The sequence below is a fragment of the Pygocentrus nattereri genome, chromosome 25 (genome assembly GCF_015220715.1).
Source record: "Pygocentrus nattereri isolate fPygNat1 chromosome 25, fPygNat1.pri, whole genome shotgun sequence".
In the NCBI taxonomy this organism is placed as follows: Eukaryota; Metazoa; Chordata; class Actinopteri; order Characiformes; family Serrasalmidae; genus Pygocentrus; species Pygocentrus nattereri.
The window spans coordinates 7,979,540-8,123,718 of record NC_051235.1 but is presented as its reverse complement, the minus strand read 5'-3'; the positions used below and the strand labels follow the sequence as shown (position 1 = coordinate 8,123,718).

Below are 144,179 nucleotides of genomic sequence, written 5' to 3'. Positions count from 1 at the left end.
TACACTCACTGGCCACTTTATTAGGCACAACTTACTGTCCAATTGCTTGTTAACACAAATAGCTAATCAGCCAATCACATTGGGAGCAGTCGTGGGTTGGAGGTTAGGGAACTGGCCCTGTGACCGGAAGGTTGCCGGTTTGATCCCCAGTCCATGACTGAGGTGTCCTTGAGCAAGACATCTAACCCCCAATTGTTCCCCGGGTGCTGTGGATAGGGCTGCAAGTGTGCTCACTGACCCCTAGTGTGTGTATTCAAGTTTACCCTTCAGACCTTGTTTTGGAACTGCTGCAAGTAGACCAGGTCCCCATAGACAGTGAAAGCTCTGCCTCTGTGGTAAATCATTAGACACTACAGCACCAAGAAGAGGAAGAAGTGAGGCATGGAAGAGCTTGAATTGTTTGGCACGAGCTCTCACCGGTCACATAACCCTAACAGAGTTTTAATGGCTTTGTTTTATAGAATATAATCAAGGCTAATATGAGTGTAATTCAGTGGGTTTCTATGGCGAGGGTCTCTGTAAGTTTTCAATCTGCTGCTGGAGCTTTTCTCTGCTTCTTACTCTGTGAGGCCTTAACAACTTTAAAAACACACACACACACACACACACACACACACACACACCTACACACACACACACACACACACACACACACACACATAAAGACTACAAACTTACTTGTAGAGTTTCATAATCTGAGGTCATGGTGGTGGGATTCAGAGCTGTGTATGTTTGGTCTGCAGGATCTGGAGTCTTTTAGAGAGAGATGAGGAGAACAACTTCAGTCTTTATTCAGTAGCAGCGTTATAGGAGTATGTAGACAGAGAAAGAGTGAAATCCTCTCTCAGTACCTGAATATCTGTGTCTCTCTCTGCTCCTCTCTTCCTCCTGTTCACACAGCACATCCACAGAGCTCCTGTGATGAGTATTAGAGCCAGAAAGACCACCACTCCCACCGTGACCAGCGTCAACACTGAGCTCTGCTCTGGATCTTCAGCACCTTCAGAGATAAACCATGAGTTTCAGATTAAATTACTGCAGGAAAGATCTGAAATGTGAAATGATTCTGTTTCATTGATTATTGTGGAAATAACTGTAATTTATGTCATCGGTGTTTCAAGAAGGATGTGTTTTTGGGAAAAATGCACACGGTTTATAAATAAAACACAGAAGCTTCAATGGTAATAACTGTAAAAACGTAAATAAAGTAATTCTGCAATAACACTTTTGTTGGTATTTCAGCAGAATCACAAATATGTTAATGACAATGTTATATGACAAAGTTAATCCAGTGTCTTTAATGTTGTATTTTAGCCATGGCTTGATGCAATAGGGGATGCGAGGCGGGAGGCGGGTGGTGTGGGGTGGGTTAGGGGTCATGCTTTTTGGGGGTTGTGGTGGGGGGTGGTCTAGACAGAAGTCCACAACTGAATGTAGTTCCCAGTCCAGGCCTGGCTACATTAGATAGCTTAGATAGTTAATGGCTTGACTGAAAAGTAGTTTCATTCAAAATCTGAGGTTGAAGCGTTTTGTACGTATCGTCAACTACACATAAAACAATTGTAATAAAATAAATAAATAAATCTCATAAAAGTGAAAGAGGTTATAGTTTGTGATATAAACTATACTTTGCTCTTTGGAAAGAAACACAATCTTGCCAGTTGAACCCACCAATTGATTTTACATGACATGGTAGAAGAACAATGGTTAATAACAATAAAAGTAATAACAATAATAATAACGACAAGCAACAGCAACCACAACAACAAGAATAATAACAATTCAGCACCCCAATATGTAATGTAATTATAACATTGCAACCTGTATATTGGTTAAACCTCAAAATACATTTCCACATGATTTTATTCTAGTATATCTAACATGGGTTCGCAGGTTTGAAACAATTTGAGTGGAGTTTCAGCTTTGGAAAGGTAATCGCACTAATATTTAATCAATCAATTCATGCATTCATACTGGGACCATCATTACGTTGGGAGTTTTGGGAGATTTGGGAGATTTAGCTTGACCATAGCAGACCAGCATATTCCATTCAGCCACTATATTTCACCCATTGGCATATTCCACTCCTATTAGTTAATGACTTTTTAATTAGATCTAGATTAGTACAGTCTGGGGGCCGTGTCTCAGTGTATCTCTCACTTGCATATTCCACTCAGGCAGTGGCACATAGCTCCAGTCCTATTATATTAGAATAGCATTCATATCCATCCATCCATCCATCCATCCATCCATCCATCCATCCATCCATCCATCCATCCATTTTCTAAGCCGCTTCTCCGTCAGGGTCGCGGGGGGGTGCTGGAGCCTATCCCAGCAGTCTTCGGGCGGAAGGCAGGATACACCCTGGACAGGTCGCCAGTCCATCGCAGGGCAGACAGACAGACACTCACACACTCACACCTAGGGGCAATTTAGCATGTCCAATTGGCCTGACTGCATGTCTTTGGACTGTGGGAGGAAACCGGAGAACCCGGAGGAAACCCACGCAGACACGGGGAGAACATGCAAACTCCACACAGAGAGGACCCCGGTCGCCCGGCCGGGGAATCGAACCCAGGCCCTCCTCGCTGTGAGGCGACAGCGCTACCCACCACGCCACCGTGCCGCCCTTAGCATTCATATATTCCTCTCAAAACAGACGTATTCTTCTCAGTAGCATATTCACTCAGTACAGGCATGTGTCAGTGGTTGAAAAGTGCAGCATGAGTTACACTGCAAGCTCAGGTAGCTTTAGGCCTTAAACCTAACTATCATTTGTTAAAGTTTAAATCTGTTTTAAGTGTTTAAAACTTCATTTCTGACCAACAATTCAACTATTTAACAACTATACAACATTCCAAATGAATTGCGAAGAATACCTTACCTGCAACATTTCGGCAGGCAGTCGTTTTTACCTGAAGTTTCTGATGAGTGTATTTTAGAACGGCACTCAATTTCCAACACAAGGCACCTCCTGTCTTTCATTCAATACTGCAACCAGATACAACATAGGGCCACTGTTGTTTCATTAGAAGCTGAGAAGGTGTTTGATCTTGTATATTGGATATATCTTTTTGAAGTGCAGTCTTTTGGTGTTGAGTGATAGTTTGGTCAAGTGGATGCAGATTGTCCACCATTTACCAAAAGCTCTGCCTTGACTATGTATGAGATCTCTGCCTTTTATTTGTGGCTGGGGGTCTACACAGGGCTGCTCCTGTCCACTTTATTTTTTGGTCATGGTTGACATAAAATTTCCATCACTCAAAAATTGTTCTGGCCCAAACGTTATTATTTATTGGCCAAAATTGTATCTTTCTTTAAGAAAGTGATAAAGAAAACTTCACATGCATATGGTCTCACTTCTCAAAATTAATTTTAATAATGAAAAATAGTATTAAATTGTACATCATTCACCTCCCCCCCCTTATTTTTATAAAAAACATTAGCAGTGCTCTGTATAATACTGCAATGGACCTCCAGGGGGTCAGCAATCCCAAAGCTGAAGAGCTCTAGTTTGGGATCTTTAGTGAGATGAGTGTTTTACAGGACTCACAGTCACTGAGTGTTTGATCAGGAGAGCGGACCTCCTCGTGTCCTCTCACAGCACAGGAGTAGTTGCCTGTATCTTCACTGCACTTCAGGTACAGCTTGTTGTCTCTGGTGAGTTTGTTAGTTACAGGTTGTCCGTTCTTGTACCAGAAGTAAGTGGGGTTGTTAGGCAGAGTGCAGGTGCTGCTACACATCAGTGTTACTGTGGCTCCATCTGATTCTGTGCTGGAACTCACTCTTACCCTCAGAGCTGAACATGCAAAAAAAAATAGGAGATAAACACGAAATAAACACATCAAATACAGATAAAAACAGTAAACAACTAACATGCCGTGTTTACCTGTAACTCTCAGAACGACTCCAGGAAAGCCAGAGACCCTCTCTCCATTGTTTTTAGTGACAATTCGAAAGTAATATCGACCAGAGTCTGTCTCTCTCACATCTCTCATTCTCAGAGTGCAGTTTCTGTCTTTATCTCCAACAAACTCCACTCGACCAGCAAACTGCTCTTGCTCACTCAGCTCATCTGGCTCCCCCTCAGGCCAATAAAAATGCCAGAATACATTAATAACTGTATAATCACTGGGATAAGAGTAAGTACAGGGAAAATCCACTGATGAACCATTCAGAACACACATCCTTTCATCTGCGTAGGTCACACTCCAACAGCCTTTATCAGAAATGCCTAAAAAAGGGAACGTTAATTAAAACATACATGATTTGTAGGTATCTTTCATTTTTGCAGCTTTTCGATGCTTGAGAACTTATGATCCATCATGAGTTCCTTTCTTTTCTGCCAAGATTATGTAAAGAAAACATGTCGTAAAACTATGTTTCTTTGGTGCTGAAATGGCTTCCATTTATGTTGAGTTTGAGAAAAGCTGATTTAGTTTGAACCTCTCATACAGATTTATAGCAAGAGATCAGCTCACCAGCTTATTTTAAACTCATAGTGGTCCTAAATGAAGCATTGATGTGAAATTCACACTCACACAGTGGAGATGAGCGTATGTTGTTATATCCAAAAACAGAGCAGGTGTAACCGCCTTTGTTATTACTGGACAAAACAAAGGGTTCATTGTAGTCTGTGTCCTTTCCTGTATACCCTCCATTCTTGTACCACAAGAAGTGCTGTTGGACAGAGGTCAGAGTGCAGGAAGTGCTGCAGGTGAGAACCTTTGGTCTGTTTTGTTTCACCTGCAAGCCTAAGTGCAATTAAAATGAAAACTCTTTAATTAAAATTACAACTCTTTTATTATATAACAAATGAGTATAACTGAAGTGGTTTCTTATGGATGCTTTATGACCTGTAACTGTTAGACTGACTGCAGTTGGGCTGAGATGTTTCTCTCCTTGTTCTGTGATGATCATGAGGTGATATTCTCCTGAGTCTCTCTTCCTCAGGTCTCTGATTGTAAGAGTTGAACCAGAGCTTGTGCTCTCAGCGCTCACTCGTCCTGCATAGTCTGAGTCTAAAGCTAAATCCTCTGGATGGTCTTCATTCCGCCATTTGTCTTTCTGTTTAAAGCTGAACCACACGACAGTTTTGATATTGATGTTTGAGAAAGAGCATTTTAGCTTCACCTCTGACTCCTGCAGTGCACAGACAGCCTGAGGACTGCAGGACACGCTGACACTCTCACCCAGACGATCTAAAACAGAGAGTACAGTGGTGGAAAAAAGCCGGCGGCAAAACATTTTTTTCATGATATTAAAAAAATAATCATTTAAATGAAGTGGAATCCTTATTATGCGAACCTATTAGGCAAGTCAAGGAATGACAGTTTTATGTGTACCTTTTATACATAGCGGTAATTCACAGTGCTTCACACAAACACAGAAAAATAACATTTTATAAAGTTTATGACACGCTGACACCTATAGCTTCAGAAGGACATTTTCAAAAATTCTTCCAAAAATTAAAAATTAAAGTGCACTGCAGAGATAAAAGGCAATAGACTAGAAAATGAAATATGGCATTAAAAGAAATAAAATAATGCTAAAATACAGAGTAAGATATTAGACTAAACAAAATATACTATATAAAATAAACTTAAAGTCATCCAGAATGTGGCAGCACGGCTCTTCTTCAATCTGCCCAAGTTCAGCCACGTCACCCCATTGCTGCGCTCCCTTCACTGGCTTCCTGTAGCTGCGCGCATCAGATTTAAAACCCTAACGCTGGCCTACAAAGCCAAAAATGGACCAGCCCCTACCTACTTGATGGCAATGGTAAAATCTCGAACTGTACCACGAGCCCTTCGAGCTTCGAGTACAGCTCGGCTTGACCCGCCATCCTTCAAGGTGCACGGAAGACGAGCGTAGAGAATGAACTCCCACTGGCTGTCCGAACAGCAGAGTCTCTTGCTGTCTGACTGAAGACACATCTTTTTACACAGCACTTGAATGAGCATTGAACTATAAGCTGCACTTATTTTATTTATTGTATTGTATCTTATTGTTATTGTATTGCATTGAATGGCACATAGTTCTGCGTTCAACTCTGGTTCTTTTTCTCTTGGTGTCTGCAGTGACAATTGTTTCTAGCAGTATCTGAGCTCAGGACCGTCTTTCTCTCTAAGCTATTGGTAACTAGCAAAGATACTTTCTCTAGATTGACAAAGCACTTCTTGTAAGTCACTCTGGATAAGAGCGTCTGCTAAATGCTGTAAATGTAAATGTAAACTTATATATTATTTTTGCCACAATAACTTTAAGGGCCTCTTACATTATTGGAAGACCAGCTATTTCAAATTTCCTTTCATAACTTTGTTCCATATCATTATATGGTGCGAGCATGTTATCCTCAGTGATTTCAATCCCCAGTTTTGTCTGATACACTCTCAGAAATAAAGGTGTGAAACTGTCACTGGGAAACTGCACCTCTTGTCATTGGGGTGATGTCTTCAAGGCTACATCTCAGTGCCTTTAGTCAGGCAACATATTTGTACAGCAATCGACTGAAATGATATTTTCTGAGCTGCATTGAATCCATACACCCCATCATAATGTTTTAAAACATTAGATTATGAGAAGATACAAATATGTACTTTTCACCTGGAAAAACTTGTTTAAGGTTCACAATCAGACCTTTGAGGTTCACAATCACTGTTGTACCTTTGAGGGAACACTTACATACTTGGTACCTTGATGAGCGAAAACTGTGCCTGCACAGAACGTTTATTTCTAACAGGCTATGTGATTTGCATTAGAGCTTTTATAAAATGTATCTCTATTCACTCTAATCCTCTATTCAGAAGCATTTAAGAATCCTCAATGCCTTATGGGCCTTCAGAGAAAGCCTGATTATTTCCAGAAATTAAAAATAAATAATAAATGATTTAAAAGAATGATCATGCTTGTTATGTTTCAACTTTGCAGGTATTGTTTTACTATTCTTGCTATTGTTGTTTCTTCACTACTCATTTTCTTGCTTGATCATGGGATGCATACTCCTCAGGTAATCTGAGGACCACTCAGCCATGGTGACTGGAGACCTCAAGAGACTGCTGTTCATCTGGCAGTTGAGATGTGAAAGAAAAAAGCCTAGCAAACATTGCTTGACCTTGCACCAGACAAGTAGCAAGAATACCAAGCTATTATGACAGTACTCATAAGGTGCTTCAGTCAAAGGGTGCCCATGAACAGTTTTCAGAAGCAGCTTGTTATCCGATGCAGCCTTGGGGTATTTGCAGCTTGCACCAGCAACTCTAATACTGAGTACTGAGGCTCACAGCCCTCTGAATGGGATCCCTACATCATGGGTCTACACTTGTTGGGCCACTTGGACGCATGTGTCCACAAACCCTGTTTGCCTGGGGAAAGAAACCAGGCAGAATGACGAGCATGCTCTGTGCCCAAAACAACAAAGGGTGCTCTAGCATCATACAGATCTGTGATAGCATGGTTGATTCACAAGTTTTGGCCACCAGCTTTGGCAGTTCAAAGAAGCCCTTTACCAATTCACAGAAACAGGCAAAAGATGAGATGTGTAGACCAACAAGACTAGTGCAGGGCTTCATAAACACTGGGGATGCCCAGCCTATGACCTAAATGTCAGGTAGAGGAGCAGATGATCAGAGAGATATTGTAGCTGAAGCTGGTACCTTTGAACTTATCCAGCAATCCATGGGCAGCCTACACAGTCCTGGCACATAAAAAAGTCTCCTTCTGGCTATTCCGTGTGGATTTTTGTGGTTTAGCTCACTTGGTTTCTGGACTATTCACAGATGGAGCCCCCAAACGCAAAACCTAAGATTCACCATTGGCAAAGCAATCTAGCAGTTCAAAATGATACCCTCTAGGCTTTACAATGCCACCTGGAACATCTTATGGAGTGAGAGCTGGCCAGTTCTCTTAAGAACACTGCATAGTGTATTTTGATGAATTATCAGTGCAAGTGGCAGATTTCAGTCTTTCCTGAAATTCACTGAAATGGAAATGGTATTCCTCGGCCATGTGGTCTACCAACATAGCAAAAGTAGCTGCCATCAAGAACTGGTGGTTTCCTGTGATGTCATTGAGCTCTGCATTTCCTTTGGGTTGGCTTCATGCTAAAGATACACATCAAGGACTTTACCACTACTGTCAATCATCTGAACACCTACACAGAAAAGGGGCTGTGATATGAGTGTAACAACCCAATGCAGAGAACTTTTCACCATGGATACTAATGCCAATGATGTGTTGACTGAGATGCAAACAAAGTCATTCAGAGTTGGTTGGTGCGGAATGTGTGGTTGAGCATGCAGAACTCTGAAATACGACTAAAAACTGGGTTGTTTTTGTGTGCTCAGCGATCTAGTGGTGAGTTTAGAGTTATAACCATGTTTATAATTGAATTTGGCTTTACTTTTTCATTGAACCCTAGCGTGGAGGCATCAGAATGTACTGCACTTAGTTCTTTCAAAATGGACATTGAATGCAAATTTGAAATTACTCAATTTTAAGGATAAATCTTGACTCTAACAGTTTTGTCTAGAAACAATGAGCATGTCTCTGGTCTCTGGATACATTAATCTGATACATGAATCCCATGCTGAGTTCTGTCTGTTAAAAAAATGGCTGGAAAGCTGTCTTATGAATTCTGGAAAGAGTAGCAGTGACATCACCCACCCCTTGTTCTGAATCTGTGAGCAAATTTTCGTGGATCTAAGACCCTCAGTTATTGTACTAATTCTTTTTTTTCACAAACTCAAAAGTGTTTATTACTAAAGAGGTTTGCACTGCCAGGCTAAACGCATTCAGTTGAAAAGGATATTTAATTTTTTGGTTTGGGAACTACAGCTGCCTGCGTCCATATTTTAGGCGCTCTTTACATTCTACGTGACAACTGAAAAATGAGACAGAAGATTGGGCTCATTTCTAATCTTGTCCATCCTGGTCACTTCCAACGAAAATCTCAGCATCTTCATCTCCGCCACCTCCAGCTCAGCCTCCTGTCTTTTAGACAGAGCCACAGTCTCCAAACCATACATCATAGCAGGACGCACTACTGTCTTGTAGACCTTCCCTTTCACTCTGGCTGCTATCCTTCTGTCACACATCAGCCCTGACATCTGTCTCCACCCACTCCATCCTGCCTGCACCCTCTTCTTCACCTCTTTTCTACACTGTCCATTGCTCTGGATGGTTGACCCAAGATATTTGAAGTCATCCACCTTTACGACCTCTACTCCTTGCATCTTCACCTTTCCACCTGCCTCCCTCTTATTCACACACATGTATTCCGTCTTGTCTCTACTGACCTTCATTCCTCTCCTCTCCAGTGCAAACCTCCACCTCTCCAGATTGTCTTCCACCTGCTCTCTATTCTCACCACAGATTACAATGTCATATGTAAACATCATGGTCCATGGAGCCTCATGCCTGACCTCATCTGTCAACCTGTCCATCACCATTGCAAACAAGAAGGGGCTCAAAGCTGATCCCTGATGTAACCCCACCTTCACCTTGAAACCATTTGTCACTCCAACTGCACACCTCACCACTGTCTCACTATCCTCATACATGTCCTGCACCACCCTAACATACTTTTCAGCTACTCCTCATACAGTACCACAGTTCCTGTCTTGGCACCCTATCATATGCCTTCTCTAGATCCACAAAGACACAATGTAGCTCCTTCTGACCTTCTCTGTACTTCTCTACCAAAACTCTCAACGCAAAAATTGCATCTGTGGTGCTCTTTCTGGGCATGAAACCAAACTGCTGCTCACTGATCTGAACCTCTCGCCTTAGCCTTGCTTCAACAACTCTTTCCCATACCTTCATGGTGTGGCTCATCAACTTTATACCTCTGTAGTTACTGCAGCTCTGCACATCACCCTTGTTCTTAAAAATGGGGACCAGTACACTGCTTCTCCACTCATCAGGCATCCTCTCACTCTCCAGGATTTTGTTAAACAACCTGGTTAAAATGTCCCCTGCCTTCTCTCCTAAACATCTCCATACCTCCACAGGTATGTCATCTGGACCAACTGCCTTTCCATTCTTCATCCTTTTTAAAGCTGCCCTCACTTCCACCTTACCAATTCTCTGCACTTCCTGATCCACTATCTCTCCCCCCGTTGTCCTCCTCTCTCTCTCGTTTTCCTCATTAATTAGTTCTTCAAAGTACTCCTTCCATCTACTCATCACTCTCTGTTCACTCACTAGTACATTTCCCTCTCTATCCTTTATCAGCCTAACCTGCTGTACATCCTTTCCAGCTCTATCTCTCTGTTTAGCCAAACGATACAAGTCCTTTACTCCTTCTTTACTGTCCAGCCTCTCATACAGCTCATCATAGGCCTGAGCCTTTGCCTTTGCCACCATTCTTTTCGCTATGCGACTAGCCTCCCAGTACTGCCCCCAAGGGCCTGTTGCAATTTTTCCCTGAACTGTCTGCAACCATCCTCCTCCTTCAGCTTCCACCATCTAATCTTTGGCTCTGTCTTCACTCTCTTCCTCTTCTTTGTTTCTAATCTCATTCCACAGACAACCACCCTATGCTGCCTTGCTACACCTTCCCCTGGCACCACTTTACAATCTCCAATCTCCTTTAGGTGACATCTCCTGCTAAGGATATAATCCACCTGTGTGCACCTCCCTCCACTCTTGTATGTCACCCTGTGTTCTTCCCTCTTCTGAAAATACGTGTTCACCACAGCCATTTCCATTCTCTTTGCAAAATCTACAACCATCTGACCTTCTGCATTTCTATCTTTCACACCATACATACCCAGCACCTCTTCATCCTCTCTGTTCCCTTCACCAACATGTCCATTGAAGTCTGCACCAATCACTAATCTCTCCTCTGTAGGGACACCATCTACCACTTCATCCATCTTACTCCAAAATTCCTCTTTCTCCTCTAACTGACAACCAACCTGTGGTGCATATGAACTGACCACATTCAAAATTACACCATCAACCTCCAACTTCAGGCTCATGATCCTGTCTGACACTCTCTTTACATCCAGAACACTTTTCCCAAGCTGTTCCTTTAGGATTATCCCTACTCCATTTCTCTTCCTCTCTACACCATGATAGAACAGTTTGAATCCACCTCCAATGTTTCTGGCCTTGCTTCCTTTCCATCTGGTCTCCTGGACACACAGAATATCTACCTTCCTTCTCTCCATCATGTCTGCAAGCTCGCTGCCTTTACCAGTCATTGTCCCTATGTTCAGAGTTCCTACTCTAACCTCCACCCTCCTGCCTTTCCTTCTCTCTCGCTGCCTTCTAACCCACCTTCCTCCTCTCCTCTTTGATGGTCTTCGACCTACAGTAGTCCAATAACGTAGTGAAATAAATCATGATTTAATAAATAACAGTTTGGGGGATTATACCAAGACCACGTCTGCAGTTGTCAGAATTATAGATGTCTTATAACTTGCTTATCTTTGGACTGTACACAGTTCAAAACAGATCTACATTACTTTGAGGGATATTTTTGAGGGAAATCTGAATCTTCAGATGAGTTCACAAGATTTCTTTCTCCAAAATAAGAATCATTGTTACTTTTTACTGTATTTGTGTTTGCATTTATTCTGAAAAGTAAAAACAGTCAATACTAAGATTAATGGTTTTAAATAATGTGGTCAGGTCCATTTTTAAGATTTTTGCACAGTTCTGTATTTATTTCACACACTAACGCCCGAAAGGATTAGCTAAACATTTCTGAAAAACATTTAGAAAACAGAAAATCCATAGTCATACCTGAGAGATGTATCATCACGATCAGGAGCAAGACTCTCCATGTAATGTCCATGGTCACCTATACAATAAACATCAGTTAATAAAATGAGAAATTCCCTGAAAAATCTCTCAGTACACGAAAGTAACAACTTGCAGCAATTTAGAATCGTTCCTGGTCTGACTGAAACAGCACACTTTGTCCTGGTCTGCTGTATATTACAAAAAAACATACTTGAAGATCAGTTCATCTTCATCAGTTACTTACTCTGTATTTAGTGAGGAAGACCTGCATATTTTTCTCACTGCAGCAGTGCAGTGTGTATGCAGTGTGCATTTGTTCTATGGCAAGTTCTGATACTTCTTATCTGAGAGTGATCAGTTTCTTACTCGCAGCTTATCTTGCTTATCTTAAATCAATCAGCAGAGCCCAGGAAAGACGTCATGAACTTTCCATGATGGGGGGGGGGGAGGAACTCTACTTAGATGTAGATGTTTTCGATATTTAACAAGCAATATAAGAGTTACAATTTCATTAGTTGAATCTCTCAACACTGCAGCATGGGAGGTTGGGAACGGGGGGGGGGGGGTACTACCCCCAGTAGCACTCCCTGAAAATGTTGATAGGCCTATTTCTACTGTATATCAAATAAATGTAATTAGGTTTACAGGTCATGAGTCGTTTTCATGCACTAATGCTTTGTGTATGGAGCACAATCATGTACAGTATGTGTGTAGACTATATCTAAATGTATGATGAATTTAACATTTCACTAAATCTGAAGCTCATCATGCACAGAGTGTATATCGCTGCCCATCAACTGCTCGGCTGTGAGGCACAGAGTAAGAAGGACCAGTAAAATAATGAGGCCATCTGCAAGTGAAAGTCCAGTGAAGAATGATATGGTGTTTTGGGGGCAGTCGTGGGCTGGAGCTTAGGGATCTGGCCCTGTAACCAGAAGGTTGCCGGTTCGATCCCCAGGGCTGACAGTCCATGACTGAGGTGTCCTTGAGCGAGACACCTAACCCCCAACTGCTCCCCGGGCGCCGTGGATAGGGCTGCCCACCGCTCTGGGCAAGTGTGCTCACTGCCCCCTAGTGTGTGTGTTCACTAGTGTGTATGTGGTGTTTCACTTCATGGATGGGTTAAATGCGGAGGTGGAATTTCCCCAGTTGTGGGATTAAAAAAGTATCACTTAATAAATTTGCTTTGCCATCAAAACAGTCCTATTTTGAAAGTTTGTGAAACAACTGAGCATGCATCATGGCCTGTTTTGCATTTTCACAAATACATCTGACTCCAAGAGTTTTTCTTGGCTTATTCTGTTGATAAGTTCTTTCAGCATGTGTCTGAGGCTCCTTCCTACATCCAGCCAGTGTATATGTAGCTATTATTAAAGGAAGTAACTCAACAACACTTTTTTGAGAACCTGGAGCCAAAATGAGCCTGGTTTACAAAGGTGAAGAGGAAAGAGAAAAACTGATGCAACACACAAGCAGTGCAAACTTTAATAAATCAATGGGAATCTGCAGCACCGTGTGATTGATCCTCCCACACTTTGCATGGCCCTCTTTCCAATGCATTACATACATTCCAGAAAAGAATTATGTCTTTATCTTGCCAAGTTGGGAAGCTGTTAATACACTGCAACTGATCTAGTTTATTCTGTAACTTCCTCTGTATCAGCTGTACATAATATATTAGTGCTTTATGAATATCTGTCAGTCCATACAGCCAGATGATTGGCTAATGTGTCTCATTACACCAATCTCTCATGAAAGTGGGCAAGTTTTCAGATTTACAAATATGCTACGTAATACTGTAAAGTTCTTCAGAGGTATCCTGGACATAGTTACAGTTGCTAGGCTGTGACGGACCAGCAGGGTGAACTAATTCGCTACAGCGCCACCCAGAGGCAGGGCAGTTAGTTAAGGATATTATAGACAGAAGTTCTTCAGTTGATTAGGAGGATAAATAACCAGCTTTCCCTGAATTTGTATTTTGTCTGTTTTGTCTTAAAGAACAGCATAATGTATAACATATAATAATAACTGTTTTTTTTTTCAGGGACCCTCCAGAATTTTGAGTTTGAGACACAGGAGATTAATTAGGACCCCCTGTATTTCACTCCTTGCTTGAAATCATCTTAAAACTAGTTGAAATATTTAATATCTATTTCTAAGACTGTTGTAAGGATGGTAGAAGATTGTTTAACATTTTTCACTTTATTCACTTTATTAAATCTCACTCTACTCACGATTGGCAAACAATTTGGCTTGTTTTAAGAAATAATGCTTGAAAAAAGGAAAATGATCTGAAAGTATAGTGAGATGAGTTGATACAATAATGTGAAAATGAAGTAGTGAGATTTTATACTTTCTATAAAAATAATAACATAATCCCAGAACATTTTGAGTGAAGGATCTGATAATGGATTAGTTTTTAAGTAATTAGTCCAGCACTGGATCTTTCTGTACTGACATTAACACTGGCTTTATGTAGGTCTGTTGAGACGGTAACTCTCTGTTCTGACTGAAAACACAAAGCTGGCTTTGGGAGTGAAGCCTCAAACTCTTTACCTTCCTCTATATCTTTCTCTGATTTTCCCTCTCAAAACCCAGAAGAATCTCCTCCTCATAATGTAGAATATCGCTCAACTGCTTTGTTCATATCAGTCTGTCTGTATGCAGTTGTGTCCTCACATAACAATATAGAACATAGTTTATTAGAACCATGACTGTCATTACTGAAATAATCACTACAATCACTAACGGCTATTTTTAAATGGATAAATATGTATAGGTGAGTTTTTTAACATGAACACATACAGCATATTTATTTTGAAATTTCTTGGGGGTCTTAGGTGGCTGCCTTCCTGTGCCTAGTGCGAAGACCACCCCTGCTTGTAGCACACCCTTACTCAATATCTAGAACCTGTTTGGTATTTCTGTGTGAATTAGTTAGAACTCCTTGGAATTAAACATCATGTTACCAAACATAATTATCTAGTACATTGGAGCTCATATTACCTGGTCAATATTATGTCATATATATTAGGTCAGTATTTAGTTTTAATTCAGTGATTGTAACGTGATTAAAAAAGCTTTAAGTTTTTGAGTTTAAAGGCTGAAACACAACATTCTGTAAAATCACCAACATTCGAATGCCTGCAGTTTCTAATAGAACATACGGAAAAAACACTGACCAACCAAATGAGCCCTTTAAACTGCTATTCTTTTTCACAATAAATGCAATTTGTTAAAGCAATAAAGAGGCAACTTGCTATTGAATGCTATTGCTATTGCTATTGAATGCAATAAAAGCAGCTTATTAATGTAATATAAATGCAATTTGTTAATGATGTGATTGCAACTCCTAAATCCAGTAAATGCAGCTTCTTAATGCAATATAAATGCAATTCCTGAATTCAATGAACTTAGTTTGTTAAAGTAATACGAAGGCAACTTTTTCAGCAATGCAACTGTAACTCCTACACACAATAAATAAAGATTGTTAACTCATGCAAATTGTCACGATTGGCCCCTCCCAGTCCTGTCCATGTGTTCGTGTTTTGGTTTAGCCAATGTGTATTTGTTTTGGTTCTTCTAGTCCTGCCCCCTTGTTTCATGTCTCCGCCCATGATTGTCTCCACCTGTTTTTCACCTATCCCTCGTTTTCCCTTTGTAACTTAAGCCCTGTGTTTGCATGTTGTGTTTGCTGTGTCTTTGTTTGATGTATGTTGGATGTTTGTCTGTTGGATTCGGCTGTTTGTCATGTCTGAACCACGATCTCTCCGTATTGGCTCTATGACCCTGGACCGTTACGACCCTGATTTTGGATTTGCCCTCAATAAGTCGCTTACCTCCGCACATGCGTCCACTACCTCGCTCCATGTTACACAAATACTGCTTATGAAATGCAACTTGTTCATTTCAATACTTGGGATGGTGATTTTTTTTTGTTGTTGTTCAGAATGACTGACACAATTATTGAGCACATTGTTTATCATATTGTACTAAATTCATACTATAAATCTCCACATAATCAGACCCTCCACTAGGAGACCCTCTCAAGATCTCAAGGCCACAATTTGAACCCTGGGCTGCTGTGAGATTTAATGTCATGTCTGTTTCTTTCACACTAAAACATATTACAGCTGACATCATATTTCACTCATGAAGTATTAGAAGCTTTATCAGTCCACCAAAGTCCAGTCAGCCTTAAGATTAAGTCTTAATATAGAACTTCCTGTGTGTGTTACTGATAACTTTTCATCTTGACTGACCAACTTACTGAAGCTTCCAACTCTGAATACTGTCCTTTGTGCTTTTACATTTTCAGAACGGTATTTCTGCACCTCCAGAAGCTTCTGCTGTTACCCTTCTACTTGTGTTCTGGTCAAATTCTGACAAATAGATTTAATATATCTGAAAGCAATATACACTCACCAGCCACTTTATTAGGCACACCTGTTCAGTTGCATGTTACCACAAATAGCTAATCAGCCAATCACATGACCGCAACTCACTGCATTTAGGCGTGCAGAGGTGGTCAAGACAACTTGCTGAAGTGCAGACCGAGCATCAGAACGGGGAAGAAAGGGGATTTAAGGGGCTTTAAATGTGGCATGGTTGTTGGTGCCAGACGGGCTGGTCTGAGTATTTCAGAAACTGCTGATCTGCTGGGATTTTCATGCACAACCATCATTTCCGCTTCGAAAAAGAGAAAATATCCAGTGAGCGGTCAGTTGTGTGGATGAAAATGCCTTGTTGATGTGAGAGGTCAGAGGAGAATGGGCAGATGATAGAAAGTCAACAGGAACTCAAATAACCAACCAAAATCTCTGAGGAACGTTTCCAACACCTTGTTGAAAGTCTGTCACGAAGAATTAAGGCAGTTCTGAAGGCAAAAGGGGGTCCAACCTTTTACTAGCCGGTGAGTGTAACTGTCACTAATACATTTCACTAGTTTCAGTAGTGATGCATTCAGATTTGTAACATTTCTGACGCAAATTCACACTAAAACTCACACTTACAGAGTTAGTCATCATATCTCATGTGTGTGAAATGCACAGAAATATACAGAGGAGACTCTAAGACTTCATTCACAGAGGGAAACGGTCAGAGCTCTATCAGGAACCTAAACATGCTGTATTGAAGCGTTTCCTCAGCTTCTTTTGCTTGATTTGGATTCTGTGTTGTTGCTCCACAGATGTAGAACAGAACGTCAACCTCAGCTTTTCTCCAGGATCCAGAGTTCCTGCATCTTCAGCTCTGAAAGTCCAGTCCCCTGAGCTCATGGTGAGTGTTGTGTTGTTTATGTGGGAGGTTGATGCTTTTTGATCTGGCTGTAGGTCTAAGATTCATTATTTGTACACAGAAAACTATGATTTTTACACAATAAATAATTATTGTACATAGTTTGTTTACTTGTCTTTTTCAGTGCTGTTCAATTTGCACTAAAGAGTAAAGAGGTAAGAGATAAACAACTGAACAGCTAGTGTAGATTATCTGTATAGAAATGAAACAGAACAGAAATTATAAATTAACACATCTCTATATATATATATATATATATATGGTCATGAGCTTTGGGTAATGACCGAAAGAACGAGATCCCGAATACAAGCGGCCGAAATGAGTTTCCTCCGCAGGGTGGCTGGACTCTCCATTAGAGACAGGGTGAGAAGTTCAGTCATCCGGGAGGGACTCGGAGTAGAGCCGCTGCTTCTTCACTTCGAGAGGAGCCAGTTGAGGTGGTTCAGGCATCTGGTTAGGATGCCTCCTGGACGCCTCCCTTGGGAGGTGTCACAGGCAAGTCCACCGGGGAGGAGACCCCGGGGAAGACCCAGGACACGCTGGCGTGACTATATCGCCCAGCCGGCCTGGGAGCGCCTCGGAATCCCCCCCAGGGATGTATATGTATGTATATATGTGTATGTATGTGTGTGCGACGCGGCGCCCCTATAAAAGGGTTTTGGGTAATGCTCCATGGTCTCTGCCTTAAGCTCATGTTTGTTTATAGGCATCAGTGGGACCAGTGAATACGACGTGCCCGCTGCATAAACGTTACCTGATTTTGGATTTGCCCTTAATAAATCTCGCTTATCTCAGCACGTGCGTCCGCCTCCTCGCTCTAATATAATCTCTCTAAGCATCACTGATGGAGGCCTTGATCTCACCATAAAACAGAAAAGGCATCTCAGCTCCATCTTGTGGATGAAGAAAACAATGCATTCGGGTTTCCTTTTAGTTACCAAGGAGTTTAGAAAACATCAAGAATTAATTGTGAATTATTTATGCTCCACAAAATATTATGTGATTTTATTCTACCAGCTCTAATAATTACATTCTTATTAACATGAAGTTTAAAGTCTATCTGAACAGTCTGAATCTTATGTTCTAGCACAGTCATTAACCAGTGAAGACAGTTTTAATCCACTCACCAACATGCAGACAAAAAGAGGAAGACTCTGCATTCATTTCCACACACTGAACATCATTTAATACACAATACATCATCATTTCAGACAGTTTGTTTACTTTCCTTTTTCAGTGCTGTCGTTCTTCAGAGAGTGAATTCAGATAAAGAACGAGGTCGAAAGTGCTGTTAATGATATTTAGATATAGGGTCAGATTAAACACTGTATTCATAACCGGAATAGTTATATAAGAGGGGCTATAATGTCTGAAATAAGCCAGTTATTATATCATAATATCTAAATAATAAGTGTATTTATTTATAAGCAGTATTAACTGTTCCAGGACGATGGACGTGCAGACACATCGCTGTAACTGAGAACAACAGTCAGTCAGTATCTGTGCATGTCTATCGACGATACAGAGCACCGTTAGCTTTTCTCTGACACAGTGACTGTAGGACTACAAAGGTTGAGCTCCAAAGGAGATCCTCTTCAGATGACCACAGTCATATTTCAACTCTTTATCAGTCTCATAATTCAGAGAATCCAGTGATATTCAAGAGAAAATGTTTATAGGACTTAATGTATCAGCTTGGGAACATTTTAGCATCACAGGACAGAGGCAGTTTTCACAAAGTCCATTCATTCTTCTCATATAGAAATAACTCTTTAGAGTTCTGTATCTGGGCGTAAGAGCATGGTGCCAAACACAGAATGACGACACGACGTCAGTGGTCTAGTGACTTGGTGTTATCATTGAAAATCATCTGTATCAACAAAACTGAGTCAGAAACAAAGTTTACATTAAACTACATGCATTTCATGATATGATGATTGCATAAAACTTCCTAGATAATCTGTTTCCAATTAAGTAGTATAAAATCCTTGGAAGGCTGAAAGGCTCTGCAGAGTTTATTACTGTTTATTGAAGGTTTTTTTTGTTTGGCCTTTAAAAAAACACATTATTTAATTAAGAGTCAAACATTTTCTGTAACTTTTGTAACAAAAGTTTCAAATTAAATAATAAAATCCACAAGCAAAATTTTAAATATCCATCATCCATCATCGTTGACAGCTAGTCCAGACAGGGTCGCGGTTGCAGTTGGGAGACCAGAGAATGCCAGATGACCTTGTCCCCCGCAACTTCCTCCAGCTCATTCCCGGGGACCCCAAGCCGCTCCCAGGCCAACTTGGAGACATAATCCCTCCAGCGGGTCCTAGGGCGACCCCGGGGTCTTGTCCCAGTAGGCCGTGCCTGGAACACCCCCACCGGGAGGCGTCCAGGGGGCATCCGGATCAGATGCCCGAACCACCTCAGCTGGCTCCTCTCAATGCGGAGGAGTAGCGGCTCTCGTTCTTTCGGTCATTACCCACAGCTCATGACCATAGGTGAGGGTCGGGATGTAGATCGACCGGTAAACAGAGAGCTTCGCCTTTTGGCTCAACTCCCTCTTCACCACTACAGTCCGGTACAGTGACCGCATTACTGCTGCCGCCTGTCCCAGCCTACGGCCGATCTCACGATCCCTCTTCTCGTCACTCGTGAACAAGACCCCAAGATACTTAAACTCCTCCTGGGGCAGGTCCTTTCCCCTTACCTGGAGTGGGCATGCCATCCTTTTAAATTTTAAATATTAAAATAAAATATTTTACAAATACAAATAATGAGAATTAAATCAAACTTAACTTTTCAAAGAGATACCTGCTCATTTTCACTCATTCTGATTACTAACTGTTACTAAATCTGACCGTTTTTCCTATTCGCTGATTTGTGGATTTTGCTACTGAAATCTTTCCATTGCTTCTGACTTTTAACTTGAAAGGTGGTGCAGCTTCGTTCATTCATAAATAACTAAGTTTGTTCTTCATCGTCCATATTAAGCTATTTTGTTTTACCCAGGTTGACACAGGACCTGTTAACTTATGTAACAGTAATCATTTAAAAGGAAATTGATAAACATTGTTTATAATGTTCACGCCAGGATATGCCAGTAAAACGCTGCTTTCATAGCAGCTCTCAGCATGAAGTGTTCCACCATGCTGGGGCAGTTCATGCTACAATAGATACGTGTTCAGAAAACTCCAAATTGGTTGACCAATAGAAAGTAGGTGAATGGCCTCTCCTAAGACCCGCCCCTATCTGCTAACAGGTGCCAAAGCTCAGAAACAAAAAAACATCATAAAATAGAAATAAGCTAATAGAAACAAGTTAAAGCAAAAACTGGCAAAATTAGTAACATATTTATATCAGAATAAGTAAAAATGTGCTGGAATCTTCTTATAAAGTTAAGTTTGATTCAACTCTCATTATTTGTATTTGCAGCATATTTTAGACATTTTGATATTTAATAATATTTAGTATATATTTTGCTATATATTTTATTTATGTCTTTCTGACCAAGGCCGGCGCAAACTTGAAAGCTAGCTATCTTCTTGTTGAGAAGGCAGGACTCCCCAAATTAACTGTGAACTCCAGTTTTGTTCTCCTGTAGGCCCTGCCCTTTGGAGGTGGAGCCAGAGTGCTCATAGATTCTCCTCACCTAACGCTTAATAAGCTATTCATTGTTTCAAACTCTGATTGGTTGTGTATAATTTTAATCCCAGAATCACTGCCTTCTTTGTTTCAGTTAGTTTTAAACAAAGAAAAAGAAACATTATTCTTATAACATCACAACGGTTTAACGTTGTGCATGAAGAAATGAAAGACAAATGAAGAAAAGGAACAAATGAAAGAAAAGGAACAAAAGAAAGAAAAGAAAAGAAAAAACACATTCTGGATACATATTTGTCACTTGTCTAAACTCTGATAATAAACCAAAACAATTTTATCTTCGAAGTCATACACTACATATTTCTAGCTCAATAGTAGACAAAGATAGAGGTTTTAGGTAATACACAACAATAAGACTGATAAAATGAGTAGTATTGCTTACAGATTATATAAATGTTTATAATCGAGCAGACAACGGAACATGTTTTCTTGGGTTCTTTATAAGCACATATCCTTATGGTGGTGTTGTTGTGTCTCATTCTCACCACTTGCGGGTAGTGTGGCTCCATATATATCTAGATATAATATCTAGATACATAAATATAAAATCTATAAAGACTAACTTTGTTATAGATTCTCATAACAACCGTTTTTGGATCTCCAGACTTGAAAATGAACCCTGTTGAATGGTGGCAATTCTGTATTGGTGCACAGTTTTGAAACTTGATTTCTTGTAAATCACAAGTTTATTTAAGAGTTTGCTGAGGCCTGCAGCTGGATTCCAGGCAGGGATTTATAGCTGCCTGGAATGCCTTATAGAGCAAGGGGGGTTGATAACCTCCCATAGTGTCCAGGCTTGATCCCAAGGTAACTTCCTTTCAAGTGCAAACCTTGTTAGGCAACTTAATCCTGTTTTATGGCTTTTACCTCAGACTTTGTGGAGCCAAAGCTTTTAGTTCAGGTAATGTGGAGAGTTCTTGTAAACAGTAGTGACTTTGGTTCGACCAGATGGTAGTGTTCTCTACATAGCCGCTAAATACTACCCAAGTGTTTGGATCCATTTGAGGACTGATAGATCAACTGTGAGCCAATGAAAGTTGCACCAGACACTGCCTAGACAAGACCATCCCTCAAAACTGAAAGGCCATCAATCACTCTGAATGAACTGCAGAGCTCAGTGGCTGAGACTGGAGTGAAGGTGCACCAGGAAATCTGTGGAGCTCTGTGTATAACTGGCCTGTATGAAAGGGTGGCTAGAAGGAAGACTTTACTGAAGAAAAAACAAATTATAGCACATCTGGATATGTGGGAAAAATCTCTCCCAAACAGTGTGCAAAGCTGGTGGAAAGCTGGTAATGCAGCACAAGGTGGTTCTATCAATTACAAGTCTGAAAGGATTGTCCTTTATATAGGCCTTTTTAGGTCCTGCCAGAATGTGATCAGCTGTTGTGGGGAGTTAAGGATGGTGGTGATCATGCTGGCAAACTCTTCTCGTTTATAATTACCACTAAAATAGTCCTTAAACTGGGAAGGATTAGGAGGGTCTGAAGGTGAAATTCCTATTCGTTTCAGACATACACCCACATATGCATCCTCTATATTAAAAGGCTTTATATCTTTTGAAACCTCAACAATCTTCCCTGAAAGGTCATTGGAGAAGACATAACCCATCCCCAGCAGGTATGTTGGGTAGTAGTCTTCAGCATATAATTCCTTTGGCACGTACCACTTGGAGTTCTTGTCCCGGATGACTGGTCTGTTCCACATAACCTTTCCTGTAATGTAGTTTTCTTTAGGAGTATCAGGTGCCAGTAACAAGTTCATCAAGTTCTCCAGATTCAAGAACATGTCAGAGTCGACCTTCATGGCGTAGGATGCCTGTGGGCAACGTGTGGCCAGCCAGTCCATGATTACCATGGTCTTTATTGTCAAGTTGAGGTATGAGTCCATGAAGTCGCTCTGGATGAGGTCATGGTACTGCTGGCTTTCCAGCCTTAGTTCCTCCTGTTGTTTCTCAGCCTCATTCCCAGGCAGACCCAGTGAGAAGACCACCATGATGGTTTTGTTGTGGGCCGTGCTCTCATTACCCCATGTTCTCCGAATGGCGTTGCGCGCCTCCACTTCATGTGGAGCCACTGGAACCATGAGGACCAGAAACGGGTTCTCTTGTTCACACTTATGGGGCTCGTCTATGATGAAGCGATAGTTGTGTGGATACGCTTCATGGTAATGGATGGATGACGCTTCTTTCACTGGAACAGCCATCATGGACTCCATACTGAGCATGTCTGTCATGTTTTGTCTGATAATTGTAGCCACTGCTGTGTGTTTGGCATCGGGCGTCTGTTGGTTGACTGTGTTGTATCTTGTGAAAGAGATCATATTTATTAGTGTGTGATTTTTGGCGGTTTGGAACGTTGTTAACTTGCTGAAATTGCTGAACCACACTTTGGACGACTCAGAGCAGATGCCGAACACATACATCACAATGAAGGTTATGGACAGCAATAATATGAAGCGCCTCTGAAAGCGTAACCTACTGAGGCTGAAGGTGGCCATTTTCTTGGCTGGACTAAAAGAAAAAAGAAATAGAGAATTAGTCATAATGAAGCAGCATTTCTTATTTGAATATTCTTTTTATCTGCTTCTAAACACAATGCTGGCTCAGTGAGTGATGGAAACTGACATGATGCTGCTTTGAATTTAACAAGAACAGCCAACTTCCAGGCTTTGTCTTCAAAATTCTAACAATATCACTTAATTTAGAAATTTAGAATCTAAAATGGGTAAACTCTACACCTTTCTAATAGTCTATCTCACTGTGCCAGGGAGGCAGCACCACACTGCTGTGGTCGCAGGCAGACTTTGGTTAGTAGCAAAAAAAAAGCCCCATTTATTACTACAGTTCTATTTATTAACAACATTTGTGACCAGAGATTTTTTTAAAAAGACCATGCTGACCACATTATCCTCATATGGATTTTAGAGTGTTTGTATTTTTGAAACATTCCTATCATCATCTAGTTTGTCATCTTCTTATACATACTTGTTAGTTCTGTGCAAAAGGAACCAGAGGTAATTCTGTTTTCTGTGAATAAACAAGATATGTTTGATGTCACGCCCAATTTATGTTGAGGTTTCTTGCTACAATGTTCCATTTATTTAGCCAATTCTTTGTTATGTATTGGCTGTCTGTTGATTGTTCTTATTAATAAACACTAGAGGGTGCTGTTTTCCCTAGTGGTCTTGTTACCACATTGTGGTAAAATATAGCAGTGCTGAAGAAGTGAGTCATTGTTTCCCCCGTCTTTTAATTCATCTCTCTTATAACTGTTAGTGATAAGTTATACTTAGATAAGCCATTGTCTAGTGAATTGGGTAACATTACACAGAGAACATAACAAAGTAGCAACGAGTACGGTTTGAACCACATGGAAAGGAGTAGCCGGAGCTGGTATTGAACAGGCTAACTCAGACGTTGGATGAGTGGCGCTGCTGATACGGGCTACTCGGCAAAAGTCAGAAATGGATTAGAATGGCACATTGTAACCAGCCATGGTTACCTGTGCAGTTTTAGGGGCTGCACCGTTTTCATCCAGTAGGGGATAACATTATCTGCTAGTCTACTGCACACATAAGTAGAGAAGAAAATATAATGGAGTAGGCAACCAGTGTTTGGGGAACCCCTGAAATTTATGTTTGCTACAACTCCTCTCAGCGAAGCTGTGGTTTCCCAGGCTGATGAGGTGTTTTTTATGTTGGGTATTCTTCTGCTGGACTTAATGGACACTGGCTAACCATTTTGCTATACTTTTCAACTTCCTGGGTCTTCCTCGGCCAAGTCAAGGACTGTTCATCTTGCACCACACCATTGCCAACTACCGACTAACAGTGAGACTGTTGATGTTGAAACTGAACCATACATTTTTGCTGTGGGGTTGGAATCTCGACCAAACACTCATGTAAATAGTGTTGCACATGGGTAGATGTGTACTAAATTGTACTTATATTCGTTAATATACTTAGAGCACTGTATTTCAAATTGTTCTTCTGTTTGTTTTTTTCTCGATATGCTTCTATTGTTTCTGTTTCTTTCTGTTTTAGTTCCCAGAACATACAATAAATGGTAGGTAGGCCTTACCCCTAACAAATTTTCTGTGTAGCCTCTAAGCAGAGTGCTACATAGTGCCACCCAATGTGGGGCATACAGTGTTTTCATCAAACTCAGTTTGAGTTTTTTTACCTGTTGAGTTACTGCAATACGCTAAAATGGCAGCTGGCAGTCAGTTTGATTCTGCAGATGGGACCTCCCTTCCCTTGGATTTTACAGCTGGTCCGTTTGACTCGGCGTTCTGTAAGTGACATGGTACATACTTTGAGCCTATCGTACATAGATTCTGAGGAAGATGACAATGAAGATGGCAACTGATTAGCCAACCAGGAAGACAGTGCCCAACATGAGGAAGACAGTCATGGTATTGATCTTCCACCCCCTCCACCTCCAGTGGATGACCCATTATCCATTTGGGATTTCAGGCTACAGAATTTAAAAGAAGGGGTAGCTGGACTGAACCATTCTTTTGGGAACCATTCTTCCTACAGCCTCGTAAGTATTCTAAACAAACCACCTATCAAAATGGACTTCCCTAGGTTCGGTAGCTCAGATGAAGAAACTGACCCTGTAGTTTACATCAAGAAGTGTGAAGAATTTCTTGCTGTACACCCTTTAAAGGATGATAAAATTTTACTGGCCCTCACATCTGCTGTCTCTGGTGCAGCCAAGGACTGATGAAGAGCAGAAAAAGGTTCAGTAAAGACCTGGACATGGTTTAAATCTGCTTTCCTTTGAGCTTTCTTATCAGAACACTATGAAGCTGAAGCTGAAAGACACTTAAGGGAGCACAAACAGGGTGAACAAGAAAGTATACATGATTTTGCTTTCCAGTACAGAGCTCTTTGTCTACGATGGAGGAAAAGCATGACAGAAAGAGAAATCTTTAAGCCATTCTACGTAACTGCAATCCTCGTCTGGCAAGTGTGCTAAGAGGCAGTGTTACTACGGTGGAAGAACTAGTGATAGTTGGGACACTCGTGGAAAGGGCCTTGAAGGAAGCAAGGTCTTATTGCATGAAGACTAGTGGGGAGAATAAAGGACCACCACTGCAGCATCCCAAGCCTTTAAAAAGCACACCACCTTTTCCTGTGCTGAAAAGTTCTCCCACCCAAACAATTCACTCTCTCTGCCTATTGTTATCAGAAACCAAACCATTGCTGCTCTGGTGGATACAGGGAGTACCTTTTCTTTGATTCAGGAGTCTTGTTGGAGAAGATTAAAGGAGAAAGGAGAAAGCTGGCAGCACCCTGACAGGCAAACTTTCCAATTTGTGAATGGACAAGTCCAGATGGTAAAGGGATAGGTTGACCTTAATGCCACCTTGCAGGGAGTCAAATTTCAGCACACCTTTTTTTGTAATTGCAAATAAAGCTCTTGCTTTCTCTGTGGTGCTTGGACTGGACCTGCTCAAGTCTTTAGGTGTAGGCGTAAGTTTTCACCATGCTAACTACACGCTTGCAAACCTCAGTACCTCATTTCCTTTTGTAGTGGATGGTGAAGAAAGCACTGACACTACTGAAAGGATCAACTTGTACATTGCCCAAGACCCTCTAAAAGACCTGGAGCTTGACAACCAAATCTGCACATTGGTGGGTAAAGCAGAGTTTGGGGAGCGGGAATGAAATACCTTACATTCCCTTCTTACTTGTTGGCCAACAGTCTGCACCACAGGACTAGGCCACATCTCTATGGCCTACACCAGATTTCCACCATCGATGAAATTCCAGTGCGTCAACGACCCTACTGGGCTTCCCAGGAAAAACAACAAATCATCAAGAAGGAAGTCGACCAGATGTTGGCACAAGGCATTATCCATCCCTCAATTTCGCCATGGGCATCTCCAGTGGTCCTTGTCCCAAAAAAGGATGGTGGCACCCAGTTCTGTGTTGACTACGGAAAGCTGAATGTCAAGACACACATGGATGGTTACCCCATGCCACAAGTCCAAGATATACTTGAGTTCCTGAAAGGAGCTTGTGTTTTTAGCAGACTGAGCTTAAGAAGTGACTATTGGCAACTTGGGGTAGAACCAGACAGCATTGAGAACAGCTTTTGTTACCTGTTGTGGATTGTTTGAGTTTACTGTGATGCCGTTTGGTTTAAAGAACGCTGCAGCATCTTTCCAACGGCTACTGGAAATGGTACTTGCCCCACTAATTGGTCATTGTTGTCTCATTTACATTGATGACATCGATGTTTATTCCTCAGCTGTGGATCAGCACAAGGATGTTCAGACAGAGCCAGGCAAAGGGGTGGCCATTCAGAACTTCCCCCCAACTAACTTCAGTCAAGGAAGTCCAGAGGTTTCTGGGCATGGCAGGCTGATATCATAGGTTCATACCACGGTTTGCAGATCGAGCCGCTGTCTTAAATGCCCTGAAGAAAAAGCATGCTACCTGGATGTGGACTGAGGAGTGCCAGAGGGCATTTGAGGACCTCAAACAAGCACTAAGTTCTGCACCAATCCTATCCCAACCTGATTTTAACAAGCAGTTCCACGTACAGGTAGATGCTAGTAATCAAGGATTATGAGCAGTTCTGCTGCAAGAGGTGGAAGGCAAGGTTTGCAAAGAGTTGCATCCCAACTCTTGAAGGGAGCAGAAATTAATTACTCCACTTCATTTTGTACAAGCAAATGACATTACTGCGTAAAAACAAATGGCAGTGTTTTAAGTGCAATGGGGGTTATGACGTACAGCTTACTCTGTAGTCTTATTTCTCCAGAGAAACCAGGAGAGAAAACATATGCACAGATAGTGGATGTGTTACAAGCACATTATCCCCCAAAAGCCTATTGTGATTGCAGAGTGTTACCGCTTCCATAAACACAACCAACAAGAGGGGGAAAGTATTGCGCAATATGTCGCTGTTTTGAAGAAGCTGGTGGAGCACTGAGAATTTGGAGATTACTTACAAGGACGCTCTGTGCGACAAACTGGTATGTGGTCTAAGTAATGAAGCAATACAGAGAAAGTTATTGACAGATGCAACACTCACATACAAAAAAGTGGTGGACATAGCCATACAAACAATTCACTGAAAGTCAATGCAATGGCCAAAATTCCTTCAGGCCCGAGTGGTACCATAAGCACTCCGATCCAAAGTGGAAGCTGAGCTTGAGAGCCTGCAAAAGGTGATCTCACTGGTCCAGTTCAGTGAGTGGGTGACCCCATTGTACCAATAATTAAGAAGAGTGGCGGAGTGAGAATTTGTGGGGATTTTAAAGTAACATTGAACCCATCACATTGGGCAGAGTATTACCCCTTGCCTTGCCACCATACTACATCCCCTGAATGAACTGTTGCAGAAATGTGTGAAGTGGATTTGGTCAGCAGAATGTGAGAAGGCGTTCCAAGAAGCCAAAAACCATTTGGCAAGCAAAAGTGTACTAATTCATTATGACCCACAACTTATGATCAGGTTAGTGTGTGATGTCTCACCGTATGGTGTTGGGGTGGTGATTTCGTATCTATTACTTGATGGACTGGAGAAACCCATAGCCTTTGCTTCCCAGACATTGGTACTGGGGATTATCTTTGGTGTAAGGAAGTTTCATGCGTACCTCTATGGACGCCATTTTACTTTGCTCACAGACCACCACCTGCTTACAACCATCCTAAGTCCCAACAAAGCCACACCATCCATGGTTGCAGCCAGACTTCAGCGGTAGGCTCTATTGCTTGCTGCCCGTAATTACACAATTCAGTACAGAAGGACCGCTGAACACGGTAATGCTGACTGTCCCGATTACCACTTCCAGTACAGCACAAGGACAAAATAGGGTCAGTCGAGACAGATCTTGCTCATCATTTAGAGGCATTGCCAATATGCAGCTCGGACATCTGTAAAGAAACTAAGTCCGACCCTATCCTCTCTCAGGTCAGGGAGATGGTGTTGACTGGATGTTTTCACACCAAAAAAGGTTCAGCTAGTAATCTGACACCATATCTAAGCAGACGAGATGAGCTTACTACCTTACAAGGTTGTCTGATGTGTGGTAACCCAGTAATTGTGCCACCTAGACTGCAACAAAAGGTGTTGGATGAGTTACACACAGGGCACCCCTGGGGGGTCAAGATGAAAGCTGTGGCATGGAGCTATGTTTGGTGCCCAATCTGAAACCTGTCCATCATGCCAGGATCATCAGAAGTCTCCAAGCCTGTCACCACTATATCCTTGGCCATGGCCTGAAGCTCCATGGTGGTGAATTCATGTAGATTTCGCTGGGCCTTTTGAAGGATGCATGTTCTTTGTGGCAGTGGATGCTTATTCAAAGTTTGATGGATTCAATAACTTCATCTAAGACTATTCGAGGTTAGGGGCATGTTCAGTCATTATGGCCTACCTGAGGTTCTAGTGAGCAACAATGGTCCACAGTTTGTTTCTGAGGAGATTTCCAGATTCCTTAAGGCCAACAGGGTGAAGTATATGCACTCTGCTCAGTTTCATTCTGCCACAAACGCAGAGCATTTCGTGCAAACATTCAACCACACCCTAAAGTCATCTTAAGGGATCAACCTCCATTCAACAGAGACTTCATGCATTCCTTCTGCACTATAGAAACCCACCACATGCCACCACAAAAGAGACTCCTGACATGCTCTTTTTACATTGGAGGCTCCGCACATGCTTGGACCTTCTGAAACCAAATTTGGCAGCTATAGTGAGTCAGGCACAGGAAACTCTGTGCATGTACAGAGGTAAGCATTCCAAAGACCATGAATTTGAGGTGGGTGATCCAGTTTTGGTCTGTGATTATCGCTGTAGGGGGAAAAATAAGTGGACACCTGGGAGTGTATTATTCAAATCTGGTTCAGTGTCTTACACTGAGCCTGGATCTTCGCAACACTGGAATTGGCACACAGAACAGATGTTGGCCTCTCACCAGGGGATCACCAAGCATACAGAACCATCGCAGCCCAGTGAGAGCTCACAACTGATGGACACTGACAGTGTACAGCCAATGTCAGAAGCAAGTGAACAACATAAACTGGAGTCTATGGCCAGCAGGTCTGTTACTACTTCTGAGCACCCTGAAACTCCACCTGCTTCCACCTGAAAAGTCACCAGCTTCACCAGCACAGCTTGTAAGAAGGCGTCCTTTTCGGGTTCTTAAGCCACCAGATAGACTAAACTTGTGATACAAATATTATGGTGGAAGCAGGACATATTTTTTTGTTGTACAAATTTTAGTGAGTGAGTTGGGCTCCAATACAAGACAGAATAATCCTTGACCCACTCAAGGTCTTGGGGCAGTCTACCCCCATCCTTAGTTTAGTTACTACAAAAAAAAAAATTGTACTTCATTAAGAGCGGGGTAATTTTGATGTATTGGCCGTCTGTTGATTGTTCTTATTAATAAACACTGGAGGGTGCTGTTTTCCCTAGTGGTCTTGCTGCCGCATTGTGTTAAAATAAACCAGTGCTGAAGAAGTTGAGTCACTGTTTCCCCCATTTCTTAATTCATCTCTTATAACTCATAGTGATAAGATATACTTAGATAACGCCCTAGACTGGTAAAGCCCTAGACTGGGCCCCAGTTGTATGGTCATGTGTTCAATCTGGTACCTATGAGTTCTTATTAAAGGAGTTCACTTTCATATCTGACCATCCTAATGAGAGATGCTCACAGGGAAAACTACCTACTCTTTTATGCCAGGGTAGTCATTCTGTTTCAGATTACACTCTTGAATTCCGTACGTTGGCCGCAGGCAGCGCATTAAATTAACATCTACTAGTTACCTTCTATAACACTTTAAATTCTAATATACTTGCTGATAAAGCCTGGTCAATTTTCATGAGGCAAATCAATTTCCATTAGGTACCTTACAAGTGTACCTCATAGTTCCAGAGATCCAAATTATTTTACCCAAAGAACTCACGGTAATCATAATTCTTCTGAAGTCATGCAATGTGTCGTGCCCCACCTTTCCAAAGAAGAAAATCTTCACCAGTTACATAAAGGTCAGTGCTTGTACTGCGGTGCAGTTGGTTATGTTCTATGAGACTGCTGGATCCACCCACGCAGACCTCAAGTGCCAACCTGGGCAACAACATGGTTTGTTTCAAAGTCATTTAAATTACTGGTAACTTTATTCTGCCTAAATTCTCCCTTTGTGTTTCCAGCACAGGATTTAGGTATAATCCATCTGAATATTAGAAGCCTACAACAAAAAGATAGAATGGATGATCTTAAAATCCTGGCTGTACAGTCTGATCCTGATCTAATAGTTTTAACAGAGACATGGCTTAGACATTGTACCAATGATGTTGTAGCTTTAAATAATTTTATCCTCCATAGAAAAGACAGTTTCAAGGGGAGGGGGAGTTGCTATTTATACTTAATTATACTTAACTTAGGCTATTTAAATTTACAAACTACTGTTTTATGTGCAGTATCTAAAGAAAAATGGTTTGAGTTCTTAGCCCTTGAGGTTTCACTCTGAAAAAAATAACTCTTGTTTTAATTGGGATATACAGGCCTCCCTCTGCCCCACACTCTGCAGTCGAGAAATTAACTGATCTTTTATCCAAATTTAGTGCTTCTGAATATCTGGTCCTAGGTGATTTTAACCTCAAATGGGTTTCTAATGCATCTGATCACTTAAAAGAAATATGTGGCAATCTTACCCTAACACAGTTAATCAATGAACCAACTCACCCAAATCTGAAAGAACCCACCAAGTCAACCCTGATAGATCTAATACTGTCCAATAAAGCTGACAAAATTACTGCCTCAGGAGTTTTTGAACTCGGCACAAGTGATCATTCTCCCATCGGATGTATTAGAAACAGTTGTACAAACAAAACAGGCTCTCGGTTGGTGGTTAGAAGAAATTGTAATAATTTTAATGAGCAAGCTTTCCTTTCTGACTTAGCAATGAGTGAAATCCACCTTACACTAGAAATCTCAGATGTTGATGGGGCACTAAACCACTTCAGTAAAACTTTCCTAACAGTGGTAAACAAACATGCCCCATTCAAAAAGTCAAGAATAAGAGACAGATCAAGCCCCTGGTTTACGGGTGAAGTTTCCTCATTGTTTAAGGCCAGAAATAAAGCTTGGTCAACTGCTAGACGCTCAGGGGAGAGAGACCATTGGCTTACCTTTAGACAGAGAAATAAATGTACCTCTGCTGTTAGAAAAGCTAAATCAGAATATTACCTTAGCTTAATCACCAGCACTAGAAACCCTCAAAACTTCTGGAAAATAGTCAATTCCCTTAAAATAAATCCCCTCCTTTTCCAACCAGCGTTTTAGTTGACAATCAGCTGATTTCTGCCCAGGAGGAAATGTCAAGCTTTTAACTCACACTTTGCTGCAGCTGGCCACATCTTTGATAGAAATAGCACAAACCTATTGAATAAAACTGATCTCAGCTCTACTGTTTCTAAAACGCTTGGTCTCTTCTTACTCCAGCCATTTTCTCCATACTTAGTTGCTAAAGCCCTGGCTAAAATTAATCCACGAAAAGCCACTGGAGAAGATGGGCTGAACCCCTTTTATTGCGTCTCGCAGCCCCGATTATTTTAGAATACATTTTATACATTTTTAATCTTTCAGTTTTATCTTGCAGAATTCCCAGGGTCTGGAAAACAGCTCATGTAATTCCTCTGCATAAAGATAGTGAGACAACAGATCTGAATAATTATAGGCCAATCTCAAAACTGTCGTGTTTAGCAAAAATGTTAGAATCTCTAGTGAACCAGCAATTGATATCATTTCTTCACGAAAATTCTGTTTTATCTAAATATCAGTCTGGTTTCAGAGAAGGTCTCAGCACCATCTCTGCTACGACACTGGTTTTAAACAATCTTTATTCAGACATAGACAAGAAGAAACATTGTGCAGCTGTTTTTATTGACTTAACAAAAGCATTCGACACAGTTGATCAAACTTTTCTTTTACGGAATTTAGAAAAGATTGGCTTTGATGCAACTGTGCTGGACTGGACCCAAAACTACCTCACTGACAGAAATCAATGCATGGCATTGAATAATTCTAAATCAGATTTGGTATCTGTATCTAAAGGTGTACCACAAGGTTCAATTTTGGGTCCAGTTTTATCTAATATATATACATAAATTATATTGCTGCCTCTGCTTCGACCTCAGGCAGCAAAGTTCACCTTTATGCAGATGACATGATTTTATATTGCTCAGCTGACTCTATTCATGCTGCAACAAGAAAATTGCAGAGCTCATGTAATGCTCTACAGGTGGCGTTATATAAGCACAATAATTTAATAGTTTTAAATGCCATGAAAACTAAGTTCATGCTGTTTTCCAGATCTTTTAATACTGATTTTAGTACTGTAAATATTACTACCCTGGCAGGATCCACTATTGAGAGAGTCACAGAATATAAATACCTTGGCATATGGCTGGATGATAAACTCAGGTCATTTGCCAGAATACATCACTTCATTGATGAATACAAATAACAGTAATTATCAGACTCGCTCTAGTAATTGGATCAGCTGCCAGGTCCAAGAGTTTTTACTGAATTGGGAAAATCTGCTTTTAGTTACAGCACCAGTGAGCTGGAATTCACTACAGGAAACACTAAAACTCAGCTCACTGGTGTCACTTAAACTTTTAATATCAAACCACCTTCAGGCAGCCTGCACCTGCTTTACTTAATCTTATTTATTCGTAACTTTTTGTTTTAGTTCTTCTCTTAGTTCTTTATTTCTTTTTATTTATTTATTAATTTATTTTCCCTCATTTGATTTTTTTATAGGTTTGTATCATTACTTTTTAATTAGTATTATTGTATTATTACCTTCTTAATCCCTCCCATCGACCCACCACCGATGGGAGGGGCAGTAGTAGGGGTGCGGTGCATTGTGGATCGGGCAGTGTCCGAAGGCGTGGGCCTTGGCGTTCTGATCCTCGGTTGCTGAAACTGGCTTTTGGAACTTGGAACGTTACCTCACTGGCGGGGAAGGAGCCTGAGTTGGTGCGCGAGGTCGAGAGATACCGGCTAGATATAGTCGGGCTCACCTCAACACACAGCTTGGGCTCTGGGTCCAATCTCCTTGAGAGGGGCTGGACTTTTTTCTTTTCTGGAGTTGCCCATGGTGAGAGGCGGCGGGCAGGTGTGGGCTTTCTCATAGCCCCTCGACTCGGCGCCTGTATGTTGGGGTTTTCCCCGGTGGACGAGAGGGTAGCTTCCCTACGCCTTCGGGTTGGGGATCGGGTCCTGACTGTTGTCTGTGCTTATGCACCGAACAGCAGTTCAGAATACCCAGCCTTAATAGAGTCCTTGGAAGGGGTGCTTGAAAGTGCTCCTCCTGGAGACTCGATTGTCCTACTGGGGGACTTCAACGCTCACGTGGGCAACGACAGTAAGACCTGTAGGGGTGTGATTGGGAGGAATGGCCTCTCTGATCTGAACCCGAGTGGTGTTCAGTTTTTGGACTTCTGTGCAAACCACAGTTTGTCCATAACGAACACCATGTTTGAACACAAGGATGTCCATAAGTGCACATGGCACCAGGACACCCTAGGCCGCAGTTCAATGATTGACTTTGTAGTCGTGTCAGCGGACTTGCGGCCATGTGTACTGGACACTCGGGTAAAGAGAGGAGCTGAGCTGTCAACTGATCACCACCTGGTGGTGAGTTGGATCAGGTGGTGGGGGAAGATGCCAGTCAGACCAGGCAAACCCAAACGTATAATGAGGGTTTGCTGGGAACGTCTGGCAGAAGAACCTGTCAGATTGATCTTCAACTCACACCTCCGTCAGAACTTTGACCAGATATCGGGGGAGGTGGGGGACATTGACTCAGAATGGGCCATGTTCCGCTCCTCCATTGTTGAAGCGGCTGACTGTAGCTGTGGTCGCAAGGTAGTTGGTGCCTGTCGGGGCGGTAATCCTCGAACCCGGTGGTGGACACCCCAGGTGAGAGATGCCGTCAAGCTGAAGAAGGAGTCCTACCGGGTATGGTTGGCCTGTGGGACACCAGAGGCAGCTGGCAGGTATCGACAGGCAAAGCGATCTGTGGCTTCAGTCGTTGCCAAGGCAAAAACCCGGGTGTGGGAAGAGTTCGGTGAGGCCTTGGAAAGTGACTTTAAGTCGGCTCCGAAAAGATTCTGGCAAACCGTCAGGCAACTCAGAAGGGGAAAGCAGTGTGCCACTAGCACTGTATATAGTGGAGATGGTGTGCTGCTGACTTCGACTGAAGACGTCATTGGGCGGTGGAAGGAATACTTTGAGGACCTTCTCAATCCCACCAACATGTTCTCCAGTGAGGAGGCAGAGTCTGGGGACACGGGAATAGGTTTGTCCATTAATGAGGCCGAAGTCGCTAAGGTAGTTAAAAAGCTCCTTGGCGGCAGGGCTGCAGGGGTGGATGAGATCCGTCCCGAGTTCCTCAAGGCTCTGGATGTTGTGGGGCTGTCTTGGCTGACACGCCTTTTCAACATTGCATGGACATCGGGGGTGGTGCCACTTGATTGGCAGACTGGGGTGGTGGTGCCTCTTTTTAAAAAGGGGGACCGGAGGGTGTGTTCCAACTACAGGGGAATCACACTCCTCAGCCTCCCTGGTAAGGTCTATGCAAGGGTACTGGAGAAGAGAGTCCGGCTTATAGTCGAACCTCGGATTCAGGAGGAGCAGTGCGGGTTCCGCCCTGGTCGTGGAACACTGGACCAACTCTTTACCCTCTCCAGGATTCTCGAGGGTTCATGGGAGTTTGCCCAACCAGTCCACATGTGCTTTGTGGATCTGGAGAAGGCATTCGACTGTGTTCCCCGGGGTATTCTGTGGGAGGTGCTTCGGGAGTACGGGGTACATGGCTCTTTGCTACGAGCCATTCAGGCCCTGTACAAACAAAGCAGGAGCTTGGTTCGCATGGCCGGCAGTAAGTCAGACTTTTTCCCAGTGAGAGTTGGACTCCGTCAGGGCTGCCCTTTGTCACCGATTCTATTCATAATTTTTATGGATAGAATTTCTAGGCGCAGTCAGGGGATGGAGGGTGTCCGGTTTGGTGACCTCAGGGTCACATCGCTGCTGTTTGCAGATGATGTGGTCCTATTGGGGACATCAGGCCGTGAACTTCAGCTTTCACTGGATCGGTTTGCAGCCGAGTGTGAAGCGGCCGGGATGAGGATCAGTACCTCCAAATCCGAGGCCATGGTTCTCACGCGGGAAAGGGTGGAGAGCCCTCTCTGGGTCGGGGATGAGCTCTTGCCTCAAGTGGAGGAGTTTAAGTATCTTGGGGTCTTGTTCACGAGTGATGGTACAAGGGAGCGGGAGATTGACAGGCGGATTGGTGCTGGGTCAGCATTGATGCGGGCTCTTTACCGGTCTGTTGTGGTAAAGAAAGAGCTGAGCCATAAGGCAAGGCTCTCGATTTACTGGTCGATCTATGTTCCCACCCTCACCTATGGTCATGAGCTTTGGGTAATGACCGAAAGAACGAGATCGCGAATACAAGCGGCTGAAATGAGTTTCCTCCGCAGGGTGGCTGGACTCTCCCTTAGAGATAGGGTGAGAAGTTCGGTCATCCGGGAGGGACTCGGAGTAGAGCCGCTGCTTCTTCACATCGAGAGGAGCCAGTTGAGGTGGTTCGGGCATCTTGTTAGGATGCCTCCTGGACGCCTCCCTTGGGAAGTGTCACAGGCAAGTCCACCGGGGAGGAGACCCCGGGGAAGACCCAGGACACGCTGGTGTGACTATATCGCCCAGCTGGCCTGGGAGCGCCTCGGAATCCCTCCCAGGGAGCTAGTGGAAGTGGCTGGGGAAAGGGAGGTCTGGGCTTCATTGCTCAGGATGCTGCCCCCGCGACCCGAACCCCGGAGAAGCGGAAGATGATGGATGGATGGATGGATGGATACCTTCTTAATCTCTTATCATCTTTTGATCTTAATCTATCATTTAAACCTCAAGTTTTATTTTTATCTGTTTTTCTCTTTTATTCACTGTTATTTTAAATGTTTTTTTCATTTAAAATGATTAAATGTAGTTATTATTTTCTTTGTTATGTCAATCCCTGTTTTTGTAAATGCTCGGCTACATTGAAAATGAGGGTTGCCCTCAATGTACTTCCGGGTCAAAATAAAGGTTGATTTGATTGATAGATTTCTTTAATAACTGATTGTGCTATTTAGCCATCCAGACCAGCAGGAAAGCATTCAGTTTGCAGCTGATGTTACAAACCGATTTTAGCACGAGGTAAAACACAAACTGCCGCATCTCAGCGAATCCATCAACGTGTGAATCACTTCTAATCTTAACCCCCCAAAACACAGTAAGAAGGATGAAGCTAAAGTTGGCTTCCTATTCACCAGTTTCTTGTTCAAGTTTTCCCGTTCCACCTTAAATATTGCAGCAGTCGCTTTCTGGTGCCTGATGCTGCACCATTTAAGGTGGAGCAGGAAAATTCAAATAAGAAGCTGACAAATAAGATATTGAGTTCCGGTTCACGTAAGAAGGTGCTAACGTTAATCCATTATGAATTTCTACACGTATTAAGGAATACTTTAACTTACCCAGCTACAAAGTCAAAACCATCACTGCTAATAAATAACTACTACATAAAGTTCAGATCCCCTGAATAGACTATTAAATTAAATAAGCAAAGTATAAAAACAAGGGAAAACAATCACATCAACAGGTTCTCTGTGCATCACCAATCATATGACCATATCTACACATCAACATCACACAAGCAATACATATCACGCAGACACATGAGTGTGGATCACTGCGTTCCCTCCATTCTATAACCCTGTCCCGCTTTCTGAGTACAGTATTTGTGAAATAATAGAATTGTGGACAGTATCTTTCTTAAACTGCCACTCTGTAATGGTACTGAATGCAGTCCAGCAGCAACACTGACCTCCCCAAAATGACACGCCATTGATGTACCTGGCTGGACCCTATGTGGCATCTAGGTATGTTTATCTCTGGGAGCAACTGGTATGCTGATGGTGCAGTAGGAGGGAACACTACACCAATGTTAGAAACCTGAGTCAGCGGGGAAACAGATACCAGCCATAATCCCTGGCAACCACTTGCAGCTGTGTGGATTTCAGTTCCCACATCTCTCACTATTACAGCGTGGTAAATGCTTCTAAGTTTGTTAATAAAGAATAATATAGCAGGAGAATTCCTGGTATAGTCACAGCTACTCATCAGAAGCAGAATAATGATACCTGAAATACACAGAAGGGTGACGAGTGACAACATCCCACATTCAGAGCTCATAATTCCATTTTTACTATAAAATAAAGACGGAATAACGTTGTGGTGTGGTAACTTAGTGGACAGTGCAGAGTGTTTGTGTGAGGGTATGATGAGTAAACTTTGTTTGTAAGGTGGGGGTTTTAACAACACTGCCTTCCTTCCTTTTTTCTGCGGTCTGTCAAAATGAACAACCACCCTATCAGCACTTTGTATCTGTCATTTATTTATTTACTGTCACCATTTTACTCTGATTAGTAACAATAAAAGTCCACTGGCCAAACATGCAGACAGATGTAAAGATTAAATACACTAATGCATAGAAATGTAGTGATAATAGAGTCATGTGTAGTTTAAAAACTTCCCAAAAAAAAAAACACATGATCCATTATGCTTTGCTGAAACAGGAACACTCACAAACTATAGAGTCTGACTTTGATGCAAAGAGCCTTCAGCCACACACACACACACACACACATACACACACATTGTGTTAAAGAATTCCAGTAGACATTCGCTCATTCAGAATGTATTAGTTATATCAAGATATAAGATTGTGTTTTATGTTCATTACAGTTTCTGCATCTGTAAAAATGTATTAATGAATTAAGTAAAGCTTGAGGCTAAAATAACTGATATTATTATACAAGACAATGACATTAAGTTCAACTTTTATCTTTAATAATTTGCATAAAGCAGCTTTAACTCCTTAGGAGCAAGAGGAAGACATCCTGAGAGGAACAGAGACTCAAAAGAGGAACTGATCCTCCTCTGGTTGACACCAGATAGCAAAACAACATGGGTGACGTGAATAAAAAACAGATTTGACTATGAATATAGAATAAAGAAAGTGCAGCTTTTAAATCATCATTACATTTATTGAAGAGACAGATTTATTCAAAACCTGTATCGCCCATGTGAAAAAATAATGAATCCCCTAGACCTAATACCTGGTTGTGCCACCAGTTATTAACAGTTGCAATCAAACATTTGTGATAAGAGTCTTTTACATCGCTTTGAAGGCTTTCTGGCCCACTTTTCTGCTACACTGCAGGGTTTTCTGAGCATGAGCTGCCCATTTAAGGTCTTGGCACAGCATCTCAATGAGTTTCAAGTCAGGACTTTGACTCAGCCACTCCAAAACCCTAATTTAGTTTTTTTTGAGCCGTTCAGAGGTGGACTTGCTTGCATGTTTTGATTCATTGTCTTGCTGCATAATTCAACTGCACTTGACATTCTCCTTCAGTATTTTCTGCTTTAGGCCAAATGTATCAGGACCCATGTCTCCAGAAAGTTTTGCCTGTGACTCATCAGTCCACAGAATACTATCCTTAAGCTCTTGCAACTCTCCCATGGATGCCTTTTTTGCCCAGTTTCTTTCTTATGGTGGAATCGTGTACATTGAACTTAACTGAGGCAAGTGAGGCCTACAGTTTTGAAAATGTTCGTCTGGGCTCTTTTGTGGCCTCCTGGTTGAGTCGTCAATGCACTGTAAAAGGCTGGCCACTCCTGGGAAGGTTGTCCACTGTTCCAGGCTTTCTCTATTGCCATTATGTCGTGCTTTTTGAGACTTTCTAGTCTGTTTCATATTGCTGCACATGTTCTATTTAAGTGATGTTTAAATTTAACAGGTCTGACAGTAATCATGCCTGGCTGTGGCCAGAGCAATTTGACCCAATAGTCAATTGAATTTAGGTATTTGGTTGATTTTTACATAAGGCCAAGTAGGGCTAAACAGCATTTTTCCTTCAATAAATGAAATCATCATTTAAAAACAGTTTTTGTGTTTACTTGCATTCTCTCTATCTAATATTAAAAACAGTTTGATGATCTGAAACATTCAAGTGTGACAAATATGCAAACATATAAGAAATCTGGATGTACATGTAGATCTGTGAAAACCAGAACAGTGACTACTGTTATACAAGTTTGCAATTGCTAGTGATCCTAAAACACAATATATATTTTAAAAATTGCATTATTATTACCCATCCATAATCCATCCATTTTCTAAGCCGCTTCTCCCTCAGGATTGCGGGGGGGTGCTGGAGCCCATCCCAGCAGTCATCGGGCAGAAGGCAGGATACACCCTGGACAGGTCGCCAGTCCATCACAGGGCAGACAGACAGTCACTCACAGATTTACACCCAGGGGCAATGTAGCATGTCCACTTGGCCTGACTGCATGTCTTTGGACTGTGGGAGGAAACTGGAGAACTCGGAGGAAACCCACGCAGACACGGGGAGAACATGCAAACTCCACACAGAGAGGACCCCGGTCACCTGGCAGGGGAATCGAACCCAGGCCCTCCTCGCTGTGAGGCGACATCACTACCCACCGCGCCGCCCTCAAAGGTTGGACCGCAGGGATGACTTTCAATGGATCGCAGCGGAGCTGCTGTTCTACCACTCATGACATCCTGGCCTGGAATCAGGTCGTTTACGAGTCCTTTAGAACACCGAGTGTTAAGACGGTAGTAAGGCGCGGCGGAGCTTCTAGCCCAGATCGTTTCCCAGTCACGGACGGCTCTGCTATTATTATTATTATTATTATTATTATTATTATCATTATTATCATTATCATGTCTGGATTTAAGAGCATACACAGCAAAATATTTTTGTATTGATATCAGCAATATATTTGATGCAAAACTGTAATAACATATGTAGATATTTCCACACATGTTGCTTTATGAAATATCTATCAGAACAAACTCAGTTCAGCTCTGCTTCACTCTGCTCTCTTATTAGATGATAAAAAGCATGAAGAGGCCTTAATCTTAAATATGAGTTACTACAGTTTACCTCATAAGTTATACTGTCTACCTGTGAATTACTGCTATTACAGGTTCTGTGTACATCAATCAAGAGATTGATTGATCAAGAGATCAGGGTGTGTAATTAAGTATGAAGACAGAATTATTTTCTCTAAATAACATACACTCACCGGCCACTTTATTAGGCAGGTGGCAGACTTTCAACAAGGTGTTGGAAACGTTCCTCAGAGATTCTGGTTGGTTATTTGAGTTCCTGTTGCCTTTCTATCATCTGGAACCAGTCTGCCCATTCTCCTCTGACCTCTCACATCAACAAGGCATTTTTGTCCACACAACTGACCGCTCACTGGATATTTCCTCTTTTTCGGACCGTTCTCTGTAAACCCTAGAGATGGTTGTGTGTGAAAATCCCAGTAGATCAGCAGTTTCTGAAATACTCAGACCAGCCCGTCTGGCACCAACAACCACGCCACGTTCAAAGCCCCTTAAATCCCCTTTCTTCCCCGTTCTGATGCTCGGTCTGCACTTCAGCAAGTTGTCTTGACCACCTCTACATGCCTAAATGCACTGAGTTGCAGCCATGTGATTGGCTGATTAGCTATTTGTGTTAACAAGCAACTGAACAATAAAGTGGCCAGTGAGTGTAGTTTTAACCATTGCTGCATCAAGAACAATGTACTTTCAATTCTGATCTAGATGTTATTTAATTTTTATTTGATTCCTAGTCTTTGGATACTGAAGGCAGAGCAAGGTTAACACTAAAGAACAGAATAGAACCAGTAACTGTCACATCTGCCACCAACCATTCCCCTCCCCACCACTGGAGGTCGCTGTCTCCAGAATATTAGATGGTCTCTTGACCCTTTGACCTTTTTTTTTTTTTGGCCATTTAGTGTGTATATATATACCCTGCACATGTTTATTGTGAAGTGTAGTTTGGTTTATCTGCAATTCTGAGCGTTACTATCTCTGATACGGTTTTCTGGTATTTTGACCTTGCACTTTGTTTGTTATTGACTACTCTTTTGGATTTGCCCCCTTTGGGTTTGATTGCTATTTGTGGCCTGCTTTCCTGGGTTTCTGACCCTCTGCTGGTTGCTATCTACCCTGAACCTGGAATTAAACTTCCGGTCGCTTCATGACAGCAATAATATGGAAAATTGTGTAAAACTTGAAAAAATATCCAAAATAAAAAAGCTAAACAAAAATAACTTGCGCATAACTATAGTTCTGTGAAGTCTAAATCTAAACGAGCATATGAACGAGTGGGATGGCTATAAATCATCTCCATCTATGCAGAGTGCATTTTTGTTGAATATGATCAATCTTACAGATCTCTAAGCTACTGTGCAGCCTAGATACTTTAAAGGAACCAATATAGGATGATTCACATGGATATGGACAACGGTCCTCTACATGTCTGCATGTTTGATAGATAACAGAAACGGTGCCATCTGCCCTCAATATGTTTTCAACCACAGCTACCTCATCAACCACCTGTATGCAGTTGTCCCCTGGCTCAGTGGAAATGGTCATAAACCTCCTGTGGTACACAATCTTTAAGCAGAACAGATCCAATATTTTTACTACTGTTTTTAAAGTTATTCTTATATTTTCCTTCTTTATTCTCTTAAGATTATATTCGGTGAATGGAGGAACAGCAAAGTAAGAATTTCATCGTACAGTGCAACTGCCTGTTCTGCTGTGCACATGACAATAAAACTCTTGAATCTTGAATCTCTTAAACTGATGCAATTCTGTTGCCCTCCAGTGATCAATTTCTATCGTCTCCCTCGGTTTACGAGAGAATTCAGAAGGTGTGTAGGGCCTCTGCATTAGCAATTTCTTAGATATTAATGCAACAGTTTGTGAAGGAAGCCTGGAAGCTAGGTTTCTACTCTTTAACCTAAAAAGCAGTAGCTTCCTCATAATTTCCAGACCATAAGTGGGAGACCATTTTCACAATGCCTGTCAATGGGGCATGTTTCTGCCCCAAATGGTGCTCTTCATCAGCTATTAAACAAAAATCAGAATGCTCTGAGTCTGGGATTAGTCTCAGAAAATGTCATGTTATCTTGCCATTCACCTGCCTGCACACATTTGTCACAACCAGAATAACCATAGAGACTTTATGTACTTAATAAATACTCTAGCTGGGGCATCACAAACAAAAGCCGACACGAACACCATCCATGTGAAACTGGAGTTTCAGTGTTTATAGACTAGTTTGGAGGTTAAGATAGTTCTGTATTACTTGCTCCAGCCCCAAATGGTAGTACTCGCTATTTTCCATTTGTCATGTGACTACTTGTGACTGTGTACCAAGTAATGTCCTTCCATCTTTAGGTAGATTTGAATGAAACACCCTCAGAATGCACAGCAGTGCAACCAAGGGATTTGAGAAAGTAGTTGCTCAGGTTTTTAATTGATGGAGGAGCATGCCATCATTTAACTCCGTTTCACTACAGTCACTGGAGTTTGAAGTGTCAGGACTTAGACTGCCATTTGGTTCTTTACAATCATTGTAGTCAGAATAGGTCCGACGCTACCAGGAAACATGGAAGAGGTGTGGTCCTGATCCGAATTGTCGTGATTGACCTCAAATTCAGTAGAGAGAGAGAACTATTTGCGCCGTGTCTCAAAAGAGCAGGTGACTCCTCATGAGCTTAAGAACCAAAGGCTTACAGGTTGCGAGCTAAGCTGCAAACAAAATAGGAATCAAAATGACGTTTTTACTCATTTTCTGTTTAATCGTTTTTACTTACACTGTCAAATTGTGCAAAGTATGGTGGAGGAACTGCCCTTCAGTATTCAAAGTACCTTCAAAAACAAAATGTGAAGGTTGTAAATGTCAGGATTACTCTCTTATATCATGTCATACACAATAAGTGCTGCTAACAAATCATTCAATGGCAATAAAGAGAAAGTTATGGCACTCCTTTATTTCTAAGTTCTTTTTCATTTTTCGCATTTGTTTTGAGCAGTCAAGAACATTCTTCACATTTATATTCCCTACATATGTTTTAAAGTAAGTTTAAGTAAGGGATAGAGGTTGGGATAGAAGTGGTTGGTTAGTGTAGTGGTTAACACCTCTGCCTTCTACACTGTAGACTGGGGTTCAATCCCCACCTGGGTAAACACCCTACACTATACCAATAAGAGTCCTTGGGCAAGACTCCTAACACCACCTTGGCCAAGTGATCAAGTTGTAAGTCGCTCTGGACAACAGCGTCAGCCAAATGCCATAAATGTAAGTAAGAAACACACACAGTTCCATGTGATAAATTTTGTGAAAAGTGTCATATTATGTAGTGACAAAAAGAAATGAAGACATTTTAGACGGATCCTGTGTATCATCATATGTATATACTTCAGTGTTAATAACATTATGGAGTTTACCTTTGGGAAGGAAAGGGTTTGGTATTTCATTGGGGGTGGTCTTATTTTTCGTTCAAAATGAATAAGTACAGTAATACAGAGTCACAATTGCTGGTGTTTAAATTAGAATTGTCGTCTTTTAAAAATGCATTTCAGTATTGAATGGTAAAATAGATACAAACAGAATATGTGCTGGGACATTTTTTTTACTAAAACCCACATATAAAGAAATAGTAAACCAGTGGTATTTATTATGCTTAAGAAAGCAATGTCTTGAAGATGGGTCCTGAAAATGTTTCCTTATTTTCTGATTTCTTTCAATAGCTTTCCTGCAGCTGGAAAGTAGAGGAGGCAGTGGATAGGGCAAAATGGAGGCAGATGATCCGTTGTGGCGACCCCTAAAGGGATCAGCCAAAAGAAGAAGAAGAAGAAGAAGAAGAAGATTCAGTCAAGGAGATGACTTTATTCAGTGAACAACATGACTTCATTCAGTGAGTGAGATGATGACTTAATTCAGTGTGTGAGATGATGACTTCATTCAGTGAGTGAGATGATGACTTAATTCAGTGAGTGAGATGATGACTTCATTCAGTGTGTGAGATGACTTCATTCAGTGAGTGAGATGACTTCATTCAGTGAGTGAGATGATGACTTCATTCAGTGTGTGAGATGACTTCATTCAGTGTGTGAGATGATGACTTCATTCAGTGAGTGAGATGATGACTTCATTCAAAGAGTGAGATGATGACTTCATTCAGTGAGTGAGATGATGACTTCATTCAGTGAGTGAGATGATGACTTAATTCAGTGAGTGAGATGATGACTTCATTCAGTGTGTGAGATGATGACTTCATTCAGTGAGTGAGATGATGACTTCATTCAGTGAGTGAGATGATGACTTCATTCAGGGAGTGAGATGACTTCATTCAGTGTGTGAGATGACTTCATTCAGTGAGTGAGATGACTTCATTCAGTGTGTGAGATGACTTCATTCAGTGAGTGAGATGACTTCATTCAGTGAGTGAGATGATGACTTAATTCAGTGAGTGAGATGATGACTTCATTCAGTGTGTGAGATGACTTCATTCAGTGAATGAGATGATGACTTCATTCAGTGTGTGAGATGACTTCATTCAGTGAGTGAGATGACTTCATTCAGTGAGTGAGATGACTTAATTCAGCGTGTGAGATGACTTAATTCAGTGAGTGAGATGACTTAATTCAGTGTGTGAGATGATGACTTCATTCAGTGTGTGAGATGACTTCATTCAGTGAGTGAGATGACTTCATTCAGTGAGTGAGATGACTTCATTCAGTGTGTGAGATGACTTCATTCAGTGAGTGAGATGACTTCATTCAGAGAGTGAGATGACTTCATTCAGTGAGTGAGATGACTTCATTCAGAGAGTGAGATGACTTCATTCAGTGAGTGAGATGACTTAATTCAGCGTGTGAGATGACTTAATTCAGTGAGTGAGATGACTTAATTCAGTGTGTGAAATGACTTCATTCAGTGAGTGAGATGACCATTCAGTGTGTGAGATGACTTCATTCAGTGTGTGAGATGATGACTTCATTCAGTGAGTGAGATGATGACTTCATTCAAAGAGTGAGATGATGACTTCATTCAGTGAGTGAGATGATGACTTCATTCAGTGAGTGAGATGATGACTTAATTCAGTGAGTGAGATGATGACTTCATTCAGTGTGTGAGATGATGACTTCATTCAGTGAGTGAGATGATGACTTCATTCAGGGAGTGAGATGACTTCATTCAGTGTGTGAGATGACTTCATTCAGTGAGTGAGATGACTTCATTCAGTGTGTGAGATGACTTCATTCAGTGAGTGAGATGACTTCATTCAGTGAGTGAGATGATGACTTAATTCAGTGAGTGAGATGATGACTTCATTCAGTGTGTGAGATGACTTCATTCAGTGAATGAGATGATGACTTCATTCAGTGTGTGAGATGACTTAATTCAGTGAGTGAGATGACTTCATTCAGTGAGTGAGATGACTTAATTCAGCGTGTGAGATGACTTAATTCAGTGAGTGAGATGACTTAATTCAGTGTGTGAGATGATGACTTCATTCAGTGTGTGAGATGACTTCATTCAGTGAGTGAGATGACTTCATTCAGTGAGTGAGATGACTTCATTCAGTGAGTGAGATGACTTCATTCAGAGAGTGAGATGACTTCATTCAGTGAGTGAGATGACTTCATTCAGAGAGTGAGATGACTTCATTCAGTGAGTGAGATGACTTAATTCAGCGTGTGAGATGACTTAATTCAGTGAGTGAGATGACTTAATTCAGTGTGTGAAATGACTTCATTCAGTGAGTGAGATGACCATTCAGTGTGTGAGATGACTTCATTCAGTGTGTGAGATGACTTCATTCAGTGAGTGAGATGACTTCATTCAGTATGTGAGATGACTTCATTCAGTGAGTGAGATGACTTCATTCAGTGAGTGAGATGACTTCATTCAGTGAGTGAGATGACTTCATTCAGTATGTGAGATGACTTCATTCAGTGAGTGAGATGACTTCATTCAGTGAGTGAGATGACTTCATTCAGTGTGTGAGATGACTTCATTCAGTGTGTGAGATGACTTCATTCAGTGAGTGAGATGACTTCATTCAGTGAGTGAGATGACTTAATTCAGTGTGTGAGATGACTTCATTCAGTGAGTGAGATGACTTCATTCAGTGAGTGAGATGACTTCATTCAGTGTGTGAGATGACTTCATTCAGTGAGTGAGATGACTTCATTCAGTGAGTGAGATGACTTAATTCAGTGTGTGAGATGACTTCATTCAGTGTGTGAGATGACTTCATTCAGTGTGTGAGATGACTTCATTCAGTGAGTGAGATGACTTCATTCAGTGTGTGAGATGACTTCATTCAGTGAGTGAGATGACTTCATTCAGTGTGTGAGATGACTTCATTCAGTGAGTGAGATGATGACTTCATTCAGTGAGTGAGATGACTTCATTCAGTGTGTGAGATGACTTCATTCAGTGAGTGAGATGATGACTTCATTCAGTGAGTGAGATGATGACTTCATTCAGTGAGTGAGATGACTTCATTCAGTGTGTGAGATGACTTCATTCAGTGAGTGAGATGACTTCATTCAGTGAGTGAGATGATGACTTCATTCAGTGTGTGAGATGACTTCATTCAGTGTGTGAGATGACTTCATTCAGTGAGTGAGATGATGACTTCATTCAGTGAGTGAGATGACTTCATTCAGTGTGTGAGATGACTTCATTCAGTGTGTGAGATGACTTCATTCAGTGAGTGAGATGACTTCATTCAGTGAGTGAGATGACTTCATTCAGTGTGTGAGATGACTTCATTCAGTGTGTGAGATGACTTCATTCAGTGTGTGAGATGACTTCATTCAGTGTGTGAGATGATGACTTCATTCAGTGAGTAAGATGACTTCATTCAGTGTGTGAGATGACTTCATTCAGTGTGTGAGATGACTTCATTCAGTGTGAGATGATGACTTCATTCAGTGAGTGAGATGACTTCATTCAGTGTGAGATGATGACTTCATTCAGTGTGTGAGATGATTTCATTCAGTGAGTGAGATGACTTCATTCAGTGTGTGAGATGACTTCATTCAGTGAGTGAGATGACTTCATTCAGTGAGTGAGATGACTTCATTCAGTGTGTGAGATGACTTCATTCAGTGAGTGAGATGACTTCATTCAGTGAGTGAGATGACTTCATTCAGTGTGTGAGATGACTTCATTCAGTGAGTGAGATGACTTCATTCAGAGAGTGAGATGACTTCATTCAGTGAGTGAGATGACTTCATTCAGTGAGTGAGATGACTTAATTCAGCGTGTGAGATGACTTCATTCAGTGTGTGAGATGACTTCATTGAGTGTGTGAGATGATGACTTCATTCAGTGAGTGAGATGACTTCATTCAGTGTGTGAGATGACTTCATTCAGTGTGTGAGATGACTTCATTCAGTGTGAGATGATGACTTCATTCAGTGAGTGAGATGACTTCATTCAGTGTGAGATGATGACTTCATTCAGTGTGTGAGATGATTTCATTCAGTGAGTGAGATGACTTCATTCAGTGAGTGAGATGACTTCATTCAGTGTGTGAGATGACTTCATTCAGTGAGTGAGATGACGTCATTCAGTGAGTGAGATGATTTCATTCAGTGAGTGAGATGACTTCATTCAGTGAGTGAGATGACTTCATTCAGTGTGTGAGATGACTTCATTCAGTGAGTGAGATGACTTCATTCAGTGAGTGAGATGACTTCATTCAGTGAGTGAGATGATGACTTCATTCAGTGAGTGAGATGATGACTTCATTCAGTGAGTGAGATGACTTCATTCAGTGAGTGAGATGACTTCATTCAGTGTGTGAGATGACTTCATTCAGTGAGTGAGATGACTTCATTCAGTGAGTGAGATGATGACTTCATTCAGTGAGTGAGATGATGACTTCATTCAGTGAGTGAGATGACTTCATTCAGTGAGTGAGATGATGACTTCATTCAGTGTGTGAGATGACTTCATTCAGTGAGTGAGATGACTTCATTCAGTGAGTGAGATGATGACTTCATTCAGTGAGTGAGATGACTTCATTCAGTGAGTGAGATGACTTCATTCAGTGTGTGAGATGACTTCATTCAGTGAGTGAGATGACTTCATTCAGAGAGTGAGATGACTTCATTCAGTGAGTGAGATGACTTCATTCAGTGTGTGAGATGACTTCATTCAGTGAGTGAGATGACTTCATTCAGTGAGTGAGATGACTTCATTCAGTGTGTGAGATGACTTCATTCAGTGAGTGAGATGACTTCATTCAGTGAGTGAGATGACTTCATTCAGTGAGTGAGATGACTTCATTCAGTGTGTGAGATGACTTCATTCAGTGAGTGAGATGACTTCATTCAGAGAGTGAGATGACTTCATTCAGTGAGTGAGATGACTTCATTCAGTGAGTGAGATGACTTCATTCAGTGAGTGAGATGACTTAATTCAGCGTGTGAGATGACTTAATTCAGTGAGTGAGATGACTTCATTCAGTGTGTGAGATGACTTCATTCAGTGAGTGAGATGACTTCATTCAGTGTGTGAGATGACTTCATTCAGTGAGTGAGATGATGACTTCATTCAGTGAGTGAGATGATGACTTCATTCAATGAGTGAGATGACTTCATTCAGTGAGTGAGATGACTTCATTCAGTGAGTGAGATGACTTCATTCAGTGTGTGAGATGACTTCATTCAGTGAGTGAGATGACTTCATTCAGTATGTGAGATGACTTCATTCAGTGAGTGAGATGACTTCATTCAGTGAGTGAGATGACTTCATTCAGTGAGTGAGATGACTTCATTCAGTGAGTGAGATGACTTCATTCAGTGAGTGAGATGACTTCATTCAGTGTGTGAGATGAGGACTTCATTCAGTGTGTGAGATGAGGACTTCATTCAGTGTGTGAGATGATGACTTCATTCAGTGAGTGAGATGACTTCATTCAGTGAGTGAGATGACTTCATTCAGTGAGTGAGATGATGACTTCATTCAGTGAGTGAGATGACTTCATTCAGTGAGTGAGATGACTTCATTCAGTGAGTGAGATGACTTCATTCAGTGAGTGAGATGACTTCATTCAGTGTGTGAGATGACTTCATTCAGTGAGTGAGATGACTTCATTCAGTGTGTGAGATGACTTCATTCAGTGAGTGAGATGACTTCATTCAGAGAGTGAGATGACTTCATTCAGTGAGTGAGATGACTTCATTCAGTGAGTGAGATGACTTAATTCAGCGTGTGAGATGACTTCATTCAGTGTGTGAGATGACTTCATTCAGTGTGTGAGATGATGACTTCATTCAGTGAGTGAGATGACTTCATTCAGTGTGTGAGATGACTTCATTCAGTGTGTGAGATGACTTCATTCAGTGTGAGATGATGACTTCATTCAGTGTGTGAGATGACTTCATTCAGTGAGTGAGATGACTTCATTCAGTGAGTGAGATGACTTCATTCAGTGTGTGAGATGACTTCATTCAGTGAGTGAGATGATGACTTCATTCAGTGTGTGAGATGATGACTTCATTCAGTGAGTGAGATGACTTCATTCAGTGTGTGAGATGACTTCATTCAGTGAGTGAGATGACTTCATTCAGTGTGTGAGATGACTTCATTCAGTGTGTGAGATGACTTCATTCAGTGAGTGAGATGATGACTTCATTCAGTGAGTGAGATGACTTCATTCAGTGTGTGAGATGACTTCATTCAGTGTGTGAGATGACTTCATTCAGTGAGTGAGATGACTTCATTCAGTGTGTGAGATGACTTCATTCAGTGTGTGAGATGACTTCATTCAGTGTGTGAGATGACTTTATTCAGTGTGTGAGATGATGACTTCATTCAGTGAGTAAGATGACTTCATTCAGTGTGTGAGATGACTTCATTCAGTGTGTGAGATGACTTCATTCAGTGTGAGATGATGACTTCATTCAGTGAGTGAGATGACTTCATTCAGTGTGAGATGATGACTTCATTCAGTGTGTGAGATGATTTCATTCAGTGAGTGAGATGACTTCATTCAGTGAGTGAGATGACTTCATTCAGTGTGTGAGATGACTTCATTCAGTGAGTGAGATGACTTCATTCAGTGAGTGAGATGACTTCATTCAGTGTGTGAGATGACTTCATTCAGTGAGTGAGATGACTTCATTCAGTGAGTGAGATGACTTCATTCAGTGTGTGAGATGACTTCATTTAGTGAGTGAGATGACTTCATTCAGTGAGTGAGATGACTTCATTCAGTGTGTGAGATGACTTCATTCAGTGAGTGAGATGACTTCATTCAGAGAGTGAGATGACTTCATTCAGTGAGTGAGATGACTTCATTCAGTGAGTGAGATGACTTAATTCAGCGTGTGAGATGACTTCATTCAATGTGTGAGATGACTTCATTCAGTGTGTGAGATGATGACTTCATTCAGTGTGTGAGATGATGACTTCATTCAGTGAGTGAGATGACTTCATTCAGTGTGTGAGATGACTTCATTCAGTGAGTGAGATGATGACTTCATTCAGTGAGTGAGATGACTTCATTCAGTGTGTGAGATGACTTCATTCAGTGAGTGAGATGATGACTTCATTCAGTGAGTGAGATGACTTCATTCAGTGTGTGAGATGACTTCATTCAGTGTGTGAGATGACTTCATTCAGTGTGTGAGATGACTTCATTCAGTGAGTGAGATGACTTCATTCAGTGTGTGAGATGACTTCATTCAGTGAGTGAGATGACTTCATTCAGTGAGTGAGATGACTTCATTCAGTGTGTGAGATGACTTCATTCAGTGTGTGAGATGACTTCATTCAGTGTGTGAGATGATGACTTCATTCAGTGAGTGAGATGACTTCATTCAGTGTGTGAGATGACTTCATTCAGTGTGTGAGATGACTTCATTCAGTGTGAGATGATGACTTCATTCAGTGAGTGAGATGACTTCATTCAGTGTGAGATGATGACTTCATTCAGTGTGTGAGATGATTTCATTCAGTGAGTGAGATGACTTCATTCAGTGAGTGAGATGACTTCATTCAGTGTGTGAGATGACTTCATTCAGTGAGTGAGATGACTTCATTCAGTGTGTGAGATGACTTCATTCAGTGTGTGAGATGACTTCATTCAGTGTGTGAGATGACTTCATTCAGTGAGTGAGATGATGACTTCATTCAGTGAGTGAGATGACTTCATTCAGTGAGTGAGATGATGACTTCATTCAGTGAGTGAGATGACTTCATTCAGTGAGTGAGATGACTTCATTCAGTGTGTGAGATGACTTCATTCAGTGAGTGAGATGACTTCATTCAGTGTGTGAGATGACTTCATTCAGTGTGTGAGATGACTTCATTCAGTGAGTGAGATGATGACTTAATTCAGTGAGTGAGATGACTTCATTCAGTGTGTGAGATGACTTCATTCAGTGAGTGAGATGATGACTTCATTCAGTGTGTGAGATGACTTCATTCAGTGTGTGAGATGATGACTTCATTCAGTGAGTGAGATGACTTCATTCAGTGAGTGAGATGACTTCATTCAGTGTGTGAGATGACTTCATTCAGTGTGTGAGATGACTTCATTCAGTGTGAGATGATGACTTCATTCAGTGAGTGAGATGACTTCATTCAGTGTGAGATGATGACTTCATTCAGTGTGTGAGATGATTTCATTCAGTGAGTGAGATGACTTCATTCAGTGAGTGAGATGACTTCATTCAGTGAGTGAGATGACTTCATTCAGTGAGTGAGATGACTTCATTCAGTATGTGAGATGACTTCATTCAGTGAGTGAGATGATTTCATTCAGTGAGTGAGATGACTTCATTCAGTGAGTGAGATGACTTCATTCAGTGTGTGAGATGACTTCATTCAGTGAGTGAGATGACTTCATTCAGTGAGTGAGATGACTTCATTCAGTGTGTGAGATGACTTCATTCAGTGAGTGAGATGATGACTTCATTCAGTGAGTGAGATGACTTCATTCAGTGTGTGAGATGACTTCATTCAGTGTGTGAGATGACTTCATTCAGTGTGTGAGATGACTTCATTCAGTGAGTGAGATGATGACTTCATTCAGTGAGTGAGATGACTTCATTCAGTGAGTGAGATGATGACTTCATTCAGTGAGTGAGATGACTTCATTCAGTGAGTGAGATGACTTCATTCAGTGTGTGAGATGACTTCATTCAGTGAGTGAGATGACTTCATTCAGTGTGTGAGATGACTTCATTCAGTGTGTGAGATGACTTCATTCAGTGAGTGAGATGACTTCATTCAGTGTGTGAGATGACTTCATTCAGTGAGTGAGATGATGACTTCATTCAGTGTGTGAGATGACTTCATTCAGTGTGTGAGATGATGACTTCATTCAGTGAGTGAGATGACTTCATTCAGTGTGTGAGATGATGACTTCATTCAGTGTGTGAGATGACTTCATTCAGTGAGTGAGATGACTTCATTCAGTGAGTGAGATGACTTCATTCAGTGTGTGAGATGATGACTTCATTCAGTGAGTGAGATGACTTCATTCAGTGTGTGAGATGACTTCATTCAGTGAGTGAGATGATGACTTCATTCAGTGTGTGAGATGATGACTTCATTCAGTGAGTGAGATGACTTCATTCAGTGTGTGAGATGACTTCATTCAGTGAGTGAGATGATGACTTCATTCAGTGAGTGAGATGACTTCATTCAGTGTGTGAGATGACTTCATTCAGTGAGTGAGATGATGACTTCATTCAGTGAGTGAGATGACTTCATTCAGTGAGTGAGATGACTTCATTCAGTGTGTGAGATGACTTCATTCAGTGTGTGAGATGACTTCATTCAGTGAGTGAGATGACTTCATTCAGTGTGTGAGATGACTTCATTCAGTGAGTGAGATGACTTCATTCAGTGAGTGAGATGACTTCATTCAGTGTGTGAGATGACTTCATTCAGTGTGTGAGATGACTTCATTCAGTGTGTGAGATGACTTCATTCAGTGTGTGAGATGATGACTTCATTCAGTGAGTGAGATGACTTCATTCAGTGTGTGAGATGACTTCATTCAGTGTGTGAGATGACTTCATTCAGTGTGAGATGATGACTTCATTCAGTGAGTGAGATGACTTCATTCAGTGTGAGATGATGACTTCATTCAGTGAGTGAGATGACTTCATTCAGTGTGAGATGATGACTTCATTCAGTGTGTGAGATGATTTCATTCAGTGAGTGAGATGACTTCATTCAGTGAGTGAGATGACTTCATTCAGTGTGTGAGATGACTTCATTCAGTGAGTGAGATGACTTCATTCAGTGAGTGAGATGACTTCATTCAGTGTGTGAGATGACTTCATTCAGTGAGTGAGATGACTTCATTCAGTGAGTGAGATGACTTCATTCAGTGTGTGAGATGACTTCATTTAGTGAGTGAGATGACTTCATTCAGTGAGTGAGATGACTTCATTCAGTGTGTGAGATGACTTCATTCAGTGAGTGAGATGACTTCATTCAGAGAGTGAGATGACTTCATTCAGTGAGTGAGATGACTTCATTCAGTGAGTGAGATGACTTAATTCAGCGTGTGAGATGACTTCATTCAGTGTGTGAGATGACTTCATTGAGTGTGTGAGATGATGACTTCATTCAGTGAGTGAGATGACTTCATTCAGTGTGTGAGATGACTTCATTCAGTGTGTGAGATGACTTCATTCAGTGTGAGATGATGACTTCATTCAGTGAGTGAGATGACTTCATTCAGTGTGAGATGATGACTTCATTCAGTGTGTGAGATTATTTCATTCAGTGAGTGAGATGACTTCATTCAGTGAGTGAGATGACTTCATTCAGTGTGTGAGATGACTTCATTCAGTGAGTGAGATGACTTCATTCAGTGAGTGAGATGACTTCATTCAGTGAGTGAGATGACTTCATTCAGTGAGTGAGATGACTTAATTCAGCGTGTGAGATGACTTCATTCAGTGTGTGAGATGACTTCATTGAGTGTGTGAGATGATGACTTCATTCAGTGAGTGAGATGACTTCATTCAGTGTGTGAGATGACTTCATTCAGTGAGTGAGATGATGACTTCATTCAGTGAGTGAGATGATGACTTCATTCAGTGAGTGAGATGACTTCATTCAGTGAGTGAGATGACTTCATTCAGTGAGTGAGATGACTTCATTCAGTGTGTGAGATGACTTCATTCAGTGAGTGAGATGACTTCATTCAGTATGTGAGATGACTTCATTCAGTGAGTGAGATGACTTCATTCAGTGAGTGAGATGACTTCATTCAGTGAGTGAGATGACTTCATTCAGTGAGTGAGATGACTTCATTCAGTGAGTGAGATGACTTCATTCAGTGTGTGAGATGAGGACTTCATTCAGTGTGTGAGATGAGGACTTCATTCAGTGTGTGAGATGATGACTTCATTCAGTGAGTGAGATGACTTCATTCAGTGAGTGAGATGACTTCATTCAGTGAGTGAGATGATGACTTCATTCAGTGAGTGAGATGACTTCATTCAGTGAGTGAGATGACTTCATTCAGTGAGTGAGATGACTTCATTCAGTGAGTGAGATGACTTCATTCAGTGTGTGAGATGACTTCATTCAGTGAGTGAGATGACTTCATTCAGTGTGTGAGATGACTTCATTCAGTGAGTGAGATGACTTCATTCAGAGAGTGAGATGACTTCATTCAGTGAGTGAGATGACTTCATTCAGTGAGTGAGATGACTTAATTCAGCGTGTGAGATGACTTCATTCAGTGTGTGAGATGACTTCATTCAGTGTGTGAGATGATGACTTCATTCAGTGAGTGAGATGACTTCATTCAGTGTGTGAGATGACTTCATTCAGTGTGTGAGATGACTTCATTCAGTGTGAGATGATGACTTCATTCAGTGTGTGAGATGACTTCATTCAGTGAGTGAGATGACTTCATTCAGTGAGTGAGATGACTTCATTCAGTGTGTGAGATGACTTCATTCAGTGAGTGAGATGATGACTTCATTCAGTGTGTGAGATGATGACTTCATTCAGTGAGTGAGATGACTTCATTCAGTGTGTGAGATGACTTCATTCAGTGAGTGAGATGACTTCATTCAGTGTGTGAGATGACTTCATTCAGTGTGTGAGATGACTTCATTCAGTGAGTGAGATGATGACTTCATTCAGTGAGTGAGATGACTTCATTCAGTGTGTGAGATGACTTCATTCAGTGTGTGAGATGACTTCATTCAGTGAGTGAGATGACTTCATTCAGTGTGTGAGATGACTTCATTCAGTGTGTGAGATGACTTCATTCAGTGTGTGAGATGACTTTATTCAGTGTGTGAGATGATGACTTCATTCAGTGAGTAAGATGACTTCATTCAGTGTGTGAGATGACTTCATTCAGTGTGTGAGATGACTTCATTCAGTGTGAGATGATGACTTCATTCAGTGAGTGAGATGACTTCATTCAGTGTGAGATGATGACTTCATTCAGTGTGTGAGATGATTTCATTCAGTGAGTGAGATGACTTCATTCAGTGTGTGAGATGACTTCATTCAGTGAGTGAGATGACTTCATTCAGTGAGTGAGATGACTTCATTCAGTGTGTGAGATGACTTCATTCAGTGAGTGAGATGACTTCATTCAGTGAGTGAGATGACTTCATTCAGTGTGTGAGATGACTTCATTCAGTGAGTGAGATGACTTCATTCAGTGAGTGAGATGACTTCATTCAGTGTGTGAGATGACTTCATTTAGTGAGTGAGATGACTTCATTCAGTGAGTGAGATGACTTCATTCAGTGTGTGAGATGACTTCATTCAGTGAGTGAGATGACTTCATTCAGAGAGTGAGATGACTTCATTCAGTGAGTGAGATGACTTCATTCAGTGAGTGAGATGACTTAATTCAGCGTGTGAGATGACTTCATTCAGTGTGTGAGATGACTTCATTGAGTGTGTGAGATGATGACTTCATTCAGTGAGTGAGATGACTTCATTCAGTGTGTGAGATGACTTCATTCAGTGTGTGAGATGACTTCATTCAGTGTGAGATGATGACTTCATTCAGTGAGTGAGATGACTTCATTCAGTGTGAGATGATGACTTCATTCAGTGTGTGAGATTATTTCATTCAGTGAGTGAGATGACTTCATTCAGTGAGTGAGATGACTTCATTCAGTGAGTGAGATGACTTCATTCAGTGAGTGAGATGACTTCATTCAGTGAGTGAGATGACTTCATTCAGAGAGTGAGATGACTTAATTCAGCGTGTGAGATGACTTCATTAAGTGTGTGAGATGACTTCATTGAGTGTGTGAGATGATGACTTCATTCAGTGAGTGAGATGACTTCATTCAGTGTGTGAGATGACTTCATTCAGTGTGTGAGATGACTTCATTCAGTGTGAGATGATGACTTCATTCAGTGAGTGAGATGACTTCATTCAGTGTGAGATGATGACTTCATTCAGTGTGTGAGATGATTTCATTCAGTGAGTGAGATGACTTCATTCAGTGAGTGAGATGACTTCATTCAGTGTGTGAGATGACTTCATTCAGTGAGTGAGATGACTTCATTCAGTGAGTGAGATGATTTCATTCAGTGAGTGAGATGACTTCATTCAGTGAGTGAGATGACTTCATTCAGTGTGTGAGATGACTTCATTCAGTGAGTGAGATGACTTCATTCAGTGAGTGAGATGATGACTTCATTCAGTGAGTGAGATGATGACTTCATTCAGTGAGTGAGATGACTTCATTCAGTGAGTGAGATGACTTCATTCAGTGTGTGAGATGACTTCATTCAGTGTGTGAGATGACTTCATTCAGTGAGTGAGATGACTTCATTCAGTGAGTGAGATGACTTCATTCAGTGTGTGAGATGACTTCATTCAGTGAGTGAGATGACTTCATTCAGAGAGTGAGATGACTTCATTCAGTGAGTGAGATGACTTCATTCAGTGTGTGAGATGACTTCATTCAGTGAGTGAGATGACTTCATTCAGAGAGTGAGATGACTTCATTCAGTGAGTGAGATGACTTCATTCAGTGAGTGAGATGACTTAATTCAGCGTGTGAGATGACTTAATTCAGTGAGTGAGATGACTTAATTCAGTGTGTGAAATGACTTCATTCAGTGTGTGAGATGACTTCATTCAGTGAGTGAGATGACTTCATTCAGTGTGTGAGATGACTTCATTCAGTGAGTGAGATGATGACTTCATTCAGTGAGTGAGATGATGACTTCATTCAGTGAGTGAGATGACTTCATTCAGTGAGTGAGATGACTTCATTCAGTGAGTGAGATGACTTCATTCAGTGTGTGAGATGACTTCATTCAGTGAGTGAGATGACTTCATTCAGTATGTGAGATGACTTCATTCAGTGAGTGAGATGACTTCATTCAGTGAGTGAGATGACTTCATTCAGTGAGTGAGATGACTTCATTCAGTGTGTGAGATGACTTCATTCAGTGTGTGAGATGATGACTTCATTCAGTGTGTGAGATGATGACTTCATTCAGTGAGTGAGATGACTTCATTCAGTGAGTGAGATGACTTCATTCAGTGAGTGAGATGACTTCATTCAGTGAGTGAGATGACTTCATTCAGTGAGTGAGATGACTTCATTCAGTGTGTGAGATGACTTCATTCAGTGAGTGAGATGACTTCATTCAGAGAGTGAGATGACTTCATTCAGTGAGTGAGATGACTTCATTCAGTGAGTGAGATGACTTAATTCAGCGTGTGAGATGACTTCATTCAGTGTGTGAGATGACTTCATTCAGTGTGTGAGATGATGACTTCATTCAGTGAGTGAGATGACTTCATTCAGTGTGTGAGATGACTTCATTCAGTGTGTGAGATGATGACTTCATTCAGTGTGTGAGATGATGACTTCATTCAGTGAGTGAGATGACTTCATTCAGTGTGAGATGATGACTTCATTCAGTGAGTGAGATGACTTCATTCAGTGTGAGATGATGACTTCATTCAGTGAGTGAGATGACTTCATTCAGTGTGAGATGATGACTTCATTCAGTGTGTGAGATGATTTCATTCAGTGAGTGAGATGACTTCATTCAGTGAGTGAGATGACTTCATTCAGTGTGTGAGATGACTTCATTCAGTGAGTGAGATGACTTCATTCAGTGAGTGAGATGACTTCATTCAGTGTGTGAGATGACTTCATTCAGTGAGCGAGATGACTTCATTCAGTGAGTGAGATGACTTCATTCAGTGAGTGAGATGACTTCATTCAGTGTGAGATGATGACTTCATTCAGTGTGTGAGATGATTTCATTCAGTGAGTGAGATGACTTCATTCAGTGAGTGAGATGACTTCATTCAGTGTGTGAGATGACTTCATTCAGTGAGTGAGATGACTTCATTCAGTGAGTGAGATGACTTCTTTCAGTGAGTGAGATGATGACTTCATTCAGTGAGTGAGATGATGACTTCATTCAGTGAGTGAGATGACTTCATTCAGTGAGTGAGATGATGACTTCATTCAGTGAGTGAGATGACTTCATTCAGTGAGTGAGATGACTTCATTCAGTGAGTGAGATGACTTCATTCAGTGTGTGAGATGACTTCATTCAGTGAGTGAGATGACTTCATTCAGTGAGTGAGATGACTTCATTCAGTGTGTGAGATGACTTCATTCAGTGAGTGAGATGACTTCATTCAGAGAGTGAGATGACTTCATTCAGTGAGTGAGATGACTTCATTCAGTGAGTGAGATGACTTCATTCAGCGTGTGAGATGACTTAATTCAGTGAGTGAGATGACTTAATTCAGTGTGTGAAATGACTTCATTCAGTGTGTGAGATGACTTCATTCAGTGAGTGAGATGACTTCATTCAGTGTGTGAGATGACTTCATTCAGTGAGTGAGATGATGACTTCATTCAGTGAGTGAGATGATGACTTCATTCAGTGAGTGAGATGACTTCATTCAGTGAGTGAGATGACTTCATTCAGTGAGTGAGATGACTTCATTCAGTGAGTGAGATGACTTCATTCAGTGAGTGAGATGACTTCATTCAGTGAGTGAGATGACTTCATTCAGTGAGTGAGATGACTTCATTCAGTATGAGAGATGACTTCATTCAGTGAGTGAGATGATTTCATTCAGTGAGTGAGATGACTTCATTCAGTGTGTGAGATGACTTCATTCAGTGAGTGAGATGATGACTTCATTCAGTGTGTGAGATGATGACTTCATTCAGTGAGTGAGATGACTTCATTCAGTGTGTGAGATGACTTCATTCAGTGAGTGAGATGATGACTTCATTCAGTGAGTGAGATGACTTCATTCAGTGTGTGAGATGACTTCATTCAGTGAGTGAGATGACTTCATTCAGTGAGTGAGATGACTTCATTCAGTGTGTGAGATGACTTCATTCAGTGTGTGAGATGACTTCATTCAGTGAGTGAGATGACTTCATTCAGTGTGTGAGATGACTTCATTCAGTGAGTGAGATGACTTCATTCAGTGAGTGAGATGACTTCATTCAGTGTGTGAGATGACTTCATTCAGTGTGTGAGATGACTTCATTCAGTGTGTGAGATGACTTCATTCAGTGTGTGAGATGATGACTTCATTCAGTGAGTGAGATGACTTCATTCAGTGTGTGAGATGACTTCATTCAGTGTGTGAGATGACTTCATTCAGTGTGAGATGATGACTTCATTCAGTGAGTGAGATGACTTCATTCAGTGTGAGATGACTTCATTCAGTGTGAGATGATGACTTCATTCAGTGTGTGAGATGATTTCATTCAGTGAGTGAGATGACTTCATTCAGTGAGTGAGATGACTTCATTCAGTGTGTGAGATGACTTCATTCAGTGAGTGAGATGACTTCATTCAGTGTGTGAGATGACTTCATTCAGTGTGTGAGATGACTTCATTCAGTGAGTGAGATGACTTCATTCAGTGAGTGAGATGATGACTTCATTCAGTGAGTGAGATGACTTCATTCAGTGAGTGAGATGACTTCATTCAGTGTGTGAGATGACTTCATTCAGTGTGTGAGATGACTTCATTCAGTGTGTGAGATGACTTCATTCAGTGTGTGAGATGATGACTTCATTCAGTGAGTGAGATGACTTCATTCAGTGTGTGAGATGACTTCATTCAGTGTGTGAGATGACTTCATTCAGTGTGAGATGATGACTTCATTCAGTGAGTGAGATGACTTCATTCAGTGTGAGATGACTTCATTCAGTGTGAGATGATGACTTCATTCATTGTGTGAGATGATTTCATTCAGTGAGTGAGATGACTTCATTCAGTGAGTGAGATGACTTCATTCAGTGTGTGAGATGACTTCATTCAGTGAGTGAGATGACTTCATTCAGTGTGTGAGATGACTTCATTCAGTGTGTGAGATGACTTCATTCAGTGTGTGAGATGACTTCATTCAGTGAGTGAGATGATGACTTCATTCAGTGAGTGAGATGACTTCATTCAGTGAGTGAGATGATGACTTCATTCAGTGAGTGAGATGACTTCATTCAGTGAGTGAGATGACTTCATTCAGTGAGTGAGATGACTTCATTCAGTGTGTGAGATGACTTCATTCAGTGAGTGAGATGACTTCATTCAGTGTGTGAGATGACTTCATTCAGTGTGTGAGATGACTTCATTCAGTGAGTGAGATGATGACTTAATTCAGTGAGTGAGATGACTTCATTCAGTGTGTGAGATGACTTCATTCAGTGAGTGAGATGATGACTTCATTCAGTGTGTGAGATGACTTCATTCAGTGTGTGAGATGATGACTTCATTCAGTGAGTGAGATGACTTCATTCAGTGAGTGAGATGACTTCATTCAGTGTGTGAGATGACTTCATTCAGTGTGTGAGATGACTTCATTCAGTGTGAGATGATGACTTCATTCAGTGAGTGAGATGACTTCATTCAGTGTGAGATGATGACTTCATTCAGTGTGTGAGATGATTTCATTCAGTGAGTGAGATGACTTCATTCAGTGAGTGAGATGACTTCATTCAGTGAGTGAGATGACTTCATTCAGTGAGTGAGATGACTTCATTCAGTGTGTGAGATGACTTCATTCAGTGAGTGAGATGACTTCATTCAGTGAGTGAGATGACTTCATTCAGTGTGTGAGATGACTTCATTCAGTGAGTGAGATGATGACTTCATTCAGTGAGTGAGATGACTTCATTCAGTGTGTGAGATGACTTCATTCAGTGTGTGAGATGACTTCATTCAGTGTGTGAGATGACTTCATTCAGTGAGTGAGATGATGACTTCATTCAGTGAGTGAGATGACTTCATTCAGTGAGTGAGATGATGACTTCATTCAGTGAGTGAGATGACTTCATTCAGTGAGTGAGATGACTTCATTCAGTGTGTGAGATGACTTCATTCAGTGAGTGAGATGACTTCATTCAGTGTGTGAGATGACTTCATTCAGTGTGTGAGATGACTTCATTCAGTGAGTGAGATGACTTCATTCAGTGTGTGAGATGACTTCATTCAGTGAGTGAGATGACTTCATTCAGTGTGTGAGATGACTTCATTCAGTGAGTGAGATGATGACTTCATTCAGTGAGTGAGATGACTTCATTCAGTGAGTGAGATGACTTCATTCAGTGTGTGAGATGACTTCATTCAGTGAGTGAGATGACTTCATTCAGTGTGTGAGATGACTTCATTCAGTGAGTGAGATGACTTCATTCAGTGAGTGAGATGACTTCATTCAGTGTGTGAGATGACTTCATTCAGTGTGTGAGATGACTTCATTCAGTGTGTGAGATGACTTCATTCAGTGTGTGAGATGATGACTTCATTCAGTGAGTGAGATGACTTCATTCAGTGTGTGAGATGACTTCATTCAGTGTGTGAGATGACTTCATTCAGTGTGAGATGATGACTTCATTCAGTGAGTGAGATGACTTCATTCAGTGTGAGATGATGACTTCATTCAGTGTGTGAGATGATTTCATTCAGTGAGTGAGATGACTTCATTCAGTGAGTGAGATGACTTCATTCAGTGTGTGAGATGACTTCATTCAGTGAGTGAGATGACTTCATTCAGTGAGTGAGATGACTTCATTCAGTGTGTGAGATGACTTCATTCAGTGTGTGAGATGACTTCATTCAGTGAGTGAGATGATGACTTCATTCAGTGAGTGAGATGACTTCATTCAGTGAGTGAGATGATGACTTCATTCAGTGAGTGAGATGACTTCATTCAGTGAGTGAGATGACTTCATTCAGTGTGTGAGATGACTTCATTCAGTGAGTGAGATGACTTCATTCAGTGTGTGAGATGATGACTTCATTCAGTGTGTGAGATGACTTCATTCAGTGTGTGAGATGACTTCATTCAGTGAGTGAGATGATGACTTCATTCAGTGAGTGAGATGACTTCATTCAGTGTGTGAGATGACTTCATTCAGTGAGTGAGATGATGACTTCATTCAGTGTGTGAGATGACTTCATTCAGTGTGTGAGATGATGACTTCATTCAGTGAGTGAGATGACTTCATTCAGTGAGTGAGATGACTTCATTCAGTGAGTGAGATGACTTCATTCAGTGTGTGAGATGACTTCATTCAGTGTGTGAGATGACTTCATTCAGTGTGAGATGATGACTTCATTCAGTGTGTGAGATGACTTCATTCAGTGTGAGATGATGACTTCATTCAGTGAGTGAGATGACTTCATTCAGTGTGAGATGATGACTTCATTCAGTGTGTGAGATGATTTCATTCAGTGTGTGAGATGACTTCATTCAGTGAGTGAGATGACTTCATTCAGTGAGTGAGATGACTTCATTCAGTGTGTGAGATGACTTCATTCAGTGAGTGAGATGACTTCATTCAGTGAGTGAGATGACTTCATTCAGTGTGTGAGATGACTTCATTCAGTGTGTGAGATGACTTCATTCAGTGTGTGAGATGACTTCATTCAGTGAGTGAGATGATGACTTCATTCAGTGAGTGAGATGACTTCATTCAGTGAGTGAGATGATGACTTCATTCAGTGAGTGAGATGACTTCATTCAGTGAGTGAGATGACTTCATTCAGTGTGTGAGATGACTTCATTCAGTGAGTGAGATGACTTCATTCAGTGTGTGAGATGACTTCATTCAGTGTGTGAGATGACTTCATTCAGTGAGTGAGATGACTTCATTCAGTGTGTGAGATGACTTCATTCAGTGAGTGAGATGATGACTTCATTCAGTGTGTGAGATGACTTCATTCAGTGTGTGAGATGATGACTTCATTCAGTGAGTGAGATGACTTCATTCAGTGTGTGAGATGATGACTTCATTCAGTGTGTGAGATGACTTCATTCAGTGAGTGAGATGACTTCATTCAGTGAGTGAGATGACTTCATTCAGTGTGTGAGATGATGACTTCATTCAGTGAGTGAGATGACTTCATTCAGTGTGTGAGATGATGACTTCATTCAGTGAGTGAGATGTCTTCATTCAGTGAGTGAGATGACTTCATTCAGTGAGTGAGATGATTTCATTCAGTGAGTGAGATGACTTCATTCAGTGTGTGAGATGACTTCATTCAGTGAGTGAGATGATGACTTCATTCAGTGTGTGAGATGATGACTTCATTCAGTGTGTGAGATGATGACTTCATTCAGTGAGTGAGATGACTTCATTCCGTGTGTGAGATGACTTCATTCAGTGTGTGAAATGATTTCATTCAGTGTGTGAGATGACTTCATTCAGTGTGTGAGATGACTTCATTCAGTGTGTGAGATGACTTCATTCAGTGAGTGAGATGATGACTTCATTCAGTGAGTGAGATGATGACTTCATTCAGTGAGTGAGATGACTTCATTCAGTGTGTGAGATGACTTCATTCAGTGTGTGAGATGACTTCATTCAGTGACTGAGATGATGATTTCATTCAGTGTGTGAGATGACTTCATTCAGTGTGTGAGATGACTTCATTCAGTGAGTGAGATGACTTAATTCAGTGTGTGAGATGACTTCATTCAGTGAGTGAGATGACTTCATTCAGTGTGTGAGATGATGACTTCATTCAGTGAGTGAGATGACTTCATTCAGTGAGTGTGATGACTTCATTCAGTGAGTGAGATGACTTCATTCAGTGAGTGAGATGACTTCATTCAGTGAGTGAGATGACTTCATTCAGTGAGTGAGATGACTTCATTCAGTGTGTGAGATGACTTCATTCAGTGAGTGAGATGATGACTTCATTCAGTGAGTGAGATGACTTCATTCAGTGAGTGAGATGATGACTTCATTCAGTGAGTGAGATGACTTCATTCAGTGAGTGAGATGACTTCATTCAGTGTGTGAGATGACTTCATTCAGTGAGTGAGATGACTTCATTCAGTGTGTGAGATGACTTCATTCAGTGAGTGAGATGACTTCATTCAGTGTGTGAGATGACTTCATTCAGTGAGTGAGATGATGACTTCATTCAGTGTGTGAGATGACTTCATTCAGTGTGTGAGATGATGACTTCATTCAGTGAGTGAGATGACTTCATTCAGTGTGTGAGATGATGACTTCATTCAGTGTGTGAGATGACTTCATTCAGTGAGTGAGATGACTTCATTCAGTGAGTGAGATGACTTCATTCAGTGTGTGAGATGATGACTTCATTCAGTGTGTGAGATGATGACTTCATTCAGTGAGTGAGATGATGACTTCATTCAGTGAGTGAGATGACTTCATTCAGTGAGTGAGATGACTTCATTCAGTGAGTGAGATGACTTCATTCAGTGAGTGAGATGATTTCATTCAGTGAGTGAGATGACTTCATTCAGTGTGTGAGATGACTTCATTCAGTGTGTGAGATGATGACTTCATTCAGTGTGTGAGATGATGACTTCATTCAGTGTGTGAGATGATGACTTCATTCAGTGAGTGAGATGACTTCATTCAGTGTGTGAGATGACTTCATTCAGTGTGTGAAATGATTTCATTCAGTGTGTGAGATGACTTCATTCAGTGTGTGAGATGACTTCATTCAGTGTGTGAGATGACTTCATTCAGTGAGTGAGATGATGACTTCATTCAGTGAGTGAGATGATGACTTCATTCAGTGAGTGAGATGACTTCATTCAGTGTGTGAGATGACTTCATTCAGTGTGTGAGATGACTTCATTCAGTGACTGAGATGATGATTTCATTCAGTGTGTGAGATGACTTCATTCAGTGTGTGAGATGACTTCATTCAGTGAGTGAGATGACTTCATTCAGTGTGTGAGATGACTTCATTCAGTGAGTGAGATGACTTCATTCAGTGTGTGAGATGATGACTTCATTCAGTGAGTGAGATGACTTCATTCAGTGAGTGAGATGACTTCATTCAGTGAGTGAGATGACTTCATTCAGTGAGTGAGATGACTTCATTCAGTGTGTGAGATGACTTCATTCAGTGTGTGAGATGACTTCATTCAGTGAGTGAGATGACTTCATTCAGTGAGTGAGATGATGACTTCATTCAGTGAGTGAGATGACTTCATTCAGTGAGTGAGATGACTTCATTCAGTGTGTGAGATGACTTCATTCAGTGAGTGAGATGATTTCATTCAGTGAGTGAGATGACTTCATTCAGTGTGTGAGATGACTTCATTCAGTGAGTGAGATGATGACTTCATTCAGTTTGTGAGTTGACTTCATTCAGTGAGTGAGATGACTTCATTCAGTGTGTGAGATGACTTCATTCAGTGAGTGAGATGACTTCATTCAGTGAGTGAGATGATGACTTCATTCAGTGAGTGAGATGACTTCATTCAGTGAGTGAGATGACTTCATTCAGTGTGTGAGATGACTTCATTCAGTGTGTGAGATGACTTCATTCAGTGAGTGAGATGACTTCATTCAGTGTGAGATGATGACTTCATTCAGTGTGTGAGATGACTTCATTCAGTGTGTGAGATGACTTCATTCAGTGAGTGAGATGATGACTTCATTCAGTGTGTGAGATGACTTCATTCAGTGTGTGAGATGATGACTTCATTCAGTGAGTGAGATGACTTCATTCAGTGAGTGAGATGACTTCATTCAGTGTGTGAGATGACTTCATTCAGTGTGTGAGATGACTTCATTCAGTGAGTGAGATGACTTCATTCAGTGTGAGATGATGACTTCATTCAGTGTGTGAGATGATTTCATTCAGTGTGTGAGATGACTTCATTCAGTGAGTGAGATGACTTCATTCAGTGAGTGAGATGACTTCATTCAGTGTGTGAGATGACTTCATTCAGTGAGTGAGATGACTTCATTCAGTGAGTGAGATGACTTCATTCAGTGTGTGAGATGACTTCATTCAGTGAGTGAGATGATGACTTCATTCAGTGAGTGAGATGACTTCATTCAGTGTGTGAGATAACTTCATTCAGTGTGTGAGATGACTTCATTCAGTGTGTGAGATGACTTCATTCAGTGAGTGAGATGATGACTTCATTCAGTGAGTGAGATGACTTCATTCAGTGAGTGAGATGATGACTTCATTCAGTGAGTGAGATGACTTCATTCAGTGAGTGAGATGACTTCATTCAGTGTGTGAGATGATGACTTCATTCAGTGAGTGAGATGACTTCATTCAGTGTGTGAGATGATGACTTCATTCAGTGAGTGAGATGACTTCATTCAGTGAGTGAGATGACTTCATTCAGTGTGTGAGATGATGACTTCATTCAGTGTGTGAGATGACTTCATTCATTGTGTGAGATGACTTCATTCAGTGAGTGAGATGACTTCATTCAGTGAGTGAGATGACTTCATTCAGTGAGTGAGATGATGACTTCATTCAGTGAGTGAGATGATTTCATTCAGTGAGTGAGATGACTTCATTCAGTGTGTGAGATGACTTCATTCAGTGAGTGAGATGATTTCATTCAGTGAGTGAGATGACTTCATTCAGTGTGTGAGATGACTTCATTCAGTGAGTGAGATGACTTCATTCAGTGTGTGAGATGACTTCATTCAGTGAGTGAGATGACTTCATTCAGTGAGTGAGATGATGACTTCATTCAGTGAGTGAGATGACTTCATTCAGTGAGTGAGATGACTTCATTCAGTGTGTGAGATGACTTCATTCAGTGAGTGAGATGATGACTTCATTCAGTGTATGAGATGACTTCATTCAGTGTGTGAGATGATGACTTCATTCAGTGAGTGAGATGACTTCATTCAGTGAGTGAGATGACTTCATTCAGTGTGTGAGATGACTTCATTCAGTGTGTGAGATGACTTCATTCAGTGAGTGAGATGACTTCATTCAGTGTGAGATGATGACTTCATTCAGTGTGTGAGATGATTTCATTCAGTGTGTGAGATGACTTCATTCAGTGAGTGAGATGACTTCATTCAGTGAGTGAGATGACTTCATTCAGTGTGTGAGATGACTTCATTCAGTGAGTGAGATGACTTCATTCAGTGAGTGAGATGACTTCATTCAGTGTGTGAGATGACTTCATTCAGTGAGTGAGATGATGACTTCATTCAGTGAGTGAGATGACTTCATTCAGTGTGTGAGATAACTTCATTCAGTGTGTGAGATGACTTCATTCAGTGTGTGAGATGACTTCATTCAGTGAGTGAGATGATGACTTCATTCAGTGAGTGAGATGACTTCATTCAGTGAGTGAGATGATGACTTCATTCAGTGAGTGAGATGACTTCATTCAGTGAGTGAGATGACTTCATTCAGTGTGTGAGATGATGACTTCATTCAGTGAGTGAGATGACTTCATTCAGTGTGTGAGATGATGACTTCATTCAGTGAGTGAGATGACTTCATTCAGTGAGTGAGATGACTTCATTCAGTGTGTGAGATGATGACTTCATTCAGTGTGTGAGATGACTTCATTCATTGTGTGAGATGACTTCATTCAGTGAGTGAGATGACTTCATTCAGTGAGTGAGATGATGACTTCATTCAGTGTGTGAGATGACTTCATTCATTGTGTGAGATGATGACTTCATTCAGTGAGTGAGATGACTTCATTCAGTGTGTGAGATGATGACTTCATTCAGTGTGTGAGATGACTTCATTCAGTGAGTGAGATGACTTCATTCAGTGAGTGAGATGACTTCATTCAGTGTGTGAGATGATGACTTCATTCAGTGAGTGAGATGACTTCATTCAGTGTGTGAGATGATGACTTCATTCAGTGAGTGAGATGATGACTTCATTCAGTGAGTGAGATGACTTCATTCAGTGAGTGAGATGACTTCATTCAGTGAGTGAGATGATTTCATTCAGTGAGTGAGATGACTTCATTCAGTGTGTGAGATGACTTCATTCAGTGAGTGAGATGATGACTTCATTCAGTGTGTGAGATGATGACTTCATTCAGTGTGTGAGATGATGACTTCATTCAGTGAGTGAGATGACTTCATTCCGTGTGTGAGATGACTTCATTCAGTGTGTGAAATGATTTCATTCAGTGTGTGAGATGACTTCATTCAGTGTGTGAGATGACTTCATTCAGTGTGTGAGATGACTTCATTCAGTGAGTGAGATGATGACTTCATTCAGTGAGTGAGATGATGACTTCATTCAGTGAGTGAGATGACTTCATTCAGTGTGTGAGATGACTTCATTCAGTGTGTGAGATGACTTCATTCAGTGACTGAGATGATGATTTCATTCAGTGTGTGAGATGACTTCATTCAGTGAGTGAGATGATGACTTCATTCAGTGAGTGAGATGACTTCATTCAGTGAGTGAGATGACTTCATTCAGTGTGTGAGATGACTTCATTCAGTGACTGAGATGATGATTTCATTCAGTGTGTGAGATGACTTCATTCAGTGTGTGAGATGACTTCATTCAGTGAGTGAGATGACTTAATTCAGTGTGTGAGATGACTTCATTCAGTGAGTGAGATGACTTCATTCAGTGTGTGAGATGATGACTTCATTCAGTGAGTGAGATGACTTCATTCAGTGAGTGAGATGACATCATTCAGTGAGTGAGATGACTTCATTCAGTGAGTGAGATGACTTCATTCAGTGAGTGAGATGACTTCATTCAGTGAGTGAGATGACTTCATTCAGTGTGTGAGATGACTTCATTCAGTGAGTGAGATGATGACTTCATTCAGTGCGTGAGATGACTTCATTCAGTGAGTGAGATGATGACTTCATTCAGTGAGTGAGATGACTTCATTCAGTGAGTGAGATGATGACTTCATTCAGTGTGTGAGATGACTTCATTCAGTGAGTGAGATGACTTCATTCAGTGTGTGAGATGACTTCATTCAGTGTGTGAGATGACTTCATTCAGTGAGTGAGATGACTTCATTCAGTGTGTGAGATGACTTCATTCAGTGAGTGAGATGATGACTTCATTCAGTGTGTGAGATGACTTCATTCAGTGTGTGAGATGATGACTTCATTCAGTGAGTGAGATGACTTCATTCAGTGTGTGAGATGATGACTTCATTCAGTGTGTGAGATGACTTCATTCAGTGAGTGAGATGACTTCATTCAGTGAGTGAGATGACTTCATTCAGTGTGTGAGATGATGACTTCATTCAGTGAGTGAGATGATGACTTCATTCAGTGTGTGAGATGACTTCATTCAGTGAGTGAGATGACTTCATTCAGTGAGTGAGATGATTTCATTCAGTGAGTGAGATGACTTCATTCAGTGTGTGAGATGACTTCATTCAGTGAGTGAGATGACTTCATTCAGTGAGTGAGATGACTTCATTCAGTGTGTGAGATGACTTCATTCAGTGAGTGAGATGACTTCATTCAGTGTGTGAGATGACTTCATTCAGTGAGTGAGATGATGACTTCATTCAGTGTTTGAGATGATGACTTCATTCAGTGAGTGAGATGACTTCATTCAGTGAGTGAGATGACTTCATTCAGTGAGTGAGATGATTTCATTCAGTGAGTGAGATGACTTCATTCAGTGTGTGAGATGACTTCATTCAGTGAGTGAGATGATGACTTCATTCAGTGTGTGAGATGATGACTTCATTCAGTGTGTGAGATGATGACTTCATTCAGTGAGTGAGATGACTTCATTCAGTGTGTGAGATGACTTCATTCAGTGTGTGAAATGATTTCATTCAGTGTGTGAGATGACTTCATTCAGTGTGTGAGATGACTTCATTCAGTGTGTGAGATGACTTCATTCAGTGAGTGAGATGATGACTTCATTCAGTGTGTGAAATGACTTCATTCAGTGTGTGAGATGACTTCATTCAGTGTGTGAGATGATGACTTCATTCAGTGAGTGAGATGATGACTTCATTCAGTGAGTGAGATGACTTCATTCAGTGTGTGAGATGACTTCATTCAGTGTGTGAAATGATTTCATTCAGTGTGTGAGATGACTTCATTCAGTGTGTGAGATGACTTCATTCAGTGTGTGAGATGACTTCATTCAGTGAGTGAGATGATGACTTCATTCAGTGTGTGAAATGACTTCATTCAGTGTGTGAGATGACTTCATTCAGTGTGTGAGATGATGACTTCATTCAGTGAGTGAGATGATGACTTCATTCAGTGAGTGAGATGACTTCATTCAGTGTGTGAGATGACTTCATTCAGTGTGTGAGATGATGACTTCATTCAGTGAGTGAGATGATGACTTCATTCAGTGAGTGAGATGACTTCATTCAGTGAGTGAGATGACTTCATTCAGTGTGTGGGATTAATTAATTCAGTTAACCAAATGACTGCTTTGGAAACTGATTAAAAACAAAGGCACAAACTTCTGTATTGGTTTCCATGTTTTCAAGGCAATAAAAAGCACTTACGTGTTGGTTCAAAGTTAATACATGAGTCAATTATTGCCTCTAAAAGAAAGTGAAATATAACATATGATGCTTACGCTTCTTGCAATTCAGTAAGAAATACTGCTTTTAATTCTCATAAGCAGGAGGAAAGCAGCACCAACACACAGTGATTCTTATCAACTGTCTCTGAAGATGGTTCAGCTGAACAATTGAGTTTAGTGTTCAAAGCATCAGCAGTTATTAACATGATTAATGTATTTATACACGTCTGAATGAACTGCACAGATTAATCACACTTGGAGTACAAAAGTCTTTAATGACTCTTTTGCTGAGTCTGAATAAATGAATCTGTTTCTGGGTCTCACTGTGGAGACTTTCATGGAGTGGCAGAGACGTTTACATCTCTATTAAAGAAAAAAACACTATCCATGTTTTAAACCTGAAATATCTGATGAATACCTTATATTACTTTATTTATGAGCATGATTGCCAAAAGTATTCCTTTTCATTTAAAACCGTATGTTATGTTTTTTAAAGTTTTCAATGACATTCGTGTTAATTGCTACATTTGTCTCATTAGAACGGTCCAACTGACAACACTGTGCTTTATTACAATGAATCCCCTTCAACACACAAGACGCTGTGACACTGTGTACATTTAAATCAGCTCTACAGTCCATACAGCCGGATGACTGGCTGATGTCTGTTCTAGAACTGATCCAACATTCTGTGGAATACTGACGACAGCGACCGAGTTCAAACGATCACATCAAACTCTATTCTGAGTGAGATACTGTGCTGCTGAATCGCTGCTCTTCACAACTTTATTACTGCAACTACGTTCATCTGGGAACTTCTACACCCTTCTGGAAGCTCTTCTCCACATTCAGAAGAATCTACAGAAAATGGTCCATGTGTTACTTTTTCAAGTAGATGAAATCATTTAGTGTTGAAGGACATGAAGTTAGTGATGAGAGAATATGCATCATATGAATGCAGGATAATGATATGAGGTGTAAATTGTTGTTTCAGGACAGGGAGAATCGCAGCTTCGGGGGTCCTTATGGACTCAGAAGAAGGACCACCCCCTCAAAGCGACTGAGGGATTACGTGCTGGAGGGAGAAGCTACATCTGGGGTCACAGGTCGCAGGAGGAAGAAGGCCAGGCTTCAGCGTGTGGCTACAGCGTCCAGTGGTGGGTGGAGTAGCCTAACAGTCCCAACAAGTAACTGTGTTATATTGTGTCCTTCATGTGGAGCTTCACTCTTCCACAGCAGCCCTGGAGCTTCTTTACACTCTCATCTCCCCAACAAAGCACAGTCTGTTCTAACACAGAGCAGAAATACTCCACTAAGATCCTGAGCTTCTCCGTTTTTATCACATATTCATCCCCATTTCATTAATTAGAAGCATTTAATACACAAACATTTACTTTGGAAGTAGCATTTGTTGTTTGCTAGCATTAAGCTAATTTCTATTAGCATGCCTATGGGATTTTTATGCGGTGTTAGCGCCAAGCTAATGATGTACCTTCACTTTCCACACTGGATTTAATGCTTATTTATGATAGTGTTGACTTTTAAAGCTGGCAAGTCACATATTTAAAATATTCTGTACTTTGTTTTACAGTAAAATCTCTTAATAAATCTTTAAACTTGGAGTTTAATTCTGAATGTTACTGGATTAGCCTGTTAGCTATTTGTTGAGCTGGTTGTTAAACAAGATCACTTTATTTTGTAGGGTGTGTTTAGAGTGATTTTAGACGCACAGTTTAATACTGTAAATGTGTAATGATGCATTCTCTAATGTTCTACAGTAAAAACTGGCTCCTACTAGAAACGACTCCTCTGATATTTTCTTATAGGCTGTAAGAACCAAGTTAGTAGAGACGCTGTCTGAAAATGTAGCTCCTCTTATTCACCATCTATCAGCACTGAAGTTTGTTAAACGCTGATCTTCTGTTTTTGGATCCTTTTGGCCTAAAATAAAATGCTAAATCTGGAAAGTGAGAGGTTTGAGTAACAGCACAGCAGAGCAGATGCTGAACCAACAGAACAGAGTGAAACACAAAAAGTGAGTTAGTAACTTAATGTGAACGTCTAAAGTAGAACTGGGTAAAAAGTAGATCCGTTTCCTCACAAATATACTTGAGTAGAAGTAAAACCGACTCACTGAAGTACAAACCAATCAAAGGTTTACTGAGGAACATGTAACTGAGTAAATATAACTAGTTACTATCCATCTCTGACAGGGACGGAGCGGACGGAGGGAGGAGACGGTGACCGGACTGCAGGACCCAGCAACCCTGCAGGAACCCAGGAGCTCTCCTCCCTCAGAGCAGAGGTACAATCATATCTAATGAAGCTCTTTAACACATCAGAGGCGCTCATACACTACTGATCACAGTCGGTGTTTTCAGTAATATGAAACAGATTTGCTGCAGATGAATGAATAAATGATTCTAATGTGCTGATCTGAGCGACTTCACAGCTTTCAAAGGATTAATAGGAAGCTACAAGCTCAACATTAAAGAAGCCATTTCTGACGCTTTAAATTTAAGCTCACTATCATCTGCTCACCTTTAAGGCCTTGTTTTGATGTACGCTGTTGTGGGCCGTTTAAAACGAATGCATTTGGTTCGGTCAGTCTGTGGTATGATTTTTATGATTATTATTGTTTAAGTTCTAGTTGTTCCAAAAATATCTGCACCCTTGAATCTGGACTATATTTTGATGGATTGTCTGTAATAAATCAAATACTATTGTGCTAAAATAAATAATCTGTTAATGTTCTGCACTAATAATGTAATCTTCAGTTTAGTTCTTAGTTGAGCTTTCATTGTATATAAAATAAAAAATATGTTAATATGGAAAGTGATTTCATTTTTTTAACAGTTGTGTGCATTAAATTCAGTAACTCAGCTTTAGAGTTAACAGGTGTTGAATCGTCTTGTTGTTCTTCTTGATTCAGACTGCAGAGAGGAGGGAGAGGGAGGCAGCGCTGCAGGAGAGCTCCTTCCCTCTGCTGATCCATGGTCACACCGTAGAGGAGTACCAGGCCATCTACCACTCTGTGGTGGACTCCATGGTCAGCACGGCCTCTGGTCGCCCACGTCCATACAGCCGGGAGCTTGGCCTCAGGATCAAGGAGCGCCTGTGGGAGACACTCCGCTGTCCCGCTCTGAGAGAGGAGGAGCGGCCTGATGGACAGCTCGGCTTCTCTGAGGGCTTCAGCTCACCAACGCTGAGAAGCTTCGCTCCTCTGATTGAAGTGGACATCAGTGGAGAGCCCGTCCCCAAACACCCTCAGAGGCCACAACCATGAACAGGATAACTCTTTATTTTATTATTATTATTATTATTATTATTGCTGTTGTTGTCGTGTTTAGGTTAGGTTGAGTGGTATCAAATTATTTGGATAGCCCACTGTAGATGCTCTGCAGATGCAACTAAATCCTAAATCTACCTCCAACACTGCTGAGAAACATGAGTTTCATCAGGTCATTTTAACATGTCTGTCTACTGGGGGCTCTCTAAATAAAGTAGAACCAGGTAAGTTGGAGGAGGTTACACGTGTAATGTTGGGTACTGAATGTGATGCACTGATGTTGCCTTGTTTACCTTTTGTTTTACAGATTTGAAGCACCTCAAGGACCTGGACTGAAACTGACAGACTGACCGACTGCCCGACTGATGGACTAACAGAATGACTGACTGACTGACTCACATTTAGCTAAAGATTCTCCACGCAGAGACACTATTAGCATTCAAGTAGCTTTAGGTGCTTCCTAAGTGCTGCTTTACGTTAAATACACTGTGTTCTTGTTTATATATCTACATTTGTTGCAGGTAAATGTATAAAATAATATAATGCTTATGTTGCTATGCAACTTTATATTATTTGTAGCTGTAATAATTGATTTGAAATATAATTTCATAATAATATAAACCGTGAAATTTTAGATGTATCCAGAGTGAGAGAGCTGTAAAAGACTGGAAAATGACCGAGAAAGCTGTAGACAACTGAGAATTATTTAAAAAATAAATCTTTCATATTTGTGACAGTCAGATCTCAAAACCGAAATGACTATAAATAAATAATTATTTTTTTAATTTATACATTTAGTAAGAAATAAATCTTCAAAATTCCCAAATTACTGAATGAAAAGTTTAAAATCAGCTGTTGGTTTGATTTAGACTATTAAACTTTAGCAGTAGGCAGAGAACAGTTACTATTAGTAGCGTGTGCAGGGCAAGACCACCAGTTTCAAATATAAATATAGGTCCTGTTGTATTATTGTTCTGCTGTCCGGTGTCGACCAGAGGAGGATGGGTTCCCCTTTTGAGTCTTGGTTCCTCTCAAGGTTTCTTCCTCTTGCTCTGAGGGAGTTTTTTCTTGCCACTGTTGCCGCTGGCTTGCTCATCTGGGGCTCGGACTCGGACGCAAATGCATAAATATCAAAATAAATGTGGTTAGTAGAAACTTAGACGCCTGTAAATACTAGGATTAGTCGACTAGTCGAGGAAACAGCCTGAGCTTTAATGCATAAAATGCTGAACAACAAAATGTATTATTACTGATCCCAGTCTACATGTTATTATTCTTAAAAGTGTCTTTATATTCTTCATAAACTTATTAACATTCATTATTTTTAATTATTTCTACACTGAAAACTGTTTATCATTTTTACACAATAAATAATTATTATGCACAATTTGTTTACTTGTGTTTTTTTCAGTGTTGTTGTTTTTCACTGTGTGGACTAAAGATTGAAGTAACAAAAGGTCAAATCACTTTAACAGCACGATGTTCTCTCATAGTCACTGCACTAAAACTGACGCAGTGAGATTAGCTTTAGCTGATAATGCTAATAAAGCTAACCAGTCCGTGTGGACGGTCATCAAAGTGTCCGTCCGCAGGTCTCACTGTTAACTGCAGTGCTGCTCCATCACACAGACGAATGCAGGTAGAAAGAGAAGGATAGAGAGAGAAAGATGTGCTGAGAGGGTCTGTTAGTGCTTTTTAGACATGCAGACAGATTCATTTACCCATCACACTGTTTTATTAGCAGATAATCATTAGATATTAGTTTAATTAGCAGATAATTAGCTAAATTCCAGTCTCTAAGTGAGCTCTGTCAGTAATCTAACACTCTTTACCAGGGATCTTTCTTTATTTTGGTCAAGAGCAAATATTCTACTGTGACTTTTAAAGAGTTCTGTTAAATAAAGTTTTAGCTTCACGTACTTCAACTTCTGACTGAGTATTGTGCCTTTATAGAAAACTTTTGTCCAATGAATTTGACATGTTATGAATCTATGGATATTTTAATCGCAGTAAAGCAGAATAATGAAGTAGATAAAGGAACATGTTTCTATATTTAGTGAAGCTGTTATTCACTACACTGTCTATTCATCACTGATAGAGACCTTTGATCTCACCATGAAGCAAAAAGACCTCTCAGTTCCGTCTTGTGGACTAAAACGATAATGCATTTAGGTTTCCGATTACCCTACCAATGAGTTTAATAGATGTAAATCTACAGTATTGTTCCTTTGGCCTGAGCATATTAATACTTTTTTCACCTAGTTATTAGATTCATATTAACATGAAGTTTAAACTCTATATGATCAGCCTTTATCTCATCTTATGTTCCAGCACAGTCATTAACCAGTGAAGACAGTTTTAATCCACTCACCAACATGCAGACAAAAAGAGGAAGACTCTGCATTCATTTCCACACACTGACAACTGAACATCATTTAATACACAATACATCATCATTTCAGACCGTCTGTTTACTTTCCTTTTTCAGTGCAATCGTTCTTCAGAGAGTGGAAGTCCTGTTAATGATATTTAGATATACAGTCATATGAAAATCAGGATTGATAACTGGAAGATAAGCTGTCAGTAAACACAGTAATACACTATATTTCCAAAAATATTCACTCACCCATCCAAATCTTTGCCCATCCCAATCACTGAATTCAGGTGTTCCGATCACTTCCATGGCCACAGGTGTATAAAGCCGAGCCCCTAGGCCTGCAGACTGCTTCACAGACATTAGTGAAAGAATGGGTCGCTCTCAGGAGCTCGGTGAATTCCAGCATGGTAGCATGATAGGACGCCACCTGTGCAACAAGCTCTGTAGTGAAATTTCCTCTGTACTAAATATTCCAGTCAACTGGGATTATATCAAAGTGGAAGTGATTGGGAACGACAGCGACTCAGCCACGAAATGGTAGACCATGTAAAATGACAGAGCGGTCAGCGGGTGCTGAGGCGCATAGTGCGCAGAGGTCGCCAACGTTCTGCAGAGTCAATCACTACAGACCTCCAGACTTCATGTGGCCTTCAGATCAGCTCAAGAACAGCGTAGAGAGCTCACGGAATGGGTTCCCATGGCTGAGCAGCTGCATCCAAGCCTTACGTCACCAAGCGCAATGCAAAGCATGGAATTCAGTGGTGTAAAGATGTGTTCTCTGGAGTGACCAATCACGACATTCTCTGTCTCGCAATCTGATTGACGAGTCTGGGTTTGGTGGTTGCCAGGAGAACGGTACTTGTCTGACTGCATTGTACCAAGTGTAAAGTTTGGTGGAGGGGGGATCATGGTGTGGGTTTGTATTTCAGGAGTTGGGCTCGGCCCCTTAGTTCCAGTGAAAGGAGCTCCTGATGCTTCAGCGCCAAGAGATTTTGGACAATTTCATGCTCCCAAGTTTGTGGGAACAGTTTGGGGACGGCCCCTTCCTGTTCCAACATGACTGCACACCAGGGCACAAAGCAGGTCCATAAAGACACGTGTAGCCTCTTTTTCTTTTTTTCCTTTTATAGCTCCAGGAGTTAGAGAATTATAAAACGTCTTCAAATGTTCATCATGTATACTTGTATCAGTGTGTATTTGGTGTTTGTTTTTCTTTTCTGAAAAGTTATTGAGTTTAATGAAAGTTTGCTTTAATGGAAACTTTTCTTTTACTGGTCTGAGTTCAGTTCCGGGGACGTCGGCGGGGCTGAAGGAGTTCGTGGGGAAGAACAGGGGGGGGTCTGGTCGGTGGGCGAGAGAGAGAGAGAGACGCGGGAGCTGTGAGCAAGAATTTCGCGAGGATTTTCGTGTGAAAATTCTCTCAGTGAAGAGACTAAAAGAGCTGGTGCGGTGCAGGTCGGGGTGACCAACTAAACTATAGCGCGTCCTCCGCTAATCAGCGAAATAGCACCGTGTCGTTAGCCGGAGCAACTCGGCCGAGGGACGGAGAGACTGCTGGAACCGACGGACGCTGAACCCGCGCTGTGGACGGGCCGTGCCGACATCCTCCTGGTTGGAGCCTGGTGTCTCGCTTGTAAATGTTTTTGGGTTTTTCAGCCATTGGAAAGCTCCATGGCGATGCTGAAGCTGCCAGCTGACCTGTGAGTGACCTCTTCCCGTTTGTTTTTTTTTCTCCTCGAGCTCCAGCGCGCGCCAACTGAGGGTAGCTCCCTCATAAACTGTGAACATTTGGGGTTTTTAATTTGTTCTTACTCCACACGGAACACCAAATAAGTGTACTGTAAAATCACTGTTTAACCTGTGGTTACACCAAGCCCAATTTCCCTAATTATTTTCCTTGATTTTAGTTAGTAGTATTAGAAGCATTATTACTAATTCCACAATTAAATCAGAACCAAAAGACAGATTGTGTTGCCTGTGACTTGGGGGTTTATGGTTTTAGTGTATATTTTCATGTGTGTATTCATTTTTTTTGAGGGTCATAGGTGCGGGTTCAATATAAGCGTGCATGGGAGATTCCAGTAGCTTTGATTAGCTGCAATTCTGAGCCTGTAGGCAAAAATCACCTTAGCAAACTTAGAAAAGCCAATTATAGTTCAGTATTTGTAGGATCCACCTTGTACCTCCCATGCTACTACTTCAGGTCAAAACGTTAAGCACCTTTAGGCCTTTGTTGTTCAATCAAGTACCAGGTGGGGGCGCTACACATGGATGAGTGAGTTTGGTGTGGAAGAAATTGTCAGTCCAACATCAGTGTCTGACCTCACAAATGCACTTATGGCAGGTCAAAAATTCCCATAAACACTCCTGAACCTTGTGGAAAGCCTTCCCAGAAGAGTTGAAGCCGTTATAGCTGCAAAGGGTGGGCTGCCATCGTATTAAACCCTATGGATTAAGAATGGGATCTCACTCAATTTCATATATATAGTGTATATCAGGGGTTGCGATTCACTTGTTCACGACCGGATTTTCTGTTAAACTGCGCTGTTTTATGCTGAGCTGTGCTGCCCTCTGGCGGCCGTTCTGAGCTAAATGTCTGAGGTGGACAGTGCTGGTGTGGTCAGTTCTCCAGCTCTTCTGCAGCAGATCGATCGTGTTCTTTAGTCGTTTTAATCAGCAGTTTCACCAGAATTTCCTTCATCACAGAGCAGTTTTCAGTTCATGAGTTTTCTCCGGACATATTTTAAACTTGAAGCTCAGAATATTTACTTTATTATAATGATTATAGCAGTAAAAAGTGCGGAGCTGCAGTTTCTCCACTGTGTTTTGTGGGGAGAGGCAGTGAACCTGCCTGTGAAGAAGGAATCTGTCCTGAATAAACACTTTTATTTTCAGAGGACGATCCCCTCCAAACAACTAGACCAACAAGATTGATAGAAACGAAGGAATCCGATCAGATCTCACCCCGTTCAACTTCACACAGCTGAAATAAAGAGCTCAGTGTAGATTTAGTACCTGATCAAGTCTGTTAGGCTCTGTTTACACCAACAACTGTTTGCTCCTCCTCCTAGTAGTATGTCGATTTGGACACAGCTGCTGATTTAAATATAAATAAAATAAAAGCATTGATTAATGGCTTTATGATTCTGTCACAAATTCTGCTGTCTGCACGGGAACTCCCATTATCGCCCATTTTATTTAGAGTTACTCACTGTTCTTCAGAGCTGTTAATGTGCCCTTCTCTTCTCAGCTATTTGAAGTAACAAAAACACTAATTGGTCATAGTGAAATGGCAGCAATGTGTAAATGTTAGCGTTCATATCTGTGATGTCACAGCCACAGGAAACCACACTAGGAGAAATGCTGCTGTTTCACACACTCAGAAAATGCAAGTGTACAGACTGAAATGAATATTGAGATGGGAGCTACAAAATCAGTGGGTCTTTATGGGATTTTAACTCCAACATCAAGTGTGTATGTGTTAAAGAAAGTTTGTCACCAAAAGTCACAGCGCTGAAGACCCTTTACATCAAACAGCCACTCTAGTGGTAGATGGTGTTTTCACTGAATTTCTAAGCCTAGAGGGGGGTTCACGTTTATGATTACACTTACTGTACACTTAGTGAGCATAAATGCTTTAATGTGAATATGTGAGTAGCACCTGTATTGAGTTTGAACAGTGCAATAAAAACCTACAATGTTTGCTGAGAGAGTGCACAACTGGAAACAAGTGGAAATGATTGATGAGAATCAAAAGGAACATAAAAATATGAGCTGAGAAAACTGAAGAAATGAATTTCTGATCCTGATACTCATCAATATATCTTTAGATCTTTTCAAGCTCCTTCATTCTTGCTCTGCTGAGGACCAGTCTGTCATAGACCACGTTAGTCAAAAGTCCTAGGATTTTGTCATCTACTCAATCAGATCTCTAAATTGAAGTATGTGCAAGAAAGCATGTATGTCAGTGCATGTGAAAGCTATAGCAGGTGAGTCACTATAGAGACGCTGAGAGAGATTCTGGCTTCCTCAGAAATTTCACACCAGTCATCACAGTCCAGTTTTTTCTCACACAAATCAAAGACAGCCAACATATGTGGTGGAGGATGTATGTGGGCGTCCACTTTTAAGTTCACCTCTGCCAAACACACCATGCTGCCCCTGAGGCTTTCATGCCTCTACAAGGTGACCAGAGACATCGTAGGTGTGCTTTACAAATGATAACATTTCCCCCCCGGCAAAAAAAAAACTCCAACAGACTTCCTTTTCTCTCTTTTTCATTGCAGAAATCATCTAATCAAACTGCACTGCATGTTAGCCTGCGCTCAAGAATAAGTGTTTCACATGACTTCTGTCACAGGTTCGTTTTCAAATACATAATAGTGCTTTGGCAAGTCTGTTAGGTCAGGTTATACAGCTGTAGATTGGCTGAAGCTCAAATTTGTAAACTGTTAGTTTAGATGTCACAAACTACAAACAGCACTGAAAAGCTTCTTTTTCATAGTATGGCTTCAAAAATATAGGGCCCTCAAAACTTTGCCACCAATGAGGTACCAAGAGGAGTGATATGCTCTCTTTCTAATGAAACATGCAGTTGATTGGTGTTCTTTAAGTACTAATGATGTCCACAATGTGCTCAGAATCATAAATGATCATCCAAAATGTATCATTAATGATAAATATTCAGTGGTGATTGGATGATGGTTTGCAGTTTCTTGAGTATTTCCAAGTAATAATTGTTTCTGTACTGGTCAGATACAGGGTGTCTGGTCTTGTACCAGATGTAAGTGTTAGGTTGTTATGTGTCTGACATTGTAATCTTCAGATCTGCAGGACATTTGTAAACAAGATTTAGTGTTCTTTAGTGTTACTTTTATTTTAGTTTTAACTTAAGTAAATGTATTGGCAGCCATGTTTTTAGGTACAGGTTTTTCTGCTGAGCAGGCTGTTGGGTGGGGGGCCCTAACGAGATGATTGATACACTGGATCATCGATACCGTAAATCATCTTGACCCCATTATTGCATAATCACATGAAGAGCAAAATATGCAGTTCTGGAAAAAGATTTTAATTAAAGTAAGGTACTTGGTAAAATGTCAAAAGCCCCGTTTGAGCTGGATTAGTATTACATGAAGATGTGTTGTGTTTTGAGTGATTACTGATGAGATCCGTGATTTCAATCCAGTACGAATCCACCATGTCCATAGTTTTCACAAGTCTATATTTGCTTCAATAGTTCACCAAACTCAGAGCTCCTCAGTAATTTTAGTCCAGCTCAAATGAACATCTCAATAACGTAATCACAAAACCTGGCAATAGAAAACGGATGAGGCTAAAGTTGACTTCCCAATCAGCGGAACAAGAAAACTCAGATTTTCACTTAAGTTTTTACTTCTTCTTTTACATCTTCTTATTTGTTTCTTATTCACCAGCTTATTATTAAAATGTTCTCATTTAACCTTTAATGTTACAGCAGATACATTCTGGTGCCTCTAAGTGACAGAAATGCCAACCAACAAGACAGCAAGTAAGAATGTAACTGCTGCACCATTTAAGATGGATTGGGAAAATTTGAATAATAAACTGGCAAATAAGAAATCGACTTCAGTGTTGTAGAAAATGCCACATCCCTTTTCTTTTTGGCCTGAGGGAAAGGCTAATGGCTGAAATGCAATGCATTGGCATAATGCTGACATAACCATATGCGCAATGATGTTTTGATCCGGGCTATTTGAGGACATATGAGGTCGTTTGAGGAAATTACAGTGATCCTTCATCCAGACTTCCTCTGGTAAAACTAATCCAGTTCAAATAGGGCTTAAATATCTCTGTTTCAATGAAACGTCAACACTAGTGTACCAAACGGCAAAAATAAAAAATAGTGAAACGGATTCTTTTTTTCATTTTCTGTCCAAAATTGCATATATGAGTGGTAAAAATTCAAGTCAAACATACAAACAATACATTTTCATTTAAATTTTGCCACTGATATGCTTCCATGTGAAACAACTCACGTGCACATGTCCAAATCAATAACATCATGTAAATGAACTACACGCAAATGAACTCATTGACAACAGCAGAGCAATCCATCGTTGCGAAGTTCATTTGCTCTGAACATCTCTCAGCTGTTCATTATTATAGTAAGATAAAGGTAAAAAACGGGCCAGATGGATTGTTTTGCTATAAATTCAGGTAAACATTTACATTAATGCTAATTGATGGTGTCTTCATGTGAAAAAAAAACAAAAACACATGCCTTTCAGTCTGATCTTTCACATTAAGGCTGCATGATCACGAATCAGACATGCATCCAGTCTAGGACCACGTATGAAATACCCACTCGATTCTCCAAAGTGTACCTGTGGTTCTATACTGCTCCTTTAAAGCTTACTGGTGTCAGCTCAGTTTCAACAGATCTTCAGCTCAGTTTCAACAGACCCTCACAGCAAAGAGGGCCTGGGTTCGATTCCCCGACCGGGTGACCGGGGTCCTCTCTGTGTGGAGTTTGCATGTTCTCCCCGTGTCTGCGTGGGTTTCCTCCGGGTTCTCCGGTTTCCTCCCACAGTCCAAAGACATGCAGTCAGGCCAATTGGACATGCTAAATTGCCCCTAGGTGTGAGTGACTGTCTGTGTCTGTCTGTCTGCCCTGCGATGGACTGGCGACCTGTCCAAGGTGTATACTGCCTTCCGCCCGAAGACTGCTGGGATAGGCTCCACAACCCCCCCGCGACCTTGACGGAGAAGCGGATTAGAAAATGGATGGATGGATGGATGAACTTCCTTTTCAATCTGTGGTTCTTTATTTTGCCAAATGGTGGCTATATGGATCCATCTGCAGGGTTGATCTAAGTTATAGATCAGGCAAAATCAAGGAAAGCAGACAGGAAGGTAAGATTCATTCAACAACTTGGATACAGCCCTTTATAGTTTCTTACTGACCTCTTCTGCTCGTCACGCTGACAGACTTGCCATGTTTTTCTGTGGCCTTTTGATAAGCTGTGCCTGTTTTGAACTGTTCACCTGTCTAAATGTTTTTGCTTACCCTGAGGATTTTCATTAAAATCTACGAGACTGCTTTATTGGTGTTCCTCTGCACTTATGCTCTAGATAGGTTTCTTGAATTGATGACAGCTTCAAGGAAAGTGTCATGATTGCCTCCTTGCAGTTCTTTCCATGTGCTTGTGTTTACCTTCTAGTCCTGCCCATGTGCTTGTGTTTTCATTGAGTTCTTCCCAGTCCTGCCCCCCTTGTTTTCAGACCCTGCCCTTGATTAATTCCACCTGTGTCTGGTTAGCCATCAGTGTCTTGTTTGCCTGTTTTTAGGCCCTGTGTTTGTCCTAGTTTGTTACTGGTCTTTGTATTCTCGTGGGGTGTATTATCTTGTGGTCTTTGTTCTATCCTGTGGGGTTTTTTTTTTTTTGTTTCCGGCCTCCATGGCGTTTCCAGTCTGTGTTTAGTTAAGTTATGTCTGTCCCTCGGTACCCCCATGTTGGCTCCTTGACCCTGGAATCTGAGTATGGATTTGCCCATAATAAATCTCACTTATCTCAGCATATGCGTCCGCCTCATCATCGCTCCACGGCGTTCCATAAGGGAAGTAAATGATGTAGGAAGGAGACACTTTTCAGTATCTCACATGTATTCACAGCACTTCCTTTTCACAGAAAGTAAATAAATAATTATGAATGAACATGTTTATCATCACCATCCAAAAAAACACAAAAGTATCTAAATTTAAAAAATTTTTATTTTTCTTTATCATTTGAGCAGAGTAGCTGCCCTTTTGACTGGCGACCTGTCCAGGGTGTATCCTACCTTCCGCCCCATGACCGATGGGATAGGCTCCAGCACCCCCCCGCGACCCTGAGGGAGAAGCGGCTTAGAAAATCTGCCCTTAAAGCTGCCCTTTACATTGAGTGACTAATTAATGACGAATGGACCAAAAGAAATCTTTTTACATTGACTTACATCAAATGTTAAGAATGTTTATGATCTCCTGTAAACGTATTGTTTTGACTGAAGACATTTGATTTTCTCTGGACAGCGATGTTCTGTTTTAAAGTAAAGGAAAGGAAAGCATTGTCAGCTGAGAGTGGGAGGTGTGACGACAGGAAGCAAAACGTACAAGTGCATCTTCTGGGTTTTTAGCTTTGATCTTCACAGCTTGGTAGCAAGTGTAGAGTAAGGTCAAGCATAGTTGAGATCAGTTCAGTTACTGTTTGTAGCTAAAAGAGCGAGCCTGCTCAGTTACTGTTGTTGCTCAGTAGTTTACCTACTTTGTAAAAATGTCTAAAATCTTTATTTATTAGACAATCATACCGATGTGTTTAAACGGTGGTGTTGCCATGCGTTACCAAACTTCAGGAAGTATTGCAGCGATCCTCTTAATACTAGCAGGTAAACTTTTCTTTTTTCTTCATTTTCTACTCTGTGTTTATCTGCTTGTGTTTTACAGTAGTAAAGCCCCCGCCCGGTGAGCAAGCCAGGGGCGACAGTGGCAAGGAACAACTCCCTCAGAGCTGAGAAACCTTGGGACGGACCAGGCTCACTGGGGGGGGGACCCATCCTCATCTGGTCAAACTACCTACAAGTGATTATACTACTAATATTAATAGCAGTAGTATTAGTAGTAGTAATAGCTAGGAGTCTATTCAAACACCAGTGTAGGGTGGGCAGCTAGTCCAAGGTAGGTGGACAGTAGTGGCGTTTATTTGTGAAAATATATATTAACTGTAGAGGTTCCATCATCACGAGTACAGTTCACAACTTCATTACACAAAGGCAAGAAGTGTTGAGATGCAGCTTTACAAAAATCATAGCTACAGTAATGACTGCAGGGTTAATGCCTTTCTATTAAACGATCAGAGCTTTGCAGTTTAATGGTTTAATGCAAACGATCAGAGCTTTGCTGTTTAATAGATCATCACTGCCTTCTCAAGTTAGCTCTTCTCAGTTTTACACTGTTTTACATCATCTGGCCCTTGTGGTTATCACACCCCAGCAAACGTCTCATATGCTTGTTTTGCCCATGGCAGCAGCCAGCAGTGGTTAACCCTGTATAGTGAGCCCATGAGAGTTTCACTTCACGTCCAAAAGTGTGTTAAGGGTGCATCTATTTGGTTATTTTACAGGAGTTCAGGCTCAGCACAGTGTAACTCTCTCCTCTCAGAGTCTCTGTGCTGTTACTGGATCTACTGTAAAAATCTCCTGTAAATATACGACACCTGATTCCTCCAGAGTCAGAGAGAGAGAGTGGTATCAGCTCCAGAGCTCTGATGGAGAAGAACGAGTCCTCAGTAAAGACCCTCAATACTCAGCACGAGTTTCTGTGAGAACAGAGCTGACTGACTGTGGTCTGACCGTGAGGAATGTGAGACGGAGAGACTCTGGAGTTTATTATTTCAGATTTAGAACATCAAGCGGTGACTGGATATCAGCTTCATCTGGAGTCAAACTAATTGTTACAGGTAAATAATAAAAACACACACACTTAGGTGTTGATGAACATCCAGTTATATATTTATTAATACGAATAAGACATTAGGTGCATCATTAATAAAGGTTAACTAATATTAAACAAGTAACAACTGCATTAAGTAATATTATATTCACTTCTTTGTTGTCAGAACAAAACCTTGTATCTCCAAAATGGTAACATTACAAGAGAAGAAAAAACAATCTTTAAAGTTAATGGAAGTAAATGTGATGAGACTTTTTACCATGGAAATTTACCAAGGGCTATTTCTTTTACACACAATCTGAACGGTAGCAAGTATTTTCAAGTTATGTCAAAAAATGCAAGTACGAGGTTTTGTTCTGACAGCAGTGATACACCATAAGCAATGTAATAACACTGAAGTAATAAACACTTAATAAGTAAATGCAGTAGATTAAATGTCAGAAAGTGTGTGTGTGTGTGCGAAGCGTCAGTCTGTGCTTCCGGCTGCCAGCAGAGGGCAACGGCGGCGAGGCACCATTAGTTCAGGAGACTCAAAATCCCAGAATACCTAGGGGTAGGTCAGTGCCAACCAGGCACACCTGTTGAGACCGGCATTTGAGGCTGTGGAGGGGTGACTGGTAGAGTACTTTAGCCCAGGTGGGTATTTAGACAAAAAGAGAGAGAGAGAGAAGAAAAACATACAAAGAGACAACAAAGAAAGAGGAGAAAACAGTGCAAGAAAAAGAAAATATGGTGTTGATTTAAGACAGTAAAAATAAAAAGAGAGAGGGAAAATAAAAGGCTGAAATATAGCCAGCTCCCCATCTCCCCTTGAGAGATATTTTGGTGTGGTCATTTATTCCGTTTCTTAAGTTCACCTTGTTTTTATCTGTGTTATACCATTTTGGGCATCTTCATTCCATTCATCACTGCAGTGGTAGGGCGCTGGGCTTGCAACTCAAATCCAGCTGAGAGTTGCTCTCCTACCACAACAAACAATACAGTCACTGTCCCCATGTCATTATTAATTACGCCCAGTCACATTATAAAACTACCACAGAAGTGAATAAATCAGTCTATTTCTTATATTATTATGAGGTTTGAGACCCGTCCTTACGTCTGCACTTGGATCCGCTCCTAGAACATCCTGGGACAGTGTGTGAGTTAACATCCTGCTTTTATTATTCAGCCTATACAACAAACAATCCAAAAGGCAAGGTACAAACCAGGCAAGAGTTTATTAAACAAAATTGCAGTCCAGTGTAGAGGCAATGGTACCAAACTGCAAATATCTATGTGAAGAAATCAGGCGTATGTCTAAAAACACAGGGAGTCAAAATTACATTTTGACCTTATCTTTGTGGGTGTAGTCTGTAGGAGACGGGATTGATTTGTCTGATAATTTAAAAAGGACCAATGTAATGGGGATTTCCCTTTTTGGATGTGAGCTTCAAGTGTAAATGAAGTGTAAATGGGGAAAGCCACAACAGCAAGTAACAGAGGGACATCGGGTTGGGGCATGTCTGTCTGTAGCTTTTGACAACAAATGGCTCTGGAGTTGCACATGCACAAACTCTCACACCTGTTTGCTTTGTTGCATCCGATCATCCAGTGCTGGAACATCTGAGGGTTCTCCAAAACAGGGAAAGCGCAGAGGTGAATAACCTAAAACCTCATTTGAAAAGGGGTAAGATCAGTAGAGGCTCTGATTAGTACATTTTGTGCATATTTAGTCCAGAGCAAGAAATTTTGGATAATTGGTCATTTTGTCATTACATCAGGGATCAGCTTTGAGCCCCTTCTTGTTTGCAATGGTGATGGAAAGGTTGACAGTTGAGGTCAGGCAGGAGGCTCCATGGACCATGATGTTTGCAGATGACATTGTAATCTGTGGTGAGAGTAGAGAACAGGTGGAAGAGAATCTGGAGAGGTGGAGGTTTGCACTGGAGAGGAGAGGAATGAAGGTCAGTAGAGACAAGACGGAATACATGTGTGTGAATGAGAGGGAGGCAGGTGGAAAGGAGAAGATGCAAGGAGTAGAGGTCGTAAAGGTGGATGACTTCAAATATCTTGGGTCAACCATCCAGAGCAATGGACAGTGCAAAAAAGAGGTGAGGAAGAGGGTGCAGGCAGGATGGAGTGGGTGGAGACGGGTGTCAGGGCTGATGTGTGACAGAAGGATAGCAGCAAGAGTGAAAGGGAAGGTTTACAAGACAGTAGTGCGTCCTGCTATGATGTATGGTTTGGAGACTGTGGCTCTGTCTAAAAGACAGGAGGCTGAGCTGGAGGTGGCGGAGATGAAGATGCTGAGATTTTCGTTGGGAGTGACAAGGATGGACAAGATTAGAGATGAGCAGATCAGAGGGACAGTGAAGGTGGAGCAGTTTGGAGATAAAGCCAGAGAGGCCAGGTTGAGATGGTTTGGATATGTGTTGAGGAGGAATAGTGGATATATTGGTCAAAGATTGTTGGAGATGGAGCTGTCGGGCAGAAGGAGAAGAGGTAGACCTCAGAGAAGGTTTATGGATGTAGTGAAGGTGGACATGGAGATGGTTGGTGTGAAAGTAGAGGAGGCAATGGATAGGGCAAGATGGAGGCAGATGATCCGCTGTGGCGACCCCTAAAGGGAGCAGCTGAAAGAAGAAGGTCCTTTTGTCATTATATAACAACAACCAAACCAATAGGTTTATGTTGACCACCTAAGAGGATGTTAACATTGGCACACAGTAAAAGGGACAAAAAAGAAGGCATGATGGCTGTCTGACAGAGATGAGAGTTGATTCAGCATTTCTAATATATCAAAGTATATTTTTTGCTAAATATATTACATTAGGGTAGTACTTTCCCTCATTAGTCTAACAGCTATTAGTTAACACTGCATATAAAATCATTATTTATATATGCAAAAACAAAGAACACAAGATTTACTGATGCAGTTGGTACTTGACGTAATTAACCATTATCAAATATTTACCTTATGTGTTTATGTTAATGAATACATTTCTCAATGTAAAATGTTTCCCAATATTTGGAAGTGCAGAAATGATCTATGTGTAGACTTTCAGGTGAAGATTGATCATGAGGCTGCAGGAAAGAGAAGGATAAAAGTGACCTGTAGCTCCAACTGCAGCCTCAATGAAAACCTGCACTACTACTGGTACAGGAATGGCAGAAGGAAGGGATGGTCACGTGGTGCCTCAATCTGGCTTGACTCCACCAGTCCATCTGATGCAGGCAGCTACTCCTGTAAGTTGTCTGGCACCTGGCAACGCTCTCCTCCAGTGTGTAAGTGTCTGAATGCACGTTCCTTGTACTTCCACCCAGCATTGAAAACAAGTACCAAAACTAATGAAAAGAACTCAAATCAGGACCTGAACCCACAGCGTGTCAAATACAGGAGCAAATGAGAAACATGAAAAACTAACTACAGCTGCATTGTTAACTTAAATTAGTTCATTGGTTTTGCCGGTTGAGGCTTGGTGCCCTTGAGCATGTCAGTAGCTTCAGATTTGTTGAGAAGAGATATAATTACTACATCATTAATGTGAAGATGTCTCTGGGCAGAGGTCTCTGTGACAGGTCTCCCTGGTTGTCAAGGATATTGAGGGCCAATCTTTGAAAATAAAAGTCGGGAAACTTTCCACACTGATGTCATTCCACTGGTGTTACCTCAGCAGGAGCGCTTTCATGGTGCTCAGTGTGAACTTCTTGCCTGAAAGACATGGGAGATAATCATGTCTGAACACATGGCTGTTCAAAGCCAGTTAAGCACAACTTGACATTCTTTAGCCAAATGAGCTAAACTTGTAACCAACACACCTCTTGTGCTCTTTTAGGAATGTCTTGCATTCACTTTATGTCTTTGCTTTGAAATCTCCTCATTTTGTAAGTGGGAGGGATTTATTGTGATTTGGACAGTACATATCTGGATTACCATCTATCTGTCTTCCCTCCATCAATTCTATTTTTAAGATGAAATTAGCTGGTGGGGGCACATATCTTACCTACTGATACATGGGCCTTCAAACCATCCTAACTTGATAAGAACCTCTTATTTTGGCAACAGCTGTGGCTGCTGGGTCACAGGATGAAATTGGGGTTGTTAGTCGTAGTAGGTAACCTAGGTAAAGATTACCAGACAGATTTGATATTGTGAACCAGCACTGATCCATATCTGTTGAACATCTGGGGGCCGTGAATAGAATTTTACTGTCTCTAGAGGTTGATAACTATGATCTCTGTATGTTTCAGGTGTTGCTGCTGATTCAAATAAGAATAACTGCTGGAAAATAACTTACTCTAGTCATTCTGTATGTGGCTTGAGAGGATCATCGGTTGACCTCTCCTGCTCTTATGAGCACCCTGGGACACAAACAGTGACTAAATCAGTGTGGTTCATTAAAGAGCGGGCTGGTGCTGAGCCTGTGGATGTGAGAGAGGATGAGGAGTATCAGGGACGAGTGCAGTACAGACAGAGCTTCCAGAATGACTGTAGTATGAAAATCACTCGCCTGAGAGAGAGAGACGCTCAAACATACAGATTCAGATTCTACACTGATGGAGGGGAATATACTGGAGAACCTGGAGTCACTCTGTCTGTCACAGGTAGGGCTGCGTAACATAAAAAGTTGACTTTACTACACTTTGATTCGATAGACAAATAACAAACCTGGTTTTAATATCTCCTGCAGATCTAAAAATGACAGTTTCAGACACTGACAGTGGAGGAAAGGATTTGATGTGTAGCAGCTCCTGCACTCTGCCTAACAACCCCACTTACATTTGGTACAAGAATGGACAGCCTGTATCTGACCAGACCAGTAATGAACTGCATCTGCATATCAGAGCTGTGGATGCAGGCAGCTACTCCTGCGCTGTAAGAGGATATGAAGAGCTGTGCTCTCCTGCTGTCTGTAAGAACTTCAGTTTAAACTTATCTCACTGTAGTTACTATATTTGTTCAGTACATGTAGTGTAAAGGCGACAGCTTGTTTATTTTGTTTTGTGTGGTGCAATTTGTATGTTTCAGTTGTTTGTTATTTGATTATTATTATTATTATTCTTCATCTTGTTAGAACATAGTTTCTGACTGCATTTGTATTCTGTGTTTGTGTTTTGTATGGCTACAGGGTTGCTAACTTTGAGGTAGCTGGATTAAGATTTTCAGGTGATTGGTGTACATCCATGCAAGTGCATGTTCATGTTTACTGCTTTAAACACTAATTCGACCCTAATAGATGCCAGAGATGTGGACAAGTCATATGATTGTAAGGGTTCAGTCTGCATCGTCTGCTGTCAGCAGAGGGCGTCGGCAGCAAGGCACCCAGCCCGCGCCACCTGCTGCCAGCAGAAGGCGACGGCAGCAAGGTGCGACCCAAAGTACTCACAACAAAAAAGCCCCACCCAAAATCCCAGCCACACCAAAGGTGTTTGCTGAAAGAGTAAACAGGTGAAGGAAAGTCTGCCAACCATCATAATTACGGTGGCAGTATCTTTGTGTTTTCATTTTTGTTTGTTTTACCTTTCAACTGAGCCTTTGTTTGAGCACGCTGCCAGTGGTGTCCCCTTTGTTTGTCATTCGTTCCCGTTCCTTTTTCCCACCTTCCTTGAGGTATTTTGACAATCGGCACTTGCAAACTCTAGTGGCGCAGCGGAAGTGCCGTGGACTGTTGACCATAACAGTTATGGTAGTGAACCTCAGTCCAGGCGCCTCATTAGTGGTGACGGCAACTGCATATTCTGTTGCCCCTTATATCCCATTACCTTTTTGTTTTCTCTGGGTTTCAGTTCTGCACTTGGGTCCGCCTCCCCGCTGTCCCCTAACGAAATGCACTCAAGTCATAAATTTGATGACTCAACTCAACAAATTTGAGAAAGACTTTCAACCCAACTTTGACGTGAATACCAGTGACTATGACCTCACTCAGAAAGCCGCGAGACCCAAAGTGGACGAAATGCAGAGAAGCATCTGACAGCAGACTGCTACACACTCGCTTACTTTTCATGTGAATGGGTTCATTTCCTGTTATAAATTACAATCCCTGACAGAAGTTCTGTCGTTTATCCATGTTGTGGAAACAAAAGCTTATAACCTGACTGTAAATTCATCCATTGGTTTTAGAAATGACTCCTATGAAAGCTGAAAGCCTCCCAAATGAGGTCTAATTTCTGAAAATAAATTTGCTTCACTGCAGAAATATTGATCATTTAATGAACGCAGAAAGGTCAGAGTTTGGCCAGACAAAAGTTTTGTCGCCCACAGAAAGAAATGTGAAAATCAAAAAAATCATTTGCTTCAAATACAAAGATATGTTTGATAACATTGGTGAATGAAGTTGTGGTGCTATTAGAGCCATATTTAATAAAAAGGACTACATCCAAGTGGTTCGACAATGACTCATACAATTTATTGATGAAGTCATCAGGAATAGCAGTCTTACATGCCTCCCAGAGGTCACCAAGATTCTTTGGTTTTGTCTTCCAAGCTTCCTCTTTCATCCTACCCCAAACATGCTCAATGATGTTCATGTCTGGTGACTGGGCTGGCCAGTCCTGGAGCACCTTGATCTTCTTTGCCTTGAGGAACTTTAATGTAGAGATGGATGTAAGAGATGGAGCACCATCCTGCTGCAAAATTTGACCCCTTTTATGATTGGGAATGTAAGAGGTAGCTAATACTTCTTGATATTTTAGGCTATTGATATTTCCTTCCACCTTGCAAATGTAACCCCAGACCATGATCTTTCCACCACCCAACTTAACTGGGTGAATCTTGGATCCATATGGGCTCCAGTAGGTCTCCTGCAGTATTTGCGGCGGCTGTGGTGTAATTCAACTGAAGATTCATCTGAGATATCTCCTGCCACTTTTCCAGCGTCCATCCGTTTAGCAGGCTGTGGGCCTTGGCAAATGCCACATGTTTTTTTTTAATTGCCTTTTGTTTAGTGCTGGCTTCTGGGCACTGATTCGACCATGGAGGCCATTTCGAGACAGAATCCTATAAACTGTTCTAGTTGACACAAGGACATGAGGTGACCAGGCTGTGAGGGGCTGGCTTTGGATTTTATAACCAACAAACGTTCCTCCTGAGCAGTTGTCTTGTGGGGTCTACCGGACCTGGGCTTGTCAAAAACATCTCCAGTCTCTTCAAATCTTTTTTTAATTCTTTGTACTTGACGCTGAGACACATTAAAGGTGCCAGCCACCTCTGCAGTGGATCTGGTCTTCAGCCTCTTGATAATCAAGGCTTTGGTCGCAGGGTGGATTTTTGGCATGTTGTCAGAGGTCAAGTTGCAGTTCAAGTGAAGGTCTGGGGTGCTGGGGTTCTTTTTATACACACCCACTAATTAACCGATCAATTAGTGAGCACAGGTGAGGCTGTAAACTAGGACTGGGTGCATTATATGACAAGGCGACAAAACTTTTGTCTGGCCAAACTCTGACCTTTCTGTGTTCATTAAATGATCAATATTTCTGCAGTGAAGCAAATTTATTTTCGTAAATTAGACCTCATTTGGGAGGGTTTCAGCTTTCATAGGAGTCATTTCTAAAACCAATGGATGAATTTAAAGTCAGGTTATAAGCTTTTGTTTCCACAGCGTGGATAAGCAACAGAACCTCTGTCAGGGACTGTACAGCAATATCCTCATATGTGTGTTATACTGCTCCTGCATGGTTTGTTTTAGTTTGGGAGATGTTCAAGTTCCCCTCCATAAGCTGAAAACCAGCAAAGAATCAGTAGCTTCATTCAGTGCTTAAACCCATATCTCACTGGAGAAACCTACCAGGCGAACTGACCATTTTTCTTATGTTAGCAAATCAAAAGAAACACACCTCTCTCTTTTCCCAGCTTGTTTTTTTTGTGTGTGTGTGTATTAAAATCACATCTGTGAAAAAGCCTTAAATTCACCACATATTTCACACTTGTGCAAATGCATTGCTGCACATTCCTCATCGTGTCCAGCACAAACACAGAGTCACTGCAGTAAATATTATTTGCTTGTTTCTTTAATATGAAATTTATGGACACAGAAAGGCGACTAAATCTATTCATACTCCAACAGCAGCTTTGCGCTCCATGCATGTGTTCCGAGCAATCCTAAAGAGACAGCAGCTTGTACACACAGACATGTCTCATGTCTTTTGACTGATGGGCTCGTATGTAAATGAATAATAGTTTTTTTTTGTTGTTATTTATTTATTTATTTTACAATATTCTTATCTGCTCCATGAGTATTTGGAGTATAAACACATTACATTTAAGATGATACATTGCGCAATTTTGTGTCATATTTAAGAGCTTCAGAAGTCATTCATGTATTAAAGAAATGAATGATGGCCTCATTACTGAATTACAGAATTTAATACTGGGGAAGTGCAGACATAATCCAGGATTTCAGTGTTCGTTAAACATCAATTTTGACTTATACAATGATGTACACTAATTATAGCTCCCATTAAAATCTTTTCAGAATTAGTGTCTCTCCTGGACTTACCTATATACATTATCCATAATCATTAAAGCCAGAGAGGCCAGGTTGAGATGGTTTGGACATGTGTTGAGGAGGATTAGTGGATATATTGGGCAAAGAATGTAGGAGATGCCGGGCAGAAGGAGAAGAGGTAGACCTCAGAGAAGGTTTATGGATGTAGTGAAGGTGGACATGGAGATGGTTGGTGTGAAAGTAGAGGAGGCAGTAGATAGGGCAAGATGGAGGCAGATGATCCGCTGTGGCGACCCCTAAAGGGAGCAGCCGAAAGAAGAAGGATGCTGCCTGTTGCTGCCTGTTGTTGTTGTTGTTGTTGTTGTTGTTTCAATTTAGCATACAGTACATTTTTCATGTGAGCACATTCAAACTCAAACAGAATTACTAGGCAGTTATTGTTTTGTTTAATCAGAGTAACAATTAAACGTGAGTGGTTTATTACTAATTGTGTTTTCTTAGAGTGAAGACTCCCATTCTGTCAAATAGTGAGGCTGTCAACAGCAGTTGTATTATCATAAGCCAGACATCCTGAAAGCAGACATCTAAAGTCTAAGAGCCTAAATAGCAGTAGAGTCTCACAACAACTAAAAGTCCCTTTGCATGTTTCAGGTGTTCCTGATCAGAACAGCTGCTGGAATGTGTCTTACTCCACCCAGACTATCTGTGCTCTCACTGGCTCATCAGTGGACATCCACAGTTACTACACTTTCTCTGGTCAGCAGTCTGACCCCCAGCCCGCCTGGTACATCAGATTTGCCCCACAGGACAAAGAGCTGACAGCTGCAGATGGCCGAGTGGAGTTTTTCAGTGACAGAGCAAATATGAACATACTTCGACTGAAACATCTCACAGAGAGCGACTCATCAGAATATCTCCTCCGACTTAAAGCCCCCTATTGGAATCGCACACATAGCTCTGCTGGAGTCTCTCTCTCTGTCACAGGTAGGAGAAATGTGTTCTAATTCTGCTTGTGAAGCAGCGTTTGCTGTCTGTGTTTGAACTCTAAAGAGACTGATTTCTCACAGGCCTGCAGGTGAAAGTGGAACCTGTTCCTGTAACAGTGTCAGAGGAACCGACAGTAACACTGGAGTGTAGCAGCACCTGCACTCTGTCTAACAACCCCACTTACATCTGGTACAAGAATGGACAGCATGTTATCCACTGCAAATCTGTATCCTGCTCTGTAGATGTGGTCAGTGGTGAGGTCAGCTATACTTGTGCTGTTGAAGGACATGAGAGCCTCCTCTCTCCTCCAGTCTGTGAGTTTACAGTACATTGTCATATATACAAAAAACGTCATATTTATATAATGTATCAATTAACAAATGAATTGGTGAGTAACATTTAGTAATTAATAATTACTAAATTATTAATAATACATGTAATTAATAATAAAATTACAGCTCCTCAGCAGTGAGACAAGTTACTATGTATTATATATAATAGCTATAATAATTCAACTAATATATACACTTCAAATCTTTTATCGCCTTTCCAATCAGATTCTCCTAAAAACACCAGAGCAGTGATGGTTTCCTCTGGAGAGGTAGTGGAGGGAGAGTCAGTGACTCTGAGCTGCAGCAGTGATTCAAACCCTCCTGTTCTCATCTACTCCTGGTTTAAGCAGAGAGCAGCTTCAGACGCACCACTGACAACAGGCCAGAATTACACCATCACCAACATCAGCTCCCAGCACAGTGGACTCTACTACTGCACCGCTCAGAACCAGCTAGGACAGCACAGCTCAACACCCACCCGTCTGGACGTGCTATGTACGTGATGTAATGGAACCAATTTTTTTGATTACACATTCTCGTTATTTAAGGAACTGAAAATGATTGATTTCTTGTTAGTGAATAGAATTTAAAACTATTAGTTTGATGAAGATGGTGGTTCAGTGTGGGAGTACTCTAATCTTGACTTTTGACTGAGTTAGTGATATGGCGCAATATGTTGACAACATTTGTAATAAGGAAATTTCTATTGATCGAAAATGAATAGAAAATGACTCAGAATCTCTCACAGACGTAATCTTGCCCATTTCGGTTAATACTTTTCAAAAATGTTCAGGTTCCGATTGGGTGGAAACAGGATTCTCATTTTGGTATATTCTAGATAGAGCATCTGCCTTGCTTTCTAGAACCTGGGTGACACGTGATGCTGAAATTGAAACGGAAAAAAAATAAAGACCATCTAGCTTGGCGTGAATTTCATCTTTTAGCATTACAGAGATATTCTAAATTCTTATCATTAGATGACTACAAATGGGTGAATTGGGAGTTTCAGAGGAGAACTGGAGCATTGTGATAGGACAGCACCTACGCCTGTCTCTGGAGTGTCCACCTCTACTACAAACCGGGTCAAAGAAGGGTCAGGGTGTTTTAGAATTGGGGCTGTAGTGAAAGCTTTCTTCAAAGGTCTGAAATCCATGCTCGACCTGTTCCGTCCAACGGAGTTTCTCAGAACCACCTTTTAGTAGGGACGTTTGGGGCGCTGCAAGACTACTGAAAGTCTTGGATGAATCGACAATAGAAATGAGGAAATATAATTGATTGATAATGCATTATGACACCTTATGAACTTCTTATATACCCTAAGAAAGACACTGATTGGAGGGGAAGCTCACACTTCTCACCCTTGACAAATAGGTTGTGCTCGAGCAGATGATGTAGAACTGTGTGAACATGCTTTACATAGGTTTCTTTATCTGGGGAATAAACAAGAATATCATCGAGATAGGCTATGATGTATTTACCTAGCATGTCTCTAAAGACCTCTTTAATGAAGGCCTGAAAAACAGAGGGGGCGATAGAGAGGCTGAAAGGCATAACCAAGTATCCATAGTGCCCCCTAGCAGTCACAAATGCAGTATTCCATTCATCTTGTTCTCATATACAAATCAAATTATATGCACTTCTAAGGTCGAGTTTAATGAAGTATTGGGCCCCTTTTAATTGTAATAAGGGTACAGACACTAGCGGGAGAGGATAAGGGTACTTCTTGGTCATTTGATTAAGGGCTCGATAGTCTATACAAGGGTTTAAGCTACCGTCTTTTTTCTTTATGAAGAAAAAACTGGAAGCTATCGGGGATGTTGATGGCCTAATACACCCATGTTCAAATGCTTCTTGAATATACGTGTCTAGGGCTTTCTCCTCCTCTTGGGTCAGGGGATAGACTCTTTTGTTGGACAAAACAGGATTCTGTATCAGCTCTACAGCACAGTCATAGGGTCTGTGTTGGGGCAGCTTAGTAGCATTACTCTTACTAACCTACCCTGCAGTAGATGGTCAAGTCTGATCGACTGAGTTATGAGCTGATCTAGTGTCAGATTATCGTCTCGACCGGCTAGTTCATTCAAAATGTCTGAAATAAGCAACTGACAAAACACGTCGAGTAATGCAGCTTCATTCCACCCACTGTTAGCGGCTAGTGTACGGAATTCTGAGCAGCTACTGTGGCAGATTTTAGGTAGTAATTCCCCACTAACCTTTCCTTCATAAGGACAGTCAAAAATAGTCCTAAACACCTTAATAAGCTGGGAGTAAGTGAGGTCTTGTATGTGAGACCAGCTGACCACAGCCCACTCTAACACTCTATCAGCCAAATGAGACACAATAAAGGGGATTTTTTTTTTTTATCAGAACTTACCGGGGGAGTTCTCAAAAAACATCATACTGGAGTAAAAAACCACGACAATTATCAGGATCCCCTTCAAATGTATCAGGCTTACTCATTGGGGAATACAGCTGGAAGTATGAAACTTGACCATTTATCGTCTTCATCCATCCATCCATCCATCTTCTAAGCCGCTCCTCCGTCAGGGTCGCGGGGGGGGTGCTGGAGCCTATCCCAGCAGTCTTCGGGCGGAAGGCAGGATACACCCTGGACAGGTCGCCAGTCCATTGCAGGGCAGACAGACAGACACAGACAGTCACTCACACCTAGGGGCAATTTAGCATGTCCAATTGGCCTGACTGCATGTCTTTGGACTGTGGGAGGAAACCGGAGAATCTGGAGGAAACCCACGCAGACACGGGGAGAACATGCAAACTCCACACAGAGAGGACCCTGGTCGCCCGGCCGGGGAATCGAACCCAGGCCCTCCTCGCTGTGAGGTGACAGCGCTACCCACCACGCCACCGTGCCGCCCATTTATCGTCTTGTTACAGCAAATTCTTTGGGGTTTCACACATTACTGGGAGCTTAGGGAGCTTAGCTACTCTCCAAGTTCTCCCAGCGTTTGCCCTCTAAGGTCCGGCTGCGTCTCGCCTCTTCTCTTCTCAGCAGAAGACAGAGGGAGGGGGAGGGGGAGTGGGGTAGGGACGGGGGGCTCAATTAGAGGGCGCAGCGGCGGAGGCGGGACAACTGAGTCCAGCCAGCAGGACAGCCGTTTGCTCCAATAAGTAAGCTGGGTTGTACTAATCACACTCTCTCAGCAGCCGCTCAGAGCAGCTCTCTCAGAGAGAGAAATGCCTCCGGCACACAACTCACTGAGAAACATTCTTCATAATGTACTGGGACAGTGAAATGAGTCAAAATGTGTTTTTGTCTTTTTTTATTTTTATTTTTTATAATGAGACAAAGTACAAGATGACCAACTGTTCAAACCCCCTTATTTTGGTTAGCTGGTAGCATATGTGTTGATACAGTTTGCTGAGTGCTGGGTTGAAGTGTCCTCGAGGGGCTTTTGATGGATGGTTTGTTTGTGAAGGTCCAGAGGAGATCTCAGTGTTAAGGCTGATGACAGTGGGAGTGTCCGTCTTTCTGGCTCTAATACTCATCACCGCAGCTCTGTGGATGTGGTATGTGAACTAACCATACATTATATTTCATTTGACATGCATTTCAAATGAACGCTGTATGAACTGAACGTCGTAGGAACTGTTTTTCAGGAGGAAAAAAGGCCCCAGCAGAGCTGAGGAGAGTGAACAGGTGAGCGTGTTACAGAGGAGCGACTGAGTGAGTGACCACCATCAAATATTTGCTTATTTTATACCATGTGCTTTCTTTTCCTCTCTCTCAGTGTGACTCTACTGCTGTGTATGGCAATGTCTCAGCCCTGATAATGACCTCTGATCCCAGAAGCAGAGAAGTCTCAGCGGATCAGGATGACATTCACTACTCCAGTGTTCATTTCAGACCCTCTTCCTCACGGGAAGAGCCTCCATTCCTCACTGCTAACTTCCTCTAGACTCCAGAGAAGAAGAGGGTGTGCAGTACGCTGCTGTGAACTTCAGCAGACACACTGCTGCCCCCAGTGAGAAAATCAGATCATTACATCTGCACTGATGAATTTCCGAAGTAATTTAATTTAGTCTGTTCATGTTCCATAGACCCCTTATTGTAGAAGCAAGCAGGCCCATGTCGGACAGCCAGATCCAAAAACACAAAAACATAATGTAAGCAACAGAATACAATACTAGACAAAGGTTTGCACACAGTAAAAATACATTTCCACATAAAAAAAATAGTAAAGACAGCAAAACTGTGGAATAACACACCTGGAATTATTGTCCAGCTACAAAATATGACCATACATTAGTGCGGTTGACTGGCTCATACTGTCAAGGACAAACATTCCAGTAATGAACTGCTTTGGCACATTTCCTGAAATTCTGGTAAAACAATCAATCAAAATGACCAAGTGCATCACCACACTGGTAACACCAAACAGCACGAATGCATATTTGTCTTGCAAAAGCCGTCATTTTAAGAGTTCCTGACTGGCTCCCTGTCGTTCTTTATATTTCTGTGAAGCACATCTAAGAATGCCAGATGTTTTGTGTTGTATGGCCCAATAATGGGGTTGTGGGTAATTACCCTGTTCTCTGATATTGCAGCACACTTCGTAATGTTGATCCCATGATGATCTGACACACCCACAGTGGCTCTGTGACTTATGCTATAGCAGCTCTTTCACTCTATCACCATTGTTTTTGTATTTAACAGTTTGCCTATTGGCCCCTACTGCTTTCACTAGTTGCATGTAAAGGTTTAGACAATGACCACAGTGATCATAAGCACAATGAGCATAATAATCAAATGCAGCAGAAATCATCTGGTATCAATACTGAGCACAGAAGCTTTCAAAATGTATCACTGAAGACAACGGTTTATATTATTTGCTATAAAGCTCTGAAACACCTGAAATGTTTGAAAACACAAAAATGCCTGTAATGAGAAAACTCTACAAGCAATGTGGCTATTTCACACAATGTTTTGAAAACATTGAGATTCATTAGAGGACTGTGTCTAAATTTCACTGACTTGATAAATGAAAATATAATAAACATATTTCCAGTATTTAAACATATGGATTTTGATTATGAAAAACATAGTAAGTTGGGTTTGTCCAAACCTTTGACTAGTATTATACATTCACTGGGAGCACAGTGAGTTGACTGGGCTCTCAGACGTAAAAATGCAGAAGCCTTGGTTTCTGGAGACAAGCTGAGAGAGATGTAGACTGTACCTGCACAGAACTGGCACCAGAAATGATTATATTATTACATTATTACTTTTGTATTAACTGTCTATTTGACAGTATTACTGAATGACTGACTGACATTACATGACTGACTGACATGCAGTCAGGCCAATTGGATATACTAAATTGCCCCTGGGTGTGTGTGTGAGTCTGTGTCTGTCTGTCTGCCTTGCGATGGACTGACGACCTGTCCAGGGTGTATCCTGCCTTCCGCCCGCTGCTGGGATAGGCTCCAGAACTCCCCCGCAACCCTGACGGAGAACCGGCTTACAAAATGGATGGATGGATGGATGACTGACATTATTACTGACTAACTGATTGATATTATTACTGATTAGAACTGTCTGACTGACTGATAGTGTTACTCAGTGACTGACTGACTGATAGTGTTACTCAATGACTGGCTGATTGACAGTGTTATGCAGTGACTGACTGAAGGATAGTATTACTCAATGACTGACTGATTGATAGTGTTACTCAATGACTGACTGATTGATAGTATTACTCAATGACTGGCTGATTGACAGTGTTATGCAGTGACTAACTGAAGGATAGTATTACTCAATGACTGACTGATTGATAGTGTTACTCAATGACTGACTGACTGATAGTGTTACTCAATGACTGACTGATTGATAGTGTTACTCAATGACTGACTGATTGATAGTGTTACTCAATGACTGACTGATTGATAGTGTTACTCAATGACTGACTGATTGATATTGTTACTCAATGACTGACTGATTGATAGTATTACTCAATGACTGGCTGATTGACAGTGTTATGCAGTGACTGACTGAAGGATAGTATTACTCAATGACTGACTGATTGATAGTGTTACTCAATGACTGACTGACTGATAGTGTTACTCAATGACTGACTGATTGATAGTGTTACTCAATGACTGACTGATTGATAGTGTTACTCAATGACTGACTGATTGATAGTGTTACTCAATGACTGATTGATAGTGTTACTCAATGACTGACTGATTGATAGTATTACTCAATGACTGACTGATTGATAGTGTTACTCAATGAATGACTGATTGATAGTGTTACTCAATGACTGACTGATTGAGAGTGTTACTCAATGACTGACTGATTGAGAGTGTTACTCAGTGACTGACCGACTGATGGTGTTACTGAATGGCTGACTGATTGATAGCTTTACTCAATGACTGACTGATTGATAGTGTTACTCAATGACTGACTGATTGATAGTGTTACTCAATGACTGACTGATTGATAGTGTTACTCAATGACTGATTGATAGTGTTACTCAATGACTGACTGATTGATAGTATTACTCAATGACTGACTGATTGATAGTGTTACTCAATGAATGACTGATTGATAGTGTTACTCAATGACTGACTGATTGAGAGTGTTACTCAATGACTGACTGATTGAGAGTGTTACTCAGTGACTGACCGACTGATGGTGTTACTGAATGGCTGACTGATTGATAGCTTTACTCAATGACTGACTGATTGATAGTGTTACTCAATGACTGACTGATTGATAGTGTTACTCAGTGACTGACTGATTGATAGTATTACTCAATGACTGACTGATTGAGAGTGTTACTCAATGACTGACCGACTGATGGTGTTACTGAATGGCTGACTGATTGATAGCTTTACTCAATGACTGACTGATTGATAGTGTTACTCAGTGACTGACCGATTGATAGTATTACTCAATGACTGACTGATTGATAGTGTTACTCAATGACTGACTGATTGATAGTGTTACTCAATGACTGACTGATTGATAGTATTACTCAATGACTGACTGATTGATAGTATTACTCAATGACTGACTGATTGAGAGTGTTACTCAATGACTGACCGACTGATGGTGTTACTGAATGGCTGACTGATTGATAGCTTTACTCAATGACTGACTGATTGATAGTGTTACTCAGTGCCTGACTGATTGATAGTATTACTCAATGACTGACTGATTGAGAGTGTTACTCAATGACTGACCGACTGATGGTGTTACTGAATGGCTGACTGATTGATAGCTTTACTCAATGACTGACTGATTGATAGTGTTACTCAGTGACTGACCGATTGATAGTATTACTCAATGACTGACTGATTGATAGTGTTACTCAATGACTGACTGATTGATAGTGTTACTCAATGACTGACTGATTGATAGTATTACTGAATGGCTGACTGATATCATCATTAGTGAAATGTTTACATATGTAGAATATGGGAAAGTATACATAAGACAGAAAGCCCCTGAGACTTGGTCTGTGTTGGAAAATACTGTAATTTTTCTATGTAGCAGAGGCCTTCAAATGAACCCTCTAAACCTTAAGCCATATGGAGGCCAGTGTACCAACAGGAGTTTGATGAGCACCAAGCGATGTATTGGGTACCAGAGATGCAGCTTGCCCTTTTGAATGATTTAGATATGAAAGAGACAACTTGACCCTTGTAATGAGTCGAATTGAATTGGGTCCAAAAAGTGATAAATGTTTGGTTTAATATTGGGCAAAACAGATTTTGACACCGAGAGAGAGAGAGAGAGAGAGAATTACCTCAAGGGGTAATCAAGGGGATTACCTCATCTCTGAAAAGTGTATAAAAACATGGAACTCTGTACGTTGTATTTGCATTTGGGTCCAGAGCCTAATGCCCATCCTGAATGCACTTTGCCTGTAATAAAAACTGAAGCCCTGTTTTAACATTTGAGAAAGGATAATTGTTAAGATGTTAAGCACCTGCAAGACTTATGAAGTAGTTTGTTTAACAAATAGTCTGGCATGGGTGATGTCACTTTATGCTACGACAAGACTTTGGATGCTTTGAAGCATGTTTGCATGCTGGAGACATTTTATTCTATACCATTCAGTATATTTGTATATTCATTGATTTTATGCTTATGACTGCATTAAAATATGTACCTCTTTCAGGAGGGGTCTCACACTGGGGTCTTGGAGGGTCTCAGCTCTGCACAGACCGTTTTCCCTCTTTCACTCTGCAGATTCAACTAATGAAGTCTTCATAGTCAGCTGATGAGCTGAATCAGGCGTGTTAAGAGAGGCAGAGTGATACACTGTGCAGTGCTGTGTTTCTCCAGGACTGGAGTCTCCCTGTTTTAAAGATGATCATTTTTGTATTTACGCTGTGGCCACTATGTTTTTATATTGTTTATATATTTTGACTTGCTTGGTTTTCTCTCACCTTGAGTTTTTATGTTATTGATTTATATTTCTTATTACTCTAAATAGTGCGGTGTGAAAACTTTGAAGGAACTTTGTTTTTGTGTGTTACTTATTCATGTTTAGACTCTATGCAGCCTCTGCTCTTCTCCAAGACTGCAGTGACAGAGAGAAAAGAGCTGAAACATTTTTTAGATGAGGTTTTTGCTCTGAGACTGTCATTAGTTGCCAAAGGGATAAACCATGAAGAGATAAGGCAGCTGAACTATAATGTCCACCTCCGCATTTAACCTAAAAACAGTTTAAACAAAAAAGAAACAGTAAAACGGTGGCGGCACACCTGCATGACGACACGAGCCTGCATGGATGTAAAGAACTGACAGTTTTATTATAAGAGGAAAATGTGTTAAAGTACTTAAACAAAAATGAGATATTTGTGAAATATTTGATCTACTTTGAATTAATTTCTTGACTTATTCAGTTATTTTCTTCATTCTTTTTTTTTTTTTTTTTTTTTTTGCTGTTTTGTTGGAACACGCCGCCTTTCTTCCAGGGTGAGGTCATTTCTGGAGCCTCGGGAGATTTTTATCTGTACAGTTAAAAGGAGACACAATCTCATTAATAACAATGTAACTTCATATAAACATCATAGACTATTCTGCTCATTTATTTACGGGTCACTTTGTTGTTCTTGTTCTTACCTGCTCTTTGTGATGATGTCTTTAATAGATGTTTTGGCTCCTGGTGGAACAAACTTCTCCACCATCTTCAAACAGTCTTTATGGCCTCCCAGAAACCTCAGAGCATTGCGTGCGTGGAGTCTGTGGAGGAAGAATGATAAAAATGGTTTTCAGTGCTGGTGGTTAATGAAACATGTTCAAGGGGGCCAGTACTGACCCGGGGGCCGTAAAAAGCAGGTGAACTACATACCTCACTTCCTGTGCAGAGTCTAGGGCCAGTTTGCTGGTGGCGGTCAGGAACCTGCAGGTGAATTCCTTTTTGCCGTTCAGCAGACGTGAAGCTCCCAGCAAACACGCGAGCTCCTCCAGATGCTGTGCAGTGCATCTTCTCACTGCGGCGTTTCGGTGGCTGGAGAGTGAAGAGTGAACTCACAGTGAGAGACACAGCCAGAGTTTACAGACAGGAGAAATCTGGACTCACATTTTATGAAGATGTTGACCAGCAATTCATGAGAATCACAGGATGAATAGTCTCAGTGATGCATCAGTGCAGCTGAGAAACCAGTTTTAGTGGTGCTTTGGAAAAACTTTACATAACACAAATTTAATGTACTATAAAATAATAAAAAGCTAGTAGTTTAGTTCCCATTTTTACTAAAGTTGTCTTTGACAGTTCTGTTTATTTTTGTCTACAATTTAATCCAAATAATGAATGTGGATGTGATGTTTACCTCAATCCACCAGTCAGCAGAGCGTGCAGGACCCGGCCAGGTGAGCAGTTCTGCACCATCATGCTGAGGGCCGCCTCCACGTCCTCTCTGATGAACTGGCTGGACTCCCCGGCCTTGTGCAGCAGGACACAGGCAGTGCTCTCCACCTCCTGGTCCATTTTCCTCTGCAGGTGGGCATACAGGTGGGCCAGAGTGGTCATGGCAGCACGACACACCATGGAGCGCAGGTTCTTCACCTGAGACAGTGAACACAAAAGAAGCCCAGTGAGCCTCTGTCTGTAGTTCAGTCACTGACTTTTGTCTTAGGACATGCGTGACTGTGACTGTGTGCAATGAAATGAAAACTCTGTGAAGAAAGAAATCTTTCTCAGGATTTTGGTTACAAACAGAATCTTTTCAGTACAGTTGGAAAATGTAAAGCTGCTGTCTGGAGTCTCAGTTACCACTACAGAGGCTTTAGTACAGAGTGTGTATGAAGTGTGTGTCTCACCTCCTGGATGACGTTCAGGCAGATATCATGGAGCTCAGGTAGCAGGACTTCAGCGTGGTGCTCTGCCAGAGCACTCACCAGTTTCAGTCCCTCTATCTTCTTCTCCCTGTTTCAAAAGAAAGACATTAGAATGAGATGAACATTACAGTAAACATGATAAAGACTGATTCAGCCAGTATGTTAAACGTTTAACACAGGAGCAGCTCTTGCTGTGGATAATGGACATTTTCAAGATTCTGATCATTAGGAGAATCAGTCAATAATCTATGTGTGTATATTCTACAGTATTTAAGCTGTATAATCTCAGGTATCCTCAGCTATTATAACTCTAGTCTGAACACTATCCTAAAACACATCACTGCTCCATTAGAATCTGATCTTCATTCTATCTGCACACTGTAAGTTTGGTGTTTCTACTCTGGTTCACTAAAGTCTTACCATTCCTCATCCTGCAGCAGTGTAACTGTCTGTCTGAGAGCCAGTTCAGGGTTTCTCAGGCGCTGTTCACTGATCAGGGCTGGAGCCTTCAGTGTCTTTGCTCTTCCCTGACTAACTTCAACAGCCTTTGGAGCAGCTCTGCTGTCTACAGGCTTGACGTGTGAATCTGCTCCCCTCCTCTGTCTGAATGCAGCAGGTTTATTGCCAGTAGGATCCAACTGGGCTTCTGATCTCCTCTCCTGGCTAAGTTCAGCCTCTTCTGGGGCATTCCTGCTGTCTACAGGCTCCATGAGAACTTCTCCTGGATTCCTCCTCTGCCTACCTAGGTCTCTCAGTCTGAATATTATCCTGCCTGCAATTACACCGTTTATAATTGTGGTTATAGCAACTAAAATATTCTCTTTCCTCTTCACTAAAAGTGTAGAAACAGAATTTGGTCACTCTTTATTCTTCAAATCACTTAATGTTTTAGCAATAATTATAATTTACAGATGCTTTAGTTTAGATCTCCTTAAAAAAGAAATAGGATCCTAAACAATTATCAAGCTTTATAAATATATGAATTTGCAATTAGAAAGTTATTCTATTTGAGTTATGAGGAGTTTGTTGTGAAGCAGCTTATGAACTCTGTGGTCTTCACTCCTGCTCTAAATACTCTCTAATTATTTCAACACTGGAACTCACCAGGTGTGTAGTTGGCCTTGTTCTCATCTTTGGCCCCCATGAGCAAGCTCTTCACTCTGGACAGTCTGCTGGGTTTGTCAGCAGCAGGTGGAGGGACAGGTGTGTGGAGGAAGGGAAGTGCATGGAGCTCTTCAGGTGTGCAGGAGTCCACAGGTGAGTGCACTTCCATTGGTGTTCTGTTATCCACCTCACTGGAGTGCACAATGCGGCCCATGGACCTTGCAATCCAAGCTGCTAACTCAGCCTGGTCATGTAGGTGGTCCTGCATGGCTTCATCACCTTCGCAGAGCTCTGGGGAGGGGTCTTCTGGCCTGAAGGTGGAGCAATCCTGCTCAACAGCCGGGACTTCAGTGTGGTGCTCTGCCAGAGCACTCACCAGTTTCAGTCCCTCTATCTTCTTCTCCCTGTTTCAAAAGAAAGACATTAGAATGAGATGAACATTACAGTAAACATGATAAAGACTGATTCAGCCAGTATGTTAAACGTTTAACACAGGAGCAGCTCTTGCTGTGGATAATGGACATTTTCAAGATTCTGATCATTAGGAGAATCAGTCAATAATCTATGTGTGTATATTCTACAGTATTTAAGATGTATAATCTCAGGTATCCTCAGCTATTATAACTCTAGTCTGAACACTATCCTAAAACACATCACTGCTCCATTAGAATCTGATCTTCATTCTATCTGCACACTGTAAGTTTGGTGTTTCTACTCTGGTTCACTAAAGTCTTACCATTCCTCATCCTGCAGCAGTTTAACTGTCTGTCTGAGAGCCAGTTCAGGGTTTCTCAGAGGCTCTTCACTGATCAGGGCTGGAGCCTTCAGTGTCTCTGCTCTTCCCTGACTAACTTCAACAGCCTTTGGAGCAGCTCTGCTGTCTACAGGCTCCACACGACCTCCTGAATTCCTCCTCTGCCTAACTAGGCCTCTCAGTCTGGGTATTTTGCTGCCTACAATTATTAAAACATTGTTTTATTAGTCATAGCGTCTCAGCCCTTTGCTCTCACACAAAGATGCTTATTTACAAGTGCCAAAGTGCTGTTTTATATATCACAGATATTTTCATTTCCAGTAAAAATCCTTTTTATTCATGAACTGTATGGAGATCATTGTGATGCTGCTCACTCCTGCTCTAAATATTCTAAGACTACTTTTTAATATTAGAACTTACCTGGTGCGATGTAGGCCTTCTTCCCAAGCTTGGCCAGCATGTGCAGACTCTCTGGTCTTGGCAGTCTGCTGGGTTTGGCAGCAGCAGGTGGAGCGACAGGTATCTGGAGAACTGTATGAGCTTCCTCTGGTCTCCCGCTCTGCCTAACTAGGCCTCTCCATCTGGGTATTTTACTCCCTACAATCATTTGTGCATCATCAGTTTTAATAGTCACAACACTTGACTGTGATCTCAGTCCTGTTCATTAACATTAAAACAGGATGTTTAGCTACGTTCCTTATTAAATCTGGAATTTTTGCTTCAAGTATAAATGCTAGCTTAGTTAGCATTAGCTGTTGCTAGAAATTTTCTTTTTTTAAATCTGAGAAGTTTGTAAATTTCCTTTCTATTCATGAATGTTATTCTATATATAGAGTTGATATGACTTTGTTGGGATGCTGCATATGAACCCTGTGTTTCCCACTCCTGCTCTACATACCAAGAAATAAACAAACAAAGACTTTTAAACTAAAGTAAACACTCAAACTTACCAGGTGCGATGTAGGCCTTCTTCCCTTTCTCTGCCAGCGTGTGCAGATCTCTCGGTCTGGGCAACCTGCTGGGTTTCACAACAGCTGGAGGTTCAGGTGTGCAGAGCTCTGGGGAGGGGTCTTCTGGCCTGAAGGGGGAGCAATCCTGCTCAACAGCCATCTTCAAGCCCCACACTCTGCGGTAAGGCCTCTCCCTTTTCCGGGGCTTATCCGAAGGTGGACAAGGCTTCAAATACGGTGGGACCACATCAGAGTCAGACAGGCTTTTCCTGCTGCTGCACACTTTTGTCTCTCTTATGGGTTTCAGCAGAACGTGGCCCAAACCACCTCTTTTCATCTGGGGCTCCAGACAGATGTCATTTGACCTGTAGAGCCTCCTGGTGGACTCTTGGTGCAGTGCATTATGGGTTGAGGGGTGATCATGATCCTGGATTGATCTGTGGATCCGACTGAGGATGACCTCCTGGTTCTGCTCATATTTGTCCTTCATTTCCCTCAACATACGACCATGACCCTCCAGATACTCCTGCCTCTCTCGCTCCAATTTATCCAGAGAGGAGGGGTCAGGGATAATGGGGTTCTTCCGGGGGGAATCCTGGAAAACAGAACAGAGAACATATGTTCCACTGGTTAGTCTACACACCAGGGTAAGTTAGGATCTACACAGTAAGGCTGGACAATATGTCAAAAATATGATATGATACTTTAGGACATTTGATAAGACTTGATACACAACATGCATAAAAATATTTGGTCCTTCAGTGGTTTAATGTGTTTGAAGAGACAAACAAGAACCAGTAGCACCAAATTTGAAACATGTTATATAAACTATAAATATAATGATTTTGGTTCTGTTTCTCTGCACTGGATCCAGTTAAACTGGACTGATTTTGCTCTCTTTGTAATGAAATATGCAGATGTTCAGCGTCTCTAATCACTGATGATCTACAACATTCAATAATATAGAGAACCATATTGTAGTTTATCTTAATGATATATATTGCCAACCTCTACTGTATAGATTTCATTTTACTTCCATTAAATAATCAGAATAAATGTTTTTATATGTGTTTATAAACTATATGTGGAACCCAGTTTACAGCATTTACTGTAACTTATTTAGAGATAAACAGTTTTTGATTGTACCACATTCGTTTGTCACAGTTCTGTATATAGACCTATATAGACCATATAGACCTGAGATGTGATCAGAATATGACTAAACAACATGCTTTAGATTGAAGAGTAGATGAATAAGTGTAGGTTCTTTTACATACCGCTGTCGTCCAGCTGTTCATCTCCTGGGAATCTTCTCTCTTCATCTCTGCAGTCAGTTCCTGCAGTTCCTAATAATGATCAGAGATAATCATTCCTCCACTGTCTCATCACATCGAACGAAAAGAATGTTAAAAGACGGGTCTGCGTATAGGGCAACGTGACGTCATAAGCGGGCGTGTCTCAATTATGACGCCGTCGCACAGAGAGAGGTCCTCTAACAAAGCTAACGTCTCTACACTAAAACCACGGTGACGTCACACATGGACGTGCAGGACTGAGAATGTATTAAAGAGTAAAATGTGTTAAAGAGCTTAAATCAGTGTGAAATATCAGAAGAGGGACAACAGATCAGCTCTCACTGACGCACTGAGGCTAAAGACTACAGTGAGAATCTGTCAGTTCATCACAACTACGATCAGTTTAATCTGATGATCCACGTCATTATAATAAACTAGAGCTGAACACGAATCACAGGCAAGGAGAAACATTTGAACGTGAATGTTGTTGATCATTTGTTGATCAGTTTCATGATTCGGTTGTGTAAATGAATGAAATAATGAGTTTAAAGGGCTGTTGAGGTGATTGACAGTGTGAACACAGACCTTTCCTGTCACTTTAACGTCAATCAGAAATCATAACGCATTTCCTTCAGTACTGTAACATATTTCTGAGAGACCCTCGGTATCAGGGAGGGTCTCTGAACCAGGTGGGCGTGGTGAGAGGAGCTGAAACACGATATGATTGGTTAATATTATAGTCCCCGCCCACTGATGACATCATCGACACTCAGAAGATGACAGAAAATAAGACGTGTGTGTTTCTAATTATGATTATAATCATTATATCCCAGATGTGAACTTCTTCTTATTTTCACTGCATTTATTAATGATTGTTTTTATTTCTTTTAATTCTGTAGTAATTCTTGTGTGTTAAGTCTCGTGAGAGTTGCCTCAGCCATCATTTGGTTCACGGTCAGGAGCGCGCTGCCGACGTTTTAAGTCTCGCGAGATCTAGCTTAGTTATCGTGTGGTCCACTGTCTGGGACATGCGGGCAGCGCCACGAGCGCTTAAACTACACAGCGGTGTTTTAATCAGTGCTGGACAGGAACTCAGTAAGTAAACCAAGTAAGACTTTTTCCTTTCACTCCACTACATTTCAGAGTCTAATATCCGACTTTTTCCTCCTACATTCTGAGAAATCTGTCGTTCCTTTTGGTTTCTGTGTGTATAAAAACGTAACATGTCAAAACGAAAGAAGCGCAAAGCCAGAGCACCAATCAGGGCCCAGCGGTCACTTTGTTTAGAGCTGGTTTTGACCTGTTGGTCATACCGACCCAGTGCAGCACGCGGTTCAACGTCAGCGCAGCAGCGTAAAACTTTGGGAGAGTCTGTTCAACATAAATGATGAACTAACCTAACTTTGTGTAAATAGAGCACAATATAGAAATATGTCCACATATGCAGTCGAGACTGACGCGGCTTTTTTCTGAATTTCTACAAACACCATTTCATTTTATAGTAAATGAGTTTGGGCTGGTTTATGTTTATGAACAGACGCCTACAGATCAACATAGTAAAGGAGCTCATCTGTGATCCTGAGTTTAAAGCCAGTTTTTATTCAACTTAAACTTGGAACTAAGTTGTAAATAAATCTGAAACTGAAACTTTGCTTGTGTGTAAAAAGTGATTTCAGAGCCACTCGGTTCTCCCTGATGGAAACTGTTTACCTTCAGTGTTTTGTGCTTCTGATCATTTTAATAGACGTCAGCGTCACTAATTAATGACGTTCTATTAAAAGACTGGTTTACCAAGAGAGACGCTGGAGGACTTTCACCTGAAATGAGTTCATGAAGCCAGTCTGGTTATAAAAATGATAACAGGACCAGATCAGAGCCAGAATTCCTCTTTTAGTACTTTTACTTTATACTTAAGTACATTTGAAGGTAAATACTTTAGTACTTTTACTCAAGTGGAGGTCTAAAGTAAGGACGGTTTGGAGTAAACGCTGATGATGGGGCTGGAAGAGTGAGCTGCTGTGCGCATGGGGGAAGCCCAGATGCAGCGTGTACCAGTAGCCTGTAACTGCAGTCCTGTGTATGAAGCTGGTACTCATTGTGCAAGTCCAGACACAGTGGACAGCAGCCTCAGTAACGAGGGGGGAGTGGAGCCGTGGAGCAGACGGGTCAGAACTTTTAGAGGATATAGGAGTGGTATCCCTAGCCAGTTTTTTTAGAAGCAAGATTTATTAAAGATGGGTTTTTATTGAAATAAGAATTGAATGAGTCGAGTGCCGACCTTTAATTGTTTTAGCCAGTGATCTATCTCTTTGGTAATTAGTAGCTCTGACCCTGGGAGGCCTGGTAGGAAGCAGAAAGCAGTAGTTTACTGTTACCATCGTAATTAAATTTAGCGGAGGAACAAGCATTGAGGGTTCTCTTTTGAAGTGCATTGTTTATTTATCATCTTTAAATTGATTTGGTGGTTTTGTTTGATAAGTTTGTGCTGTTTAATTACGTATTGATTAATGTATCTTATTTATATTTTGTTTTCAGAGTGTTTTGTTTGGTTTGAGCCCTTAATCCTTGTAAATCGTTTTTATTTTATTCTATGGCTGCTGATTTTCCATATTTTCCAGTGATATGGCCATCGATCCATAAAGGTGTCATGCTGTAACAGCCACTTTCATAATTCACCTCTGCGAATCCACCAAAGTCTCTTACCAAACCTGAGTGGGAACTAATGGGAGTGGTTAACTATCTACAACCTCTAGGTGGTGTTGTTGTAGCTCATGTTGAACTATTTTGGGACCATTTCAGGGAGGTGTTTGGTGGGCCTGGTGGATGGATATTATGGTTAAGAATGGATATTAACTCTATTTCCTTAAACGTGTGTTTGTTTCACTTTTTCTGTGACCTGAGCTTCAAGTTTAAATTATGTCCACAGAAAACTCATGAACTGAAAACTGCTCTGTAATGAAGGAAATTCTGGTCAAATTACTGAATAAAAGGAGAAAAGAACATGATCGATCTGCTGCAGACGAGCTGGAGAACTGACCACGGCTCTGTCAGTGCGATTTCAGAGATCACCAGTTTTGTGGAACCGGTGACGCTGTTGGAGGTTCACTGTCGACGAAAGTCGCGCTGCACAGTCATGACGGATTCACTCTTATTGAAGTGGAGAACGCAGAACGCTTTCTGCTCAGGGGTCTCCATCCTTCTGGTGACAGTCAGAACCTGTATGACCCCCTCTTTCTTCAGATGGATGGCGATTGGTTCCTAGGTGCCTCACGGTTGTAAAAATACGGTGCTTTGTAATTGGATGAATCTTTTTGAATCACGCTGTATATAAGAGTAGTTCTATTTATTTGATAGGGTGCACTTGGGTCAAGAGGGAGGTAAAATGTAGTAAAGTAAACCAAGTGACAGAACTTTTCCATTAAATTTCCATTGAAAACGCAATAATTAAAGAACTAATTTGTGCATCCAAATAATGTTATATGTAACCATATAACAGTTGAATGTAGATTGCAAAAGGTTGAAAAGGTCTTAAGTGTCATAACTGTGTGATATGTCTGTAGCAGGCGGCACGGTGGCGCGGTGGGTAGCGATGTCGCCTCACAGCGAGAAGGGCCTGGGTTCGATTCCCTGACCGGGGTCCTCTCTGTGTGGAGTGTGCATGTTCTCCCTGTATCTGCGTGGGTTTCCTCCGGGTTCTCCGGTTTCCTCCCACAGTCCAAAGACATGCAGTCAGGTTGATTGGACGTGCTAAATTGCCCCTGGGTGTGAGTGTCTGTCTGTCTGCCCTGCGATGGACTGGCGACCTGTCTAGGGTGTATCCTGCCTTCCGCCCGAAGACTGCTGGGATAGGCTCCAGCACCCCCCCCCCCCGACCCTGACGGAGAAGCGGCTTAGAAAATGGATGGATGTCTGTAGCAGTGGGGGGATGTCAGAAGGGTAGGAGATTCCCTAAAACGGTGATACCTGCTCTTCTGTGTATTCAGCAAGATCCACATGCAAGTTTCATTAGGTTTGACATCAAGCTGTGAAGAACAGACTTCATTAAGTCATTGTGTCTTTCTGTACAGGTGCACTTGTGGGATCTGTACAAATCTCTCACTTGTGGGGAACATTTGGTGGTGGCTGAGGTTTTTAAAGTTAAGGCAGGAAAAAAGGCTAAACCAGCCTTTGTAGCCGAAGCTAGTTGGCTTACACTAGCCGTTCTAGCCATTCCCAGCATCACATCCTAGCTTTTAGCATGCTGTTTATTTTTCTTTCAAATGACATCTTTGCTCATCACTCATATGATATATTATGCAAATACACACCCAAAATAAATGCTTTTGTTATATAATACATTCAAATAAATCTGTTTTATCCATATTTCAGAAACTGTTCCCAGATTTCCTTTGTCCTATAACAGTTTCTGCTTTTGAACACCTGGTGGTTTTAACTGAACAGCTCCGTTTCACTACATCTCCTACTGGAAGTTCACACATCAAGTCCTCCTGTTTCCCTGAGATGAAGTTACGTTCCTGCCGCTTTAACAAATACTACAGTCTCCGAGTGGTATAACTTCATTATGTATGATCAGATTAGAAATTCATTTATTTGGCTGTGTCCAATTAATATTTTAAACCCTTTCCCTTCCTTAAAAAAATAGCAAATAAAGTCTTTTAATGAGGAACCTATTTTATTATCTTAACTTAGCTTCTCTAATTCTTTAATATTGCCAATCCATCCTGCTTTTCTGTCTATACAAGCGCTCACATATCTGCCTTATTTATTTTCAATATTATCCTAATTTGAGCTTCTAGACCCCCAGGTCGCTTATTCCTCTACAACAATCCTTTCTTTGTCTCTTCCCTATTCTTTCCCCGTAGGGTTTTAACACCTATTCCATTGAGTCTCATTATTCTAGCATCTGTTGGTGGGAAAACCATTGCCAAAAAACCTTAAACCCTAGAAGTCCTTCACCAGTCAGTCTGACCAACCTCATACCTGACTAACCAGAGTTTAAGGCCTTTAACAGGAAGCACAGAGACCGGAAATAGGAAGGCAGCGTCTGGTATAACAGATGATGCAGGACGGAGGAGAGACCAAGCCTGACCCAGAGCATCTTTAACTCCCCTTTAAAAACTAAAGGTGTCAGACAGACGATAAAACAATACTAAGAACAACAGTGGTGTGACCGCCGTCTGCGGCAAGACAGCATGTTTAGTCTTGCTCTCTCTGGGTGGGCAGCATGGACCTCCTTCTTGTGGTGGGGGGTGGGGGGGGGGTGTTTGGTTGTTTGATCATAACTCACAAGTGTAGCATGACAGGGAGTGAGCAGAGTAGCGATGAACTTTAAGATGAAAGAGGCTCTGATTGGTCATTTATTTCAGTCAGAATTCATTCTTTGTTACTTCATCAGTCCAATCTTGATGAATCTGCAGTGTTTGAAGGGTGAAGCGGTCATGCTGTCCAGAACATCAGGAAACTGTTGAACCTTCTTTATACTTGAATTAGAGACTTTCTCTCTGTGTAAACTGTACAAAACTCAACTACTCTAAACTTTGTTTATTTAAAGCTTTGTGTATTTAAATTTGAGCTGATATCAGTGTCTAAACTGCAAAGCTTCATACCGACCTGTTAAACAACTTTAAAACTGAAGTCACTTCCTCTGTGGTTTTTAACACCTCCAGCCAACTTCAAACGTTCTTGTGTTGCTCATAGCAACAGCAGAAGTAGTTCACACTGTGGGCAGTCTGTCAGTGACCGGTTTCCCCCTCACGTCTAACTTATGCTTTGTTGTGTGTGTGTGTGTGTGTGTGTGTGTGTGTGTGTGTGTGTGTGTTTCAGGAGTTCAGGCTCAGCACAGTGTAACTCTCTCAGAGTATCTGTGCTGTTACTGGATCTTCTGTAAAAATCTCCTGTAAATATACGACACCTGATTCCTCCAGAGCCAGAGAGGGAGAGAGTGGTATCAGCTCCAGAGCTCTGATGGAGAAGAACGAGTCCTCAGTAAAGATCCTCAATACTCAGCAGGAGTTTCTGTGAGAACAGAGCTGACTGACTGTGGTCTGACAGTGAGGAATGTGAGACTGAGAGACTCTGGAGTTCAGATTTAGAACATCAAGCGGTGACTGGATATCAGCTTCATCTGGAGTTAATCTGACCGTTCCAGGTAATCAGGCCTGCACTCTCACACAGTCTCTGTGCAGTTATGTAAAGTATGGTTTACAGAATTCATGTATATGATGTGATGTGTGTGTATGATGTGATGTGAGTTGCAGGTGAAGGTGGATCGTAAGACTGCAGGACAGAGAAAGCTGAAAGTGATCTGTAGCTCTACCTGCAGCCTTGGTGCAAATCCTAACTGTGACTGGTACAGAAATGACATATACAAGGCAAATACAGATGATGCAGTTATTGTGCTGGACTCCGCCACTTCATCTGATGAGGGCAGCTACTTCTGTGAGGTAGACGACGGCAGCGGTAAATTGCACCGCTCTCCTTTTGTGTGTGTCAGTCACTGAACCTCTGATCATTCAGGCTCCATATGCTGGTGAGCCTTTAGCTACTGCGTCTGCAGATATTCACTCAAACCACCATGGTTAATGATGTCATTTACAGATGATCTTTGTAGCTCTGTGGTTGATCTTGAGTTTCAAGTGTGCACCAAGTGTGGGTGCACTTGGGTTCATGCAATAATAAGAGTCACTACAGTACTTGCAGGCATTATTAACAACATTAAATTGTCCTATTAAATACAACTAAAACAAACTAAAAAGAAAAAAGGGTTAAAATTGCAAAAGATTACACAAAAGATAGTCCACCCTTGCCTTGCATGTATCCACTTTTCCTAATTCTTGCTGACTCTAAGTGTGTGTGTGTGTGTGTGTGTGTGTGTGTGTGTCTGTGTGTGTCTGTGTGTGTGTGTGTTGCAGGTGTTCTGGGTAAAGTGTTGGGGTGTGACTTACACTCCTGAACGTGTGTGTGCTCTGAAAGGATCATCAGTTGATCTCTCCTGCTCTTACAAACACCCTGAAGGACACACAGTAACTGAATTAGCCTGGTTCATTAAAGAGCAGGCTGGTGCTGAGCCTGTGGATGTGAGAGAGGATGAGGAGTATCAGGGACGAGTGCAGAATGACTGTAGTATCAGAATCAATCAACTGAGAGAGAGAGAGAGAGAGGGGGAGAGAGAGAGAGAGAGAGAGAGAGAGAGAGAGATGCTCAAACATACAGACTCAGATTCTACACTGATGGAGGTGAATATACTGGAGAACCTGGCATCACTCTGTCAGTTACAGGTAAAGCTGCATAACATAATGGGTTTTGTTAACTGGGCTAATATTCTGATAAAGATTGCGCTAATATATTGCTAAAAATAACATCAAATGTTTCAAATTAGATCTGAAGGTTACAGTGTCAGACACAGACAGTGGAGGAAAGAAACTGAACTGTAGCAGCACCGGCACTCTGCCCAACAACCTCACTTACATCTGGTGCAACAAAGGACAGCCTAGGAGTCCCTGCAAATCTACCTCCTGCTCTGTAGCTGCGGTCAGTGGTGCAGTCAGCTACAGCTGTGTAGCTGCAGCAGTGATTCAAACCCTCCTGTTCTCATCTACTCCTGGTTTAAGCAGAGAGCAGCTGCAGACGCACCACTGACAACAGGCCAGAATTACACCATCACCAACATCAGCTCCCAGCACAGTGGACTCTACTACTGCACCGCTCAGAACCAGCTAGGACAGCACAGCTCAACACCCACCCGTCTGGATGTTAAGTAAGTACTTTAAAGTAACTGTATCGGAGATTATACTCATGTGTTCTGGGACTGTCCAAAAATAAAGACTTTCTGGAAGGATATTAAAGAGGAGTTGGAGAAAATTCTAGAAGTTCATATTCCCACGGACCCATTACTGTTTTTTTCAACTTAGAAATATTAGTAAAGTTAGAAATTTCCTGCCCTTTTCTGACATTGAAAAAATGATTCATGCTTTTGTCTCCACCCGTTTGGACCACTGCAATGCCTTATTTACTTGTCTGAGTCAGAGAGAGGTGGCTCGTCTACAGCTTGTTCAAAACGCAGCTGCTCGTCTTCTCACTAGGACAAAGCGTTGGGGACATGTTCCACCAGTACTGGCTTCTCTACGCTGGTTGCCTGTAAGCTACAGAATTGATTTTAAAATTTGAATGCTTACTTATCAGGCTGTTCATAACGAGGCTCCAGCATGCATCACTGAGCTCTTACGTCCTCTTCATAGCATGAGAACTTTAAGGTCTTCAAATCTGGGGTTATTAACTGATCCACATACTAAAAATCAAAGGGGAACTGGGCTTTTGCAGTTTATGCTCCAAAATTGTGGAATAATCTTCCTACTGATGTCAGACTCTCTGAATCAGTTGAGGTTTTTAAAAAAACGTTCTCTCTCTCTCTCTCTCTCTCTCTCTCTATCTATCTATCTCTCTCTCTCTCTATCTATCTATCTATCTATCTATCTATCTATCTATCTATCTATCTATCTATCTATCTATCTCTCTCTCTCTCTCTCTCTCTCTCTCTCTCTCTCTCTCTCTCTCTCTCTCTCTCTCTCTCTCTCTCTCTCTCTCTCTCTCTCTCTCTCTCTCTCTCTCTCTCTCTCTTTATCTCTCTCTCTATCTATCTATCTATCTATCTATCTATCTCTCTCTCTCTCTCCCTCTCCCTCTCCCTCTCCCTCTCCCTCTCCCTCTCTCTCTCTCTCTCTCTCTCTCTCTCTCTCTCTCTTTCTCTCTTTCTCTCTCTCTCTTTCTCTCTTTCTCTCTCTCTCTTTCTCTCTTTCTCTCTCTCTCTATCTATCTATCTATCTATCTATCTATCTATCTATCTATCTATCTCTCTCTCTCTTTATCTCTCTCTCTCTCTCTCTCTATCTATCTATCTATCTATCTATCTATCTATCTATCTCTCTCTCTCTCTCTCTCTCTCTCTCTCTCTCTCTCTCTCTCTCTCTCTCTCTCTCTCTCTCTCTCTCTCTCTCTCTCTCTCTCTCCCCTTTCTCTCTCTCTCTCTCTCTCTGTCCCCTTTCTCTCTCTGCCCCCTGTCTCTCTCTCTCTCTCTCTCTCTCTCTCTCTCTCGCGCTCTCTCTCTCTCTCTCTCTGTCCCCTTTCTGTCTCTCTCTGTGAGACATTAATCTTACATGATTAATTATGTATTATATGTATCTTATTATTATTTTGACTCTTAATAAAGTAATGTGTTTTCTAAAGGCCAAACCAAAATGCAGGCTTCATTAAACAGTAATAAGCTCTGCAGAGCCTTTCAGCCTTTCTAAACTGCTTTACTGGAAACTGATAAACTAGGAAAGCTCATATGATCATCTAATCATGAAACGGATGTCGTTTACCATGTTTCTGACTCAGGTCACACAAAGATGTGTGGATGTTCACTAACAGAGCAGCCTGGGATCATCTCAGCTCTCTAAACCTTTTTATTATTTATTATCATGTGTAGCTTCACTTTTATTTACAGATTGTTTAAAGTAATGTAGAGTCAGTTTGTAAATAAACTACATATTTTCTCTTACTTGAGTCGTTTTCTTTACTAATACTTGTAATGAAGTAAGTAGTGATTTTCAGAACTCTGTCCACTCCTGCTCATTTCCTCCACTGTATGTTTCATTTAATAAGACCCCCACAGAGCTCTGTTGATGGTCTGTACTGGTGGGCAGTTTGTCTCTGTGAGGACCAAGATGATGAGTCTCACTGTCTCAGAAGATCCTGGATGATCCTGTTTAGCTGATTAGTTCATTATTCCTGTTTGAACTGCATTAAAATAGCCCAGATTTCCAAAAAGGCACATCAGACTGTTTATATGAATATATATAAATATATATATGGTAAGTAAGAGGAGTTCAGCACTCTGGACAGCTCCCGGAACGTGACCCTGCTGGAGTCTAAGATAAATTCATCGTCCTTAAGCTCAGTGAACAGCTCTGATCAGTAATCAATAAATCAACACGCATAATGATCCAGAGTTGAGACTCTCTGACTTTATCATTGACCCCCCAGCAAATCAACAGATGCTCCTTTGAGGGTCTTTATAGGTGGAGAGATTAAGCAATATTCAGAGGTGCAAATATATTTAATATTAATGTTTCAGGAACTGAATGTTGGTCTAAGAAACTCTATGATTTATTAATGCAGTTTTACCTTAAACTGTAATTAACATGGTTGTAGGTGTAATAACATCATTTAGTCACTGAGTAGCTGCTGAAGCTCACCGAAGCTCACTAGTTCCGTTATTTTATTAGTTGTTGAGATATTTCCCACTTTCTCTTTTCATTCTCCTCCCTTTTTATTCCTTATTAGGTTATTAATGCCACTTCGTGTTTAGAAAGGGTAGTGATAACTGTTACTAAATAATATAAAATGGGTAACTTACATGAGCAAATAACAGTAGTTGACAGGGGTCATAAGGGTGAGTGGTGTGATTCCGGATGATTCCAAGTGATTTTAGGCTTATTGAAAGAGTCTTAATTAACACAGTTATCGCCAGATAGATTAACAATTAAAGCGTGTGTAGATAATCTGTAGATGACTCTCAAAATGAAGCGTGGCCAAATTCTGTTTTTATGATTTTACTGAAGAAGAATGAGAATATTTAAGTGCTAAAACTGACTAAAAAATTCATCCTCTGGGTCAAAATGGTCCAGGGTCAGACAGCCAACACGGATAGATTGGGGATCAGACATGACAAAAGGAACATAGGATAAACACAACCACAGTAAACAGAAAATATAACAGAGGCCAGAAAATCAAACACCATATAATATATACAATACAAAGAATACAAAGGCCAGCCACAAACTAGGACAAGGCTAAATACAATGAGCAAACAAGATACAGGTGGCTAATCACAGGTGAGAACAATCAAGGGCAGAGTCAAGAAACAAGGGGGCAGGACAGAGAAGAATCAAAACAAAGAAAGCACATGGACAAGACCAAATCAAAACAAAAGTACATGGAGGACTGGGAGGGGCCAATCGTGACAAATAGCAGGAAAGTTCATTAGAACAGTGAATTTTTGATTAAGGTGTTCATCTTTATTGTTTTCATTGTTAGTTAGAAAATGTATTGAACAACCTTAAGCTAAATTTAAAAGCCAATAGCTACGTAAGAGTTACTTGGTAATTGAGCAATTCATAATCTGAATAATTGATTATTTCAACAATCAGTAGATTATTCGCCTCTCCTTGGATCACCACCTTATCGTGGTGGAGGGGTTTGCGTGCTTGAATGATCTTAGGAGCTATATTGTCTGGAGCAAAAGCTCCTGGTAGGGTCTCCCATGGCAAACTGGTCCTAGGTGACAGGTCAGACAAAGTGTGATCCATAATAACCCCCATGAAGACACAAAAGCAGGACTTGTGTACCCTGTCCGGAACAGGGTTACCGGGGCCCCACCCTGGAGCCAGGCCTGGGGGAGGGGCTCGCCAGCGAGCGTCTGGTGGCCGGGCATTTACTCATGGTTCCCAGCCGGGCCCAGCCCGAAGGAGTTACATGAGTCCCCCCTCCCATCGACCCACCACCAATGGGAGGGGCAGTAGTAGGGGTTCGGTGTGTTGTGGATCGGGCAGTGTCCGAAGGCATGGGCCTTGGCGTTCTGATCCTCGGTTGCTGAAACTGGCTTTTGGAACTTGGAACGTTACCTCACTGGCGGGGAAAGAGCCTGAGTTGGTGCGCGAGGTTGAGAGATACCGGCTAGATATAGTCGGGCTCACCTCAACACACAGCTTGGGCTCTGGGTCCAATCTCCTTGAGAGGGGCTGGACTTTATTCTTTTCTGGAGTTGCCCATGGTGAGAGGCGGCGGTTCAGCAGTTCAGAGTACCCAGCCTTCTTAGAGTACTTGGGAAGGGTGCTTGAAAGTGCTCCTCCTGGAGACTCTATTGTCCTACTGGGGGACTTCAACGCTCACGTGGGCAATGACAGTGAGACCTGGAGGGGTGTGATTGGGAGGAATGGCCTCTCTGATCTGAACCCGAGTGGTGTTCAGTTTTTGGACTTCTGCGCAAACCACAGTTTGTCCATCACGAACACCATGTTCGAACACAAGGATGTCCATAAGTGCACATGGCACCAGGACACCCTAGGCCGCAGTTCAATGATTGACTTTGTAGTCGTGTCATCGGACTTGCGGCCATGTGTTTTGGACACTCGGGTAAAGAGAGGAGCTGAGCTGTCAACTGATCACCACCTGGTGGTGAGTTGGATCAGGTGGTGGGGGAAGATGCCGGTCAGACCAGGCAAGCCCAAACGTATAGTGAGGGTTTGCTGGGAACGTCTGGCAGAAGAACCTGTCAGATTGATCTTCAACTCACACCTCCGTCAGAACTTTGACCAGATATCGGGGGAGGTGGGGGACATTGACTCAGAATGGGCCATGTTCCGTTCCTCCATTGCTGAAGCGGCTGACTGTAGCTGTGGCCGTAAGGTAGTTGGTGCCTGTCGGGGCGGTAATCCTCGAACCCGGTGGTGGACACCCCAGGTGAGAGATGCCGTCAAGCTGAAGAAGGAGTCCTACCGGGCATGGTTGGCCTGTGGGACACCAGAGGCAGCTGGCAGGTATCGACAGGCCAAGCGATCTGCGGCTTCAGTTGTCGCCAAGGCAAAAACCCGTGTATGGGAGGAGTTTGGTGAGGCCTTGGAAAGTGACTTTAAGTCGGCTCCGAAAAGATTCTGGCAAACCGTCAGGCGACTCAGAAGGGGAAAGCAGTGTGCCACTAGCACTGTATATAGTGGAGATGGTGTGCTGCTGACTTCGACTGAAGACGTCATTGGGCGGTGGAAGGAATACTTTGAGGACCTTCTCAGTCCCACCGACACGTTCTCCAGTGAGGAGGCTGAGTCTGGGGACATGGGAATAGGCTTGTCCATTACTGAGGCCGAAGTCGCTAAGGTAGTTAAGAAGCTCCTTGGTGGCAAGGCTCCAGGGGTGGATGAGATCCGCCCTGAGTTCCTCAAGGCTCTGGATGTTGTGGGGCTGTCTTGGCTGACACGCCTTTTCAACATTGCGTGGACATCGGGGGCGGTGCCACTGGATTGGCAGACTGGGGTGGTGGTGCCTCTTTTAAAAAAGGGGACCGGAGGGTGTGTTCCAACTACAGCCCTTTGTCACCGATTCTATTCATAATTTTTATGGATAGAATTTCTAGGCGCAGTCAAGGGATGGAGGGTGTCCGGTTTGGTGACCTCAGGGTCACATCGCTGCTGTTTGCAGATGATGTGGTCCTATTGGGGACATCAGGCCGCGAACTTCAGCTTTCGCTGGATTGGTTTGCAGCCAAGTGTGAAGCGGCTGGGATGAGAATCAGTACCTCTAAATCCGAGACCATGGTTGTCAGGCGGAAAAGGGTGGAGAGCCCTCTCTGGGTCGGGGATAGGCTCTTGCCTCAAGTGGAGGAGTTCAAGTATCTCGGGGTCTTGTTCACGAGTGATGGTACAAGGGAGCGGGAGATTGACAGGCGGATTGGTGCTGGGTCAGCAGTGATGCGGGCTCTTTACCGGTCTGTTGTGGTAAAGAAAGAGCTGAGCCATAAGGCAAGGCTCTCGATTTACCGGTCGATCTACGTTCCCACCCTCACCTATGGTCATGAGCTTTGGGTAATGACCGAAAGAATAAGATCGCGAATACAAGCGGCCGAAATGAGTTTCCTCCGCAGGGTGTCTGGACTCTCCCTTAGAGATAGGGTGAGAAGTTCAGTCATCCGGGAGGGACTCGGAGTAGAGCCGCTGCTTCTTCACGTCGAGAGGAGCCAGCTGAGGTGGTTCGGGCATCTGGTTAGGATGCCTCCTGGACGCCTCCCTCGGGAGGTGTCACAGGCGAGTCCACCTGGGAGGAGACCCCGGGGAAGACCCAGGACACGCTGGCGCGACTATATCGCCCAGCTGGCCTGGGAGCGCCTCGGAATCCCCCTTGGAGAGCTGGTGGAAGTGACTGGGGAAAGGGAGGTCTGGGCTTCATTGCTTAGGATGCTGCCCCCGCGACCCGAACCCCGGAGAAGCGGAAGATAATGGATGGATGGATGGATGGATGGATGGAGTAGATTATTCGACTGTCAAAATACTCATTTGTTGCAGCCCTAGCGTGTGTAAATATATACTTGTGTCACCATTCACCAGTGATGGCAGTTTTTGTTCACATGAAAATGAAGAAGTAGAGCAGGCCTCTTTTCTGGGTCATCTTGTTTTTTTATGTTTATTTATCAGCCAAAAGGCATTCTGGGTCATGTGGGTTTGAGGGCTTTGGATCCCCTAAAACTGGCCACCTAATGGCCACCAGTCCTAGAGTCACCACAACAGCAAACATTTCTTGGCTGGTACAATACATCTGGTGTAGGATGTGGTGTGGGGGTGGGGGTGTCTGTGGGTCAAGACTTAATAAACTGAAGCTTAAAAACAAATTCACAGCTGAGACAAACTTTTATTTAGAAAATCATCTTCAAGATCCAAGAACAAAGCCAAAAACATGTTAACTTACACCAAACACTCAATGCCAATGACAATTCTATAGTTATCTATAGATTTTTAAAAATATATGTGTAAAGTTACTCTAAATACAGCATAAATAACACTAAGCTGCTTCAAAACTTAGACAAAATAGAACAATTTTCATGTTGCTTCAAACATTAAACAAAGTAATTTTGAACATTTATATGAGTACAGCAGTGCAGAGCAGTAGACATAAAATGATCACTTAAATGCCATATACACAATATTGCCAAAAGTATTCCCTCATCTGCCGTCACACGCATATGAACTTGAGTGACATCTTGTTCTTATTCCATAGGGTGTAATATGATGTTGGCCCACCATTCACAGCTGTAAGTGCTTCAACTCTTCTGGGAAGGCTTTCCACAAGGTTCAGGAGTGTGTTTATGGGAATTTCTGACCGTTCTTCCAGAAGTGCATTTGTGAGGTCAGACACTGATGTTGGACGAGAAGGCCTGGCTCAGAGTGTCCACTCTAATTCATTCCAAAGGTGTTCTATCAGGTTGAGTTCAGGACTCCGTGCAGGCCAGTCAAGTTCTTCAACATCAAACTGGCTCATCCATGTCTTTATGGACCTGCTTTGTGCACTGGTGTGCAGTCATGTTGGAACAGGAAGGGGCCGTCCCCAAACTGTTACCACAAAGTTGGGAGCATAAAATTGTCCAAAATCTCTTGGTCTGCTGAAGCATTAAGAGTTCCTTTCACTGGAACTAAGGGGCTGAGCCCAACTCCTGAAAAGCAACCCCCAACACCATGATCCCCCCTCCACCAAACTTTACACTTGGCACAATGCAGTCAAACAAGTACCGTTCTCCTGGCAACTGCCAAACGCAGACTCGTCCATCAAATTGCCAGACAGAGAAGCGTGGTTGGTCACTCCAGAGAACACGTCTTCACTGCTCAAAGAGTCCAGTGGCGGTACTTTACACCACTGCATTCCATGCTTTGCATTGTCCTTGGTGACGTAAGGCTTAGATGCAGCTGCTCAGCCATGGAAACTCATTCCATGAAGCTCTCTACGCTGTTCTTGAGCTGATCTGAAGGCCACATGAAGTTTGGAGATCTATTGACTCTGCAGAAAGTTGGCAACCTCTGCGCACTATGCCCCTCAGCATCCGCTGACAATGCCCTGTCATTTTACATGGCTGAGTTCCTCCCAATTCATTCCCAATTGCTTCCACTTTGTTATAATACCACTAACAGTTGACTGTGGAATATTTAGTAGTGAGGAAATATCGCGACTGGACTTCTTGCACAGATGGTATCACGGTACCATGCTGGAATTCACTGAGCGACCCGTTCTTTCACTAATGTCTGTAGAAGCAGTCTGCAGGCCTGGGTGCTTAGTTTTATACACCTGTGACCAAAGTTGGAACAGCTGAATTCAATTATTTGGATGGGTGAGTGAATACTTTTGGAAATATAGTGTATATCCAGTAAATTATAATGAACAGAATATATACAAGAATATTTGCTCCAGTGTAGAGAGTTAAAGTAGAAACAGCTGAAATAGGAAATAAAAATGCTGTGTCACTAAATCTCTTCAGAAATGGACACTTGTTGGACACGTATTGATGCTGGTTCAGGTCTCTGATGATGTTCAAGGAGCTCAGAACATCACTGCATGGGATTAAGTCACATTACTGCAAAGAGGGGCTTTAGTTCAGCGTGGGGGGTTTCACTGTTTTCTACGTTTTGGAACTCAGCTCTTACATGACCGTGTGTTTGTGTGTAATTTGAACCGATACACTCAGAATTGTGTATGAAATCTGATATTTAGCCTGATTCAGACAGGATTAAATGTACATGATATTCTGTAATCTCCATTTAACAGCAACTTAATTTATGTTTATGTCAATGTTTTTCTGCCTTCTCCTCTGAGAAAGTGACATGAAACAGTTTGTACACCCAAGTGGTTTATATGTCTAATAGAAACCCATTTATGTTCAAGAATAGCATGACTGCATTTCTATCCTCTCTACACTGAGGGAGCATTAGCAGGAGGAGAAAGATGATCAAGTCAAGCGAGATCCTACAGGCTGATTAAAGTATTGATTATTAAGACAGCTACACTTATAAAGCAGTACTTTATATTGACAGTATCAACTTTTAGTTTTCTGTGATCACAGGGAATGCAAACATCCAGGTTTATAGGAAAAACAGCCCAATAGAAACTCCTTTTGTGGTCATTTTATTGCTGTCTAGATGTAGGAGTTTTATCACTGAGAAGACATGTAGAAATATTATTACTGACGTCCCCCTGATACACTAACATAACCCTAACAGGGATATACATTTGCAAGGAATATAATTAAGGCTAATTTGAGTTTAATTGAGTGGTTTTCTATGCTGAGGGCCTCTGTACATTTTCATAATCTGCTGTTTGAGCTCTTCTCAGTAGGACTTCATATTGCTCTCTTTGTGAAGCCTTCACCCCCTAAAAGAAACAAGTGAGAGAAAATCTTTCACAACACACATATAAAACCAGACACACACACACGTTCTCAGTGTAGGTGCTGCAGACTCACTGGCAGAGTGTCGTAATCAGAGCACATGGTTGCAGGATTTAAGGCTGTGTATGTGTCACTAGGAGAGCCTGTAAGATGCTGCAAAATTAAAGAACATTTAAGAAAAACTTTTAGCAATAAATGCAGGAGAGTACACACACACACACACACACACACACACACACACACACACACACACACACACACACTAGACTTACTGTGAGCGTGTCATAATCTGAGGTCCTGTATTTGGGATTCAGAGCTGTGTATGTTTGGTCTGCAGGATCTGGAGTCTTTTAGAGAGACGAGGAGAACAACTTCAGTCTTTATTCAGTAGCAGCTTTATAGGAGTATGTACAGTACTGGTCAAAAGTTTTAGAACACCCTCACTTTTCCAGGTTTAGGGATATATACTCAGTTTAATGTCTTTAGTGTCACTGCAAAATTCTGTGGTTTTGGTTTTGTGTGCCAGTCACTGTGCAAGTCGGCAACTCTGGAAAAAAAAAAGCCCAAACCCTCACACTTCTTCATCCATGTTTGACCGCTGTTGAGGAACCATCCTTTCACCTACTTGACCCTGAACAGAAATCCTCTGTGATGAACTGAAGTTTTAACATTTTCATTCATTGGTCCATAAAACCACTCTAGTTTCCTCCCAGCATCCAAAGACAGGCAGTCAGGCTAATTGGACATGCTACATTGCCCCTAGGTGTGAGTGTGTGTGTGATTGTGCATGTCTGCCTGTCTGCCCTGTGTGTGTGTGTAATCCATGAAACCTTCTTCCAGTCTTTAATAGTCCAGCGGTGGCGCCGCACAGTCCAGTAAAGCCTCTTTCTTATTTTGCGATCTTAGCAACGGCTCTCTTGCTGCCACTCAAACATCAGTTCAAAGCCTTCTCTTCATAATTGAAACACTGAAACTGAGACTAGCTTACTTTGACCTGTTAAGATGATGTCCTGTGAGCCAGGCTATTCATTCTCAGAACCTCAAAGCACAGTTTCCTCCAGTTTCCCATTTATTTCTTTATTTATTTTGTATGAAATTGTAGTCATTGACATCCTGGCTTTCTTTGCGATTCCTCTGAAGGAAAGATCTACACTTTTAAGGGTTACAATAGACTGTGTTTTCCTTTGTTAACTGACTTTTTCTCATCATGATAATAGCAGTATACGGCATCTTGTTGTGCAGTATGATCCAAATACTGCCCTAGATGGTGCAGTAGCTCATTATGCTCCAACACAGCGAGTTTGTAAGTAATTAACATAAGTTGAGACACCTGTAGGAACAGTTGGCATCAATTATTAAAGCTTCATTTGTTTCCATTGCTGCAGAACAGTAATACGTCGTTAACTAATGATGTGTTCCCTGAAAAGTACTCTCTCCGTACCTGAATGTCTGCGTCTCTCTCTGCTCTTCTCTTCCTCCTGATCACACAGCACATCAGCAGAGCTGCTGTAATGAGTGTCAGAGACAGAAAGACCACCACTCCCACTGTGACCAGCGTCAACACTGAGAGCTCCTCTTTACCTTCAGCACCTTCAGAAATAAACCATGAACTGCAGGTTAAATTACTGCAGCCAGATGAAAAATGGGAAATGATTCTCTTTCACTTCCTGACAGTGTGGGAAATAACCATGACTTATGGCATCAGTGCTTCAGCAAGAATTTGAATGTAAGAGATATTTCCAACACAGTTTATAGCTAAAATAAAACAGACTATTTTGGAAACACTGCAGTACAGAGTGTTGAAATATAATGAAGTTTCTCGACACGTACGATAAAATGAGCGCAGGTTTAACACTGCTGTGTAAACTCAAAGCTGATGAGCTCCAGGTTAGGATCATTTACATTTATGGCATTTGGCTGACGCTCTTATCCAGAGCGACTTACAATTTGCTCATTTTACACAGGTAGGCCAAGGTGGTGTTAGGAGTCTTGCCCAAGGACTCTTATTGGTATAGTATAGGGTGCTTGCCCTGGTGGGGGATTGAACCCCAGTCTACAGTGTAGAAGGCAGAGGTGTTAACCACTACACTAACCAACCACTAGCTTATCATTAGTGAGACTAGTAGTGTATAGTTGTCATATCTAGTTTTCGAGACCATAGATGAACGGCCTTAGTCCGGTATGGACTGGTTTGGACTGATTTTGTCTTGTTCTTGGAGTAAGATGAAATTTGAAATTGTTCTTGAGACCAGATGAGTCTGATGCATTCATCTGAGGTAACTGCAAAGCCCCCCCCACCATTATTGAACATCATCAGCACATTCAAACAGAATTAAACAGCCCTCTACATACATAGTAAAACAAAATCTGTTCACTTCCAGTTGAGGATTTAATTGATCTTTAACAGGTTACTATTTCTTTAACTGGATTATTTGGATATTATGTGTTTGCTTAACTGGCTTAACTGGATATTATTTGTTTGATGATGTTCATTGGTTCCATAATACAAACATCCCCTGAGGGCAGAGAAAAAAGTTAAAGTTTTAATTTAATTTCCAAAATGTAAATAAGTTATTTGGTGTATATTCAGTTGACTTTGTGGTGATTTCTGAATACATCATTTATATCTGGTCTCAATCTTGTCTCAGTCTTTCCACTGCTGGTCTTGATCTTGACTCTGACCCGATTTCTACAAAATCTTAGCCTTGACTTTGACTCAATATGCCCAGGTATCTGTATCGACTCATGTCTACTGCTCTTGAGTACAACATAAGGGATCAATGTGTTTTACAGGACTCACAGTCACTGAGTGTTTGATCAGGAGAGCGGAGCTCCTCGTGTCCTCTCACAGCACAGGAGTAGTTTCCTGCATCTTCACTGCACTTCAGGTACAGCTTGTTGTCTCTGGTGAGTTTGTTAGTTACAGGCTGTCCGTTCTTGTACCAGATGTAAGTGGGGTTGTTAGGCAGAGTGCAGGTGCTGCTACACATCAGTGTTACTGTGGCTCCATCTGATTCTGTGCTGGAACTCACTCTTACCTGCAGAGCTGAATGTATATTGTGCACAGTCTAATATACAATTAAAACGAAAGAGGTGAGAACCCAACCTCAGGCATGTACTGTTACCTGTAACCTTCAGAGTGACTCCAGGTGATCCAGTGAATGTCTCTCCAGACTGAGTGCTGAACTGAAAGCGATATTCTCCAGAGTCTGTCTCTCTCACATCTCTCAATCTCAGAGTGCAGTTTCTCTCTTTATCTCCAACAAACTCCACTCGACCAGCAAACTGCTCCTCCTCACTCAGCTCCTCTGACTCCACTTCAGGCCGAAAGTAAAACCAGAATGCTTTAGTAACTCTCTCGGCTTTGGGATGCGAGTAAGTGCAGGGAAAATCCACTGATAAACCCTCCAGTATGCAGCATTTCCTTTCTGTGTAACTCACATTTAGTGAGTCCTCTTTAAAAACATCTGTAAGAGTCACAAGTCACTGCTGTTATAAATGACTAATTTAGGAAAAATTAGGAGTAAAAAACTCTGGAGCTGCACTTCACTCACCGACTGCAGAGGACTGGAGTATTACTTTGCTGCTAACAGAGCAGGAGTAACTTCCAGCATCAGCCCTGCTGGATAAAACAAGAGGCTGAGGATTCCTGTAAGGTGTGTATCTGTCTATATATTCTGTATTTTTGAACCAGAGGAAATAGTCAGGTTTATATGTCAGAGTGCAGGAAGTGCTACAGGTGAGAGTCACATTCTCTCCACTCTGGGTCATCTTCAGCTGCAGACCTGAAATGAAAAGCAGTCAATTATAAGATCATGGAAATGACTATATGTCCTTTCCTATGTGTAATTACCGTTACCAGCATTTTCTTTTTCATCACCTGTAATTGTTAAATTTACTGCTGTTGCACTGAGATGTTTCTCTCCTTGTTCTGTGATGATCATGAGGTGATATTCTCCTGAGTCTCTCTCTCTCAGCTTTCTTATTGTAAGAGTTGACTTGGAGTTTGTGGTCTCAGTGCAGTTCACTCGTCCTGTGTAGTCTGAGTCTAAAGTTAAATCCTCTGGATTGTCTTCATTCTTCCATTTAGCTTTTTGTTTAAAGCTGAACCAAAAGACAGTTTTGATGTTGAGGTTCGGGTAAGAACACTTGAGGTCCACCTCTGACTCCTGCAGAGCACAGATAGTCTGAGGACTGCAGGACACGCTGATACTCTCACCCAGGGTTCCTGGAAGAGGGAATACAGTGCAGGAGAAAGCATGTAGCAGAACATATTGTACTGATTGAAAGAACAGTCTGAAAAAAGTCATCTGAGATGTCACTTCTTAACTGAAATCTAGCAGATTTAATCTTTAAGTGAGACATAAATGCCTTAATAGGAAAGTTAAAACTAATGAATACAGGCAACTTTCTGACCAGGTACAGCGATGGAGAACAATGATTCACACTTTTGTTTTTGTTATTCAATATATTTCTTGTATATTTGTCCATTTTAAATCTATAAATATAATACATTATACTCACAAATATGAAAAAGCATTCATAACAACAACAACAAAGACGACGTGTCTATGTTAAAGGGCATTGCTCGGGAAGATTTCATGGTGAAGGATTTTTATACTTCCTAAAGCTAAAGATGAAGTGTAATCAATGGAGGTGAAAGGTGTGTGTGTGTGTGTGTGTGTGTGTGTGTGTGTGTGTGTGTGTGTGTGTGTGTGTGTGTGTGTGTGTCTATGTGAGTTGGAGTAGAGCCTGACTCTGATAGCTCCCTACAGCCCAACAACCTTGACCATCACAGATAAGCTCTAGACACAAAAGAACATCCACACACTGTAACTTCTGTAATGATTATATCTCTGATTCTTTTAAAATACCATTTAATAACCTATAGTTGGAAGGGCAAGATCCCCAAAAAATATAGTTTGGTGGTCAAGATCCCCAGATTGCTTACAGATGTTGACAGCGCAAAGTTGAACAATATAGGAGCTTAGCTGAGGAACATAGCATATATTATGTGTATTACGCTTATGGGATGGAGAAAAGCGGCGTGATCTTGGAGTGAGAGATAATCTGTGGTCCAGCTTTCTTTCTTTTCTTTGCACTGGGCCAAATCGCATACTGTGGTTGTATGAGTGACACAAACAATTTTGAACCTGCGAGCTGTAGAAATGCACTGCTCTGTAAAGGGTTTAGTGTTATATGTCATTATATGCAGTGTTGTGTGTGTCTGTACTGTGACTGTATTTAGAGCATTCTTCTGTCTTTTCTTGTTTATCCCTTGTGTCTTTCTCACCTGTCATTTGTCAGCCTGTCCACCTGTCCACTCGTCTCCAAATGTTCATCTTAAATGTTTCTTTGCCTTTCCGTTAGCTACAAGCTAGGCAATATTGTCTGTGTTGCTATGTGATCTACAGTCTGCACGCCAACCTTCAGGGTTATAGGGTAGTGAATTAGCAGCATTTAAGACCATTTATTGTTAAATCTTTGTTAGAAAGATCAGCAGAGCTTTATTTTACTGCAAAGGAGGATTTTTAATTTTTTTTTTACTTAAAAATTTAATTCTGCTGTGGAACCAGGGCAGTAAAAGAGCCGTATGTTGCCGACCCCTGGTGTATGGAAGCACTTTGGCTTCTATGAAGCTGAAGGGGAAAAGGATAGGGGCCCTACTATATGCAGGTGGTGCCACACTAAAATATTTTGGAAACGAAAAACATGAGAAACCATATTACATGTTTCCACCCATTTTCTGTCTGGTTGTACTTGCTGCCAACCAGAGGACCATCAAGGAAGCGATGGTAAAGCTTCCACCCAACTCAGAAGTGAACCGCAACTTTTATTGCCAAGGATTTGCGTCCGTACTTAGTCACTGAGAACCAGGGCTTTCACGCTATGTTGCACGCTTTGGAGGTACAATAATACAATAATTTAAAATATAATATTGATCTTTACACACAAATTTAATTCAGTCAACTTCTGATTTTTCCATTTTGTTGAACTGAAATCCCTGATTGTATCTTTAGTGTATAAGTGTGTTATTAAAGGTGGCGAATCACTGCTTTAATCTAAACCCAGAAACTCAGTAAAGGCAGAAGGATCCTACCTGAAACACACAGCAGGATGATGAGTGATAATATCCCACATTCAGAGCTCATGATTCCACTTTCACTGTAAAATAAAGACACACTATAATATCTTTGTGCAATTCAACACATGCATGTATCAGTCTAACAATCAGATGCTCTGTTAATGTAAAACACCCCTTTACGGTTTTATGTACAGGGAGGGGAAAGTCTTCGGACACTTTTGTTTTTGTTATTTAATGACACTTCCAGGGCACATATCCACTCTACACATAACGACTTTCCACTTTGTACTTTGTCTGTGTCACAATTGGCTCCTCCCACTCCATGTGCTTTTTGTTTTGGTCTTCCATGTGTGTTTGTTTTGGTTTTCTAGTCCTGCCCCCTTGTTTCATGACTCCACCCCTGATTGTCTCCACCTGTGTTTGCAGCTGTCCCTTGTTACCCTTGTATTTAAGCCCTGTGTTTTCCCCGGTCTGGGTACTGGTCTTTGTTGGAATCTCTGTTTGATGTATGTTTGTCTGAACTGTTATCCGCTGTGTTGGATGTTCTGTTTGTTCTGCTCTGGTTTGTCTGTCATGTTTGCCCCCCAATCTAGCCGTATTGGCTCTATAACCCTGGACTGTCTCAACCCTGATTTTTTTTCTGTCACACTTGAATGTTTCAGATCATCAAACTACTTCTAATATTAGAGGAAATAACCCAAGTAAACACAAAATACTGTTTATAAATGATGATTTAAAATGCTGTTTATTGAAGGAAAAATGATGTTCCCTGGCCCTATGTGAAAAAGAAACTGCCCCCTTAGCGACGAAATCAACCAGTTAACCAAATTCAGTCGAGTTTTGGGTTCAGTTTTACTGGCAGTGTGAAGCAGACTAGAAAGTTTCAAAAAGCAGCACATGATGCTACATTCCAAACAGATTCAAATGCAGACACAAAACAAAGTCACTGAAATCTAGTCTGAAAGGGCTACAAAGTCATTGCTAAGGCTCTGGAACTCCAGAAAACCAGGGTGAGAGCCATTATTCACAAATGGAGAAAGCTTGGAACAGTGGTGAACCTTCGCACGAATGGCTGGCCTACCAAAATTTCACCAAGAGCATATTGACGACTCACATAGGAAGTCACAAAACAACCCAGCTGAACACCTGCAGGCCAGTTAAGGTCAATATACAGAATTACACAAACAAAAACTCTGGGAAAAAATGGTATCCATGGGAGAATTGCAAGGCACAAACCACTGCTGATCAAAAACACAAACGCATTTGCCAAAAAAACATCTACAACCTCCATTCCAATTAAGTTGGGACATTATGTAAAACATAAAAACAGAATACGATGATTTGCTAATCCTTTTCAACCTATATTCAACTGAATACACTACAAAGACAAGATATTTAATGTTCAAACGGATAAACCTGTTTTTTGCAAATATTCACTCATTTTGAATTTGATGCCTGCAACACGTTCCAAAGAAGTTGGGACAGGGGCGTGTTTACCACTGTGTTACATCACCTTTCCTTTTAACAACACTCAATAAGCATTTGGGAACTGAGGACACTAATTGTTGAAGCTTTGTAGGTGGAATTCTTTCCCATTCTTGCTTGATGTACAACTTCAGTTGCTCAACAGTCCGGGGTCTCCTCTGTTGTATTTTGCGCTTCATAATGCGCCACACATTTTCAAAGGGAGACCGGTCTGGACTGCAGGCAGGCCAGTCTAGTACCCGCACTCTTTTACTACGAAGCCACGCTGTTGTAACACGTGCAGAATGTGGCTTGGCATTGTCTTGCTGAAATAAGCAGGACGTCCCTGAAAAAGACGCTGCTTGGATGGCAGCAGATGTTGCTCCAAAACCTGTATGTACCTTTCAGCATTAATGGTGCCTTCACAGATGTGTAAGTTACCCCTGCCATGGGCACTAACACACCCCCACACCATCAGAGATGATCAGAGAGGACACGACATGCATGATTTCCAAAAACAATTTGAAATGTGGACTCGTCAGACCACAGGACACTTTTCCACTCTGCGTCAGTCCATCTCAGATGAGCTCGGGCCCAGAGAAGCCGGCGGCGTTTCTGGGTGTTGTTGATATCTGGCTTTCGCTTTGCATGGCAGAGTTTTAACTTGCACTTGTAGATGGAGCGACGAACTGAGTTCACTCACAGTGGTTTTCTGAAGTGTTCCTGAGCCCATGTGGGAATATCCATTACAGAATGATATCAGTTTTTAATGCAGTGGGATCTAATGAGGGATCAAAGGTCACGGGACTTGCTGCTTACTTGTAGAGGTTTCTCCAGATTATCTGAATCTTTTGATGATATTATGGACTGTAGATGATGAAATCCCTAAATTCCTTGCAATTGCACGTTGAGAAATGTTGTTCCTAAACTGTTGGACTATTTGCTCATGCAGTTATTCACAAAGTGGAGAACCTCACCCCGTCCTTGCTTGTGAATAACTGAGCCTTTCTATAAAGGGATGATCCCTTTATACCCAATCATGACACTCACCTGGTTCCAATTAACCTGTTCACCTGTGGAATGTTCCAAACAGCTGTTTTTTGAGCATTCCTCAACTTTCCCAGTCTTTTGTTGCCCCTGTCCCAACTTCTTTGGAACGTGTTGCAGGCATCAAATTCAAAATGAGTGAATATTTGTAAAAAAAACAATAAAGTTTATCCGTTTGAACATTAAATATCTCATCTTTGTAGTGTATTCAATTGAATATCAGTTGAAAAGAATTTACAAACCATCATATTCTGTTTTTATTTGTGTTTTACACAATGTCCCAACTTCATTGGAATTGGGGTTGTAGATGTAGATGACTGTAGATGATTGGGGTTGTAGAAGACTTTTGTGATAACATTCTGTAGGCTGACGAGTGAAAGCTGGACATTTTTGGCAGACGTCAGTCCCGTTACATCTGGCGTAAAGCTAACACCACATTCCACCATCAGAACACCATACCAACAGTATATAGTGGTGGTAGAGTGGGGGTCTGGGGCTGCTTTACCTCTGCAGAGCCTGGATGACTTTTCATAAATTATGAAACCATGAATATCTGCCCATCAGTTTGTGACCTAAAGCTCAAGTGCACTCAGGTTTATGCAGTAGAACAATGATTGGCAAGCCAGTCCACCTCTGAACAGCCCAAAAGAAACAAAATGAAGGTTTTGGAGTGGCTGAGTCAAAGTCCTGACTTGAATCCTATTGACATATTGTAGTAGTTCATGGCCAATTCATGCTTGATGACCATCCAGAGTGGACCAGAATTCCTCCACAGTGATGCAAAAGACTCATCACAAGTTATCACAGACGTTTGATTGCTGTTGTTACTGCAGAGGGTGGCACAACTAGTTACTAGGGTTATTGGGCTTAAGGGCGCAATTTTTTTTTTTTTCACGAGGGTGATAAAGATTTTGAATAAATCTTTTTCTTCAATAAATATGGTGATCGTTTAAATCTTTGTTATTATCTTACATTAAATTAAACAGAAGAAAGATTTGGTGAGGGGAAAAGACAAAATGTATTTCTGTTTTTTTTTAAATAACATTTCTCCCACCACTTCTTGGTCACTGGGCAGAAAGTAGTCAGCAGTGTGGTTTGAAGGCAGGATGGTGGAGGCACAGACACCTCACACAATCTCTAAAAAGCCTGTAAAACAATGTGCTTCCTCCGCAAACTGCTCAGCCTGTGCCAGGAACCATTATTGCATCTAACTGACCATTGTGTCCTCTACTGCTTCTGCTTCCTTTCAGATACAAACATTAATAGAAACATGAGCAGCGTGAAGCTTGTGAGCTCATAACCACGAAGGAACTGACCTCATCTTCAAACACTTTCAAAGCCACACAGAAAGAAACAGCTTTGCAAAGTTAGTCTCTCAAATATGCATAGACTAATAATGTTTCTCTCTTTTGTTTACAGTTGTAGTTGGTTAGTAAGATTACTGTAATGTGTGTTACAAACAGGTGGCAATTATTAGCCATTTGTTAAGTCAGCCATTGTGATTATTTCACTCTATAGCAGCTTTTGAAAACAATCTGCCTGAGCAAGTATATTATAGAAAACTGAGAATATGTAAACGTTTACCTGTCAGTTATGCAAGAATCACTGCTGCTGTAATATCCTCTAAGGTAAGGCATCATCAACCTTCAAACACAGCTGATTCTTTAAGGTCCACTAAATGGTGATTTTAGATGAGGTTTAAATCTTCAAGTATCAAATACAATAAATAAATCACCAAGCAGCTTTGCTTTTATCTGCATTTGCCATGATCAGTGTTCTGCTCAGCCTTTCTCGTCCTCGCAAAGTCAGCAGACATCCGGAAGGTGTGTGTGTGGGTGTGTGTGTGTGTGTGTGTGTGCATTTTGCTTTCCGTCATTACACCTCTACCTTTTATCTTAGAACCTCCTCCTTTCCATTACTCCAGCACAAAAACACATTAAAGTGTCTTTAGCATTTCCCCTACTGTCTTTCTCCATATAGTAGATTCCTCTCTATATAGAAAACAATACTACAAAAGTCAGAGACCTGCAGAAAACGTAAATTGGATGAAGAATGATGCAGCAACACTGTGGCCTCACAGTAAGAAGGGCCGGGCTTGATTCCTGGCTGGATCAACCAGTTTGCATGTTCTCCCAGTGTCTGTGTGGGTTTCCTCCTACAGTCTAGACATGCAGTCAGGTTAAGTGGACATGCTAAATGGCCCTAGGTGTGAGTGAATGTGTGTGCCTGTTTGTCAGCCCATTCTTTTCAGGAGACTTTTTTTCCATTTTTCAAAGAAATCTGCAGGGATATTTTTCCACACCCCCAAAATTTAGTCTTAGTTAGTAGTTAACTTAGTAGTTAGAATTTCCATGCATTCTAGTTCGTTTGTGCCTGTAATCCTTCTCATCTCTTCTCACCCCAGCTAGCAAGATCAATCTGGGCCAATTCTGGCTGAGTATCGGCATTGACGGGTTACATAACAGCTCAGCTTACATGTTATGCTGGACTTGAGCCGAGTCTGGGCTCTGTAGTTGAGTGAAAGTAGGCTTTTTAATGGCGTGCCAGATTTGGGTCAAGGCCAAACACCATTGCATGAGTTACTTTTGGCTCATTAATAACTTTCAGTAATAATTTGGCATGTAATTGTAGAAGTGAGCTCAGTTTATGTGGTAATTTATTATTATTATCATTTTTATTGTTGCTTTTTATTCCAAATTTTGAGGAGATCAGGTCTATATATTAAGCTTGACTTTCATCGTTGTTGTCATTTGGCTGGTTTATGGCATTGTTGGCTGTATTCTGGGAAAGAACACAGAGAAATGATGGTGCCTCTGCAAGTTTCAGCTCAGTTATGACCTGCGGTCAGCGGCCTCCTGACTCACGTTTGGAGGTCTGCATGCAGGCCACTTTGGGTACAGGGAGCATTTTAATTCTGGGCCAGAAAAACTGGAATCCGAACTCTCCTGGGCCAGATCTCGATATATGGGGTATATTCTTAAAGATAAAGTGCTTAACTGTGCAGACACGACAGTATATAAACAATAAATGGAGAAAATGAACTACTGACTTTAACTCTGACCACACAAACGAAGACAGGAAATAGCCAAGTGAGAAAGATCGCAAACCACAACCATCAACATCGCATATTCACACTGCACACTCACCCCGACACATTTAATAAACACAGTCTGGGGTCCCAGTTATGATGTTAGTAAAACTGTGGAAGATGTTCATTACAGGGTGAAAGTAAAAAATGTTTTATCATATTATCATTAAATTTTCATTTATCATTAAATAACAACAGTGTTAATGGATAATTTCATGGTCAGTGCTTATGCTTGGTGTACTTATTCTGAAGAAATAAGAACCTAAGTGAGAGCTTCTCCACCTTTACTTCATGACTACTCGTACAATAATCTGAGATGTGTGTAGGAAATCACAGTGGTGGGCAAAGTACACAAATCATGTACTTGAGTTAAAGCAGAGATACCCAAGGTAAAATATTACTCCAGTAAAAGTAGAAGTTCCTCCCTTTAGACCTCCACTTGAGTAAAAGTACAAAGGTATTTGATTTCAAAGGTACTAAAATATTAATTATGACTGTCATATTTACCAGACCTATTACCATTTTTATAACCAGACTGGCTTCATGAACTCATTTCAGGTGAAAGTCCTCCAGCGTCTCTCTTGGTAAACCAGTCTTTTAATAGAACGTCATTAATTAGTGACGCTGACATCTATTAAAATGATCAGAAGCACAAAACACTGAAGGTAAACAGTTTCCATCAGGGAGAACCGAGTGGCTCTGAAATCACTTTTTACACACAAGCAAAGTTTCAGTTTCAGATTTATTTACAACTTAGTTCCAAGTTTAAGTTGAATAAAAACTGGCTTTAAACTCAGGATCACAGATGAGCTCCTTTACTATGTTGATCTGTAGGCGTCTGTTCATAAACATAAACCAGCCCAAACTCATTTACTATAAAATGAAATGGTGTTTGTAGAAATTCAGAAAAAAGCCGCGTCAGTCTCGACTGCATATGTGGACATATTTCTATATTGTGTTCATGTCCCACTACAGTCAGGAAGAATATGTTCTGTAAGTTCACTAATGCTTTTATGTGTGATGGTCAGTCAGTCTGGGCGTTAACCCCATCCTGCTTTTCCTGCCAAACTGACCTAAAAGCTTGTACGCATGCGCACATCAGACAAAAGGAACGACAGGTTTCACACAATGGAGTAAAAAATAAGATATGAGACTTTCAAATGTAGTGGAAAGTAAAAAGACACACACAACAGAAATACTTCAGTAGAGATACATGAAAGACGTACAGTAACGAATTACATGTCTGGATCTGGAATAAGAAACTGGGTGATGTTTAAGGCAAACGGTCTTCCCACTTCCGCGTGTCTGAACAGTGTGTAACGCCTTTACTGCACTTTCCTTCAAACCACTGGCTGATGCATAAAATGATTGACAGGTCATTCACTCTTGTGATTGGCCACTGCAAGTTTTGATTGAAAGTTGATCTCTGTTAAGTTATTCGCTGATGCAAGAAATGATTGACAGGTGTCTCCGACCCACAGTTACACTCACTGGTTCTCCGGGCAGCAGACACACTGCTCAAAAAAATAAAGGGAACACTCAAATAACACGTCCTGGATCTGAATGAATGAAATTTTCTCATTGAATACTTTGTTCTGTACAAAGTTGTCTCCTGGTAGTGCCTCCAGCCTCTGGACACTACGCTGACAGACACAGCAAACCTTCTTGCCACAGCTCACATTGATGTGCCATCCTGGATGAGCTGCACTGCCTGAGCCACTTGTGTGGGTTGTAGAGTCCGTCTCCTGCTACCACGAGTGTGAAAGACCACCAACATTCAAAAGTGACCAAAACATCAGCCAGAAAGCAGAAAGGTACTGAGAAGTGGTCTGTGGTCCCACCTGCAGAACCACTCCTTTATTGAGTGTGTCTTGCTAATTGCCAGTAATTTCCACCTGTTGTCTCTTCCATTTACACAACAGCTGTGAAATTGATGGTCAGTGTTGCTTCCTAAGTGGACAGTTTGATTTCACAGAAGTTTGATTTACTTGGAGTTATATTGTGTTGTTTAAGTGTTCCCTTTATTTATTTGAGCAGTGTACTTGGCCCTGAGCGCGCACGAGGTCCTATTTTACGCGCGTGAATTGTGTTTTTGCGAGTTTCGATGTTAATGTGACGCCATATTGATCCATCGTTTAAAGAACTAGTACTGTAACTGGATGAGTGTGCAGGAGTAGTAAATCTGCCCGGTTACTGTTCAGAACTGTTAGGGTGAGTTTTCTGCGAGTTTTCCTCGTGCAGAAGTATAAACAGCAGCATTAGCTTTAGCCGCTAACGAAGGCTGTAGCTGCCAGTATCCATAGCTGAGCCATTAGCTTCAGTTTTAACCCATTTTCTTGTCAGTTCTGTATGGAGTTTGACGGACTTTAGACTGTTAGTTGCCGTTTTAAATCCCCTCCGTGGACCTGGAGCTGGCTGATAGCGTCCCGAGCTACCGAAACGTTCGGGGCACCTCAGCACAGCCTACGAGGGATGTTCATGCTGCCCGATCCGCCCTGAGGTACCAAGAAAAACTCAAGGGTTCTTCGGTTTAGCTGGCACTCAGCTCTCCTGACAGTCACCAGACGACTCCAGGGTGAGCTGTAGACTGTTCAGGAGTGCGCTTTATGGACTTTCAGTGAGAGTAAGAGACACACAGCTGGAACTCAGACTGTGAGTACTCCTTGCCCAATACACAAGGATCCCCTTCATGCTGCAACACTGGTTAACAGGCCTGCAACATTTGTTATTTTGTTTTGATTTGCCGGCTTTAAACAGGGTAAATGTATTGCTGTGATGAGGGACCGGTCATCTCAGTAATACTGTACAGTTCATTATGGTAAGAAACACATGAGTGAGATGTTTTAGAGTCACACCAAGTTTCTATATCATGTAGTTTAAGAATAGAGGGTTTGTTTTTTTACTGTTGTCATCCCTTAAGGGATTTGTCTGCTTAATTGAGGACATTAAGTTAAAACATTGATTTATTTCTTTTGCATTTTGTGTAATTTCAAAAGAAATTGGGAGCAGTGTTTTAAAAAGGTTTCATTCTTTTGAAGAAGTGCTTATTTTTTCAGCTGTGCTGTTTTTTTCATTTCACTGGAAATGAAAATATCTGTGATATATAAAACAGTACTTTGGCACTTGTAAATAAGCATCTTTGTGTGAGAGCAAAGGGCTGAGACGCTATGACTAATAAAACAATGTTTTAATAATTGTAGGCAGCAAAATACCCAGACTGAGAGGCCTAGTTAGGCAGAGGAGGAATTCAGGAGGTCGTGTGGAGCCTGTAGAAAGCAGAGCTGCTCCAAAGGCTGTTGAAGTTAGTCAGGGAAGAGCAAAGACACTGGAGACTCCAGCCCTGATCAGTGAAGAGCCTCTGAGAAACCCTGAACTGGCTCTCAGACAGACAGTTAAACTGCTGCAGGATGAGGAATGGTAAGACTTTAGTGAACCAGAGTAGAAACACCAAACTTACAGTGTGCAGATAGAATGAAGATCAGATTCTAATGGAGCAGTGATGTGTTTTAGGATAGTGTTCAGACTAGAGTTATAATAGCTGAGGATACCTGAGATTATACAGCTTAAATACTGTAGAATATACACACATAGATTATTGACTGATTCTCCTAATGATCAGAATCTTGAAAATGTCCATTATCCACAGCAAGAGCTGCTCCTGTGTTAAACGTTTAACATACTGGCTGAATCAGTCTTTATCATGTTTACTGTAATGTTCATCTCATTCTAATGTCTTTCTTTTGAAACAGGGAGAAGAAGACAGAGGGACTGAAACTGATGAGTGCTCTGGCAGAGCACCACACTGAAGTCCCGGCTGTTGAGCAGGATTGCTCCCCCTTCAGGCCAGAAGACCTCTCCCCAGAGCTCTGCAAAGGTGATGAAGCCATGCAGGACCACCCACATGACCAGGCTGAGTTAGTAGCTTGGAATGCAAGGGCCATGGGCGGCATTGTGCACTCCAGTGAGGTGGATAACAGAACACCAATGGAAGTGCACTCACCTGTGGACTCCTGCACACCTGAAGAGCTCCATGCACTTCCCTTCCTCCACACACCTGTCCCTCCACCTGCTGCTGACAAACCCAGCAGACTGTCCAGAGCGAAGAGCCTGCTCATGGGGGCCAAAGATGAGAACAAGGCCAACTACACACCTGGTGAGTTCCAGTGTTGAAATAATTAGAGAGTATTTAGAGCAGGAGTGAAGACCACAGAGTTCATAAGCTGCATCACAACAAACTCCTCATAACTCAAATAGAATAACTTTCTAATTGCAAATTCATATATTTATAAAGCTTGATAATTGTTTAGGATCCTTTTTCTTTTTTAAGGAGATCTAAACTAAAGCATCTGTAAATTATAATTATTGCTAAAACATTAAGTGATTTGAAGAACAAAGAGTGACCAAATTCTGTTTCTACACTTTTAGTGAAGAGGAAAGAGAATATTTTAGTTGCTATAACCACAATTATAAACGGTGTAATTGCAGGCAGGATAATATTCAGACTGAGAGACCTAGGTAGGCAGAGGAGGAATCCAGGAGAAGTTCTCATGGAGCCTGTAGACAGCAGGAATGCCCCAGAAGAGGCTGAACTTAGCCAGGAGAGGAGATCAGAAGCCCAGTTGGATCCTACTGGCAATAAACCTGCTCCATTCAGACAGAGGAGAGGAGCAGATTCACACGTCAAGCCTGTAGAAAGCAGAGCTGCTCCAAAGGCTGTTGAAGTTAGTCAGGGAAGAGCAAAGACACTGAAGGCTCCAGCCCTGATCAGTGAACAGCCTCTGAGAAACCCTGAACTGGCTCTCAGACAGACAGTTAAACTGCTGCAGG

At 41.5% G+C, this 144,179-nt stretch overlaps 4 protein-coding genes across 4 annotated transcripts; 1 reads left to right on the top strand and 3 right to left on the bottom strand.

Annotated features, from left to right (window-relative positions):
- Positions 1 to 20,875: 20,875 nt before the first annotated feature.
- Positions 20,876 to 23,110, bottom strand: LOC108425702 (beta-1,3-galactosyltransferase 2-like). Its single transcript, XM_037534701.1, has one exon. The coding sequence runs from the start codon at positions 23,020 to 23,022 to the stop codon at positions 22,045 to 22,047; it is 978 nt and encodes a 325-aa protein (XP_037390598.1). The 5' UTR covers positions 23,023 to 23,110; the 3' UTR covers positions 20,876 to 22,044.
- Positions 23,111 to 86,227: 63,117 nt separating this feature from the next.
- LOC108415652 (B-cell receptor CD22-like) lies at positions 86,228 to 101,264 on the top strand. Its single transcript, XM_037534720.1, has 10 exons — positions 86,228 to 86,558; positions 89,588 to 89,815; positions 90,782 to 91,135; positions 91,222 to 91,443; positions 95,626 to 95,958; positions 96,042 to 96,275; positions 96,519 to 96,788; positions 99,731 to 99,821; positions 99,912 to 99,951; positions 100,043 to 101,264. The coding sequence occupies exons 3-10, from the start codon at positions 91,027 to 91,029 to the stop codon at positions 100,208 to 100,210; spliced, it is 1,467 nt and encodes a 488-aa protein (XP_037390617.1). The 5' UTR covers positions 86,228 to 86,558; positions 89,588 to 89,815; positions 90,782 to 91,026; the 3' UTR covers positions 100,211 to 101,264.
- A 3,962-nt stretch (positions 101,265 to 105,226) lies between these two features.
- On the bottom strand, positions 105,227 to 108,057 carry LOC119262430 (TOG array regulator of axonemal microtubules protein 1-like). Its single transcript, XM_037534328.1, has 6 exons — positions 107,713 to 108,057; positions 106,591 to 106,696; positions 106,101 to 106,336; positions 105,620 to 105,778; positions 105,391 to 105,510; positions 105,227 to 105,278 (listed from the first exon to the last, which is right to left on the bottom strand). The coding sequence occupies exons 3-6, from the start codon at positions 106,316 to 106,318 to the stop codon at positions 105,275 to 105,277; spliced, it is 501 nt and encodes a 166-aa protein (XP_037390225.1). The 5' UTR covers positions 106,319 to 106,336; positions 106,591 to 106,696; positions 107,713 to 108,057; the 3' UTR covers positions 105,227 to 105,274.
- Positions 108,058 to 126,351: 18,294 nt separating this feature from the next.
- On the bottom strand, positions 126,352 to 138,050 carry LOC108415816 (sialoadhesin-like). Its single transcript, XM_037534366.1, has 10 exons — positions 137,849 to 138,050; positions 133,769 to 133,833; positions 131,549 to 131,896; positions 131,223 to 131,453; positions 130,794 to 131,135; positions 130,469 to 130,714; positions 129,110 to 129,258; positions 127,941 to 128,015; positions 127,744 to 127,821; positions 126,352 to 127,652 (listed from the first exon to the last, which is right to left on the bottom strand). Exons 1-10 carry the CDS (start codon positions 137,902 to 137,904, stop codon positions 127,560 to 127,562), a joined length of 1,683 nt encoding a protein of 560 aa, XP_037390263.1. The 5' UTR covers positions 137,905 to 138,050; the 3' UTR covers positions 126,352 to 127,559.
- Between the last annotated feature and the right edge of the window lie 6,129 nt (positions 138,051 to 144,179).

Bases quoted from the DNA above. Each gene is read 5' to 3' on its own strand.
- LOC108415652 (XM_037534720.1), top strand. From the start codon at position 91,027: ATGAAAATCACTCGCCTGAGAGAGAGAGACGCTCAAACATACAGATTC. The intron at 91,444-95,625 runs GTAAGAACTTCA...TGCATGTTTCAG, and splicing joins GCTGTGCTCTCCTGCTGTCT to GTGTTCCTGATCAGAACAGC. The intron at 96,276-96,518 runs GTGAGTTTACAG...CTTTCCAATCAG, and splicing joins CCTCCTCTCTCCTCCAGTCT to ATTCTCCTAAAAACACCAGA.
- LOC108425702 (XM_037534701.1), bottom strand. From the start codon at position 23,022: ATGATCTCTTTCACAAGATACAACACAGTCAACCAACAGACGCCCGAT.
- LOC119262430 (XM_037534328.1), bottom strand. From the start codon at position 106,318: ATGGTGTGTCGTGCTGCCATGACCACTCTGGCCCACCTGTATGCCCAC. The intron at 105,779-106,100 runs GTAAACATCACA...TTCACTCTCCAG, and splicing joins CTGCTGACTGGTGGATTGAG to CCACCGAAACGCCGCAGTGA. The intron at 105,511-105,619 runs GTATGTAGTTCA...CTTCCTCCACAG, and splicing joins GACTCTGCACAGGAAGTGAG to ACTCCACGCACGCAATGCTC.
- LOC108415816 (XM_037534366.1), bottom strand. From the start codon at position 137,904: ATGATGCCTTACCTTAGAGGATATTACAGCAGCAGTGATTCTTGCATA. The intron at 131,897-133,768 runs GTAGGATCCTTC...TCCCTCTTCCAG, and splicing joins CATCCTGCTGTGTGTTTCAG to GAACCCTGGGTGAGAGTATC. The intron at 131,136-131,222 runs GTGAGTGAAGTG...TGACTCTTACAG, and splicing joins ACTCCAGTCCTCTGCAGTCG to ATGTTTTTAAAGAGGACTCA.